The following is a 144179-nucleotide window of genomic DNA, read 5'->3' as shown; positions in this document are numbered from 1 at the left end:
GCAAAGGCATTTCATGGACTTAAATCATCAGCAATTTGATTGCATTTATGGCTGATTACATCTACAATCAACTAAGGGGAGTTCCTTCAGCAATGGGAGACATTTCATCCAATCAACTGAAGCCTTTAAAAGAAGCGATGACTTCAGCAGTCAGTAGAGAGTATTTTCATCTCTACTTCAGCCAGTCAGCTTCCCCTGGGAATTTATCGAAACCTTCATCGGAGATGACAGCTTGCTTCCTGCCCTACAGAATTAGGACTTGTGCATCCCCACAGTTGCATGAGACACTTTTATAAAATTTCATAATATTTAGATCTCTCCTGTCGGTTCTGTTTCCCTAGAGAACCCTGACTACTACACCTTATAAAGAGTAAACCAAAGTTTAGAAAGATCAAATCACTTGCTTAACAGCTAGTAAAGAAAAGATCTAATCACTGGAAATCCTCTTAGTTTTTCTCCTCTAAAATTATTATTTCATACTTTCAAATAAATAAATTTTAAAAGCCACAGTATCCCTGAAATAGCAAACCATAATAATAGTCTTCTAAAATTAGCATGTTTCTAAATCTTGTTGAAAATCCAAAAATATTGCAGCAGCCTCATAAACAATTACCATATTTTTCATAAATGTTACTGGGCTACCCAGGGATTGTCTCAATTGAGGCACTCTCTTGCCATCTGCTCCTGAGAAGCCTTACAGACTTTAGATTTGGTAAACGGCTCATTATCCCTGTAGCTGCAGGGACATCAATAAGAATTTCTGTAGATAAAAGATTATCTGTCAGAAAATTCCATGTGTTAACTATTTTTCTCTATCACATTTTCAGAACTAATTAAACATTTAGGCTAATAAGATGTTGAGTATTTTTTTGATGTGATTTGTGAACAATATATTTTAATATTGACTGAGGGATTTCACAACTTCTCATTGCTCACTGTCTAAAGATGAAGTTTGTGTTTCCAAAGGATATTATTCTTAAAAGTAACCGAAAACTACACATGGCACATCAATAATGTGAACCATTTTGCACATTTTTTTTTTCATTTTTGTAGCATCTGGAAAAATTACTGGAAGCTGCAAATGACAAATCAAGAATAAATGAAAGAATCTGGAGAACAACAATGATTTTCCTCCTTGAAGGCAATCTAGGTGTAACCCTTTAATGACTGCAAAGAAACAGAGGCCCATGCCCCTTGATAGGGAGCTGCCATATTTTGCACACCACTTTATTGAATGCTTTGGGTTAGATCCAAAAAATGTTGCAAAAAATTTGAGTAGAGAGGCTTTAAATAGCTAAAGGGGGAAATAAAAGGAAATTAACTTGCTATGTGGCCTTGAAAAAGACTGGATCCTGGGAGAGAATATAATGGAATGGGGGACATTCCAGCACCCACAAGAATGGAAGGTGCCAGGTTGGTCTGTCAAAATGTAGTAAGGATTCAGGTTACCCAGGTCCCTAAGAAAGATACATGGAGGTGGAAGACAGGGACTCAGTTCTAAAAGGAACACATAATAAGGGGCATCATGCTAAAGACACCAGTAACAAAGGAAAATGTAATGCTGATTTTGTAAGGATTGGACTGGATCTACTTAAATCTCTGCTAAATAAGGTCACAGGGAAGGAATAGCTAACTGCCACCCCCCCCTTCACACCCCCACCTGGAAGTGATCAGGGGCTTATTGGGAAGTGTTTCTTGTCCATTTCTTCCTTCCATCAAAATTGACCTGGTTCATTCCTTGTGCTCCCTAACACTCCTTGAATCTGTTTTCTGCCTTCCAAGGAGCTAACAAGCTAACCTGTAAAATGCAACTGTAGGAGCGGTATGTTTTAGTTACTCCTCCAGGAAAGTAGGTAGAAAGCCAGGAACTGCGTGGACTGGACACCACAGAACAATCGGACTTTGGGCATACTTCATACAACACTCATGAAAACGTGGAACTGCTGAGATCAGCGAAATCTGTAAGTTTTTGTGGCCAGGGGTCCCGCACCCCTCCCTGCCAGGCTCAGTCCCGTGGGAGGAGGGGCTGTCAGCTCCGGGAAGGAGAAGGGAGAACTGCAGTGGCAGCCCTTATCGGAAACTCATTCTACTGATCCAAACTCCAACCATAGATAGACTGAGACCAGACACCAGAGAATCTGAGAGCAGCCAGCCCAGCAAAGAGGAGACAGGCATAGAAAAAAAACAGCATGAAAAACTCCAAAATAAAAGCAGAGGATTTTTGGAGTTCTGGTGAACATAGAAAGGGGAAGGGCAGAGCTCAGGTCCTGAGGCTCATATGCAAATCCCGAAGAAAAGCTGATCTCTCTGCCCTGTGGACCTTTCCATAAAGGCCCTAATTGCTTTGTCTCTTAGCATTTCAATAACCCATTAGATCTCTGAGGAGGGCCCTTTTTTTTTTAATCCTTTTTTCTTTTTCTAAAACAATTACTCTAAGAAGCTCAATACAGAAAGCTTCAAAGACTTGCAATTTGGGCAGGTCAAGACAAGAGCAGAACTAAGAGAGCTCTGAGACAAAAGGCAATAATCCAGTGGCTGAGAAAATTCACTAAACACCACAACTTCCCAAGAAAAGGGGGGTGTCCGCTCACAGCCATCATCCTGGTGGACAGGAAACACTCCTGCCAGTCACCAGCCCCATAGCCCAGAGCTGCCCCTGACAACCCAGGGTGACAGAAGCGCTTCAAATAACAGGCACACACCACAAAACTGGGCGTGGACATTAGCCTTCCCTGCAACCTCAGCTGATTGTCCCAGAGTTGGGAAGGTAGAGCAGTGTGAATTAACAAAGCCCCATTCAGCCATCATTACAGCAGACTGGGAGCCTCCCTACACAGCCCAGCAGCCCAGAACTGCCCTGGGGGGACGGCACTCACCTGTGACATACCACAGTCATCCCTCAACAGAGGACCCGGGGTGCACGGCCTGGAAGAGGGGCCCACTTGCAAGTCTCAGGAGCCATACGCCAATACCAAGGAATTGTGGGTCAGTGGCAGAGACAAACTGTGGCAGGACTGAACTGAAGGATTAGACTATTGCAGCAGCTTTAAAACTCTAGGATCACCAGGGAGATTTGATTGTTAGAGCCACCCCCCCCCTCCCTGACTGCCCAGAAACATGCCTCATATACAGGGCAGGCAACAACAATTACACATGCAAGCTTGGTACACCAATTGGACCCCACAAGACTCACTCCCCCACTCACCAAAAAGGCTAAGCAGGCGAGAACTGGCTTGTGGAGAACAGGAGGCTCGTGGACGCCACCTGCTGGTTAGTTAGAGAAAGTGTACTCCATGAAGCTGTACATCTGATAAATTAGAGATAAGGACTTCAATTGGGCTACGAATCCTAAAAGAACCCTATCAAGTTCAGCAAATGCCAAGAGGCCAAAAACAACAGAAAATTATAAAGCATATGAAAAAACCAGACGATATGAATAACCCAAGCCCAAGCACCCAAATCAAAAGATCAGAAGAGACACAGCACCTAGAGCAGCTACTCAAAGAACTAAAGATGAACAATGAGACCATAGTACGGGATACAAAGGAGATCAAGAAGACCCTAGAAGAGCATAAAAAAGACATTGCAAGACTAAATAAAAAAATGGATGATCTTATGGAAATTAAAGAAACTGTTGACAAAATTAAAAAGATTCTGGACACTCATAGTACAAGACTAGAGGAAGTTGAACAACGAATCAGTGACCTGGAAGATGACAGAATGGAAAATGAAAGCATCAAAGAAAGAATGGGGAAAAAAATTGAAAAAATCGAAATGGACCTCAGGGATATGATAGATAATATGAAACGTCCAAATATAAGACTCATTGGTGTTCCAGAAGGGGAAGAAAAGGGTAAAGGTCTAGGAAGAGTATTCAAAGAAATTGTTGGGGAAAACTTCCCAAATCTTCTAAACAACATAAATACACAAATTATAAATGCTCAGCGAACTCCAAATAGAATAAATCCAAATAAACCCACTCCGAGACATATTCTGATCACACTGTCAAACACAGAAGACAAGGAGCAAGTTCTGAAAGCAGCAAGAGAAAAGCAATTCACCACATACAAAAGAAACAGCATAAGACTAAGTAGTGACCACTCAGCAACCACCATGGAGGTGAGAAGGCAGTAGCACGATATATTTAAAATTCTGAGTGAGAAAAATTTCCAGCCAAGAATACTTTATCCAGCAAAGATCTCCTTCAAATTTGAGGGAGAGCTTAAATTTTTCACAGACAAACAAATGCTGAGAGAATCTGCTAACAAGAGACCTGCCCTACTGGAGATACTAAAGGGAGCCCTACAGACAGAGAAACAAAGACAGGACAGAGAGACTTGGAGAAAGGTTCAGTACTAAAGAGATTCCGTATGGGTACAATAAAGGATAGTAATAGAGAGAGGGGAAAAATATGACAAACATAAACCAAAGGATAAGATGGCTGATTCAAGAAATGCCTTCACGGTTATAACGTTGAATGTAAATAGATTAAACTCCCCAATTAAAAGATACAGATTCGCAGAATGGATCAAAAAAAAAATGAACCATCAATATGTTGCATACAAGAGACTCATCTTACACACAGGGACACAAAGAAACTGAAAGTGAAAGGATGGAAAAAAATATTTCATGCAAGCTACAGCCAAAAGAAAGCAGGTGTAGCAATATTAATCTCAGATAAAATAGACTTTAAATGCAGGGATGTTTTGAGAGACAAATAAGGCCACTACATACTAATAAAAGGGGCAATTCAACAAGAAGAAATAACAATCGTAAATGTCTATGCACCCAATCAAGGTGCCACAAAATACATGAGAGAAACACTGGCAAAACTAAAGGAAGCAATTGATGTTTCCACAATAATTGTGGGAGACTTCAACACATCACTCTCTCCTGTAGATAGATCAACCAAACAGAAGACCAATAAGGAAACTGAAAACCTAAGCAATCTGATAAATGAATTAGATTTAACAGACATATACAGGACATTACATCCCAAATCACCAGGATACACATACTTTTCTAGTGCTCATGGAACTTTCTCCAGAATAGATCATATGCTGGGACATAAAACAAGCCTCAATAAATTTAAAAAGACTGAAATTATTCAAAGCACATTCTCTGACCACAATGGAATACAATTAGAACTCAATAACCATCAGAGACTTAGAAAATTCACAAATACCTGGAGGTTAAACAACACACTCCTAAACAACCAGTGGGTTAACGAAGAAATAGCAAGAGAAATTGCTAAATATATAGAGACGAATGAAAATGAGAACACAACATACCAAAACCTATGGGATGCAGCAAAAGCAGTGCTAAGGGGGAAATTTATAGCACTAAACGCATATATTAAAAAGGAAGAAAGAGCCAAAATCAAAGAACTAATGGATCAACTGAAGAAGCTAGAAAATGAACAGCAAACCAATCCTAAACCAAGTAGAAGAAAAGAAATAACAAGGATTAAAGCAGAAATAAATGACATAGAGAACAAAAAAAAATAGAGAGGATAAATATCACCAAAAGTTGCTTCTTTGAGAAGATCAACAAGATTGACAAGCCCCTAGATAGACTGACAAAATCAAAAAGAGAGAAGACCCATATAAACAAAATAATGAATGAAAAAGGTGACATAAATGCAGATCCTGAAGAAATTAAAAAAATTTTAAGAGGATAATATGAACAACTGTATGGCAACAAACTGGATAATATAGAAGAAATGGACAATTTCCTGGAAACATATGAACAACATAGACTGACCAGAGAAGAAACAGAAGACCTCAACCAACCCATCACAAGCAAAGAGATCCAATCAGTCATCAAAAATCTTCCCACAAATAAATGCCCAGGGCCAGATGGCTTCACAGGGGAATTCTACCAAACTTTCCAGAAAGAACTGATACCAATCTTACTCAAACTCTTTCAAAACATTGAAGAAAATGGAACACTACCTAACTCATTTTATGAAGCTAACATCAATCTAATACCAAAACCAGGCAAAGATGCTACAAAAAAGGAAAACTACCAGCCAATCTCCCTAATGAATATAGATGCAAAAATCCTCAACAAAATACTTGCAAATCGAATCCAAAGACACATTAAAAAAATCATACACCATGACCAAATGGTGTTCATTCCAGGCATGCAAGGATGGTTCAACATAAGAAAATCAATCAATGTATTACAACACATTAACAAGTCAAAAGGGAAAAATCAATTGATCATCTCAATAGATGCTGAAAAAGCATTTGACAAAATCCAACATCCGTTTTTGATAAAAACACTTCAAAAGGTAGGAATTGAAGGAAACTTCCTCAACATGATAAAGAGCATATATGAAAAACCCACAGCCAGCATAGTACTCAATGGTGAGAGACTGAAAGCCTTCCCTCTAAGATCAGGAACAAGACAAGGATGCCCACTGTCACCACTGTTATTCAACATTGTGCTGGAAGTGCTAGCCAGGGCAATCCGGCAAGACAAAGAAATAAAAGGCATCCAAAGTGGAAGAGAAGAAGTAAAACTGTCATTGTTTGCAGATGATATGATCTTATATCTAGAAAACCCTGAGAAATCGACGATACAGCTGCTAGAGCTAATAAATTTAGCAAAGTAGCGGGATACAAGATTAATGCACATAAGTCAGTAATGTTTCTATATGCTAGAAATGAACAAACTGAAGAGACACTCAAGAAAAAGATACCATTTTCAATAGCAACTAAAAAAATCAAGTACCTAGGAATAAACTTAACCAAAGATGTAAAAGACCTATACAAAGAAAACTACATAACTCTACTAAAAGAAATAGAAGGGGACCTTAAAAGATGGAAAAATATTCCATGTTCATGGATAGGAAGGCTAAATGTCATTAAGATGTCAATTCTACCCAAACTCATCTCCAGATTCAATGCAATCCCAATCAAAATTCCAACAACCTACTTTGTAGACTTGGAAAAGCTAGTTATCAAATTTATTTGGAAAGGGAAGATGCCTCGAATTGCTAAAGACACTCTAAAAAAGAAAAATGAAGTGGGAGGACTTACATTCCCTGACTTTGAAGCTTATTATAAAGCCACAGTTGCCAAAACAGCATGGTACTGGCACAAAGATAGACATATAGATCAATGGAATCGAATTGAGAATTCGGAGATAGACCCTCAGATCTATGGCCGACTGATCTTTGATAAGGCCCCCAAAGCCACTGAACTGGGTCATAATGGTCTTTTCAACAAATGGGGCTGGGAGAGTTGGATATCCATATCCAAAAGAATGAAAGAGGACCCCTACCTCACACCCTACACAAAAATTAACTCAAAATGGACCAAAGATCTCAATATAAAAGAAAGTACCATAAAACTCCTAGAAGATAATGTAGGAAAACATCTTCAAGACCTTGTATTAGGCGGCCACTTCCTAGACTTTACACCCAAAGCACAAGCAACAAAAGAATAAATAGATAAATGGGAACTCCTCAAGCGTAGAAGTTTCTGCACCTCAAAGGAATTTCTGAAAAAGGTAAAGAGGCAGCCAACTCAATGGGAAAAAATTTTTGGAAACCATGTATCTGACAAAAGACTGATATCTTGCATATATAAAGAAATCCTACAACTCAATGACAATAGTACAGACAGCCCAATTATAAAATGGGCAAAAGATATGAAAAGACAGTTCTCTGAAGAGGAAATACAAATGGCCAAGAAACACATGAAAAGATGTTCAGCTTCACTAGCTATTAGAGAGATGCAAATTAAGACCACAATGAGATACCATGTAACACCGATTAGAATGGCTGCCATTAAAAAAACAGTTAACTACAAATGCTGGAGGGGATGTGGAGAAATTGGAAGTCTTATTCATTGTTGGTGGGACTGTATAATGGTTCAGCCACTCTGGAAGTCAGTCTGGCAGTTCCTTAGAAAACTAGATATAGAGTTACCATTCGGTCCAGCGATTGCACTTCTTGGTATATACCCGGAAGTTCGGAAAGCAGTGACACGAACAGATATCTGCACGCCTATGTTCATAGCAGCATTATTCACAATTGCCAAGAGATGGAAACAACCCAAATGTCCTTCAACAGATGAGTGGATCAATAAAATGTGGTACATACACACGATGGAATACTACGTGGCAGTAAGAAGGAACGATCTCGTGAAATATATGACAACATGGATGAACCTTGAAGACATAATGCTGAGCGAAATAAGCCAGGCACAAAAAGAGAAATATTATATGCTACTACTAATGTGAACTTTGAAAAATGTAAAACAAATGGTTTATAATGTAGAATGTAGGGGAACTAGCAATAGAGAGCAATTAAGGAAGGGGGAACAATAATCCAAGGAGAACAGAGAAGCTATTTAACGTTCTGGGGATGCCCAGGAATGACTATGGTCTGTTAATTTCTGATGGATATAGTAGGAACAAGTTCACAGAAATGTTGCTATATTAGGTAACTTTCTTGGGGTAAAGTAGGAACATGTTGGAAGTTAAGTAGTTATCTTAGGTTAGTTGTCTTTTTCTTACTCCCTTGTTATGGTCTCTTTGAAATGTTCTTCTATTGTATGTTTGTTTTCTTTTTAACTATTTTTTCATACAGTTGATTTAAAAAAGAAGGGAAAGTTAAAAAAAAAAAAGAAAAACAAGGAAAAAAAGATGTAGTGCCCCCTTGAGGAGCCTGTGGAGAATGCAGGGGTATTGGGCTACCCCACCTCGATGGTTGCTAACGTGGCCACAGACATAGGGGACTGGTGGTTTGATGGGTTGAGCCCTCTACCATAGGTTTTACCCTTGGGAAGACGGTTGCTGCAAAGGAGAGGCTAGGCCTCCCTATGGTTGTGCCTAAGAGCCTCTTCCCGAATGCCTCTTTGTTGCTCAGATGTGGCCCTCTCTCTCTGGCTAAGCCAACTTGAAAGGTGAAATCACTTCCCTCCCCCCTACGTGGGATCGGACACCCAGGGGAGTGAATCTCCCTGGCAATGTGGAATATGACTCCCGGGGAGGAATGTAGACCTGGCATCGTGGGACGGAGAACATCTTCTTGACCAAAAGGGGGATGTGAAAGGAAATGAAATAAGCTTCAGTAGCAGAGAGATTCCAAAAGGAGCCGAGAGGTCACTCTGGTGGGCACTCTTACACACACTTTAGACAACCCTTTTCAGGTTCTAAAGAATTGGGGTAGCTGGTGGTGGATACCTGAAACTATCAAACTACAACCCAGAACCCATGAATCTCGAAGACAGTTGTATAAAAATGTAGCTTATGAGGGGTGACAATGGGATTGGGAAAGCCATAAGGACCACACTCCACTTTGTCTAGTTCATGGATGGATGAGTAGAAAAATAGGGGAAGGAAACAAACAGACAAAGGTACCCAGTGTTCTTTTTTACTTCAATTGCTCTTTTTCACTCTAATTATTATTCTTGTTATTTTTGTGTGTATGCTAATGAAGGTGTCACGGATTGATTTAGGTGATGAATGTACAACTATGTAATGGTACTGTGAACAATCGAATGTACGATTTGTTTTGTATGACTGCGTGGTATGTGAATATATCTCAATAAAATGAAGATAAAAAAAAATGCAACTGTATTAGCAGAGAAGAGTACCAGGAGTACTCTGTTTCTTACAAGTGAGTGACTAAGACTGGAAACATCTTTATAAAAGGAAGGATAATGTACCTACCTGCAGAATTGATCTCATGAGCAGTAAAATTAAATAATCTAGTGCAATAGCAAATTCATAGAAGATGTTTAAAACCGTTGGTTCTGTCAATAATTGGTTGTGTGGTGTAATCACGAAATCATGTCTTCCACTGTGTACGAAGTGCCTGGCCCAGCAATTTGGACAGAAGGCATGTGTCAGTCAACGTGAATGAACTTCACTGAGTCTGATCCCAACCCATGGCTATCATGGGACACATGAACTTTTCAAGGCTCCCATGTCTTCCGAGAAGGACTGAACCATTGTATGTGTTTCTCTAAAGCTCTCTGAAGGTGAACCTCACCACACAGTTTCACGTTTATTGTCATTATTCTCCTTGGTCATCAACAGAAACATTGCCTGCTATTTTCTTTTCCTCATTCTTTTGTTCCTGCTGCCTTTTTCCTAGATAAGTTTTCCATCTCCATGATTACAAGTCCACATCTCACCCAATGGACTTTCTGCTTCTTTATTGTCATCACTGCCTCCAACCTACTTATGCCATGGATCATTTTATTCCTTGTATCATGGCTATTTATGTGATCATTTTCTTTTCTTTACACGGATGCTTACTCCTACACAGTACAAACATTACATCAAATATTTTGAATACTCACTAGATATTTACTGAAGAAACATATACACTCCTTATTTTTATACTTGCATACGTATTTTAAAATAGTTTATATTACCTCATGGCAAAAATAAGCGACCATGATATAAAATTTGTGAAAAACAACAACAACAAAAAAAAACAGAGGAGTTAAAAGAAGGAAAAAACATCATCCCAAGAACGTTACCAGTTTGATGTGTTCTCTTTCAGTATTTTACACATGTTTATACAATTGTGAACACTTGGAATATAAAATTTTACTTCTTGGATTTTACTTTAAAAATTATAATAATTCCATGTGAGTTTACACAATTCATAAATATTATATTGGGTTATATTTCAGTCAGTTAATGCATCATAATTTATTTAGCCATTATTGTCTCAAATGTTTTCACCATGTTGGCTCTGTCCCTTGACCTGAGGGCATATCAGCCCTCAATTTTATGGTGCAGATTCCACTGAGGCTAACAAGTAAATATGGCTCTTATCAAAGCACCTTCAGTCACAATCATTCTGTGTGCAACTTGCAACTCATCTTCCCTCCTTTACTGTATCTTCAGCTAAATAAATGCCCTATGAAGAGATGACTAAATATTAAAGAGTAGTATTGCATATTTGTGAGCCCACCTGCTTTTTTTTTTTTGACATCACTGTCCTTTTATTCTGTAGTATGGAATTCAGTTTCCAAATAAAAGAATATTTCTTCTTCCATGGCCCAGCGACACCCCTAGATTTCATATATTTAATAAAAACATTATCAAATGGGTATTACAATATTCTAGAATTTACTTTTATTCATCCAAAGTCTCAGAATTTCTGCTCCTCAGTTGTCATAATTCACATCTACCCATCAAGCTTCAAACATTTTTGACATAAATTGTACACTTGAGGCATTTGTTAAAAAACCTTTTTGTTAAATAGATGTACCTATTTCCTTTTTCCCATATTACACGTATGTGTGTGTGTGTGTATATATACACACACACACACACACACACATTTATTAACTTATATATGTTTTAACTTGTTATACATTACATATATTTATATGTTTTAGCACCTATATAATTTTAAACTTGGGTTCAAGTGAAAAGAAAGTTTCCAGGTATTAAGAGCAGTAGGATGGGCATACAGAACTGTTTCTCTGATGCAAATATTGCTGGTAAGAACATGTTTAATTATAAATGTCTGGTTTTTAATGAATATGTATATATTATGTTGTTAACAATATCTACACAAAGATTCTCTTATATATAGAATTCACATTGCATATATTTTTCTCAATTTGTTAAGAGCCCTGTTTAATTCCTCCAATGTATTTTCGTATTTTCTATTTACTAGAGACAATTTGCAACAAACAACCACCAACCTTCTTTGGAAGAAGGTAGATATTGCATCAGCAATAAAATGGGAAACTAATATATGATTTCCACTCCAAAGTACTTCTACTTCATAACCAGAAAACAGGGTAGAATTTTAAATATCCTATAGACAACTTTATGGGGATTCTTTCCAACAAAAGAGAGAAAAACTGAAACATGATTAACACCAAATCCCTGAGAGAAGAACTCTCCCAGGAAAACATACCACCTCAGTTTTCACTTTAAAAAGGTAGCACACATTACACCTAAATGGATTTTTAAAAATCCATTCTGGGGTTTAGAGTTTGTATTACTCTGTATAATTAAAAGTTTTCCTCATGTGTAGATTTTCAATTTCATTACTTGTGGGCTTAATAGATAGGCATATTTGGAATGGAAATATATGGTTCGTAATGTTTTGGAATGATCTATTGCAGACAGTTTTATAGGAAACAGATACCTCCAGTGTAATATGCAATTCTAATTATCTTAGTACCATGTGATATACATAGCACAGCACATTTCAAATTTTAAGATATCTTTTTTTTTTTCTATTTTCATTCCATTTAGCCCACTGGCATAATCTGTTTTATGTCTGTGTTTTAATTTTGTTTATGTGCCCTCTAACAATGCACTTAATATTTCAAAGTGCTTTGCTATAAACTCTAAGAAAGGCATCCTTTCATCACTGCAAATGAATTACTTTTCGTAAGTCTCACTAAGTCCCTTTTCAGATTACAGTTGTATCACTAATACACACACACACACACACACACATACACACACACATACCCCTCTAAGAAAAAAGAGACAGATTCAGGGTAGCCTACTGGGTCTACCAGAAAAGAATAATGATAATGTATGCATGGAGCTGACTTGACTGGGGCAGACAGTTTTTTGTGCTTTAAAGAAAATCCTATGTAAGATTTCCATCCCAAATCCTAAGCAAGATTTCTACTAAAGTTGTGTTGGAATCGATACAGTAACAAACTGAAATTAGGGTGAGGACCAGTTAAAGAAGCCTCTCAAGCTGCCTTACATTGGTAGTAGGAATTTTCTTGGTTCTAAACTTTCCTCAATCAACAACCCCCAGTCCTTGATAATGGTTAGGGAACATGAGCCTTAATGAGTAATTTGTTACTAATAAAGATTATTATATTTTGACAGGGAATTAGATAATAGCATTTGTGTCAGCAAAAATGATGACCAAATTACTCCCATTTAATATTTGACACAATCATACCTAATAGTCAATGAAGACATGTAGAAGTTTAAAAACTATTTTAAAGTTTAGAAACAATGGATAAAATATTGGACTCCTTAACATTATTTTCTTCATGTGGAAGATAAAGCATTTTACAGGACAGTATACTTGAAATATCTTAAGAGCTCAGACAGATGAGTGACTTGCCCAGGATTACACAAGTAATTAAATGAATTTAGAGATTCGAAGTCAAGTCTAATTCTTAAGCCCACACTGTTTCCACTATTCCTGTTACCTCATTTGATTTTACCTTTATGAGGTTAGAGATGCAAAGGTGAATACAAAGGTGTTATTTTAACACCTTTACTAAGTTATAAATTATATACATTAAAACTATACATATTTAAAGGGCATAATTTGAAAAGCTTTGACACTCATGAAATCAACACCATAATCAAGACAATGAACATTTATACCACCTCCAGTTTCCTTATGCCAATTTGTAATCACTTTTCTATCATTTATATTGTATGCATTGTTTTTGTTTATCTTTCATTCAGCATAATTATTTTGAATTTAATCCATGTTGTTGTACATATTTATTATCCATCCTTGTTTTAAAATAATGACCATTGTAAGAATATACCATAATTGTTTATCAATTCACATATTGTTGTATATTTTGGTTGTTTCTAGTTCTGGGCTACGTTGCATATTTTGGTTGTTTCTAGTTCTAATAAGACTAATTCTAATAAAACTGCCATGAACATTCATTTGCAAGTCTTTGTATCAACATATGTTTTATTTCTTTGAGGTAAATACCTACGAATGCACTAATTGGATCATATAGTAGGAGAATGTTTAACCTTTGGGGAATGCCCAAATTTTGAGAATGCTTAAAGTTGTTGCACCATTTTACATTCCTGCTGTTTGGTGCTAGAAACTCTTCTAAGTACTTCTTTATTGGCATCTCACAGATCCATTTTGAGAAATATTCTCTGTGCATTTGTAATATGTATTCTACTGTTTTTAGGTGGAATGTTCTGTAAATATGAATTTTGTAAATTTGTTTTGATTATGTTCAAGTCTTCTATAAGGATTTCGGATTTCCTTTCTATTTTTTTTCTATTAATCAAAGAGAAGGATGTTGAAATCACAGACTTTAGATGTAGAATTGTTAATTTCTTCTTGTGGTTCTATCAGATTTTGTTTCATGTTTTTGAAGCTCTATTATTAGCTGCATAAACATTTAGGGTAGATCGTTATCTACTTTTTATTAATTTAGATTCTTATCATTATGAATTGACCTTATTTATCCTGGTAATATTTTCTGTTCTAAAATGTACTCTGTCTGATATTAATATAATCACTTGAGCTTTTTTTGATTCATATTAGAATAAAATATATTTTCATTTTTTTTTAACATATTTGTGTCTTTATGTATTTTGGGGTTTCTTTTAGGCAGCGTGGAGTTTGGTCTTGCTTTTGCTATCCAAACTGACCATCTCTTCCTTCTAATTGGGGTGTTTAGACAATTTACACTTAATGTAGCTGTTAATAAAATTATGTTTAAACCATCAATTTGCTGTTTTCTATTTGTTTAATATTTTCTCTTTTCCTCCTTTTATACTTTCACTGGATTAATTTAGAATATTGTGTAAGTCTTTTATTTCTTTTATTGTCTTATTGGCTATAACTCTTTGTTTTGTGGTTGCTTTGGTTTTATCACATATTTTAACTTATCACTACTTTCGAGTCATATTTTCTATTCCTTTTATGCTATTAGAACTTAATAATAATTTACTTCCATTACTTCTTTCCTGGACTTTGTGGCATTGTTGTTGTGTACTTTATTTCTACAGAAACATTTATTATTTTTTTTGTTATATTTATTTAAGAAATTATCTTTTAAATACTTAATAAAAAATCTTACACATTTACTAATGTCTTTTCATTTATAATGATCTTCATTCTTTGTATAGATGAATATTTCCATGTGGTATCATTGTCTTTATGCCTGGGGGATATTCTTCTAAAATTCTTGGAATGTAGATCTGTTGGTTATAAATCATTTTTGAATATCATTTTTATATGTCAAAAAATTCTTTATTTCACCTTTGTTTTTTTTTTCAATTTTTTTTTAATTGAGATTGTTCACAAACCATACAAGTATTCAAAGATCCAAAGTGTACAATCAATTGCTCATGATATCATCATGCAGTTGTGAATCCATTACAATTAATTTTTTTTCAATTTTTAGAACATTTTCATTACTCCAGAAAAGAAATAAAGACCAAAAAAAAAAAGAAAGAAAAGAAACTCAAATCCTTTCAAACCCTTAACCACTCCCCTCCATTATCGATTCATAGTTTTGTTACAGTACATTTGCTATTGTTGATGAAAGAATGTTAAAATACTACTACCTGTAGTATAAGTTTGTAATAGGTACATACATTTTTTCCTATATGCCCCTCTATTATTAACTTCTAGTTATAGTGTCATACATTTGTTCTAGTTCATTAGACAGATTTCTAATATTTGTACAGTTAATCACAGACATTGTCCACCACAAGATTCACTGTTTTATACATTCCCATCTTTTAACCTCCAACTTTCCTTCTGTTGACATACGTGACTCTGAGCTTACCCTTTCCACCACCTTCACACACCATTCAGCACTGTTAGTTATTCTCACAATGTGCTGCCATCACCTCTGTCCATTTCCAAATGTTTAAGTTCACCCTAATTGAACATTCTGCTCATAATAAGCAACCACACCCCATTCTTTAGCTTCCTTCTATATCCTGGTAATATATTTCATGTCCATTGGTTTACATATTTAATTAGTTCAAATCAGTGAGACACTGCAATATTTGTCCTTGTGTGTCTGTCTGATTTCACTCAATATAGTGCCCTCAAGGGTTCTTCATCAACACATTTTTAAGACAGTTTTGTTCACACACCATACATTCTGTCCTAAGTAAACAATTGATGGTATTCAATTGATGGTATTCAGCACCATCGCCACTATCTATACGAGGAATCTTCATTTCTACCATAAAGGAGGAGGAAGAGTCAAAGAAGGTAGAGGGACAAAAGAAAAAGAGAGACAAAATACAAAACATGACAGCTAGAAAGCAACAAAAGGAAAGACAGCATTAAACTAAAGTAGAATAAAGAGACAGACAACATCACCAATGCCAGGGGTCACATACCCTTCCCCTATGCCTCCCTCTTATCTGCATTTAGCCTTGGGATATTGCCTTTGTTATACTAAAGGAAGCATATTACACTGTTTCTGTTAACTAGCCTCCAGTTTCAATTGATTGTATTTTCCCCCCAATCCCACCCTATTTTTAACACCTTGCAATGCTGACATTCATTTGTTATACCTCATGTAAAAACATATTTGTACCTTTTATTATAATCGTTGAGCACCCTAGGTTTCACTGAGTTATACAGTCCCAGTCTTTATCTTTCCTCTTTTTTCTGGTGTCCCACATGGTCCTAACCTTCCTCTTTGAATCATGCTTACAGTCATCTTTGTTCCAAGTACTTCTATCTCACAAAATTGTTTTCCAAACCTCTCACTCCTGTCTTTTCCTTTCTGTCTGCAGTGCTTCCTTTAGTGTTTACTGTAAAGCAGGCATCTTGTTCACAAACTCTGTCATTGTCTGTTTGTCAGAGAATATTTTAAGCTCCTCCTCATGTTTGAAGGACAGTTTTGCCAGATTTAGGATTCTTGGTTGGTGGTTTTTCTCTTTCAGTATCTTAAATCTATCACCCCACTTCCTTCTTGCCTCCATGGTTTCTATTGACAAATCCAGACATAGTCTTACCAAGCTTCTTTTGTATGTGATGAGTCACTTTTCTCTTGCTGCTTTCAAGATTCTCTCTTTATCTTTGACGTTTGATAATCTGATTATTAAGTTTCTTGATGTAGGCCTATTCAGAAGTATTCTGTTTGGGGTATGCTGTGCTTCTTGGATCTGTAATTTTATGTCTTTCATAAGAGATGGGAAATTTTCATTCATTATTTCCTCTATTATTGCTTCTGCCCCTTTTCCCTTCTCTTCTACTTCTGGGATACCAATAACATGTACATTCCTGCTTTTCATTTTATCATTAAGTTCCTGGAGACATTGCTCATATTTTTCTATTCTTTTCTCTACCTGTTCTTTCGTATGTAGGCTTTCAGGTGCCTTGTTCTTCAGTTCCTGAGTGCTGTCTTCTGCCTCTTGAGATCTGCTGTTGTATGTTTCCACTGTGTCTTTCATCTCTTGTGTTGTGCCTTTCATTTCCATAGATTCTGCCAGCTGTTTTTTCAAACTTTCAATTTCTGCCTTATGTACACCCAGTGTTTTCATTATATGCCTCATCTATTTTGCCATATCTTCCCTAAACTTTTTGAATTGATTTAGTATTAGCTGTTTAAATTCCTGTATCTCAGTTGGAGTATAAGTTTGTTCCTTTGACTGGGCCATAATTTTGTTTTTCTTAGTGTAGATTGTAGTTTTCTGTTGTCTAGTTATCTGGTTTCCTTGGTTACAGCAATCAGGTTTTCCCACACCAGAACTGGCTTAGGTCTTAGAAGAAGGCAATAGCATCAGGTTTTCCTGAGGGTGTGTCTTAGAAGATTGGTGCACCCTATGAGGCCTCAAGTCACTGTGCTTTTCTGCCCAGCAGGTGGTGCCAGTAAGCCTGTAGCTCCAGACTGGTGTAAGGAGATGTGGCCCGTGGCTGTTTTCTCCCAGGCTCTGGGGTCTGGTTCTGAATGGAGGGTGTGTAGTAGAGCTGGGCCCCACCTCTTTCATCTCAGGAAAGATACCTCCCCTAGGGAGAGGTCATTAGCATTTGAATAGACTCTGTGTTATCTCCACCCTTATTTAGGTCAGAGTGCTGGGAACTGAAAATGGCTGAGGCTTTCTCCACTGAGCTGAAAAAGGGACAGAAAGCCCTCTTCAGGGCCAGTCTGCAGCCACGATCCAGCTCTCCAAGGTCAGTCATCACCAAAAGCCTCTGTCTGCTTGTTGGGGATTCATAGCTTGTACTGAGTAGTCCACACTTGTTGATTTAAACCCCTGTTGGAGCTCAGCTGAGCTACATTCACTTGCTGGGAGAGTGCTGCTCTCTAGGGGGAGGGGGCTCCCGGCTTGGATCCACAGCTTTTAGTTATAGATTTTATGCTGCGATCTCGGGCATTCCTCCCAATTCAGGTTGTTCACCTTTGTTTCTGAGATATTTCTGTAGGTATGGAATCTTAGTTTGACAAGTTGTATCTTTTAATATTTTAATGGTGTGTCTCATAATTCTTATCATGTGCATTTTTTTCCCCATAGAAAAATCTGTTGCTGTCATTATCTTTGTTTCTCCATAATATTCCTTTTTTATCTGGATGCTTTAAAATTTTTCTCATTATCGGTGATCTTGAGCAATTCTATTACATTGTGCCTTAGTGTAGTTTTCACCATGTTTTATTGTACTTGGGGTCTGTTGATATCCTTGGGTTTATAGTTTTCAACAATGTGGAAATATTTTAGGTATTAGTTATTTTCTGTAAAATTTGTATTGTGGTAACATATATATAACATTGCATTTCTCATTTTAACCACTTTCATATAAAGAGTTTCAGCCATTATTTATTTAAATATATTTTTTTCTCTCTCTCCCATCTCTCTTTTCCTTCAGGAACTTTAATTACACTTTATATTAGGCCACCTGAAATCATTCTACCTTTTTTTGGAATCCTTTTGTCTTGGCATTTCATTTTGGGTACTTTTTTCTATGTCTTAAAGTTCATTAATCTTTTCTTCTGAAATATCCAATCTGCAGTTATTCCCATTTGGTGTATTTCTTAAATTCAATTTTATTGAGATTGTTCACATACCATACAATCATCCAAAGATCCAAAGTGCACAATCAAGTGCCCATGGGACCATCATAACAGTTGTGACTCCATCACCACAATAATTTTGTTTTTCAATTTTTAGGATATTTTCATGCTCCAGAAAATAAATAAAGACAAAAAAAGAAAACACAAATCCTCCCATACCCCTAACCACACCCCCTCCATTATTGACTCATAGTATTGGTATAGTATATTTGTTCCTGCTGATGAAAGAATGTTAAAATACTAACTGTAGAACATAGTTTGCAATAGGTATATTTTTTCCTGTCTATCCCTCTATTACTAACTTCTAGTTATAGTGTCATACATTTGTTCTAGTTCATGAAAGGGATTTCTAATATTTGTACAATTAATCACAGAGATTGTCCACCACAAGATTCACTGTTTTATACATTCCCATATTTTAACCTCCAACTTTCTCTGTGGTGACATATGTGACTTGAAGCTTCCCCTTTCCACCACATTCACACACCATTCAGCACTGTTAGTTATTCTCATAATAACATGCTACTGTCACTTGTGTCCATTTCCAAACACTTCAATTCAACCTAGTTAAACATTCTGCTCATAATAAGCAACTGCTCCCCATTCTTTAGCCTCATTCTATATCCTGTTAACTTATATTTCATGTCTATGAGTTTGCATATTATAATTAGTTCATTTCAGTGAGAGTATACAATATTTGTCCTTATATGTCTGACTTATTTCACTCAATATAGTGCCCTCAAGGTTTATTCATCCACTTGTTTTTTTTTTTTAAAGACGGTTTTGTTCACCCACCATACATTCCATCCTAAGTAAACAACTGATGTTTCCCTGTATATTCATGTATTTATGCATTCACCACCATCACCACTATCTATATAAGGACATCTCCATTTCTCCCACAAAGACGGAGGAAGAGTCAAAGAAGGTAGAGAGACTAAGAAAAAGAAAAAAGAAAGGAAAAATGACAGCTAAAAGGCAACGAAAGGAAAGATAGAATTAAACTAAAGTACCATAGAAGAGTCAGACAACATCACCAATACCAAGAGTACCATATCCCTCCCTTATGTCCCCCACTTATAGGCATTTAGCTTTGGTATATTGCCTTTCTTACATTATAGGAAGCATTACACAATGTTTCTGGTAACTATAGTCTCCAGTTTGCATTGATTGCATTTTTTCCCCATAACCACCCCATTTTTAATACCTTGCAAGGTTAGCATTCATTTGTTCTCCCTCATGTAAAAACATATTTTTACATTTTATCACAATTGTTGAGCACTCTAGGTTTCACTGAGTTATACATCACAAACTCTCTCATTGTCTGTTTGTCAGAGAATATTTTGAACTCTCCCTCATATATGAAGGACAGTTTTGCTGGATATAGGATTCTTGGTTGGTGGTTTTCCTCTTCCAGTATCTTAAATATTATCACACCACTTCCTTCTTGCCTCCATGGTTTCTACTGAGAAATCCACACAAAGTCTTATCAAGCTTCCTCTGTATGTGATGGATCGCTTTTCTCTTGCTGCTTTCAGGATTCTCTCTTTGTCTTTCATGTTTGACAATCTGATTATTAAGTGTTTTGTCATAGGTCTATTCAAATCTATTTTGTTTGGGATACGCTATGGCTCTTGGATCTGTAATTTTATGTCATTCAAAAAAGATGGGAAATTTTCACTGATTATTTCCTCTATAATTGCTTCTGCCCATTTTCCCCTTCTCTTCTCCTTCTGGGATACCCATGATATGTACATTTATGCACTTCATGTTGTCATTCAGTTCCCTGAAACATTGCTCATATTTTTCCATTCTTTCCCTATCCTTTCATGTGTAGGATTTCAGGTGTCTTGTTCTCCAGTTCCTGAGTGTTTTCTTCTGCCTCTTGAAATCTGCTGTTGTATGTCTCCATTGTGTTTTTCATCTCTTATGTTGTGCCTTTCATTTCCATAGATTCTGCCAGTTGTTTTCTCAAACTTTCATTTTCTATCTTATGTTTGCCCAGTGTTTTGTTTGTATCCTTCATCCCTTTGCCATATCTTCCCTGAACTCATTGAGTTGGTTTAGCATGTTTCTTTGAAAATCTTTATTATTTCATTAAAGTGAAACAATATCTCAACTGTATCTTAATTGAGGTGTAGGTTTGTTCCTTTGAGTGGGCCATATCTTCATTTTTCCTAGTATAATTTGTAGTTTTCTGTTTTCTAGGCATCTGGTTTCCTTAGTTACTCCAATCAGATTTTCCCAGGCCAGAACGGGTTCAGGTCTCAGAATGGGGTTATATTCAGTTTCAAGTTTCCCTGAGGGTGTAACTTAGAAAACTGTCAGACTTCCCTGTGAGGTCTCTAGCAGTTGTGCTTTTCCCAACCTGCCCAGCAGGTGGTGCCTGTCAACCTGTTGCTCCCCACAGGTGTAAAGAGGTGTGGCCCCTTTAGTTCTCAGTTTAAGTTGCTTCTGTTTTGACTGTTTTCCCCAGACCCTGGGGTCTGAGTTCCAAAGGGAAGGCCAGCACTACATCTGCCCCCCCTCCTTCCTCTTAGGGAAGATACACCCCATAGGGAGTTACCTTCTGCATTTGAATAGCTCCTTTGTCTCTCTGACTCTCTCAACTCCACCCCTATCTGGGTCAGAATGCTGTGAACTGACAATGACTGAGGTCCTCTCCCCTGAGCCTCTCAGGATGAGAGGGAGAAAAAGGGAAAGAAAGCCCCTTTTCAGAGCCAGTCCATGGCCCTCCAGTTCACCCATCAGTCAGAGAGTTTACCTGGTCTTCTGGGCTCCCTTTCCCATGGCACAGTTGTTTTCTAGCTCTTTAAGTTCAGTTGTCTGTAAAAGCCTCTGTATTTTTCCTTCTTTTTTTTAATTAATTTTTTTTTTTTTCCATCAGCCCCAACTCCTTTTCACTGGGAGCAACCTTAGGGTATCTTTCTGACTGGGAGAGACCTCAGGGTACTTTTCTGCTTGTTAGGGGTTTGTCTATGTTTGTAGCTTGTATTCAGTATCCACATCTCTTAATTAAAACCCCAGTTGGAGCTGGGCTGAGCTATATTCACTCTCTCTGGGAATGCTGCTTTCTCCCCCAGCAAGGTTTTGCAGCTCAGTCTGCCATGGAGGGCAGGGGGCTTCCGGCATGTTTCCACAGTTTTTACTTAGAGATTTTATGCTGTGATCTCAGCCATTCCACCCAATCCAGGTTGGTGTATGATGTGTGGACAGTCACTGTTGTTCCCCAGCAGTTGTTCCAGATTATTTACTAGCTGTTCCTGGTTGTTTACTAGTTGTTCCAGGGGACTTACTAAATTCCACACCTCTCCATGCCACCATCTTGCCCCATCCTTGGTGTATTTTTTTGTTTTTTTTTTTTAATCTCAGACATTGTAGTTTTCATCTCTAGAAGTCAAATTTTGGCTGATTTTGTATGTCCATATTTCTGTTCACCATATTGAATATTGTCTTTAGCATTTCAACATGGAATATGGTTATAATAACTGTAGCATTGTCCTTGTTTGAGAATTCTTACATCTTTGTCAGTTCTGCATTGGTTTCAAATGACTGATTTTTCTATTCATTGTGAGTCACAATTTTTCTGTTTTTTTGTTTGCCTGACATATTTTGACTCATGCCAGATATTGTGAATTTTACCTTGTTGTTTGCTAGATATTTTTGTATTCCTATAAATATTCTTGAGCTTTGCTCTGAATTAAGCTTTATCATTTTGGGCCTTGCTTTTAAAATTAGTTAGGCAAGATCACAGTTATATTTAGTCTGGGTATAATTTTTCCTCAATAGTGAGGCAAGACTCTTCTAAGTATACGATCTATTGCCCTGAGAATTATGAGGTGTTCTAATGTGGCTGGTGAGAACAGGCATAATTAATGATTTTGTATGAGCCCCATGTAATATTCTCTGTGATCCTTTCAGGCCTTTCTTTCCCTAACCTTCAACTGATTGCTCACACTCATATGCTGAACAACAATCTCCTAAATACTCAAATGGGATCTTACAGAGATCTCTGGAGCTCTCTCTCTATGCAGCTTCTTCCTCTACAGTACTCTGTCTTGTGAACTCTAGCTGCCTTCGTCTCCCCAAATAATCAACTCCATCTCCATCACTCTAAAATTCTGCTTCATTCCTCCTTAGTTCCTTCCTACTCTGTGTCTTGGAGTCTCTCTCAAGGCAGTAGCTGTGGCAATTATAGGGCTCACCTTAATTTTGTTTGTTTTCTTGCCCATTTTTAAAACTTTTTATTATATATATATATATATATAATATATATCACAAAAATTTCCAATTGACCACTTCAAAATGTACAATTCAGTTGTATTAATTACCTTCACAGTATTGTGCTACAATCACCAATATCCATTACCCCAACTTTGTCAAACAGAAACTCTGTACCCATTAAGTAACAAGACCCTCTTCCCTTCCACACCAGCTCCTGGTAACCAATAATCTACTATATAATCTACTATATATATCTATGATAATTTGCTTCTTCTGGGTATTCCATATAAAAAATATCAATATACAAAAGTGTCTGGCTTGTTTCATTCAATGTGATTATCTTCAACGTTCATCCATATTATAGTGTGCATTTGAACTTCATTCCTTTTTACAGCTGAATACTATTTCATTGTGTGTATATACTACATTTTGTTTACCCATTCATCTGTTAATGGACACTTGGGTTGCTTTCACCTTTTGGCTATTTTGAATAAGGTTGTTATCAACATTGGTCTACAAATAACTGTTTGAATCCCTGCTTTCAAATTTTGGTTATAATAACAAAAGGACAAATAATCCAGTTAAAAAATGGGCAAAGGATGTGAATAGACATTTCTTCAAAGAAGATATATAAATGGTCAATAAGCACATGGAAAGATATTCAACACCATGGGTCATGAGGAAAATGCAATTCAAAACCACAGTGAGATGCCACTCCACACCCACTAGGATGGCTAATATTAAAAATAATAATAATAATAGGTGTTGGCAAGAATAGAAACCCTTTTACATTGCAAGTGGCATTGCAAAATGGTACAGATATGCTAGAAATTAGCTTGACAATTCCTCAGAAAGTTGAAACTAGAATTACCATTTTACTTCGTGGTTGTCATGTTTGGTTTTTAACCGCCACCACCACCATCACCACCACCACCACCACCACCACCACCACCACCACCACCTGGTCTCTCAGGATTTATTTTGTATCATTGCCCAATGCCCAGTGTTTTAAAAAAAAATTTCACAAACATTTACCAATGTTTTTTTGTTTGTGAACTTACTTCACATGGTAGATGTGGAAGCCCAGGGCCCAGGGCCTTCCCCAAGGGCCTTGAGGCCTATGCAAACAGCAGCTTGCATGACCTGGGTCTGTTAAGGTTTGACCTACTCTCCTTGTAGGATCAGGCCTCCGGTGCTAAATGTAATCTATAGCGTACCTCCTTCCTGAAACTCCAAGATACTAGTATCTACACGATAACCTATAATCCTCCCCTCTTCCCTGTTAACTAAATTGATCCTTCACTATGTCACAAGACCTCTGTTCCACGCTTATGCCCTCATACTCATTGGAATGTCTTTGCCCTAACCCTCTGGCACCCCCTGCTTTTGCAAAGTGTCTTCAGTTGAGCTCTGAACCCGCTACCATTCAGGGCAGCCCCTGAATTCAGGGCATCATGACTGACTTCCCACCCTGTCAGTAAGCCCTGAATAAAAGCTCATGTCTCAGAACCTGCCATGTACCTTCTTTAGTCCTTCAGCTGCAAAAGCCCCTTGGGCCATGACAGTATAATTGCAGCCCCGGTTATTCCTCCTTGGTCAGAAGCAGAAGCACAAATGATTCTTAACCTATTGTCTTCCTAAAAATTTTCTTAAATAATTTTTTTTGATTTTTACACTGCATGTCCTTAACTCTTTTCATTTAAAATGCATGCCCTTCACAAAATCATGGAAAGTTCATCATAAAAGTTTATATACACTCAGATGTAAGTATAGACAGAGATACAGGTATAGATTCAGATAGATAAATGGATGGATAGAGGATAGAATAACAGGAAATTGTTTATTTCTGGTTTAGATTATTTTATGGTGAGAGTGAGATTCATATTTCCCATGAGAAAAATATCTTATGGGATTTAGGAGAGTACCGATGGAATTAACATGGGGGCAATTAGTCTCAAATGCTAATTGTATCAAACCTCGAGCCAAATGCTAAGTAGGCACCCATTTGGAGAAATACATGTATGCAAACATTGGGCCTGAAAGCAGTATTTTGGAAATCCAGCAAAGAAGCAGCCAAGAAAGTTCTTTTTAGATATGGAAATAATGGGGAAAGAACCGACGGCAGGACTCACAGAGGCAGCGGCGGCGGCGGTCACCCGGCGGCCTGGCCGGGGGTGGAGGCCCGGCCCGCGCGTGGCGGCTCACGAAGAACCTCAGGCCCGCCCTTGCGCGCAGGCGCAGACTCGGCTGGGCCGTGGGCGGGCGGCGGCCCCGCGGGGGGGCGTTCTCTCGGCCCGCGACGGGCTCGCTATGTGGTTTGCAGCTCAGCGGAGCAGAGCAGAGGCCAGGCTGGGGCAGCGGGCTGGGTCGGAAACCGAAGGGCCGGGTCATCTGGGCGGGTGGATGCGGCAGCGGTAGTGAACGCCTTAGAGGAAGAGAGCATCGCGCCGCCCCACTCTTTAGCCCCTGATGCAGAATTTGATGCTGAGGTTGGATGTTAAGAGGACACTATCAAAGATGATGAGTTCTAGTCATTTCAGAGAAATTTCATGGACAAGTAGTACCAAGAGTTTGAAGACACGGAAGAGAATAAAATAATCTTCACGCCCATTTTTAATGAATATATTTTCTGGGTAGACAAGTGTGTTCAGGAACAGCTGCCAGAGAGGATTCCTAGATTTCACATGGCGGCTTTCAGAACATTACAGCACCGTAAGGATGAAGCGCCTACATGCTGCTCCCCGTTACTGATTTTCTGGCTTTTAAAGAAATGTTTCTGAACTACAGAACAGAAAACGAAGGCAGAGGACTGAACTTAAGCAGTAATTTAGTGGTGGCTTCATTGTGCAAATCATCTTCCACACTGGCTTCCCAGAAGAATCTGCGGCACCAGCTCCTACTTCCACCTCCAGGCTCTGGGCCGGGGCTGGACATCACCAGCTCGGTAGGGTGAGTGAGGCTTGGGCTAATGTCCGCAGGAGAATACATCTTGTGGCTCTTCATTAATGTTAAATATTGATGGGTCAAAAAGAAAATTCCATGACCCTCCCAGGACCTGTTTCTCCTGAGTCACCTTCTTGTATTGTGTAACCCTAGAGCCCCTCCTGGAGTTGACACCTCTTTCAGGTGCATCTGTGAGAAGCCCTTTCCCCAGCATAAACGGAATGTCAACAGTGTGGGGTAACCCACTATCACGAGCCCTCTCTGTCCCCAATACCAAAGCAGGCTTTGTTCGAATCTTCTGTGCATGATCAGCTCTTTAACTTAGTTTCAGGCTTCAGACCCAGCGGTCCAGCTGGGTGAGTTTTTTATTTGGGAGTGTTTTATCTAATTGTCACTGACCCTGTCTTGAGATTTCTGGACCTCTTACTAGTGTAACTAGTCTTGCCCATCGCAGTCAACTGAAAGAGATGCCGTTTACCTAAAAGCTGCCTGTGAAACTCAGCTTCTGTTTCCAGTCCGTTTATCATTGTCTTCTGCTGGTCTTGATATAGTGCCACTGTGTTTCTAGAAGCCTCTTTTAAGTATTATTTTTGAAAAAATACTTTTATAGATGAATACTCCAGCTAACATAGTGGATCTGATCTTGGAATTTCCATGATTACCTTCTTAAAGATCAAAGTATTATATGCTGTGTGCTTTTTAGGTGTTAGTGCTGTGAAGGCATTCCTACATTGGTGTTCCTAACTGACTGGGCACTGATGAATGTGAGCTGTGTGCTGAACATTGACTAAGAGGTATCTTTTACTTACAGAATGTTAAGTGTGTTTGTGCTGGTTTCCTTAAAATCCTTTCTGTATGAATCAATTCGTTAGGTGTTTTGTTGGGGTGGGCATGAGTTTAGTGAAAAAACATGACTCTGCAAGCTCTGCAACTCCTTCATGTCAAATCTCTCTTACAAGTTGGTGTTCACTGCTCTATCTCAGCATTACTAGCAGGTAGCAAACAGCTTTCATGGTCATCTGTCTGGCTTTAGTTTAGTAAAATGTTTGGTCTAACATTACTGACCAGAAAACATGTTTACCATGGCCCTAGAAAGAAGAAAAAGCATGGTTTAATTCCCAATGTGTACCTTTGAAAAAACTTTTAAGTAAAAGTAAAAATCTGTACTGACTTTCCAAAAAAATGGGGAAAAGGCCCACTCATGTCTCTGCAAATGAAATTCAGAACTGTCCCATGGAAGAGTATATCACATAGATCTATGGAAATGTCACTAACTCTCACTGAGTGACAAACATCTGAGCCATAAACCCTTCTTGTTACATGGAAATAGTACCTGGTGCCTCTACCTACCCAGAGAAATGCACATACAGCTTCTTTTAGCATTTAATCCCTTTGTATTTCAGATGAAACATTACTGTCAACTTCCTCAAAGAAGACCACAGCAGAAACAAATTCAGACTTATCACAAAATGAGTGAATCCAAATTGGCTTCTAGGGTCTTTTCTAATTAATGACAAAAAAAAAAAAAGTTATTAGGATTTCTGGATGTCACTCATTAGGTGATATGCCCTCTAAGGGTATATCTTTCAAGGGGGGTAGTCCAATTGAATAGAAACTATGATTTTAGGACTACAATTTTGGTAAAAGGTCACTGAGACCTTCTATTGAAATTCTTGAAAAAATGAATAAATCAGACTATAATGTTTTCATGTCAGAAATATCTTACATTCGTTACCTGGAAAATTTACAAGTGGGAAGAAGTTGTCACACAAACCCCTTGTAGGTGAATCCAGCAAATGATTTACCCATTTGTAGCTGACTCAGATTAGATAGACTGCTTTATCTGATAAATGAGACTCTGATAAAGGGGTAACCAGGAGTTTTGATGTCAGAACTTGCTCTGGCAAAGAAAATGAGAAGTTGTCAATTAAACCCATTCCATCTGTATCCGGGTGGAGTAGCCTTTAACTAGTTTTGTGGTTAAAACACTGCAACATATGAGAAATAATTAGCATTTTTCTGACTTTTTTTTCTTTCCAAATTCCTTCATATTATTAAATTTCATAAGGCTGATTCCTGTCAAATCTGTGCTAGGTATCTTCCATTTGCCTACTCCTTGCTCTGTGACTTGAATGCTGAACTTGGCGGACTCCGTCGCCCTTTAATTTTGATCAGGTTAGAGTTAGACTAATGGGAAGCATAAGTGGGAGGTTAGAGGGCAGGAGGAGAGAGAGAGATCAAAGTATTTATTTCCCTGGTTCTTTCCTGCTGGTTTAGCATCGCTTGGCTGTTCCATTTCCTTGAGGCTACAGCTTCCATCTGATATCTCTTTCCATGCAGTTAGCTCTCCAGTTTCTGCTAACCACTCCCTCCACATCCTCTTTGGTTTCCTGTAGCCTCTATTCTTAACCCAGAGGTGCTTCACTTTCCGTCACTGATTCTCCCCAAATCTACCTACCCACACTTCAGAAATAGTCTCTGTACTAAATCCCCCATGATTATACAGCTTGAGTGCATCATAATCAATTTCTTGGTTAGCCTCTAGGTGGTACAATACTTATATGCATTAAAAAGAGCAGTAAGAGACCTTAAAATTTGTTCCTTAAATCATTTTATGGATGAGGAGCCTGAGACAAAGTACATGTCATAATCTATAACGTAACAAACCAAGCTTCCCATGGCTTTCTATCTGTCTAAATTTCATTCTGCTTATAAAGAATTCCAGTAATAGAATGGGCCACACCTTAAGTGAAGTAACCTCACCACAAAGTGCTGCTTAAAATAGATTCATACTCATAGGAATGGCTTAAATTTAAGAGCATGTTTTTCTGGGGTGCACAGCTCCAAATCACCACAAGCGGTCAGTGGAGATCTAAAATTAGACCCATTCACTTGGTATGATGGTGTATTGGCTATATGTACACAATATCAGGGTAAATGGGATTAAAGACTTAATATCAGTAGGATTGACTGTTTGAAGACTGAAGTGTCCGAGACTATGGGGAATTTCGAAAATCCATAATGTCAATCATCACACTCATGGATGTGGTCAATATCTTCAAGTCTAAACTGTACAAATAAATGTGGGAAAAATGGAACCCATAATTCTGATCTTTGCACCTGTAAATTCAGTATTTTGTTTCTGAATTCATCACTTGTTCACTTAAATATGTATTGAGCAACTCTATGCCAGGATTCTGGTAAATCAAAGGCAACAGTATATGTACTTACACAGCCGTTTGGAGGTAATAGTCTCATTAGAGAAATATTCATTTAAAAGGGAAATCAAAATATAATTTTATAAATAATATTACAGAAGAATCACAAGATGCTGCAGAAGTATTGACCTGGACACTTAAGTTGATCTTGGTGAGACAAAGAAAAATCGAAGTAGGAAATGATGAATAAATTAAGAATAAAATAGGATTTGAATCAGCTGTATGGCTTCTAGAAATTGGCACTATTGTCATCTGGATCAGCTAATTCATTGTGTATGTGGAAGGTAGGGGATGGGTGGGTGCTGCCTGCATGGTGGTATATTTAGCAGTAACCCTGGCTGGCTTCTACCTGCTACATGCCAGTAGTATCTCCCTGGGTTTGACAATCAAAACTGTCTCCATATATTGCCAAATATTCTGGGGCTGGGGTGGGGGGGGGTTGCACAAAATGGCCCCCAGTTGAGAAACACTGGAGAAGGAGATAAGGTCAGAAAAGATACAGAGTGAAGTAATATGAATAATGGCCATCCAAAGATATCAGGTCCTAAGCCTTGGAAACTGTGAATGTTACCTTATGTGGTAAACTTTATGCAGTTGTGATATTAAGTTAAAATTTGAGAAAAGGAGGTTATCATGGATTATCTGAGTGGGCCCTGAATGCCAGAGCAAGTGTCTTTATAAGAGAGAGGCAGTGTAAGAGAGAGGGATATTGTATAAATACAGACCAAAAGAAGGTGATGTGAACATAGAGGCAGAGATTGGAGTGACATGGCCACAAGCAGTCATGGCAAATGTCAGCAGCACAAGATGGAAAAGGCAAGGAACAGATGCTTCCCTAAAGCCTCAGAAGGGAGCATGTCTCTACCAACACCTTGATTTTTGTCCAGTGAAACTGCTGTTGAACTTCTGAATTTCAGAACTGCCAGAGAGTAAATTCTTGTTTCAGCTACCAAATTTTTTTCATGGTTTATTATGACAGCCACATAGACTAATATATAGAGTGACACAAGCAGGAAAATGAAATGTGAAATGAGAATACACTAATAAAATAGGTTATTAAATATGAATCATAGGATGTGTATGCATATGTGTGTGCAAGGCAGGACAGGAGACAGTGTGTAAAAGAAACAGTGAAATTATGGCTATGGGAAATAAACAAGGACTAGATTTTGCTGAGGAAGTATGAACAATCTCAAGAAATTTGGACTTATATCAAGAGTAATGAAAGAAAAGGAAGTAAAATCAAGAATTTCACTCAGGGGAGAGACTGTATTGAGTAAACATTTAACAATGTTAATCCTAGATGTTATAGATAGAATAGATTGGATGGAAAAAGAATGGAGAGAAGAATATCAATTAGAAGACTGCTGAAGTAATCAAGGAAAGGAATTTTGGATGTATAAACTGATGAAATGACCATGAATTTTGAGAGAATTTGATGGATTCAAGAGATATTTAGGAGCTAGATTCCACATACCTTTGAATTTCTTAGGATATAGGATGAAGAAAAGGACAAATTAGCTACATCTATGCCTTGGATATGTATAAGGTTGTTTATTTGCTGAGATGGGTTTGAGGGGAAGCAACATATTTGGAGTAGATGATGATTGAGTTCAGTTTTGAACATAGAGTTTTCAAGAAACAAATTAAGTACTTGAATTTTGAGGGCACCCATAAGTGATAAATTTATTTGGGAATTTTCAACATATTGAAAGTAAGTGATACCTTTAGAAAGGAATAAAGAGAAGATTGCTGTGGTAGCACAGTGTCAAAACATAGTCACATTCAAATCTTCCACCTTGCAACAAAGGATAGAGACTGTCCCAGTCATGAGGTCCTGTGTGTTATCTAGTGTGTGAAGTCTCCACCAAAGGCAAAGGTTGTGGGCTGGGGGTGGCAGTGTTACAGCTGAATTGATAAGAAAAGCTGACAATCTGAAAGAAGATAGAGGTTTAAGCTTTTACTGGGATGTTGCCAAGGTAAGTTGGCCATAATGCATACTGTATTTACTGTGCCAAGAGTTCAGATTCGGGCATAACAAGGGTATCAGAAGCAAATGAGACAGCTGGATTAGGGTGGGGAAAAACATAGGTAGTTGGGGATTCCCTGAACTTTTACATAGAGCAGCAATTAGCTTTTAACAATTGCAGTAATAGAACAACTAGATTGAAAGATAAGTAGGTCAGTTTGAAGGGTCAAGAGCAGAATAGGAGGCAAGCCTGTTTTGACGTTGCTCGTTCTCAGTGCTAAGTCTCTTCGTATATGGACTGCCTTGCTTTGCTTGGAACACCTATTATTAGCCATTCAGAGGCTTTTTTATGAAAAGCCAAGTTTTTCTGAGTTAGCTCTGCAAAGACCTTGGAGTACTTATGCAAAAACAATATTGCATTTCTGCAACTCTGTCTCTCTTTCTGGCAACAAATCAATATACACTTTACCACAGCATTCATTTTCCATAGTCTCAGGTATTACATCCTTGCTGAGAAAGGAAACTTAGACCCTTTGATGGAGTTATATTACAATATATGCAGTGGAAAATTCCTTTCTTGTCACATTTGTGTGGTTGATGGCAGCATAGGGATATTTTGCCATGTCCTGTTAACCAAGAGAAAGTAAATCCATTGAAAAGGTAGAGACTTAGTTGCTACTTCAATTTTAGTTGCCTCAATGTCTACCAAGCTACTCATTTTTCAGGTCAGTGAGGGATCCCACAGGGGTTTTATAGACGTGTGAGAAGGCAAATGACCTCCCCAAAATCATGGCTGCATGGTCTTGGTAATGTGTATGGCTTTCCAAGCTTCAATTGTGCCATGTTTATTTTCCTCTTCACTTGTCCACAATTTCTCCCATTTAATTTAGATTGTTCAATTACCATTAATTCCAGGCAATCTATTGTTTAATTGGATGGATTTCAATTGCAAATTAGGACTGCTGATTTCAACCAAGAAAGCTAATTTAAACCTGACAACAGGTTTGTTTAAAAAAAAATTGGAGAAAATGGCATGAGAGAATAGAGAATAACACAGACATTTGTTTCTGTATTAAGGTGTCACTTGTTTGTTTAATTATAACAAAACCGTAGTTTTCTACTAACTAACTTTCTAAATTGCAGAAATAACTAGCACCGTGGCTCCTCATGTGGGAAATATTGTCAAAAGGTTTAACGATCCCATAGCAGTTTCTTCTTACTTATCCAAAGAATCCTGTCATTTAACAAGTGCCACGTTATAACAATTTTAAGCAAAAAATACAAAGTTAAGAAGAGGTCATATGATTAAAATATGTGACACTGTGCACAGCAAAAGAGAAAAGTGAAGAACATACATTCTCAGTGGTACTAAAGACATTTCTGTGAAATGTCAACTTAGGCAGTATCTCTCAGGAAATATAAAAGGCAACTTAAACCTTGACATGAACCTATCTTAAGATTCTGAGCATATGTCTGGTTAAGAGGCAGGTAGAATACTCTTCCATTGGAAAAATACTTCCCACAATCCATTTTTGCAGAATGGATAAATGCTATTAAAAACCAGCATATTAAACCAATTACTCTGAAAACATCCTAATAAGGAGATGACCCTAGAAAAAAATCTGAATAAAGAAATAATTTTCTTCATTAATAAAGGGCACTGACTAAAAGTTACTGAGACATTTTTAACACTTTTGCTAGGTACTCCGTCAGTGTTTAGAAAATGTGCTTTTGCAGAGTAGAATATAAGGGAAAATATCAATAAAGACTCAGAATTTTTAAAGCACCACATAGTGGTGAGTATGAAGAATATATAGAAAAATAATTTTAAGTTTTGTGCATCTTCAAAAGCAGGAGTAGGATGAGTTGTAAAGGAAGCTTTATAGATAAACTTCTGGATTCAAAGTGCGTAACTCATAGTTTGACCCAGTTCTCATGTACCTGTGGCCCATATTGGTCATGCCTTGGCTTCTGGGAGGTTTATTTCTAACACTTATAACTATGATAGAGGGTTTCCAATAAAGGGGGGTGGGATCTAAAATGGGACATCATTATATTCCAAACAATAAATGTTTTTATTGAATGCTGATAAGTGAATACAAGGGGCATTAGGTTTGTATAATTCACATTCTAAGCAGATAGGAATAGTAGATATCATAAATGCAGATCGCAGAAGGATGAATGACTTTGCAAATGGTTTTGCCCAATCTTGGTATTATAATTATGACATTATCTAGAAAGGGTAACCTACTCTGTTATTTATCAATTGATAATAATTTATAACAATTCCTAAAATTTGATTGGTTAAGATCTATAAACATTGTATTCTAAAATTAACTTAGAAAATGTGTAAAAATAATATGCATTGAGGTTGTGATAAAAATTCCCACTCCTTCACTCAAAATAATTGGTATAAATCAATTAACATATATGACTAAGTGAAAAAAAGCAGTTTTTCTTGTGTTGTGACAGTTCCTTTAATCATTCACTCTAACATTAATACTTTTGTAATACAAGACCTTCTGAAACAGGTTGCCACTTTTTTGTTTCAAAATTATTTTTATTATATGCAGGTGACATTTAGGATTGGCTTATGGTCTTGCTCAAAGCTCACTTCAAATCAACTATTGTATTAGAAATATTAGACATATTAATCCTATTCTAAAATCCTATTCTCCAGAATACTCAATCAGATACTGAATTTTCACCTGCCAGGAAAAACCTCTGTATTTTCCCACTGTTGTCTCTGTGCTTTCTAACCAGAGCCATCTCCGATCAGCTCTATCATCATTCTACCACTTTGAGAGAGGAGGAGTCCTCTGTTCCTCTCTCACTTAAGGGGTCCCCTCCTAAGGACATAGTGAAAGAGGGATCCCTCATCATGCATAAATCTGAAACCATGGGCACTTTCTGCACAACAGTGTTAAAGATATTTCTTGAGAGGATTGTTTTATCTAACTGTTTTACATGCCTTCTCATGTAGACTGTACTTACCATAACATTGAGTATCACTGAAAAGACACATAATAAAATCACAATCCTAAATTTGAGTCCATAGTGCTTAAACAGTGTGCAATTACACAGCAATCATGAATGGTGTGGATTATCCTTTCTGTGTAGTCACACAAAGGTGGCAGCATCAAGACAACTTGTTAAACATGAAAGCTGACTTTGGACTGATAACCATGTGAGAGCCCCTAAACCCTGACTTTAGTCCACTTTCTCCACAGAACATTTGTTCTGCCACTTAGCTGTGTGACCTTGGAAAATGTTTTAGCCTCTTCAAGCTTCATCTGTAAAATATGGATAAAAACATACCCTATCTTCTAGTATTCTCAATATATAGATAAAGCATTTAAATACTTAGCACAGTAACTGGCACACAGTAAACTGATGAGGAAAATTAGGTTAATGAAATTAGCTTATTGCTATAATTTTATGGAAAAGTGTCCTCTTAATGAGAGCAGTATTCTTACATTCAGTGAAACCCTGCCCTCCTTAAAAGAGTTGCTAACAACACTGCAAAATTTCACTAGCAAGGATGATCTGTGTCTATGTTCTCAAACACCTCCAACCTATTGCTTAAAAAAAAACAAAAACAAAAAAACAAAAACCAACCTACCGAACAAAAAAACCACTACACTTGTAAAGAAAAGCTTCTTACCCCTGGGAGAGTCCGTCTGCTTGAAGCAATTTTGTCCAGTGGGTTAGAACTGGGTCTGCAGGGAGCCCATGAGAAGGCAGAGCTCCCAGAGGCCAAGTTGATAATGACTTGCTGAGCCTTTGAGTGGGAGAATTGTGCGAACACACAGTGCTTCCTGGGGACCAGGTCTTGGATGCTCACTGCTCACTGAAGGCCTTGCCACTTGGGGAGGAATTAAATGGTCACATGGGGAAAAGGCAAAGCCAAACATATAACAGTTTTTGCAAAAATAATTGGGGAAGTATGAAATCTTTGTCAGGTTTCCCAGGATAGCGAGGCTGTGGGCTTGTGTTCTTGTTTTCACAGCACTGCAGAGAGGGCGCTAACCAAAAGCAGACCAAACAGAGACACAGAATCTGACTCGACTCCTACTCTCCTCACTGATTTCTGGAAAGCACTACTTGAGCAGGGCAGAGGAATTGCTGTGTGAAATGAAAACATAGCACACTAGGGTGAAAATAAGTGAATTTTTATTTGAGGAAGAGAAATATAAGAAGAAGGGAAATTAAGTGAGGTTAGAACAAGATAGGAAAAGGAGAATAACATTGCTGAGATTTGGGGTGTGACACTTTACAACATCATTTGGAGAGTAACAGACAGGTCAGAACAGCCCAAATCCTCTTTCTCGAGGCTAGTGAACAGTTTAATCCCATTGACACATTTACTAATTCTGTTACCTCAGCCATTAGCCTAACCTCTCTAAGAGGTAGGTTCATCATCTATAAATCATTATAGTAAGTGGTTTGTAGCATTGTTGTGAGGATTGCAGGAGAGAATGAATTCAAGGTACTTTGCTGAGGTCTGGAATGTAACAGTGATTACATAGGTAATGGTATTACTATTGTGTTACAGATGCTATTATTATTCAAAAGGAACAATTCAGAGAAAAAGGTTTTCCAAAGTGAGAGAATAGGATTCATTTCAGAAAGGCTGAATAATAATAATCTTACCTGTTCTACCAAAAGCTAGACACAAGAGAAACATCCCTCCTAGAGAGTTCCAAACTCTAAGAAAGGGTATGTTTTTCCCGATTCCTTAGAAGACATATTGGTGCAATGAAAGGAGCATGGACTTTGTAGTCAGAGAGGTCAGGCTTGCAGTTGTCCTTTGCATCAAGAAAAGTTACGTCCTTTCCTGATCTTGAAAATTCAGGGTCCTTGTCAGAACTCTTTAAAAGAAAATAGACAAAGTACCTCATGATACATACTAGATGTTCTTACAACTACAGACATTTTTGACTTGTACCTTCACAACCTATAAAATGGCATGTAGAAATAGGATTTGGTTTGAGTCATTGCAGGGAAGGCCCAAATGCCATGAGGATTCAACTCAGTTGTATATTCAGCTAAATAACAGTGCTTCAACTAAATATGATTAACTGTATGCCCAAAATTTGAATGTATTTACTGCCTCCTCCATAAAGTGGTCTGTCCAATTCACAAATTTACACCCAAAAGTAGAAAGATTTGCAACAGCCTGTTCTACAAGTTTAAACCCTCTGAAGAGGTATAATTCTAGATAATTTTTAAATTGGTTTAGAGAGGAGCATTTTAACCCAAGCTTGCATTATTTTATTCACATATTTCTTCAGATTCTCTCAGTATGGATAAAAGTAGTACCTTGTTTAATTTGTCTCTTTCCTAAAACTCATAAAATGCTATTGAAGATCTACTGCAAAAAGATTCCTTAAGCAAATTTGTATAAATGTGCTGTTTACTGAGAAATGTTCTCACACACATTGTTACATGCTCACAATGCCTTGATTAGGCCAGGTTTCCTAGAAGCAGAGCCCGAGATAGAGATTCATGTGCAAGTGATTTATGTAGGACATGCTCTCAGGAGAAACTCTGAATAGGTGAAGGAAGCAGGACAGAGCATGGAAAAAGCTAAGCAAAGAGGTAGGTTCAGCTGATCTATCACTGAGACAGTTCCTGTGATCCCATAGGGAGTTCTGGAGCAAGAATGTTGCCACAGGGTTGTCTTACCATGTGTATTCGACATCAGTTAATAATTGGATGCATGGAGCGCTTGAGGATGAGGCATAATTCTTGGGCCAGGAGGCTTCCATCTTTAAAGGGCAGCTTTCCTGACAAGGATACTGTCATGAGTCAGTGGCAGCTGGCACTCACAGCAATGAAGGACGGGTGTACCAGACCCTTAAAATGGATCTAGGGAGGGCTCCAACAGGGTATGAAACAGGCCCTTGTTTTCTTCAGATCCACTTACTGCCCATATTAAGTTTGTTCCATTCCATCACAGCTTCTTCAGGATTATGGATAGACACCATCCCAGAGTGAACTTGTAGTCTCTGCTGCTGCATTTGGTCATGAGGCCATCATTGATTCTCATCATCTCCCTCCTCTATTACTCCTTTTATATTTCCCTCTCTACTTTGGGTCTAGGTAACTTGCAGGGTAGGAGATACTCAGACCCTCATCTCTGTGAGTCTGAGCCTTTGTGCACAATGCCTTAATCAATCTGTGGTTGCCGTAGTTGCCTATATACAATTAAAACTGAGTGTAGACATACCAAGAAATGCCCCCATGGATCACATAAGTGACAAAAGATCTGTCCTTCCTATTATGTAGCAGTAGTTCTACCTCCTGGTGATGATCAGGACTACTTACTGCTATTAACTTGGTGACTACTTTCCTTGCATTTGTGTTTACTGGCATGAGGACCCCCAAGTGACCTAGCGGTTTTGGTGGGACTTTGTGTCTTTCTCTGGAAATCAGGATTTCTTGACCCACAGACTCTAGAGTTGTTGGAACAAGAAGCAGAAATTACCCAACTGGGTCACTGGAAGTAATAGTGAGCTAAGGGTTTACTACTTCTACTCCTTGGTACCTGGCCCCATATGTTCTTACTATTGGTCACACAGCAGCATATCACTGGCCAAAGGTTTAAGTTGTCACAGACAGCACTTCGTCCACATAGGGCGTCCTTTCCAATATCATGTCTCAGTCGTGTCATCAAGAGATCATTTTACCACTCTTTAAAGCCAGAATTTCTGAATAGTGTACATGGTAGGAAAAGAACCTAGGAGGAGTTTCTGACAAGCTTCAATATGTAAGTTCCATGGAATACCCTTAAGGTTTAGTACAAGACCATGCCATTCAAAGGCATCTGTGCACCCAGGGCTGTGCACCCAGAACTCCCCATCTTGAGCTGGGTGCTGTAAGAATTGCTAAAACATAAAGACAGATGCAGCAGAAATCCATCAAAAGATGAAAGTGGCACAACTGCAATTGGTCTCAAACAGCTCCAGGGTGTATAAATGAATTGTACAAAGAGGTGGTCTAGACCCTTACATCACCCACCACTGTTAAACTGATCTTTATCTAAGTTCATACCTGCAAAATGAGGAAGAAAAAATGTGAGCTTATTTCACAGATGGGTTGGCTGTGTATGTTGGTGTGAGCTGAAAATGGACTGATGCCGTGCCATGGCCCCACTGGTGAGAAGTGAGATGCTGAAAAACAGTGCTGACAAAAAAAAATCCCCAATGGACAGAGCTCTGGGTGGAGCTCTGGAAGTCTACTATAAGAACCATTTTCCATGTGAATTAGTTTCTCTATTTTTCTGATCAGGAAGCAGAATATCAGAGCAATTGGCCCAGAGTCATAAAACACCTACAAGATTATATATGACTCAAAATCCATATTTTTTTCCATTTGAAGATGGGTGAAAAAAAATGAAACAAAATGTTTGATTTGTTCACAGGACTCATCACAGGGCTTCCATGGATGAAAAAGAAATGAGAATTTTTGAATTAGTCATGCAGAGATTGATGTAAGGAGATGAGGACTGAAGTTCTGGTTCACTCCATGAACTAGAGGACTTATGAATTATTGACTCTATTTGGCCTACCTTTGACCATTTTTTTTTTTCCTTTTGGACTGAGCTCAGGATCTGTAAAGAATAACCCGATCAACATAAGTGATCTATTTATTATCCCACTCAACAGCTTTGCCAGATTTCAAGAGGCAATTTGGAGTAACAATAACACAGTTTTAGGTCACCTGTCAGAGCTTCAAGTTCCTCACCTTTTAAATGGGAATATTAATTCTTATTTTATGTGGTTTTCTATAAGGTTCAAGTGAAATGATATTCATAGATGGACTTAATAAATGAAGTGTTACATAAAGGGCCAGTCTGTGAATTCCGTAAAAACTGGGCTAAGTCTCTTTGCTTACAATTTTATCCCCAGTTCCTTCATGATGCCTAGCACATAAGAGGCACTCATGAAATGTCCATTGAATTCTATCAAAATTAATAAACATTAGCATTTATTTCTTCAGTGTTGAGAGCTTGATATCAGAAGTCTACAGAATAGTTATTTTACCTTAACATGGTAAACTTTGATAGTATTAACCTGCTATTTATTTTTAGATAAACAAATTTGAAAAACTTTTGAAAATATGCCATTATTTCCTTGACTCATTGGGCTTTTAATTATGGCAATAATCGCATAACCATTCCTCACTTAAGGAAACTCCAGATGTAAACCAAAGTGAATTTCTGAAACAGTATCTGAGAGTAAACAAATGAACTCTGTTTAATTTTGGTTTGTTTTGTGATAATTGTGTGAGCTAAATATTTGCATAACATAATTTCAGTTAGAACTCAAAAAGGCAGATATTGTTATCCCCATTTAAACAAAAAACAAATAAGCCAACAAACAAAACAAAGCTGTGGTAAGTTGTTTGAAAATATGGCCTCAATCAATTTCTTCCCTGTATCTACATGCTTTTGTAATATGACTTGACAGCTCATTCCATCAAAATGAAGTGTGCATGTCCCTACCCCTTAAATCTTGGGTCACCTTGTGACTTGTTCTGTCAACAGAATTCAGAGCAAGTGACTTTGTGATTGATTCAAGTCTCAGGTGGCCTGACCTGTTTCTACTCTCTTTCTTGGGACCCTTGTCTCTGCCATTTAAACAAGTCTGCATCAGCTGCTAGGTGATGGGGGTTCAGCTGCCCTGGCAGAGGTCCTAAAGATCTGAGAGAAACCAGCGAAGACAAATAGAGCCATCTATTTGACCCACAGTAACCCTGAGAGCCTTGCTGTCTCCAGAAGAACTGCCCAGCTGAGCCCAGCTTTAATTGCCAGCCAATAGACTTGTTAGATTAAATGTATTGCTCCTGTTTTAAGCCCTTCAGTTTCTGGATAACTTGCATCACAGCCAATAGCTAACTGGTACAATGCAAAGATATTAATTATCTACCAACATTAGCGAACTGATTGGTTTGAGATCAAGGATTCTGTTTCAAGTATGCCTGAGTTTCTGCTTCACTGCCTGTGATAAATTAGCATCTTAGAGCCATATCTAGAGTCAAATAAAATATGTTATAAAACTTCTCCAGATAGCTACATGGCTTCTTCCCTCACTTCCTTCAGATTTCTAATCAATTATATTCTTTACAAAGAGATTTTTGTTTTTGTACCATTCTGTTTAAGATACTGTAAAAACTATTATCTTTGTCCTGGTTCGTTTTTTTTCATAGCACTTATCATCACTTGAGCTTACATCTTTGTTTCTTTTTCCCTAAACCACTACTTAAAGTTACTCTGCCCAAGGGCAGAGATTTTGTAGCTTTTGTTCATGGTTCTATTCCTAATGCTTAATATATGCTCAAAAGCAAATTCCTTATTATTCTCCCTTATACCTATTGTTACCTCCCAGATATCCATCAGCATCTACAGAAGAGACTGAGAAGAAAGTACTCTAGTTAGTTGTCTGCTGCTCTTTGCTTTGTAGTTGCTAAATATATTACAGATTCTTTTGGAATTTATTTTTCTGAGACTGCCAATTAAAGAACCACATGCTTTAATCCTTGAATCACTAATTCTTATGGACTAATTTTGTGTTATCTATGAAAGGAAGTAGAGTTATTCCAGTTTTTCCAGAAACAATTCTTGCTAGATTAAAGCTCTATGTTCAAACCTAAATTTGCTGTTGTTTCTTTAATTGCCATGGCTCTGGTGTGGGGATTGGTTGGGTCTCAACATAGATAAAAGATAACAGATACTATGTCATCAGTTAAAGCCTCTCTTTCAAATCTGACTTGAATAAATAATGGGTAATAGTATTGATTCTCTAGATGAACATGATAGAATGTAACTAGCTTTGGTAGCTGACTTTATTGTTTTGGGGAGATAGATCTGGTTGGCTAAAAACACAAATAGATAGAAGCATAATTATCACATAAAACCTATAAAATTCAAAATGAGTTGATCTTAATATTACTGCCCCTCCATAGCTGGTAAGCAGACCCCCATTTACCGGAGGAATACAGAATAAAGCCATCTGGATTATTGTAGAAAAGAGCATTCAAGTGACTTAGATTAACCCGAGCCTTATTTTCCCAGGGAATAGCTCCAACCATCCAGCTAGAAAGGATGTCAATTTAGAACTCAGTTTGATGTGAAGGGAAAGAGAAGATTAAGATAATTAATTGGCATCTGACCATGTTTAAAGAGTGGGAAGGTTTGGGGTGGAAAACAATCTCAGTAAATTGCATTATAATTATGAGAAGAAAACAGGGTCTATCTCATTGCCTGCAGGGAGTAAGAAATAGAGTCAGTATAACTTTATTTTTTATGAGGTGCTCAGAGTCTGCAAAACATTATTGCTGTTGTCATCAGTTGAGAAAAAGTGATATATTAAAGAAGACTACAAATCTAATTCCTTATACTGAATACCTATAATAGACATAGTCATATATTTGGTTCCTTTAAAAAATAATCTCTGACAGATTGTTTGCAAAAATAGTCATAATTATTTCATTTTCTATTTCCAACTCCTTTACAAAGCGAGTTTGCAGTTTCTCCCAACAGGAATGAGAGCCAATTTTCCACCGTTTGAATCTGGACTATCTGTGTGTCTTGATTTGTTTAAAAGGAAATATCTGATGTCAGATGTGACACCATGCTGACTGACCTCCTGAAGCCTTGCATACTTCTGCTTTTTTTGCTTGGATCCCCACTGTGCCATGAGAACAAGCCCTCGATTAGCCTCTCTGGAGGATAAGAGACTATGAAACTCAGAGGCAGTCCATTTTTCCCAGCCAAGGCTTTGGGTAAGTGAGGGAGCTTACTCAATACAAGAAAAGCCACTACAGCTGATTCACAGCTGACAATTGATACATGTAGTGCAGTGAGCCCCACTGGAAGTAATTCATACAGGCTCAGGCCAAAAGAATTGCCCAATTGACCTGTTCACTATAAACTAATAGTTATTGTATTAGGCCATTATGCAGTTTGGTAGTTTTTAATACAACAATAACTAACTGATTTGACATCTAACATGACAAATCAGAATGTATGGTCCCAAATTGTAACAAGGGGAACAAAATATTTCAATTACAATAAAAACAATCTCAGACACTAGAGAATTTGTGATCTTAACAGTGCTATATATCAAGAGGATAAAAAAATACCTTAATATTTGGCCTAGATCATGGTGGTTCCAGATATTCTTACCCTGAATATCTGTCATCTATATTGAAGGAGCTTCTGTGATAAAAATCTGTAATCACCCCAGCACTGTCTATTAATATTTCACAATGCTGAAGTTAAAATATATGTAAGTCTACTTTTTTATATAGAGTGCTGCTAAATCCTATACCAAAACTGAACTGAGAACTCGAAGTGTGAAAGTAAGTCTAGTGGTTAGAGTTAGAGTAAAACATATCAGCATTTTAGCACCATTTCAAGCATATTTGTCTATTTAGGTAAAAATAGAAATTATAACTGAGCTGAAAAAAAAATAAGAGTGCAAACCTGAGAATTCTCCTTCCACTGATTCAAATCATTCATGGTTTTCTCTCTATGATTAAGCAATGAAGTCCAAACTCCTTAATGGAGAATATAAGACATACACTGCATGGCCTCTAATCTTTGCCTCTTATCTCCCACCACTCATGTCCAAGTTGTAGTAGGTTGCTAAGTTTGCCAGGCTCATCCTGTTCTGTCATACAACAATGCCTTTGAATTCGTTTCTCCATCTGTCAGGAATATACTTACCTGCCACGTCAGCCTTGAAAGCTCTTATTCATTCTCTCCATTACACCTCACCAGTAGCATAATTTGTGAAGATCTCCCTAATCCCCCAGAGAAGTGGTTTCTTCTTTTGTGCTTTCATTGTATTGTGTATTTACTTCATGGATAGCACTTGCCACACTGTATTATAATTATTATTTCACATATATGCTTCCCCATTTAAACTAAAGGTAAGCATGTGCCATACCATTTCCATATCCCAAGGATACAGCATAGGGTCATAAATATATTATGTCACTGTTTTTGGATATTGGATGAATTCTCTGAACTGTGCCCTCTTAGCTTCATGCTGACAGGTTCACTTAATATGAGAATCAAGAAGTATTAGTGTTTATACTTTTTAAAAATTGTTTATCTGAAAGAGGCATAGGAGTGGGTGAACATTTGATAATTAAAAATGAATTTGTTACTGCTACATTAATTACTGCTGTATCACATATAGAAACTATAAATCCCGTTTCACAGACTCAAGCATGAAGAAGAAGGGGAAGGAAAAGGAGAAGAAGAAGGAGGAGGAGGAGGAGGAGGAGAAATATTTTTATTTAAAGTCCTTGTTTTAATGGGAGAGAACAATTTAATTTAAGTTGTTTTAGAATGATTCCTTGAATCTTTATAAAAAGCATCAGCTGCCCCCTCCCTCCCAAATACCAGCACATTCAACACTGGAGAAGAAAAATATCAGTGAGTTAGAGAATATAGCAATAAAAACTTTCCAAAATGAAGCATAAGGAAGAAAAACAAAACAAAACAAAACAAAAGGCACAGATACAGTGATCTGTGAGGCCATATCAAGCAGTCTAATACAGGAATACTTGAAGTCTCAGAAAGAAGTGTGGGTAGAGTGGGAAAGATGAACACACAAAATATTTGAAGAAATAATGGCCAGAATTTTTCCAAATTTGATGAGATCTATAAAGTCACTGTGATAGAGAGAATAATTGCCCTTCAAAATGTTCACATCCTAATGCCCAGAAACTGTGAATATGTTACCTTACATGGCAAAGAGATTTTGCAGATGTTATTAAATTAAGGATTTTGAGGTAAGAGGATTATTTTAGGCCCAATGTAATCACAAGAGTTCTTATGAGAAGAGCAATAGAATCAAAGTAAACAAACAAAAAAAGGAGACACAATGATGGAAGCACAAGTTGGAATGATGTACGTTGAAGAGGGAGGAAGGGGCCACAAGCCAAGGAATGCAGGAGGCTTCTAGAAACTGGAAAAGGCAAGGAAATGGATTCTCAGAGCCTCTGGGAAGAATGCAGCTAGGCCAAAATCTTGATTTTAAGAAGCAAAAAAGAAACAAAGAATAGAAGGACAAGAAGAAAAAAATCATGGTAGTTGTATTAAGTCAGTATCTGAGGGTGAAGGGATTAATCTTCCCTATAGAAGAATTCCAGCCAATAATTATGGAAGGAATGAGAGAAACATAAAATCACCTTTGAAACACCTCAGTTATAGTTGCTGCAAGCAAGATCCACTGTTGGGTGCTACAATTAGTGGGAGAAACTTTAAGGAAAGCAGGGTATTGCATATCTTCAAAATATCTCCCCTAATATTTATTAATCATTGGGGTTGTTTTAACATAAATTCACAAATACTTTGATAATCCTCACTGTAGGAGGTGGAGATAAATGATCCTCCCCTTGACTATGGGCTATACTCAGTGACTAGCTTCCAATGAACAGAATATGGAAAGGTAAAAATAGTAACATCACCAAAATGAAACCTAGAAGACACCACCTTAACCAAGCTGTCAAGATTTACATCACCTGTAATAATGCATTTTGACATTGTATATCCCCTGATATGATGCAAGAAGAAAGGCATATTACCTCTGCGATAGTCTTCCTTCAAAATCATGATGTCAGTCTAATCATAATAGATCATCAGAGAAACCCAGATGGAGGGACGTTCAACAAAGTATGTCAGGGTCATAGAAGACAAGGAAAAACTGACACAAATTGGAGGTTACTAAGGAGACATGACAACTAAATGCAGTGTGGTAACCTGGATTGGATGCTGGTGGATAAACAGGTAAAATTTGAATTGATAGAGCCAATGTATGTTAGATGCCTGTGGGGTGAAAGAATCATTGAAAAGGTAGATCTAATGCAAAAGATCATATTACTAAGGGGAAATATAGGAGGATGTGGTCAGAGAGAAAGATGCTTGAAATAGAGGCATAGGTGGTCATGCAATTAAAGGTGGTCTAATATTGAGGATATGGTGATTATGGTATGGAAAGCTAAGGAAAGTTCAGGGACTTGAGAAGCTGAATGATTGCTAAGGCCAAGAGGCTGAATTGATCCTCTCTGGGGATTTTAATGCCATCAAATTTATGACAAGAAAAGTGATGATACTGTTGTTCAGATTTCCTGTGACTGAGGGGGAGTAACTGGAAGGCCATTGGCTACCAGTAGTAAAGAATATTATATAAAAATAACATGTGCCTCAGAGAAGCTGTTTTTTGTTGTTTGTTTCGTTTTGTTTGTTTGTTTGTAAGGGATGAGAGGAACAAATTCGGGGGAGTTGCCCTGAAGGACAGATGCATACAAGCCACACCTCTCAGCCCTGTGGTACATGGGCTGTGAGATGAAAAGTAACACCACTTGAGAAATTAATAGGTGAAGGAGTGTCCACAGGAGACATACAGATATCAGGTAGAGCAAGGATATAAAGGAAAGCATGATAGATAACATTGAAAATATAGGGGGATTTGTGGGTGACAGGATATGATAACAGGTGATTTTAGGTGTGGAGAAACCGGATAGACTGAAACAATGTAGAAGATGTACAGATTGTGGGAACAGGCCGGGAAGCTAGTGGTGAGTGAGGCTAGCAGGCAGGCAGAACGGCATGGGATTGATTGCAGAGACTATGTAGTGGGGATTTGGAGGAGCTGGCAATTCTGCAGCCTCTTTCTTGGTAGGACTTTTATGGAGTTAGTGGCATGGGTCTGGTGGAATGTGGGCTTCATACCAAGAGGTATGAAGGGGAGATCTAGGGTCTTTAAATTGTGTTCCTGACTATGTTCAGGTGACAGAGAAGTCTTGATAAGAACATCTGGAAATCAGGAGGCCAGTGATTTGCAATCCTACATCAAGTAATTTCTACCTGTTCCCTGGATTTATCTTCCAAGTGGGGCCAGCAGTAAGTCAGTCAGCATTTATGACACATTCATAATGTTCAAAGACACCTTGGGAATTGTAAAGATAGTGCTAATATGCTTCCTGGCAACGACTTGTTTTTAACAGACGGGGCTAATGGGACAGACTGAAAGATCAAACTTCTTTCTAATGTGTTTGGGAGGACAGAATTGCTTTGTAAAATTTGAGTTGTGTATTTGTGGTGTTATTGATGCAATTTCAGGTTATTGGAGTCAAATTGTGCCCAGGAGATTATCTCTTTTTTTTAAACCCTTCAGTTTTTTTCAGGTGATGAAAGGGAAATGACTATCCAACACAAGCTAGCTAGGCCTAAGTAAGATAAATAATATAGCTGGTCTTAACATTTCTTTCACCTTTTTCTAAGAGTGGTAAAAGAGTAAATTTTGGAAAGGGAAACAAAAACAAAAAGAGAGCTTTCTGGAATATGAATGGTCTATCAAAGATTTAGGAAACAACTGTGAGAAAGTTAAAACTAAAATATAAAAGCTCCAGATACTCAAGGTTTCCAGGTTGATATAGACCATCCCATAAGAAGAGTTAGTCTATGTAGGGTTTGGTAGAAGTGACTTATGGAAGGAATATAAAACTCAGATGAGATATATAAAGAGTGCCAACCAAGAAGACAGAGGCTTGAATTATTGATTTACAGGACACAAAATGTTACTTCTTTCCTTTCTCACACACATTTATTTTCTCCACTCTTCTCCAGATAAATCATTCCTCCACATAGATTCCACCACTTATAAGGAAAATGTCCAGAAATAATTTCCTTCTTCTCTTTGAGCCTTGGTTTTCATATCTGCCCAGTGGATTGATATTCATATGTGGTTTCTGTCTCATTACATGATTGCTTGCTCTGAAGCTCAGTGGAAAGGATGGGGCTACTGAGGTATAAGGGGAACTTTAATAAGGATGCTGGTTTTTTGATCAGATACATTCTTATTAGGTAGGCCAGTGACACTGAAGTCTATAGTTTTGCTTACTTAATAATCTTGGCTTATATAGGATTGTAATAGCAGTAAATTACACTAAACTTCATTTTACTTGAGTATATTTGCTATAATTCATTTGAATGTTGGCTGTAATAAAAGCAACATTAGCAGTAAAAACCCCTTGAGTTTACCATATTTATACCCACTATTTTATTTGATCTTCATTTGGTATTAGTAAATAATATTAATCAGTTATAAATAGATGAGAAAACAGATTTTCTTTCTTTTTAGGGCATTGCCACTTCATCATGATCACAGAATCTGAAAGATTATAATTCAGATTTTATTTCATATTTTAATTCAGATTTTCCCCTCATATCAGTCTTTTTGACAACACACATACTCTGCAAAATCAGTAAATGTTTATCAGTCACTTCTAACTGTGCATTTGATATATTTTATTCTGATCAATGCCTTTATTTTAAAATAATGTCATAATTATAAAATTTAGGAAAAATAAACATTAATATTGCTAGTGTTGATAAAGTCTTTGATCAGAAAGCATTTTGAAATATCACATGGACACAATGATTTTTCATTGTTTCCTCAGAAGCAAAGTTATTAAATTCCCTAAAGAGGTCATAATTTTCCATATTAACTCTCAAAATACTAACTTTAAGAATGAAAGGGTTATGCTAATAATGATTAAAGATGCAGTTAAAATTGGGATAAATGTTTCAAGACAATAAAACTATAAAGGGATCTAAACAGCACTGAATTGCCCAAATATCTGGGGAAATCTATGAATTAAGTATAGATCATCATCTCATAGTAACCTTTGATAGTTCTCATTAAAACTGCAGCAGTAGAATCTGTTAGAGGCCTCCAGAGAGATATTATGTGTAAATGCAGAAATTAAAAAATGAATATTGAATGATCCTATTGAGAAATTAAGACCATTCAATTGTGTTAATGGTGGTAGAGTATCAGATCTATGTTTTTCATCTGTTCCCCTAAAAAGAAAATGAAAGTCTGCAAGTAATTTACAGATTTAATGAAATACAATTCAAAAAAACTCCTATTTTGCCTAATAATTAGTTTTAGGGTTTTTAATAAAGTATTATACATATAAAATACACATAAAATCGGTATATACCCAAACATATATACATAAATATATACAAGATCATCTCTTTGGACACTAAACTAGTCAATTTACAAATAACAGATTACAATGATGATGATATCCAACTCAACATTCCTCTTTTAGGATAATCTGGATAATGTATGATTTACCTTTTCTAGCCAAAGACCTGCATAATATAAAAAGAATGCTCTATTTGAAAAAAGAAAATGCTTGTAGAATAAGGAGAAGAAAATTAATCTATTTTTGTCACAAAGATACATTTACAACTTTAAAGACAAAAATTAAAGAAACTAAATATTTTTTAATTCCATCTAATGTTCTTTATTTCTTAACTGAGAATGATGAGGAAACACAGAAAGGTATGTGTTTTGTATAAAATTACACAACTAATTAATGAGGGATCATGAACTAGAACTCAGACTAATCAAGATCACATTCCAGAATGCCACGTGACTAAATTTATTTTCATTTTGCTTTGAAGGTAGGTCAGGAATAATTTTTCATCTCAGAGAAAACACATTTGGACTTTAGGGTTGTAGCATATCATGATATTCCTTTGGCATTCTGTTTCTTTTTTCTTCAACAGACAAGTCCAGACACTGTAATGGTCACTAAGAACAGATGAAAAAAATTTTTTTCTCATTTCAGGACCAATGGTATAAACATGTAGTTGGGCCAGGTACATTTTACTGAGTAAGCACAAGAATGTGGGGCTCATTGGGACAAGAGTGGATCAGGCAATAAAGACTTTCTTAAAGAGGTGACATTTGAATTGGGTCTTGTAAGTTGAATAAGCATTATCCAAGCCACAGAGAGAAACAGGAAGTCCAGAAAGATGGGATAACAAGAACTTTTTGTAGAGATCACCCTATTTTTGGATGGTTTCTCCTTGAAAGTAAAGCTCTTATTGGGATTATGTTTCTGCTATTCAGTGTTTAAGTTACTGAATTTAATTGATGGTGCAAGTAAGTGCAGGTGAGGATTCGACCGTCTGCAGTGAATCATGACAAAACATGGCTCTGACACTAGCCATGATGATTTCTTCTGACTCAGACATCTTAGGGCAAGATTCCAGCCTTGAGGCAAACTGCTTTAGGCCTTCTATTTCTTGCCAACTTTATAAATGTGGGCAGAAAGAGGGGAAGAACAGCTGAGCACTGCCCGACAGTTATGACATGAATAAAAACAGCTCATATTTTACAGTCAAATTATTTCTATCATATCAAAATCTCTTTATGAATTCATTATACAAATTTCAGCTTCCATTGCAAGCTTTATGAAATAAGATGTTCATTTTTCTTTTTGTGTAGAGGCATTTGGGTTGTCCTGGGAAGTCTTTTCCTTTGTTGCATTTTTGATGATGTTTGGTTGGGGGAATGAAATTTTAGACCCAAAGTATGTGTGATCATATTGATGGCTAATGCTAAGACATAATAAATCAGACTTGGGGCCAAAAGGCATCTTAAGTTAACATACAACACCAAGGCTTTGTATGTTACCATTACTCTCTCCTGTTTCTTCACCTCAACACACTAATTCCTTACCTCCCTTCTTCGCACACATTTTCATCTGGGACTGTTCTACATGTGCTCTAATTTATTTAGCTGCCTGCCTGCTCGATACCGGAGCTACTGGGCAGTCAGAAGCTCACCACATCAAAAGTTCATTCCTTCAAGTATTGGTGGGACTATGAATTTGTTCTTTTACTTACGCAAACACAAATATTTACCATAGTGTCAGCTGCTGGTATAGACACAAAGCACTTTTGTGAAGGTATAGAATAGCAGCTAAAATTCAGATGCCTCCTGTTGACTCTTAGGGCCCTTTTCTTCCCACCTCTCCATATCTTTGGGGTATCCAAGGGCTTTCTGTGTCTCTGGACTATGAAATCCCCATATGGCTCTCTAGCCCACGGATCAGCCAGTTTTTTCTTTAAGAAGCCAGAGAGCAAATATTTTAGGTTTTGTGGGTCATATGATCTCTGTGTCGATACTCTGACATTTTAATCCACACAAACACATGTATGTGTGTGCGTGTGTATATATATATTTACACACACACACATAATATGTAAACAAATGGGTGTGGCTATGTTCCAATAAAACTTTATATACAAAAACAGGCAGCAGGTGGGATTTGGAAGATAGGCTATAGATAGGCTATAGTTGAACAGCTTCTGCTCTAGGCCGCATTTCAGCTTTCTAGGCTAGACTTTGGTGTTGTTTTCCCTTGTTTTGATCCAGACAGAATTATTGCAACAACTACATTTGTCTAATATCATTGCAATTCATGTTCCTTAGGAATGCTTTCCCAGCTCATCTTCCCGTGGACCTCAAACTAACCTTCATCAGTACTGAATCTGCTGTACTTCTCTTCAAACTTGTTCTCCATTTTGACTCAAGGAGGGCATCAGCTTTATCCTATTGCCCTTCACTACATAGACTTATATTAACAGTCTGCTCTTTCTTAAGGCTTAGTCAACCCACCACCAGCCCACACTTCCTCTGTAAGTATGAAAGTCACTGTTCTTGCATGAGTATACTCTGGTTTCTTGCGTGTATTAGTAATGCTTTCAACTACATGTAAAGGGAACATAATGGCTTCAGCTTTGAAGACATTTAATTATCTTACTTAAGTAGTCGAGAGGTAGGTGGTTCCAGTATTGTTATATTAGCTCATAAGAAAACCCAAGAACCCCAGGCCATTTTTATTTCCTTGCTAGCTATCTCATGTACACAAGATAGTTATTACAGCTCTGAGCATCCTCATACCACCATATAAAGTATACTTAAGGACTGTGAAATGTGATAGTTTTAGTTCAGGAAGAAAGTCCTTCAATCCATTTTTGTTTAATATACATTAGTCAGAAATAGGTTATATGTTTATAACCTAGACCAACAACTAGGGATGAGGAAATGAAATGATCAGTGGTCATTCAGATCAATTAGGAATTCTTAGTGCTAGGAAGAATCTTGCTTTCCTGAAAGCAAGAGTACTTTCCTTACTACCAGGCCCAAATCAGCACTGTGTAACCAGGTAAGGGAGAGGGTGGGGATGGCTAAGGACAGATGGTTTAGTCATACCATCCTTTGTAAGCAAACCCGAACACTGAGTCCAAAGGAAAGGATGAAAACATGTCACTCCCATTACTTTCAGAATGACCTTGGATGTACTACTTAACCTCTCGCTCTGCTTGAACTCCCTCTTGTGGAAAGTGAGCTTGATAAAGTAGCATGTTAGACCTCATGGAAGTAGGAATCATTGGAATATATCACTCAGCCCCAAGTATTCAAATTCTGCATAGACTGGGTATAGATTGCAAAAAGTTTGATTAAAGAGTTTACTCAAACAACACTTTTCTGTTGTTACTAAAAGCTGAACAGAAGATGCTGTGTCTTGTCTGCAACCTACTGATTTTTTAATTACCAATTTATAAAAGTTCTTTTTCAGGAACACTCTGTATAATGTACCTATTGTTCTACCTTTTTCTATTTTTGAAACAAATTTGCAGCAAAGAGACATATTTCATTTACTTCCAAAGGTTAGTTGTTTCAGAGATAAAAGATTGAATGACCTTTTAAGTGTTATGTGCAGAGATAATATAGTCATGACAAAACTGCCTTTGTTCAAGTAGTTCCCCATGAAAAGGCCCCAGAGGACCCTGGAAAATTCATGAGTGTGGAAGAGTGGGGAACAGGAAAAGGGGTGTTAGATTTAAAGATCAATAGATTGACAAGTCCCTGGCTCTTTTCACTGTAGTCTTTTCAAGAAGAAAAATCTATCAAGGGCAGCAGCGTGACAAGAGATGAATTCTGCTCATTCCCCTCAACTCTGTAACTCTGAATTAAATGTACCACTCTAGCAACAATATAGAGTCGATGGCACTCAAGTCTGAATGACCACTTCTATGATTAGAGTGGCTGGCTGCAAGAAAGTTCTAAATCCAAAGAGTGCATTCAAGATTTCACTGACGGAGTATAATGAAGCCACAACAACCACTTCTGATGTTTGGATGCAGGGTTGCAAATGATGAGGTGCTGTTAGGACCATCTTAGCAGGTTTTCTGAACTAGTGTGCCAACATATGCTGCAGGATTCTGCCAGGTTGTTAAATAGGCAAGGAACTTCCCCCTAATAAAACCATTTGCATTAGTTTTGCATCAAAGGAATAGGAACCAATTTTTCTCACTTCTGAAGCCATCCCTTTATCGGTGGTTGAATGACCAACTCCCTCCAGGCCCTGGGATGGGATATGGGGATGAAGATGTGTGTCTGTATTGTATTTGCCCTCAGTTAGCTTATTATCTATTGTTTTTCTTGTCTCGCTAACTAATAATTCTATCAAAGCAGGAGCTGACAGGGCTGGTTATTGGTGATGAGCAAATATCCCTTGTTGAGAGTACTGGAAAAGGCATAGAGAGCAAAAGAAACCTGGTATGACTTGCGTAGACTTAAAATTGTGATAGAGGTTTTGGGATTATGGAAACCAGTTTTCTTTGGTTTGATTCACTGGGAGAGTTGGGCAGATAGTAAGAAAGGTAGTGGAAGATTTAACTTGGATCATAACATCAAGGACATGAGATTCTGATTTTTCCTGAAGGTAGTAGAAAACCACTATTTTGTTTTCTTATTAACTTCAGTTAAATAACCCTTTAATTACCTCTTGTCATTGTCAGGGAATAATTTTCATTTATCTTCCTATCCATATCCATAGGGAGCTAGTAGCAAACTAAAATAATTAGTGAGGAAGAAAGCCCTCATTAAATGGTAATACATACCAATTACTGGACAATCTAAATAAAGTTACCATAATTTTTTTTTAAATCATTGACCTAAATAAAATATATATCAAAGTCTTAGATTTAAGTCATGTCTTCATATGGTTAATTTCAGAACGTGTAGAGAACTAAAGGGTTAGAAAGAAGCAGTATAAAATAACCATTTTTAAAATTTGGCTACTTTCTGTTCTCATTTAAATTGAATACTTTTTTATTTAATTAAATATGTAATAGGTACACCAATCATTTTTGGAAGTGAGGTATCAATAAAAAAATATTGCAAATATGCATGATAATTTTTTATATCTGAATCGCATTATACCAGTTCCACATCCATTATCTCCATAAACATAACAGCAGCCCAATGGAGTAGATAAAACAGGTATCACTGTTTTCCAATGATGAAGGCCATTTAGCTAGTTTAGAATAAATATCCAAGTTACTGGAATCATTTCCACTGAACTTTCCATGGAACAATAGCCTTAAATTCTCATATAACTCATTAGCTCTAAGAAGAAAAGGAGGAAAATTAAAAGGTATTTCATATGCCTTAGGGACCAAAACAACAATGACAAATGTTAGTTTTTAGCTGGAGTTGAGACAGTTACACAGACATCAGAAAGGAAAGGGAAGTGACTATGGGTCTTAGAAAACTCCTGATTCTGGAACAGCTAGTGCCCACCTAACTAGCTGTTTCAATTCCTTGAGTGAAAGGCTGAGGGGATGATATCATAGTCTCCCTAGTCGTGCTGGATAAAGCTGAGATTTTGGAGCAGGTGCATTCAAACGCTTTGAGTGGTATGCTATTCCATTGATGTGGACTTCTCTATATCAGGGCTTTCCTTCAGCTCTGAGAAGAAACTATGAGATGGAATGGGATGAAAGGATTATTAGGGGAAAAAAGTTTATGAAGCAATAGAGTAAAACAGGAAGCAATTAGAAGGAGGATGGCAGGGCAGGATCATGAGGATGATCCAGAGAAAGAAGAAAACATAGCCCATGACACTCCAATAGCCCCATCACAATCCAGAAAGAAAGATGGAAATAAGTAGCAGTTGATCCTCCACTCTTCTTGGTTGGCTCATGGTAGACGTTGCTAACTGATCATACCACTCTCACCTGCTAAGCCTCCAAATCTTTCTCAACTAATATTCCACTGCATTTATCATGTAGATTGAGGCTGATTTGCATATTTTATGTGGAACAGAACTTTTGCTCTACTGCAGCTCACTTAAATCCAAGGAAAATTTGAACTCAATCTGCAATATTCTCAAAATTGCTACCATAAGGCCTCATATGCTGAGGAACTACAATGCCTGCTCATTTTGGAGACAAGGGTCTTGAAGACTAGTCATTAAACCAGTGAACAATCCAAGTGTGCTTTCAAAATACTCATACGTATACCTCTAAACATACAGACATACATTGTAGTATGCAGGCATATCCTCATATAGACAAACTAATACACACATTATTTATGAAACAACCTTTCTCTATGGAATTTTTTATATAAATGTAACACCTCAATGTGGAGAGAAATGAAGGTGAAGCAAATTAATGGAGTCAGTCTTGATAGCATTTTCAGAATGGAGGTCCCAACTTTCTTTCATTCATCTCTAATACTTGGGTCCTCCTTCAAAATCCAGGGGAGAGGGATTTCTTTTTATTCCATTCAGTTTGACTAATATTTTATTGACCACCCTCTCTAAGTTAGTCATAAGTCCAGACATCTCAATGATGAGATGTCTCCACCTCATAAATCAATCATTAAAATTCTGTCTTTCCTGAAGATTCCCTTTATACTCTCCACCCTTCATATATATATATATATATATATATATCTTTAATATCCTTCTCAGGCACCTTCTGTCTATGAAGACTTCTCGGAAAGACTCCATACATGGATAATCGGGCTCTTCTCTGTGCACCCATACCATACCATTTTCTTCTCCTATGTACACTGCTGTAATGCCTTCTTTATACATCTTTCAACCTTCAAAAGACAAGTGTTTTCAGCACATACTCAAGAAACACTTGCAGAGTTACTCCTATGTGCCAGATTCTGTGCTGGGCTTAAAGTTAGGGGAAAAAAATATCAAAACATGATCAATTCTCAAGTTCAAATCACATAAATAAGGTAGAGCCCCGAGACTCTGGTATCTATCCAAATGTACTTAAATAGAATCCCTCAACTTCATCATTGCTCATGGTTCTCATAAGCATCTTGGTCACACCCTTAACCAAGGCCCTATCAGCCCCTACATGAAAGGGCTTGGATAGCAGGGAGGGAAGGTACATGAAAGATTTTGAATTTTAGCAAATTTAGAATCATTTGCATATCATTTATTTTGCCTCTCCAAGTTTCAGATGAGAAAACTGAGGATAATGCATTTAAATTATTTTCCTAATGGGAGTAATATCTGAGACATTGTAACCCAATTCATTACTATGATTGCCTTAATTCCTTATCCCATATCCCTGCCAAATCTGTGATACTGCAACCCCCCTTGCATTACTCAGCAGCAATTCAGATTTTTTAGGGCTCTCATTTACTCTTTGACCATAAGTAAAATGTAAGTACTTTTTTTCTTGTATCATGTCATATACCACCTGTACCTAGTGGAGGAGTAATGTCATTTGGCCAAAATTCAGCCAGAGTTAAAGCTTTGTTTGTGCTTCTCAATATATTACAAAGCTTGAATGGAATAAATGAGATTCTCTATAGAAGAGTTAGCTGGAAGAAATTAGTGTGTTATTAGTGTAAATCTATTTAGAAAGAAAAGCAGTGTATCAGGAGTTTGGGACAATGATTTTGACTTCTTTTTTCCTTTAAATGGTGTAATATATAATTAATGAGAGTGCTGTTTTTTCTTTGGACTAATGTTCCTCCTTTGTTATTTTTACAAAGCACTTAGCTACTATCTTTCTTATCTCAGTAGAAAATGTTTCTTGGCCTCCCGTAAACTGCTATGACTCCTAATATGCATTCTTCTTCAATCAATCCCACAGGTGCCCATTACAGAGGCAGAATAATCTATTTTGAAGGAGCATAAAGACATCTTCTTGTGCTCCAATGCGTGGAAGTGGAGAAAAATTCCACAATTACCCTGGTTAACTATATAATATGCACAACACAATATTTTTATAACATTTATTTAATATTAACCATTTATTCCTTTGCTTAAAAGTATTTATTGGACCTTGCTTTGCAACATTTTAAATGCTAATTTATTTAATATGATTACAACCTAAAGTTCATATTTTCCACAAATTATAGATGAAAAGACTAAAATCATGTGGGTTTGGATAAGAAGTCCATGGTTGCAGAGTTGAATCAGTTACTATTGCTGTGGATTAAAGCCCCAAAATATAGTGTATTAAAATAACAACCTTTCACTAAACTTAAAATTCTATGCATAAGGGATTTAGGATGGGCTCAAATAGATAGTTTTCCCCATCTTGGCTAAGTTACCTTTTATATTGATGGTCAACTCTGGGTTGGTAAAGCAACACAACTTTTGGGGTTTAGGGTGCCATAGCTCTCCTTCCTGAGGTTTCTTGTCTTCCAATAGACTTGGCCTTGTTCTTATTATGGAGGCAAGAATCCAAAATCAAATCAGCCCAGGCCCTAATGAGAGCAATCAGAAGTCAAGCAGAAGTGTGCAAAATCTCTTCAGGCTTTGACTCAAAAGTATTAATGCATACTATATTCTTTGGGCCAATGCAAGTCACAAGTCTAACCCAGAGTCAGAGGAAAAGACCAGAAACAAAAGGACATTGAAGTGGGTAGGCCATTGATTGGACCATTAATGCAATCTGTTCACTTGATCTTATCTTAGTCCCAAATTATTCGTATCTTTCCCACATGCAAAATATGTTTATCCCTGCCCAAATCCCCAAAGCCTCCTCTAAATAAAACATAAGGCTCCAAGTATAGGTTCTCGTGATATATGTCAGGTGAGATGCAGCACCATGGATGTGGCTCCTTTTTTTAAAACATGCAATTTTATTGAGATATAGTCACACACCATATAATCCATTCAAAGTATACAATCAGTGGCTCACAGTATCATCATATAGTTGTGCATTCATCACTATAATCAATTTTAGAACATTTTCATTACTCCAAAATAAAGAAAAAAATAAAAGTTAAAAAAATAAAAAAGAACACCCAAAACATCCCTTACGCCTTATCTGCCCCTATTATTTATATATTTTTGTCTTTATTTTGTTACTCATTTGCTCATACACTGGATAAAAGGAATGTTAGCCACAAGATTTTTATAATCACACTGTCACACAATATAAGCTATCTAGTTATACTATCAATATAAGAATCAAGGCTACTGGAGTACAGTTCAACAGTTTCAGGTATTTACTTCTAGCTATTCTAATACACTAGAAACTAAAAAAGGATATCTGTATAATGCATAAGAATAACCTCCAGAATGATCTCTCGACTCTTAGCCCCTGAAACTTTATCTTGTTTCATTTCTTTTCCCCCTTTTGGTCAAGAAGGCATTCTCAATCCCACAATGCCAGGGCCAGGCTCATCCCCGGGAGTCATGTCCTTCATTGCCAGGGAGTCTTATACCCCTGGGAGTCATGTCCCACATAAGGGGAAGGTTAGTGAGTTTATTTGGAGAGTTGGCTGAAAGAGAGAGGCCACATCTAAGCAACAAAAGAGGTTCTCTGGGGGTGACTCCCAGGCATAATTATAAGTAGCTTTAACTTCTCCTTTGCAGGAATAAGTTTTATAAGGGCGTACCAGTTTGGATGTATTATGTCTCCTAAAACGCCATGTTCTTTAATGCAATCTTGTGGGGGCAGACTATTAGTGCTGATTAGGTTGGAACCTATTGATTGAATGTTTCCATGGAGATGTGACTCAATCAACTGTGGGTAAGACTTTTGATTGTATAATTTCCATGGAGGTGTTACCCCACCCATTCAGTTGGGTATTAATTAAATCACTGGAGTCATATAAAAGAGCTAACAAACTGAAGGAACTCAGAGCATCTGTGAGTGACATTTTGGAGAGCAGCTTAGAGAGACATTTTGAAGACAGCCATTAAAAGCTGACACTGATATTTTGGGGAATGCCATTTTGAAACACAACCTGGGAGTAAGCAGATGCCAGCCACGTGCCTTCCCAGCTAACAGAAGTTTTCTGGACACCATTGGCCTTCCTTCAGTGAAGGTATACTTGTGTTGATGCCTTAATTTGGAAATTTGCATGGCTTAAAGACTGTAACTTTGTAACCAAATAAACTCACTTTATATAAGCCAATCCATTTCTGGTATTTTGCTTAATGGCAGCATTAGAAAACCGATTTTGCTACTGAGAGTGGGGTGCTGTTGAGTTTGCAAATACCAAACATGTTGGAATGGCTTTTTAAATGGGTAAGGGGAAGATTCTGGAAGAACTGTGAGGAGCTTTCTAGAAAATGCCTAACAGCTTTGAACAGACTGTTGGTAGAAATATGGACTCCAAAGATACTTCTGATGAAATCTTGAACAGAAATGTTGAATGTGTCATTGCAAAGTGGAAGAAAAGTGATCCTTGTTTTAAAGTAGCAGAGAATTTAGCAAAATTCTGTCCTGATGTCAGATGGAAGGCAGAATTTGAAAGTGACGAGCTAGGATACTTAACTGAGGTATTCTCCACACTACATGTGGAGGATGCAGGCTGTCTTCTACTTGCAGTTTATAGTAGAATGCAAGCAGAGAGGAATAAGCTGAGAAATGAACTCTTGGATACAAAGAAACCAGAAACTGATGATCTGGAAAACTCTGGGTTTCCAGAAAGTGAGACAGCCCCACATGAGGATTTAACAAAACATGGAACCTGACCACCATTTCAGTACAAGCCAGGATTGGAGATGGAGTTATCCGGAAAGGATTTGTGGAAAATCCTGTTGTCTGATGGTTTTGACCCTTGTAAACTGCATACCAGGCCTACAGAATTTTTGTGAAATCTATGTAAATGGAATCACTGCTGATCTGAACTGGAGGTGACAGAGAAGGAACAAATTGAAGGAAAAATGTCTTCAAGGATAGAATCATGGAAATTGAGGTCTGGAGTCAAGAAATCTCAGGCAAGAAGAGCGGAGTTGCCCATGCATGAGGAAAGGGTTAGTTTGCCCTGGAGGCAGAGGGCAGGCCTTCTGCCTCGATGCTCAGGAATAGTGCTGCCACCCCAGGCCCCAGAGAGGGTGGAGCACATTCTCTGGGGATTAGGGAGAGCCTGGCCACCAGCCCACTTTTCAGAGAGGCAGAGTCCAGTGTCACCCCGATATTTGAGGAGGGTAGGACTGAGAAAAAGTTGGTCTCCCCAATGTGTGGATATGTTGGAGCACTCACCCCATCATTTGGAGAGAGCAAAGCTGCTGTGGTACAAAGCCTTTGGAAACTGTGGGACTGCCACTCTCTCAAGCCCCAAGGATAAAATGTCATTCTAAAAATGACGCTCAGACTTTGAAATCTAATGGAGTTTTAGGAACTGTTTTGGTCCCTTAAACCCTGTTTTCCTTACTGTTTTTCCTGATGGCAATGGGAATGTTTATCCTATGACTGTCCCTTCTTTGTATATTGGCAGCAGATAATTTGTTCTGAGTTTCACAGGTCCATAGCCCGGGGGGAATTTTGCCTTAGGAAAGACCACATGTGACTGATATTGATGGTATCTTGTACTTATCTATTGTTGCTGAAATGACTTTTAAGTTTTTCTGATATAGTGATGGGATGAATATATTTTGTATATGGAAAGATCATGTCATTTTGGGGTCAGGGGGTACAATATGCTGGTTTGGATGTATTATGTCCCCCAAAATGCCATGTTCTTTAATTCAATCTTGTGGGAGCAGACATATTATTGCTGCTTAGGTTTGAACCTATTGATTATGTCCATGGAAATGTGACTCAATCAACTGTGGGCAAGACCTTTGATTGGATAATTTCCATGGAGGTGTTACCCCACCCACTGAAGGTGGGTTTTAATTAAATCACTGGAGTCATATAAAGGAGCTGACAAACAGAAGAAACTCAGAGCTGCTGTGAGTGACATTTTGGAGAGCAGCTTAGAGAGACATTTTGAAGATGGCCATTGAAAGCTGACACTGACATTTTGGAGAACTCCATTTTGAAATGCAACCTGGGAACAAACAAATGCCAGCCATGTGCCTTTCCAGCTAACAGAGGTTTTCTGGAGGCCATTAGCCTTCCTACAGTGAAGGTATACTTGTGTTGATGCCTTAATTTGGACACTTGCATGGTATGCTCGTTTGGATGTATTATGTCTCCCAAAATGCTTTTCATCTTTGATGCAGTCTTGTGTGGGCAGGAAATGTATTAGTGTTGATTGTGTTGGAGACTTTTGTTTGGATGTTTCTGTGGAGATGTGATCACTCAACTGTGGAAGAGATCTTTCATTGGATAATTTCCATGGAGGTGTGGCCCTGCCCATTCAGCATGAGCCTTGATTAGTTTATTAGAGCACTATATAAGCTCAGACAGAAGGAGCAAGCTTGCTACAGGCAAGAGGGACACTTTGAAGAACGCACAGGAGCTGAGAGAGGAGCCTCAGCTTACAGAGACATTTTGAAGATGGCCATTGGAAGCTGAAACTGACATTTTGGAGAACGCCATTAGGAAACACAACCTAGGAACAAGTGGATGCCAGCCATGAGCCTTCCAAGCTAACAGAGGTTTTCCGGATGCCAATGACCATCCTTCAGTGAAGGTACTCTACTGATGCCTTACCTTGGACACTTTACGGCCTTAAGACTGTAACTGTGTAATCACATAAACCCCCTTTATAAAAACCAATCCATTTCTGGTGTTTTGCAATCTGGCAGCATTGGCAAACCAGAACACATGGCCATAAGACTGTAACTTTGTAACCAAATAAACCCCTTCTATAAAAGCCAATCCATTTCTGGCATTTTGCATAAGGGCAGCATTAACAAACCAGAACAAAGGGCAAGCCCAAAGAGTGAGGGCTTGACTTACTAAATTGGGATCCCTAATGCTGGCGAGAATATCAGTAATTCCCCAGGTGGGGAATTTGAATATTTCCACAGTTTTCCTCAGTCACTCAAGGAGACTTTGCAAAATACTTGTTTTATTTTCTGCTCAAAATACTCTGGGATGTATTGGGGTATTAATTAACCTGTACAGAATTACAAGCTCTCATTCCCTATTCTAGCTTCCGTGTAATTAAGTTATTTAAAGAAACTGACCATACAGGCAAATTAAATAATATGATATATATATATATGTGTGTGTGTGTATATATATATATAAACATCTCTTAAAAACAGTTAAAATTCAGAAATAGATGTGATCTCTGTAAGAGCTTACAATCTAGGAAACTTTACAATGAGACTTATTGAACAGTCTGTGCTCCTGCATTGTTGATTGCCCAGTCTCTGCCCACATTCTATTTCCTGATAACCTATGCTCTGGAATTCAATTCTCAGCATTTGCTCATTATAGTTAGTTTATATTGGTGAGGTCTTTCAACTTTTGTCCTTTTGCCTCTGGCTTATTTCACTCAACATAATGTCATCAAGGTTCATTCACCTAGTTGCATGCCTCACAACTTCATTCCTTCTTGCAGCCACTCAACATTCTGTTCTATGTATACACCACAGTTTGCCCTTCCATTCACCCATCAATGTACACTTAGGCCACCTCCATCCATTGGCAATCATGAATAAAGCCACCATAAACGCCAGTGTGTAAATGTCTATTCATGTCCTGCTTTCAGTTCTTCCAAGTATATACCAGATAATGGGGTTGCGGATCATATGGCAACCCTATACTTACCCTCCTGTGGAACCACCACATTGTCCTTCAGAGGGGCTGCATCATTCTTCTTCCCTACCAAAAGTGAATAGGTACATCTCTCTCTCTACATCTTCTCCAGTACTTTTATCTTTCTGTTTATTTTTTATTCACACACCATACAATCCATCCTAAGTTAACAGTCAGTAGCTCCCAATATAATCACAGAGTTATGCATTCACCACCACAATCTGTATGAGAACATTTTCATTTCATCCATAAAGAAGAGGAAAAAATTGAAAGAATAAAGAATAAAAAAAAAAATACATAAAAGGAGAAACAACAACAACAAGAATTCCACACCACTCCTTTTTATCCCACTCTATTGACATTTAGCTTTGGTATGTTGCCTTTTTTATAGTTAATGGAAGAATACTGCAGTGTTACTGTTGACAATAGACTCTTGTTTGCATTGATTGTATCTTTTCCCATATATCATCCCATTTTCAATACTTTGCAATGTTGACATTCACTTGTTCTCCCTCATGTAAAAACTTTGTTACATTTCTACATTTAATCACCATCATTTTCCAATCTAGGTTTTGCTAAGTTTACTGTCCCAGTTTTTATCCTCTATCTTTCCTTCTGGTGTCATACTGCCCCTAGCCTTCTTCTTTCAACCATACTCACACTTAGCTTTGTTCATTACGCTTACAATATTGTGTTACCATCAGATAGTATTGTGCTATCCATTTCTGGATCTTTATAGTCAATCCTGTTGAACATTCTATAATCCTTCAACATTCTTTACTCTCTTTCTACCTCCTGATAACCTGTGTTCTTAACTTTAATCTCAGAGTTTTCTCACTATAGTTAGTTCATATTAGTGAGACCATACAATATTTGCCCTTTTGTTTCTGGCTACTTTTGCTCAATATAGTGTCCTCAAGGTCCATCCACATTTTTATATGCTTTGTGACTTTATTCTGTCTTACAGCTGCATAATTTTCCATCATATGTATATACTACAGTTTGTTTATCCACTTTTCCATTGATGGACATTTGGGCTGTTTTCATCTCTTGGCAATCGTGAATAATGCTGCTATAGGCATCAGTGTACAAATGTCCGTTTATGTTGTAGCTTTCAGTTCCTCCAAGTATATAACTAGTAATGGGATTGCTGTATCATATGACAATTCTATACTTAGCTTCCTAAGGAACCTCCACGCTGCCTTCCAGAGTGGTTGCACCATTCTACATTACCACCAACAGTGAATAAGTGTACCTCTTTCTCCACATCTTCTCCAACACTTGTGTTTTCTGTTTTTTTGTTTTGTTTTGTTTTGTTTTGTTTTGTTTGGTAATAGCCATTCTAGTAGGCATGAGATGATATCTCATTGTCATTTTGATTTGTGTTTCCCTAATAGCTACTGAAGTTGAGCATTTTTTCATATCTTTTTGAGCCATTTGTATTTCCTCTTTGGAAAAGCGTGTACCCATGTCTTTTGCCCAATTTTTAATTGGGTTGTTTGTCTTTTTCTTATTGAGTTGTAGGATCTCTTTATATATTCTGGATATTAAACCCTTATATGATATGTGGGATGTGGCTCCTTTTGATCCAGAGACCTATAAACTAAAAAGGCAAGTTATCTGTGCCATACACAACCAATGCACAACAGTAACACAGTGACAGGATAACCATAATAGATCTTCCCACTCTAAAAGTGGAAGAACGGAGACACTTAGCAGTCAATGATCCATGCCAATTCTGAAGTCTAACTGGTCAAGTATTTCCAGGCACTACTCCACCCACATACTCTCCAGAGAGTGTTTCCAGTGGTCACCCCAGCTAAAGCCAATATCGCACACTTCAGGCTATCACAGCATTACAAACCCCACCAAAACCAATGTCTTAAAACAATAGGCATGTATTATTTTTTCTGAGTCTAAAGTCAGCAGGTTGGTTCCCCTTTTATTCTTTGGTCAGCTATGAGATGGGGAGACAGCTCTGGTGATGTAACCTGCATTGTCTTCTGGAAGTAGATGCTCTGTAGGCTGATCTAAGATAGCCTCAGTTGATAAAATTGGAATCTTCTCCATGTGATCTTTTATCTACCAGAAGACTAGTCTAGAAGTATCATCACAGCAGTGGCATCATTCCAAGAGTAAAGGTAGAAGCACTCAAGGTTTCCAGCTCCCCTTTGCTTCCATTAGCAAGACAAAGTAGATGGTCAGCTCAGATTCAATGGATGGGGAAAAGACACTGTCAAGTTACATTGAAAAGGGCAAGTAAAGAAGGAGGTCATTAATAAGGATTCTTCTCAGAAGAATTTTTTTTCAAAAGTTAAATCAGGATGCTAATTTTTACCTTATAACTTTAGAACCAGTACTCTCTACACCATTGAGGGTCAGTATAATTCATTGTTTAGAAACATCAGTGCTGATACTGGATCTGGGATAGGGTCTACCCTCCAGCAAGATCACTGGGAGGTCTTGGATAAGTTAATTAATTTCTTTCTTCCTTCCATTAATTTCTATAAAATGAATTTATTTATTGCCTTTAACTCATAGTATTTGTGTTAGAATTAATTGAATTAGGTCACATAAGGTGTTTAGCACAGGAGCTAACACATGGTAAGTGTGAGCTACTATATTATATGACATTTTATTTTATATATGTTACAATTATTAGTTTTATATACTATATGCTTATACTGTCAATTCAGCAAATATTTACTAATATTTACAAGTATATAATACCTTCTAAAGCCAAGGCAAAAGAGTAAAAGGGATTTTTTGATATGGATTAAAAATGGATATATTTGTGAGTTCATACTCTTGTGAAATAATTTAAAATGTTTTCTATGTCCTTATTGCAACAGAGCTGCTGAGAATTGCAAAATGATACAAAATGTTATAGAAACCCAGAAGGTACTATGATTTTAGGAAATTGCTGAGATAAACTTTGGTTCCATGCCAACAACACTTTCCAGAGGCAGATGATATATGGACAAAATTTTACATATATATATATATATATATATATATATATATATATATATATAGGGAGAGAGAGACAGAGAGACAGAGAGACAGAGACGGAGACAGAGACAGACAGAGAGAGGTGTCACAGTCTATGAAGTCATAGGATTTTAATTGTAATATTTTCCTTCACCACTTGCTTACAGAAAATGTGAGTGATTAATCTATACAAGGCATAGTTTCTTCATATAAAATGAGAGGAGTAACACAACCTATCTCCTAAGGGAATTCTGAGCATAAATTACAATCACATACACATGCACATGCACACACAATTACACTGGTTTGTGGCCCTCAATAAATGCATGTTTCTTTGGCTGTTTTCATCTCCATTTCCATCCCAGTGCATCCTTATTCATTCAATGGAATGATAAATTTGACTTGATCTTAAAATTTTTGGAATACATAAACCAGCATTGGGCTTATGAAAGATTTGTGAACATCAAAGCATATAAGAAGAGATGGTCACTGTTATTTCTCTGAAGGGCTAATGAAGCAGCATGTAGTAGAAATGACTATACATGTCATGAGCATATAAATCATCTGGAATGGTGGGTGGATAACCGTATCTTGTGAAAATGTGCAGGCCAATAGACACACATTGCTGAAGAAGCTTGGGTCTGCTCTATCTCCTGTTTCTTTTGAGGAATCTCATCTTGGTCTCAGAGTTGAAACCGAGATAGTTTTCCTTATCTCAGGAGACCTGAATAGGTTGCTAGAAGAGAGAACATTTAAGATGCAGCATTGTTTAGTGAGTCAAAGTTTGTGAACTGGAGACAAACAGACCAGTTTGTCAATACTGGTTCTCCCACTGCCTATGTTCTTTGGCAAGTTGTTAAATCTCCCTGAACCTGAACCTTTGGAACCTTGTCAGAGAAATGAGGGTATCGATAGGATTCCTATCTCATAATATTTTTGTGTTCATGTGATATGCACATAAACATTTAACTCATTGCCTGTCATGAAGTCATAAAAATAATCATAGTTTCAGAGAGGTGGAATTTCAGCCCTTGGAGCTCTATTTCCCTATCCCTAACTCTTTAGCTCTGTCACTGGCCTCTGCAGATTCTACTCAGCCCCCTAATCCCTTGTACTGATGACCTACAATGGCACCCTTTCTAGCTTATCCTGCTATACAAATTCTCATATAGCATCTGGGCTTGATTTTCTAGGCCAACATAGCACACCTAAGAGTCTAGCTTCCACTTTGGCAAGACAGGCTCTCCAAGTCTCGTTTTTCTCATCTGTAAATTGGGGATATCCATCTCCTTAGATGAGTGTAAGAATCCAAGGAGGTAATGCCATGTACCAAACCCAGCACTGTGCCTAAAAGAATACAATCTGTGTTGTGCATATTATTTTTACAATCACAAATATTGACAATGAAACAAATGACCAAAAACCAATGTTCCACATAGGAGTTTGTAGAGAAATTGGACAAACTGTGAATAAAAAGGTGCAAAGATCCAGGAATTATATTTAAGGAGATAGTTTAAATAGAGATGAGAATTTGGGCCAATATCTGAGAATCTCATGAGTCCAGTATATTAATGTATGACAATGAAATGACTGGTCAGAGCACCTTTACGGGCTTGCAAGTATATGGTGTGTCTTTTCAATACAAGATAAATATTCTATGACCAATGCTTCTTTCTTCCTCACTCACCGAGGATGATAAATACTTTTCTTTCAGATGTTTGTGAGCCTATGAGTATTTATGAACTTGCTGGTATTCCCAAATCTGCGTACATGAAAGGTGTGCTCTCACCTTGTTGCGTCTGTGAACTCAGTCCAGTTTGATACTGATCCAACTCCAGGATCCCTAATCTAAGGGTGGTAGAAATTGAGCTAGAGTTAGAACCCAACCACAGCTGGACAGAGTCACCACAGGCAGATCCCTCATTGCTGCTGGTTGCCTCCATACATATTTAGTCAGCCAGAAGAGCAGGCTAAAAATATAATTGGAAAATGGAGCCAGCAACATTGACCTCTTTGGGAAGGGAAATGGAGCTGGCATCCCAGTATCTACAACAAAGCCAGCTTTGTACTTTGTGCCTAGGAGGTAGTACAGAAAGGTATGTATAAGCTATTTCCGATGTACTGTGCAGACGTCGCATTACCATTCCCTTCTTACCACCCCTCAACACCATCTGCCCCTCCCAAACCTTAGGAGCTCTGGAGAGAGAATGCAGGATAGTGAAAAGTGCCCGGGCTTCTAAAAGGTGTGTTCAACTCTAAACTCTTTCACCAATGAAATGCAACTTAACTGGGGTAATTTAAACTACCACATTTCAATTTCCTCATCTTCCACTTCCCCATAATTTAACTGCAAATTAACTGAAAAAAAAAACTTAGTTTTATTTTTGTAAGGTTAAATAACTTAAGAGTAAATTTTTAATAGCTAGTAATATTCAGAATGTTCTAGGTTTTATTTAACAACCTTACAAAGATTCAGATCAACAACTCAGAATCTTTGCTTTATAAGATACTATTTGGCATGCATTGATAACCACCATAGTGTGGGCACTTTCCACATCTCTCTTAGAAATGTGTCTGCATCTTTCCCTTAGCCTGCATCCCTAACCACTTTTCAGAAAGGGCCTTCCTTCTCACACCAGAATCCATCACAACATGCATTTTAATGTGGCATGATTGCACTTTGCAAAATTAATGTCTGACACCAGCAATAACTGGGGTGTCAATTCCTGTTATAATCTATGCTTTGGCAGATTTTTATCAATCCATTAATAATGTGTGTAATTGATAGCAACAGAGAGAGGCTACTGCTATTAATTCACTGCTGATTACTGATGATTATTAAGGATGATGGTAGTGGGTTTTTTCCCTCCTTGTCAATCAAACTGTAGTATTTCAAAATTGTTTGTATTAGATAAAGAAAAGAACACAATATTAAGTTCTATAAATTGATTAATATTTCAATTAAACAGACATTATTGAGTATTTGCTCCGTGCTAGGCACTAGGCTCTGTATTTTGCATGTATTATCTCTCTTAATCTTCACAATGAGAATTCAAGCCACATTCATTCTCCTGACCTCAGCAAATTGCTGTGGATCAAGGAGTAAAAATTATATATGATTCAAGAGAGAAGAAATCCTAGAGGTCTTTGGGAAATATAGAGCTATATTTTAAGTTATTATGCAGGGATATATAGATATACTAGAAACAGGATTGAGTACTACCCAGCAGTACTCAAACCACAACCTCCACAACATATGCCTTTCTGGCAGAAAAGGGTTTCCCTCTAAAATGGTAAAAATTTAAACATACTGTCTACACGTCTATGAAGTAAGGTATATTCACATTAATGTATTTAAACACTTTTAGAACTTCTGCTATGTGGAAATGTGTTAATTTGCTAGCCCAAGTTTTTCCAAACAGTAGATCAAGAAACATCCCTTTCCTGTAACATCCACAAGCATCCCATGAAAGTGAGATTCTGCACATCACTCTTTGGCAAATCAGTACCTTGGTCATGAGATGTTAAGAAAAAAAAAATCACAGGTAAGCGCAAAAATCAAATAAACAAACATCTGGTTACAAGTCAGAATAAGTAAAACATTCAAAGTTGCCACTATAATATATTTTACAAATCATGAACCTTAGATGTTTTTGTAATGATATATATAAGATTGTATATATATAAGATTGTATAAAGAATCCTCAGAATACTGGGTTGCTTTCCAAACTATATTTTCGTCAGTTGTGGGAGGTGGTAGAAAAAATGGGGAAAAAAAAAGTGTAAAAGAATGGGATTCTGCAGTCAGAGATGTTTGAATTTAATCTGTGCTAGAACACTTCCTAACTGGATGGCCTTAGAAAAGTAAACAGTCTTTTGTATCCTTGTTTTCCCCTCTTCTTTTCTGTTTTCCTTTTTAATCTAAAAATAAAGATTACAATTTATTCAATTGCTTAGAATATAAAATGGGAATAAAACAATCCTTGGTACATACTAAGCTCCTGTGCTGGTTTGGAGCTGTTATGGACCCCAGAAAAGCTGTGATCTTTTAATCCAATCTTTTGGGGTGGGACTTTATCATAGAATGTTTCCATGGAGATGTGACCCACCTAACTGTGGATGAGACCTTTTGATTAAATTATTTCCATGCAGGTGCGAACCTGCCCATTCAGGGTGGGTCCTGATTAGTTTACTGGAGTCCTTGAAGAGAGCTCACAGTGAGCAGAAGCTCAGAGAAGCTGAGAAAGACATTTGGAGAGAAGGTAATATATGTACTCTAGAGTTTGCCCCATTTGAGAGGATAAGAGCTGACACAGACCCATATGCTTGGAGATGCAGAAAGGAAGACGTTTGAAGATGCCAAGCTAAGAGATGAAGCCCAGAGTTTGCCCCAGAGAAGCTAAGTGAGAATGTGCAGACACTTAGAGAAGGCCACTGGAATCAGAAGTTGAAAGCAAGGCAACTGGGAGCAAAGGACAGGCTGATGCCAGCCACATGACTTCCCAGCTGACAGAGGTGTTTCGGACTCCATTGGCCTTTCTTCAGTGAAAGTATCCTCTTGTTGATGACTTAGGTGGATATTTTTATAGCCTTAGAACTGGAAGTTTGTAACCTAATATATCCCCTTTATAAAAGTCAATCCATTTCTGGTATTTTGCATAACGGCAGCTTTAGCAAACTGGAATGGCTCCCAACAAAGGCCAGCTCCAATCATTTGCCATCACTTTCAGTGAACCCTAATGGAACCATCAACACCATGGAGAAGGGTCTGGTCACAGTGAAATGGTGATGACACAGTTTTCTCTTGAGTACAGTAATGCCATGAAAAATAAGCCATGTTTTATAAAGATGGACCTGGGTGGTTCAGTTAGGGAAAATAAAGGAGGCATGGACATGAGTTAGGATTTGCATCCAGAAATGGAGGCAGGCCAGGTGGAAACAAGAGCATGGATTATGTTTATTATGTTTTTATTGGCCTAAAAATGGAAAGGAAAGGCTAAGATATTACAGTACTGTTTTCTTCTTTGATGAAAAATTCTTTAAGATGCCAGGATGCAAATAACCAGGGTCAAATTCATTCATTCCAATTCATTCTCCTTTATAAAAGCAATTCCACTGATTTGCTTATAAGAGCAGATATGCTTTATAGTGACTGTTGTGAAACCCTTGGGCTGTCGTGGCCTCTTGTAGTTCCATTTGCATGCTAATGAAACCAGAGGCCAGATGCCACTAATTACAACACAGTCACTCTGTCCAAATCCCCACAACCAACTGCTAGTGAATGGACCTCGTCATTCCATTATGCAAATGATACCTAGGAAGAACAGGAATAAATTCTAAATAGTGGCAACCAGGAGGTAAATTAATAAATATATTCAAGAAATGGAAATTTGAAATTATTATTCAACACTAGATTAATCATGGTTGAATAAATATGGAACAGTGAAACTTTTTTTTTCCTTCTTTGGTGTGCTATGTAATAGAATAAAACTTCCAGTAGTAACTTGCTAAGGTATAGTAAATTGTATTTCTGGAAATCATCTATCAGATTGCTGAAGAGAAGGTTAAGTAATGCACTCAACTTGTTTCTTCCTAAGGCGAAGAAGAAACAACCAAAAACCCTAAAGGTTTTTTTTCCCTCCTCCTGAGTTACCAAGTTGTTATGTTTTAAAATAACCAGTTAATAAGGAGGAAAAAAATCACCAATATATTTTTTCTTAGTGGCTTTTCACACAGAGCTTGCTTAAGGCATGGTTGTATTTTTGTTGTTTTGTTTTTTTGAACAGTCAATATCCATAAGGAGGTAGTGTGTACAGTTGAAAGAAGATGGGTTTGAAGGTCAAACATCTATGTTTAGATTACAGATCACTCACTTGTTATTTGGAAAAATCACTTCAGTTCTTCAAATTTTAATTTCTTCCTCTCTTAAACAAAAACGGCAATACCTACTCATATGCTCATTATGCTAATTAAATGGCACAGTGAGATTACAACTCCTACCCAGTTCCTGAGACAAAACATTGTTCAAGAAATGGCAGCTACCATTTTCCATTGCATATTCACAACTTTTCTAGTACAAGCTGTGAGTCACTTAATATACTTGAGCCTCTATTTCTTTATCTGTCAAATAAAAGCTTTGGACTCGATGGTGTCTAAGAGTTCCTCTTGCTCTGATTTTTAGAATTACATGGAGAAGTAAGGAAGAAGTCAGAATACTTGAAATCAAGATGATTCAAAACACAAGCTTTTTTTTGAACGGGTTTGAAAGCTGCTTGCCTGGAAGTTCACTGAACACAGCCGCCGGGTGTTGGGCTAGGAAATCGTCCTTCCTGCAGATTGCCTTAGGAGGGATGTGTGAGTGGACATCAGTTTTCCCTCAGGCAATGTCAGCATCAGGGCATTCTTTTTGCATGAAAATCACAATCCACATCTCTATTAGCAGCCTGTTCTTCTCATGGAACATTTCACAGTCTCCCAATTGATCAAACTCCTCATTTTGTGACCATTTAGTTCATATGTTTCCAGCAGTTTTTGATTGTTTGCATTCTAATCTGTAATTAAGGTAACTTGTTACATGTTTAGCCAACTGTGATGAATCTATTACACCTTGTGGCATTTATTTTTTGCATTAATTCACAAAATTAAGGTTTTATCAGACTAGGTATTGTAATTATATTTTAAGAAAACCTCCTTGGATCACCAACCTGCCTTAGAGCTAGTAGAGCCAGTAAGAATTATTACTTATGGAGGTTCCTTTAAAACAAGGGGAACTAATAACAGAAGACTTAATAGAATCTCCAGGACCCTGGCAGGATTGGTGGATGGCATTTAACTCTGGTGTTGGTTTTGAGAATTCATGAATTAAAACCCTGTCATATGCTTTATGCCAGGTGTCCCATTCAATCTTTATAAGAACCGTGGCACACAGAGGGCACTGGACAAGACAGACTGAAGAAACAACTCAGTGATGTATGTATATGATCTGCTTTCAGATATTAAAATTAGGACTCAGTGATGCTGAAAGATTCTCCAAGACCTATGCTCCCTAAATAGGAGAGTCAGGATTCAAACCTAGATTCCTTTGATTTCAACCCTTAACAACCATGCTACACCAACTCTGCCATCCCCTGCTTCTGTTCCTTACCCTTCTTCACTTAACAATGATCCTTCATATGCTGACTGCCTGTGACTAAGTTTAAGTGTCCCTTTCAAAGCCTGTTTACTCTGAGGAGAATTTACCTCAAGAATGAGCCAATCATTCAACAAAGGCAGAGTGAAAACAATAACGTTCTTGAGTAACTGGCAGTTAGCGTGGACAATAGATGGGGTTTCACAGGAAGTACGTATATGAGCCTAATGGAGGAGGCTTTTCAAATATAGACTTCCTGTGGAAGTTAGCATTTCCACCAAAGGTTGCTAAATGAAAAGGCTCCAGTTCTCTACACCTGGGCAGAGGGGTAAATAGAGGTAGAGAACAAGAGGGCAAGCTAAACATTACAGCAGGTTCAGAATGGAGGCATACAGAGAGCTGTAAGGCTGCAGAGCCAGAGGTGAGACTTTCCCTTAGTAATGTATGATTAGCAGCATTTTTCAGTGCAGAATATAAGTCAGGAATCCTTAAACAAATGATGAAAAATAGGCTCTTAAAATGAATGAAGAAAAGTGTTTAAAAGAATACAGACTTGGGAATCATGTGGACTTTGGTATGAATGCTAGCTCCGATTTTAGAGTGGTGTGTATTTAATCAAATTGTTTAATCTCTTTGAGTCCACTACTTTATATGGAAAATGGAAATAATAATATCTAACTTGAAACATTGTTGTAAAGATGAAGTTAGAGGTTCCATGTAAAACTCCTCACCAAGAGCCTGAAACTTAAATAATATGCAATAAATGTCAGCTGTTATTAGTATTGGATTAACTGCCTGAGCAAACCCTGGGAATTTTAAGCAAATAATGGCTAGGGACAAAATTCTTATTAGGCTAAGAAGATCATTAGCACAAAGAAGGAAAAGAAATTTTAAAAAGGGCCTGAACAGAGAATGTTTTGTCTGTTTGTCATCTTGAATAAGGCTTCTGTCCAACTGCTTTGTTGAACTGAGTCAGATTCTCATTAGACATAATGGCGGAGACTTTTTGATGGAAGTCGGAATCTACCAGCCATGAAGTAACTTTTGAGTATTGTCAGGGAAGGGTTCACAGAGGAACCCTAAACATGCATAAATACACATCTGAAAAGAGGTGATAACAAAGGATGTGTGTACTCTGTAAACAGAAGGAGCTGGTGTACGCCTCAGTTCCACCTGTGCAGCTAAGCAGCTGTGCAATCCACAACAAATTAGTTAACCTTTAAGACTCAATTTTATGATTTGTAAGATAAGGACAACATGAGATCTACATCATAAGATGGCTGTGAGTGTTAAAAAGGGTAAAGTTTATCAAGCCCTTAGCACAGACATTGGTACATAGCGTTGGACAAATGTTAGCTCATCTTATTATTATGATTATTAGGATGGAATTGGACCAAATTGTAGCAATCAGTGGCCCTAGTTCTTTCAGTACTAGCATTACAGATGGCCTATGGGCCCTACAGAGAATTTCCAAATACTTTTTTGCAATCTGCTCATATTTCATAGGTGCTAAAAGCCACCCTCTTTTGATACTTCTCATGGACTCTGTGCCAACTTAACAATTCTATAAATTGGAATTTGGACTTTGTGATCACGGAATAATCTTGGAAGAGAGCTGATTTCAGAGGCAAAAACAAATGCATACTTAATGAATCAGCCAGTTTTCTGTTTTGAAGACTATTCCTGAGAAGAAGGAGGATGCTTGGATTCCAGCAGCCTTACCAAGGCATCGTTGTCCATTTAATGGAAATGTAATTGCTCCTCATTCTTGTTTTCTCATTAAGTCAATCTCACAACTTGAAAGCTGCACAACAATGATCCAAAATTTATTTAAAAACAAAACAGACAAACAAACAAAAAACACTGTGTCTTGCTGTGCAGAAAGGTACCTAAAACCCAGACATGTTGCTTATTCCTGAGTGCTGTATGTAATCCTCATATTAGAAAATTGTGTGCAAAACCTCCCAGGAAGCCATCAGTTGTTGGGTAGAAAAACAAGAGAAACAAAATTTTACCCTATCCTTCCACCCTCTGCAGATGGGAGCTCATGGAACAACTCTCCAGCTAGGAATGTTAAGAATGCCCTTCTCTTCTCTTACCAGCTCTGTATTTTGTATACATTAGCTAATTTAATCCTCACTACTCACAATGCACTAATTATTATCTCCATTTTATAGATGGAGCATTGCATCTCAGAGAGGTTAATTGACATGCTTAAGGTGACACAGGTGGTAAATGACTGTCTACATACGTATATTTTAAGACTTTACGTTCTTGAATGAGATTGTCATTCAAGAAACTATATTATGGAAAAGGAGCTAGCAAACTGTTGATGTGAAGAGCTGGATAGTAAATGTTTTCAGCTTTGCTGGCCCTAAGGTCTCTGCGACAACTTCTCAACTCTGCCTTTGTAGCACAAAAGCAGCTATAGACAATATGGAAACAAATGGGGATGGTTATGGTTTGGTGACCTCTGGTATAGAACATTAAACTGATGGTCAAGAAACTGGGATTCTGATTATGGATTTTCCACTAACCTGTTAATTCAGCTTTGGGCAAGTCACTTTTCTTTGGATGTCTTGTTTCATCATAATCTATAAAATGAGTTATTTCATTTACTATTTCTCAAAATGTGGACCGTGAGCCAGTGACACCATTATGAAGGTTTCATGACAGCTAATATTTATCTGTTTTATTCACTGTTAATTCCCTAGAACTTAATAAAGTTACCTGAAGCATAATAGGTACTCAGATATTGACTGAATTAGTGATGGAATTAAATGAAATATTATGTGTCCTAGATTTCAAACACTCAGTGGTTGCCCTGCCGTGAACTGTACATTTTCTATAACTTGGCTTCTAGTATCCTTACCTGTCTACAATGACCATTCACTGTATCAGTTAATCAAGACACTGTGGGGAGTGAAAAAGGCACTGTTAATAATTACACCAGAACAATAGCCTGGTGTAATTATTGTCCCAGCTATGCTGGGCCACAAGGTCAGCTTTTGTCTATTTGATTTATCTGTCCCCCAAGTAATAGACGACATTACACCCACAGTGCTTCTAAAAAACCACTGAAGCTTGCCAGCCTTTACATATCCAGCACAACCTTGAGAAGGACCATGAGAAAGAAGAAAACTAAAAGCTTTAGCATTTACCCCTAAGAAGGAGATCATGTGAAAGACACTTTTAAATCAGAAGTAACTGGAATACTTTTAATTGGCAAATTAAAATCCCCTCCTCTTCTACACTCAACACAGCAGAGTGGAGTCTCAAAGAGCAAAATAGATTAGTTATATAAAGTAAAAAGATGCGTTTCTCTGTTCATCTAAGTATTAATGGGCAAATTTCTACCCCTCTACCATTGCTTCTGGCTCTAATATTCTATGACCTCTGTATGACAGACCCCAATGGCCAATTAATCAAAAAATAACTGATTACTAAATTCCTAGCTGGCATCAGAACAGGAACTCAGTAAGAGGCACTTATGTCCTGTGTGTTGTTAATCTATCGTCCTTAATGAATAAGTCCATGTGTGCATTTCTTTTACAAAAGTTGCAGGCTGGAGGCGGGAGGCGGGGCAAGATGGCAGACTGGTGAGCTGTAAGTTTTAGCTACTCCTCCAGGAAAGTAGGTAAAAAGCCAGGAACTGCGTGGACTGGACACCACGGAGCAATCTGTCTTTGGGCATACTTCATACAACACTCATGAAAACGTGGAACTGCTGAGATCAGCGAAATCTGTAAGTTTTTGCGGCCAGGGGACCCGCGCCCCTCCCTGCCAGGCTCAGTCCCGGGGGAGGAGGGGCTGTCAGCTCCAGGAAGGAGAAGGGAGAATTGCAGTGGCTGCTCTTATCGGAAACTCATTCTACTGATTAGAACTCCAACCATAGATAGACTGAGACCAGACACCAGAGACTCTGAGAGCAGCCAGCCCAGCAGAGAGGAGACAGGCATAGAAAAAAAATAACACGAAAAACTCCAAAATAAAAGCGGAGGATTTTTGGAGTTCTGGTGAACGCAGAGGGGGGAAGGGCGGAGCTCAGGCCTTGAGGCGCATATGCAAATCCCGAAGCAAAGCTGATCTCTCTGCCCTGTGCACCTTTCCTTAATGGCCCTGGTTGCTTTGTCTATTAGCATTTCAATAACCCATTAGATCTCTGAGGAGGGCCGTTTTTTTTTTTTTTTTTTTTTTTTTTAAATCCTTTTGGCTTTTTCTAAAACAATTACTCTAAGAAGCTCAATACAGAAAGCTTCAAAGAATTGCAATTTGGGCACGTCAAGTCAAGAGCAGAACTAAGAGAGCTCTGAGACAAAAGGCAATAATCCAGTGGCTGAGAAAATTCACTAAACAACACAACTTCCCAAGAAAAGGGGGGTGTCCGCTCACAGCCACCATCCTGGTGGACAGGAAACACTCCTGCCCATCACCAGCCCCATAGCCCAGAGCTGCCCCAGACAACCCAGTGTGACGGAAGTGCTTCAAATAACAGGCACACACCACAAAACTGGGCGTGGACATTAGCCTTCCCTGCAACTTCAGCTGAATGTCCCAGAGCTGGGAAGGTGGAGCAGTGTGAATTAACAAAGCCCCATTCAGCCATCATTTGAGCAGACTGGGAGCCTCCCTACACAGCCCAGCAGTCCAGAACTGCCCTGGGGGGACAGCACTCACCTGTGACATAGCACAGTCATCCCTCAACAGAGGACCCGGGGTGCACAGCCTGGAAGAGGGGCCCACTTGCAAGTCTCAGGAGCCATACGCCAATACCAAAGACTTGTGGGTCAGTGGCAGAGACAAACTGTGGCAGGACTGAACTGAAGGATTAGACTATTGCAGCAGCTTTAAAACTCTAGGATCATCAGGGAGATTTGATTGTTAGGGCCACCCCCCCTCCTCGACTGCCCAGAAACACGCCCCACATACAGGGCAGGCAACACCAACTACACACGCAAGCTTGGTACACCAATTGGGCCCCATAAGACTCACTCCCCCACTCACCAAAAAGGCTAAGCAGGGGAGATCTGGCTTGTGGAGAACAGGTGGCTCGTGGACGCCAGCTGCTGGTTAGTTAGAGAAAGTGTACTCCACGAAGCTGTAGATCTGATAAATTAGAGATAAGGACTTCAATAGGTCTACAAACCCTGAAAGAACCCTATCAAGTTCAGCAAATGCCACGAGGCCAAAAACAACAGAAAATTATAAAGCATATGAAAAAACCAGACGATATGGATAACCCAAGCCCAAGCACCCAAATCAAAAGACCAGAAGAGACACAGCACCTAGAGCAGCTACTCAAAGAACTAAAGATGAACAATGAGACCATAGTACGGGATATGAAGGAAATCAAGAAGACCCTAGAAGAGCATAAAGAAGACATTGCAAGACTAAATAAAAAAATGGATGATCGTATGGAAATTAAAGAAACTGTTGACCAAATTAAAAAGATTCTGGACACTCATAGTACAAGACTAGAGGAAGTTGAACAACGAATCAGTGACCTGGAAGATGACAGAATGGAAAATGAAAGCATAAAAGAAAGAATGGGGAAAAAAATTGAAAAACTCGAAATGGACCTCAGGGATATGATAGATAATATGAAACGTCCGAATATAAGACTCATTGGTGTCCCAGAAGGGGAAGAAAAGGGTAAAGGTCTAGGAAGAGTATTCAAAGAAATTGTTGGGGAAAACTTCCCAAATCTTCTAAACAACATAAATACACAAATCATAAATGCTCAGCGAACTCCAAATAGAATAAATCCAAAAAAACCCACTCCGAGACATATACTGATCACACTGTCAAACACAGAAGAGAAGGAGCAAGTTCTGAAAGCAGCAAGAGAAAAGCAATTCACCACATACAAAGGAAACAGCATAAGACTAAGTAGTGATTACTCAGCAGCCACCATGGAGGCAAGAAGGCAGTGGCACGATATATTTAAAATTCTGAGTGAGAGGAATTTCCAGCCAAGAATACTTTATCCAGCAAACCTCTCCTTCAAATTTGAGGGAGAGCTTAAATTTTTCACAGACAAAGAAATGCTGAGAGAATTTGCTAACAAGAGACCTGCCCTACTGGAGATACTAAAGGGAGCCCTACAGACAGAGAAACAAAGACAGGACAGAGAGACTTGGAGAAAGGTTCAGTACTAAAGAGATTCGGTATGGGTACAATAAACGATATTAATAGAGAGAGGGAAAAATATGGCAAACATAATCCAAAGGATAAGATGGCCGATTCAAGAAATGCCTTCACGGTTTTAACGTTGAATGTAAATGGATTAAACTCCCCAATTAAAAGATATAGATTCGCAGAATGGATCAAAAAAAATAAACCATCAATATGTTGCATACAAGAGACTCATCTTAGACACAGGGACACAAAGAAACTGAAAGTGAAAGGATGGAAAAAAATATTTCATGCAAGCTACAGCCAAAAGAAAGCAGGTGTAGCAATATTAATCTCAGATAAAATAGCCTTCAAATGCAGGGATGTTTTGAGAGACAAAGAAGGCCACTACATACTAATAAAAGGGGCAATTCAGCAAGAAGAAATAACAATCGTAAATGTCTATGCACCCAATCAAGGTGCCACAAAATACATGAAAGAAACACTGACAAAACTAAAGGAAGCAATTGATGTTTCCACAATAATTGTGGGAGACTTCAACACATCACTCTCTCCTATAGATAGATCAACCAGACAGAAGACCAATAAGGAAATTGAAAACCTAAACAATCTGATAAATGAATTAGATTTAACAGACATCTACAGGACATTAAATCCCAAATCACCAGGATACACATACTTTTCTAGTGCTCACGGAACTTTCTCCAGAATAGATCATATGCTGGGACATAAAACAAGCCTCAATAAATTTAAAAAGATTGAAATTATTCAAAGTACATTCTCTGACCACAATGGAATACAATTAGAAGTCAATAACCATCAGAGACTTAGAAAATTCACAAATACCTGGAGGTTAAACAACACACTCCTAAACAATCAGTGGGTTAAAGAAGAAATAGCAAGAGAAATTGCTAAATATATAGAGACGAATGAAAATGAGAACACAACATACCAAAACCTATGGGATGCAGCAAAAGCAGTGCTAAGGGGGAAATTTATAGCACTAAACGCATATATAAAAAAGGAAGAAAGAGCCAAAATCAAAGAACTAATGGATCAACTGAAGAAGCTAGAAAATGAACAGCAAACCAATCCTAAACCAAGTACAAGAAAAGAAATAACAAGGATTAAAGCAGAAATAAATGACATAGAGAACAAAAAAACAATAGAAAGGATAAATATCACCAAAAGTTGGTTCTTTGAGAAGATCAACAAGATTGACAAGCCCCTAGCTAGACTGACAAAATCAAAAAGAGAGAAGACCCATATAAACAAAATAATGAATGAAAAAGGTGACATAACTGCAGATCCTGAAGAAATTAAAAAAATTATAAGAGGATATTATGAACAACTGTATGGCAACAAACTGGATAATGTAGAAGAAATGGACAATTTCCTGGAAACATATGAACAACCTAGACTGACCAGAGAAGAAATAGAAGACCTCAACCAACCCATCACAAGCAAAGAGATCCAATCAGTCATCAAAAATCTTCCCACAAATAAATGCCCAGGGCCAGATGGCTTCACAGGGGAATTCTACCAAACTTTCCAGAAAGAACTGACACCAATCTTACTCAAACTCTTTCAAAACATTGAAAAAAATGGAACACTACCTAACTCATTTTATGAAGCTAACATCAATCTAATACCAAAACCAGGCAAAGATGCTACAAAAAAGGAAAACTACCGGCCAATCTCCCTAATGAATATAGATGCAAAAATCCTCAACAAAATACTTGCAAATTGAATCCAAAGACACATTAAAAAAATCATACACCATGACCAAGTGGGGTTCATTCCAGGCATGCAAGGATGGTTCAACATAAGAAAAACAATCAATGTATTACAACACATTAAAAACTCGAAAGGGAAAAATCAATTGATCATCTCAATAGATGCTGAAAAAGCATTTGACAAAATCCAACATCCCTTTTTGATAAAAACACTTCAAAAGGTAGGAATTGAAGGAAACTTCCTCAACATGATAAAGAGCATATATGAAAAACCCACAGCCAGCATAGTACTCAATGGTGAGAGACTGAGAGCCTTCCCTCTAAGATCAGGAACAAGACAAGGATGCCCGCTGTCACCACTGTTATTCAACATTGTGCTGGAAGTGCTAGCCAGGGCAATCCAGCAAGACAAAGAAATAAAAGGCATCCAAATTGGAAAAGAAGAAGTAAACCTGTCATTGTTTGCAGATGATATGATCTTATATCTAGAAAACCCTGAGAAATTGACGATACAGCTACTAGAGCTAAACAACAAATTTAGCAAAGTAGCGGGATACAAGGTTAATGCACATAAGTCAGTAATGTTTCTATATGCTAGAAATGAACAAACTGAAGAGACACTCAAGAAAAAGATACCATTTTCAATAGCAACTAAAAAAATCAAGTACCTAGGAATCAACTTAACCAAAGAGGTAAAAGACCTATACAAAGAAAACTACATAACTCTACTAAAAGAAATAGAAGGGGACCTTAAAAGATGGAAAAATATTCCATGTTCATGGATAGGAAGGCTAAATGTCATTAAGATGTCAATTCTACCCAAACTCATCTACAGATTCAATGCAATCCCAATCAAAATTCCAACAACCTACATTGCAGACTTGGAAAAGCTAGTTATCAAATTTATTTGGAAAGGGAAGATGCCTCGAATTGCTAAAGACACTCTAATAAAGAAAAACGAAGTGGGAGGACTTACACTCCCTGACTTTGAAGCTTATTATAAAGTCACAGTTGCCAAAACAGCATGGTACTGGCACAAAGATAGACATATAGATCAATGGAATCGAATTGAGAATTCAGAGATAGACCCTCAGATCTATGGCCGACTGATCTTTGATAAGGCCCCCAAAGTCACCGAACTGAGTCATAATGGTCTTTTCAACAAATGGGGCTGGGAGAGTTGGATATCCATATCCAAAAGAATGAAAGAGGACCCCTACCTCACCCCCTACACAAAAATTAACTCAAAATGGACCAAAGATCTCAATATAAAAGAAAGTATCATAAAACTCCTAGAAGATAATGTAGGAAAACATCTTCAAGACCTTGTATTAGGAGGCCACTTCCTAGACTTTACACCCAAAGCATAAGCAACAAAAGAGAAAATAGATAAATGGGAACTCCTCAAGCTTAGAAGTTTCTGCACCTCAAAGGAATTTCTCAAAAAGGTAAAGAGGCAGCCAACTCAATGGGAAAAAATTTTTGGAAACCATGTATCTGACAAAAGACTGATATCTTGCATATACAAAGAAATCCTACAACTCAATGACAATAGTACAGACAGCCCAATTATAAAATGGGCAAAAGATATGAAAAGACAGTTCTCTGAAGAGGAAATACAAATGGCCAAGAAACACATGAAAAAATGTTCAGCTTCACTAGCTATTAGAGAGATGCAAATTAAGACCACAATGAGATACCATCTAACACCGATTAGAATGGCTGCCATTAAACAAACAGGAAACTACAAATGCTGGAGGGGATGTGGAGAAATTGGAACTCTTATTCATTGTTGGTGGGACTGTATAATGGTTCAGCCACTCTGGAAGTCAGTCTGGCAGTTCCTTAGAAAACTAGATATAGAGCTACCATTCGATCCAGCGATTGCACTTCTCAGTATATACCCGGAAGATCGGAAAGCAGTGACACGAACAGATATCTGCACGCCAATGTTCATAGCAGCATTATTCACAATTGCCAAGAGATGGAAACAACCCAAATGTCCTTCAACAGATGAGTGGATAAATAAAATGTGGTATATACACACGATGGAATACTACGCGGCAGTAAGAAGGAACGATCTGGTGAAACATATGAAAACATGGATGAACCTTGAAGACATAATGCTCAGCGAAATAAGCCAGGCACAAAAAGAGAAATATATGCTACCACTAATGTGAACTTTGAAAAATGTAAAACAAATGGTTTATAATGTAGAATGTAGGGGAACTAGCAGTAGAGAGCAATTAAGGAAGGGGGAACAATAATCCAAGAAGAACAGATAAGCTATTTAACGTTCTGGGGATGCCCAGAAATGACTATGGTCTGTTAATTTCTGATGGATGTAGTAGGAACAAGTTCACTGAAATGTTGCTATATTATGTAACTTTCTTGGGGTAAAGTAGGAACATGTTGGAAGTTAAGCAGTTATCTTAGGTTAGTTGTCTTTTTCTTACTCCCTTGTTATGGTCTCTTTGAAATGTTCTTTTATTGTATGTTTGTTTTCTTTTTAACTTTTTTTTCATACAGTTGATTTAAAAAAGAAGGGAAAGTTAAAAAAAAAAAAAAAGAAAAAAGAAAAAAGACAAACAAGGAAAAAAAAAAAAAAAGATGTAGTGCCCCCTTGAGGAGCCTGTGGAGAATGCAGGGGTATTCGCCTACCCCACCTCCATGGTTGCTAACATGACCACAGACACAGGGGACTTGAGGTTTGATGGGTTGAGCCCTCTACCATAAGTTTTACCCTTGGGAAGACGGTTGCTGCAAAGGAGAGGCTAGGCCTCCCTGTATTTGTGCCTAAGAGTCTCCTCCTGAATGCCTGTTTGTTGCTCAGATGTGGCCCTGTCTCTCTGGCTAAGCCAACTTGAAAGGTGAAATCACTGCCCTCCCCCCTACGTGGGATCAGACACCCAGGGAAGTGAATCTCCCTGGCAACGTGTAATATCACTCCCAGGGAGGAATGTAGACCCGGCATCGTGGGATGGAGAACATCTTCTTGACCAAAAGGGGGATGTGAAAGGAAATGAAATAAGCTTCAGTGGCAGAGAGATTCCAAAACGAGCCGAGAGATCACTCTGGTGGGCACTCTTACGCACACTTTAGACAACCTTTTTTAGGTTCTAAAGAATTGGGGTAGCTGGTGGTGAATACCTGAAACTATTAAACTACAACCCAGAACCCATGAATCTCGTTGTATAAAAATGTAGCTTATGAGGGGTGACAGTGGGATTGGGAATGCCATAAGGACCAAACTCCACTTTGTCTAGTTTATGGATGGATGTGTAGAAAAGTAGGGGAAGCAAACAAACAGATAAAGGTACCCAGTGTTCTTTTTTACTTCAATTGCTCTTTTTCACTCTAATTATTATTCTTGTTATTTTTGTGTGTGTGCTAATGAAGGTGTCAGGGATTGATTTAGGTGATGAATGTACAACTATGTAATGGTACTGTAAACAATCGAAAGTACAATTTGTTTTCTATGACTGCGTGGTATGTAAATATATCTCAATAAAATGATGATTAAAAAAAAAAAAAAAAGTTGCAGGCTTATATTTCTTTCAATATTACAAGACCAATACCTCCAAAGATGAGCAAAGGATCTGAAAGATTCTAAAAGCCTCATGGTGAGATATTAAACACAACTTGAGAGAATTCTGTTTCAAAGGCATGATCATGTCTGAAACATTTTTCAATACCATTTCAAATGTGAAAGCAAAGAGAAACAAAACTCCTTGGAGAAGTTTTTGCTCGACACCCAAGCCACAGACCCTTAGCAAATGTTCCCACAGCAATCAGTGAGCCCCTAACAAGTGCTGCAGTGACTGGGGCAGTGGGAGGAACATGGGCCATTTGCTCTCCTTCAGAGATTTTTATGAGAGCTATTAAGTAAAGATGGGCAAGTAACTATGTTGAGCTGGACAAAGCCCCCACAGCTTTGTGATGCCAACATCTGGGCAAAATCACGAAAGACAGAGTCTCTCAAATCAAGCCAAGTGAAATGGAATATCTCCGGGGGGAGAGTCTGGCTATTTCATTGATAATATTCTTTAAAAGAGTAGCAAATGATGCAAACATCTCTGTTATTATATCTCATAGAAGTAGTCAGATTTTGAGGAATATGATTAAAGGGAGCCTGTAGACAAATTTACCTTCAAATATCTTAGGAATCTTGGACTAATGTTTGCACATTCTGAATATCTTGAGACATGTATAATGAAAAATCTAGCTGGTTTTTGTCACCAGTTGCTGGATAAGCAAGCTCTGAATCTCTGGACATTTCCTGTGATAGGAGTCTTATTATTCATGGTGGGCCCAGACCATATCTGATAGTTACAGGGTGGGTGCCAGCCACACCAGAAAGACCAACCAGGAGGTCCAGGGGTTGGAGCTTGAAGTCACATCATATCAGCCCAGCTCCTCTGTCCCTAGAAGGGGAGGAGGTTGCAGATTGAGTTCAGCCATGTGGCTATTGATTCTATCAATCCTGCCTGAATAATGAGATTCCACATAAATTCAGGATATTCAAACCACGAGGAGCTTCCAGGACTGAGAAAATCCATCTCTGGGCTGGGAGGGTGACATGTTCTGTATCCATTTGGAGAAGACAAGGAAGCTTGCATTTGAGACCTCCAAGCCTTTGCCCAATGTATCTCTTCTTTTGGCTTCTTATTTGCATACTTTTACTATAATAAAACTATATTCATAAGCATAGCGCATTCAGTGAGTTCTGTGAGTCGAATTATCGAACCCAAGAGATAATAGGAATCCCAGAATTTGGAGCCAGTTGGTCAGAAGTGTGGATGGCCTGGGCCCCCAAATTTGTGACTGGTGCCTGAAAGGGAATCTTGTAGGGGATTGACCTTTAGCTCCTGGTGGTTAGAGTCAGAATTGAATTGAATTGAATTGATGCAATCTTGGCAGTTAGGGCCAGAAGCTGTTATGAAAGTTAAAGAGGTTGTAGGAGTTTTTGTTAAATTTTCATGCAGTTTAGGATTTCACAGCCTCATTGAGCAATCCATGAATTGGGCAGCATCCCATTCAGAAAGTAGAAGGGAGTTCCATGAAGGAAGTAGAAAGGGAAGCTATGAAGGGCAAAAGCAGTGCAAGCAAGGAAATGTTCTGACTGGCTGAGATTAAGTTTCCATTTTGATTTGGTGGGGGTGGGGGGTGCTTACAAAGTGCAGAGCAGTTATACTTTGATCTATAATCTGGTAGCTATCTCCATGGACCCAAACTAGTTATATCAACAGATGTTGCTTATCTGCAACCCTGTAGTATGTGTTCTGTTTCCTTGGAAAACTCCTGCAGGTCAATTGCTGTTGTCCTCTGCAAAAACCCTTCTCGTAGAAGGGTCTTCTACCAGCAATGCCCAGTGCAGGTGGCCATTTTATTTTACTTAACATAACCCTTACTGACAAAAAGCCCATGTTAATGTTAAACTTTACCCCTCAACGATCTGTAATATACACAGGTTAAAAAGTTGTTCAGAAAAGTAAAGGGTACATTTACAATTTATATATTTAAATTGTAAGGAAATACAAGTTTTTCTAACCTAACATGTCACTCATTTTTAAAGCATACGGGTAATTTTCCCCTCACGTTATATTTAATTAACTATTTCTATTGTCTTTATTTCCTTTGGCATCATAGATGTGTTTTAAAAAGAATTTCTTCATGTAACTCTTTACCAGTTTGGGATTGTTTATTGCCACAACAGTCTTCATCCAGAAACTAACTTCTTTTTTGAAATAATTTCCCTGCTCTCTTTCTTCAACGATAATTTATCTCCCCCACCACCTGTATTAATTCTGACACTTGTTTTATGAGAACTTTTTACAAATACTGATGGATGTAAGTTGATTTTTTGGTTGTTGCTATTGTCTAGGCCTGACTGATAGAAACTTATGACTGGCTTAAACATTCAAAAATAAACTCAATGATTAAATAGCACCAGGAGATGACATTAGCTACATCTAAGGCGGAAATTTTTAATCCTGAGGAGCACACGCTCACTCTGCAATGTACAAGCAACTTCAAAGCAGCACTAAGCTGTTCACTCATTTGAGTTTATTAAGGGTTTAATAATGCTCAAGCACTGTGTCATGAGTAATAATGATGATGAACCATCACTCCCTCTTGTAGAACTTGTAGTCAAATAGGGGAGACACACATTAATGAACTTCTCTCAAGAATGTTACAAATGATAGAGTATATTTCTACTTATGATAGAGGACTTAGCGTATTTTTTCTTTAATACTTTGAATAAATATCGCTAAGAAATAAAGTGACTCCTAAAAACTCTTCTAACTAGGAATCAATGATTTGATTATGTCAATTATGTAGAAAGAGGGACGAGCTCTTGTTTTTGATGTTATTTTGTTTTTCATGAGTCTGATGGATTTTTAGAGCCATATGAATATTTATTCTCCTAGTGACCAATTGAATATGGAAGAGATTTTACCTGATATTGCATAAGAAAACAAAATTAGTTTCCCCAAAGGGTAAATGCTTATAAATTTGTTTCTTTAGGTTAGTCCTTTCACCAAATCCACTTTACAACCACAGATAATGTCATATGTAAGTGCCAAGTTTCCAAGGAGTCAGAGAATCAAAATCAATACATATTTCTAAATGACCAATCCTTTAGCCACAATTATTTTAGACTTATGGTTTTTAAACCATTTTTTTCTATGCACCATAGATTTGAGGAGTATGATGTTCTTTGCCACCTACTGACTTTGTTAATTTTTCCAAGCCTCTATTGCATCTTTTGTAAAATGGGTATAAGAGCATCTGTCTCAAAAAAGTCATTGTCAGGTGTGAATGAAATTACACATCAAGGTTCTTTGAAGCAGAAAAACAGACACATAAAAATACTGGTAATCTGGAATTTGTATTATTCTTTTAATTTTTTTCTTGATGAACAAAGTTTTTAACATGCTGAATCTGGTCAGAATAGTAGTATATTTATTTCTTTTCAATAATGAACCACTCAGAATTTAAGTATCTAGTAAAATGACTCTGGTTTGGTGATTTAGACTTTTCCAGTTATCCAGCTCAAACTTGGCCAAGTTAAAGGAATCTTGTATGATTATCCATTTCAAATTATGCATAAGTAAAATATTATTTAGACTAAAAAACTTTAAATGAACTTAACATGAGTTCTAGAAATTGGCCTTATTTTCTATCAATTATTTTAAACAATGTATAACTTAAAAATGTGTTGAAACTAGGCATGTACATTTCTATTTAAATTACTTATATAATTATAATTTGTTTTAATTACAATTTGGCCCATTAGGAAAATTAAAAGTAGAGGGCCTAGTGTGACTTTCTTCAAAGAAAGTTTAGAAAGCAAATCCTTTTGTAGGAAAAAGTAGGACATAGGATTATTTCTTTGTTTCATTCTTTGTTACCCAAGAGAAAGCTGGTTCACAAAGATCCATGGGCATTTCAGAATGGTTCCCTGCACCCCTCTACCTCTACCCATTCTCCATGCTGTACTCACAGATTATCTTCTATGTATTATAGTTTGAGATGGGAAAATGAATTTCCAAGAACAAATTTCAATTAAAGTTGGTGGTCAGTAACTGTGCTATGAGTGTCAATCAGAAATATAGGTCAAAAACACCACCTTCTGTCTTATTAAAGCTGACTTAGCAGAAAGAGATGAAATTTAGGGCAAGTCAGAATTCTTGTTTCATTGTCCTATTTTCAGATAGAGATGGAATTTAGGACATGTCAGAATTCTCTCCTGTGCCCTATTTTTATTGTATCTATGTTTATTAATATTCAGCAAAAGGAATCCCAATTTTAGCCTTTGGTTTCTTCATTGCAGAAGACTAGTTTCCAAAATTTATTTTATTTTTTTCATTTTAAAACCAATATCTGGTTAGAGAAATAGGAGACATGTACAATTAAAAGAAAATTTAAAAATGGGTCAGAGTTCTACCAGTAGGGAGGAAAAAAGTCTGCTTTTGATATATTCCTGAAGTGTTCCTTTGCAATATGCTTAGTTTTTATGTTCATTTGATTAGTTTTGATCATAATACATGCATAAGTTTGCTTTTTTCTAATTTGTTTTTATATCACAAACATTTTCCTCATCATTGTAAACTTCATGGTAGTATTGTTCAATAACTTCTAATCTATTGTAAGGATGTCCCATATATACTCAAATTTTCTCCTATGTGTTAAGCATTTATTTTATTTTAATGTTTTATATAATACAATGATACATTTCTTTTTATTTTCAACTTCTCCATGTTTTTATTAATTTGGAATCAACTTCCAGAAATAAAGCCCATATTTCTAGCCTGTTAACATATAACTCATAGGATGCATATATTGATTAGGAATTGAAAAAGCACTAAAAATAGAATAAAAATTATTTTATCCATTTACATTCTTACCCTATCTCTGACTAATTTCACTGTTATACTGTATCTATCTAGACAATGTCTTCTCAAAATGTAAGGCATATACAAATTTCCTGATTTTGTGAAAATACAGATTCTGATTCATTAGATCCAGGATAAGGCCTGAGAATCTGCATATATATATCGAGCTCTTAGAGAATGACTAAAATAAAACACTGATCCCCATAGATCCTCCTGGAACTATGGTGAAAATGGTTCTGCTGCAGGATGTAAATATGGGAAATAATATTCTCCTTTTAGTAGTCCTTCCACTCTGCCAATACTCTTAAATCTATCATTCTTTTTTTGTTCTATTATTAGAGCAGTTGTAGGCTTTCAGAATATTAATGCAGAAAGTACGAAGTTCCCATATAATGCCCACCTTCCCCGCCCCCCCCCCAGTTTCCCTTGTTATTAACATTTTGCATTAATGTGGTACCTTTGTTACAATTGTTTAAACAATATAATTACATGATTAACTATAGTCCATAGCTTACATTGGTGTTCATGTATTGTGTTGCACAGTTCTATGGTGTTTTTTGCTTGTTTTTATCCTGGTAGCATATGTACAACCTAAAATTTCCCATTTTAACCACTTTCAAATATATGATTCGAGGTGATAATTACATTCATGGTGCTGTGCTACCATTACCACCATCCATTAGTGAAACTTTTCCATCAAACCAAAGAGAAACTCTGTATCATTCATTTTTTTTTTTGTATCATCACTTTGGATTATATTCTCTGAAATTAACAGGCATTGCATTTATATATAAACTCCTTTGACTGAATGTATTGTGTGCAGATGCCTATAATTTTAATAGTGTTTCAATTCAGATAAGCAACAAGATTTTTTAAAATTCTGCATAGTTTTACATACATTTAAAACTGGATGGAATCCATGTATAATCATTTTTACATTAAATAAAGATTTTTAAGCTTAAAAATTACTCCTATACACTGTAAAGTTGTAAATTGACTCTCAAACCATGAATCTTACACATTGATTCATTTGTTTATTTAATTTTCATTTGAATATCTTCCATGTGCTAGATATTTTGTTAGGTGTTGGGAATGCAGCAGTGGTGAGAAACAAACTATGGTCCCTGTTGGCATAAATCATCCAGTGATAGAAGGGAATATTAATAAAATAACACTAAAAATATAAAACTGCAATTTTGACAGTGATACAAAGGAGCGACACATGGTGCTATGAGAGTCAAACTAAATGTGTTTAATCTATTTAGGGAGGTGAGAAAAGGCTTCCCTGAAGGAATGACACTTTATCTGAAAGTTCAAATTAACTAGGTGACCAGAGGGACATATTTTTGATGGCATAACATAAAGGTATTAAATTCACAGAGCCTTGTTGTCATGTTTTTCAGAGAAAATATTAACTGTACCTTTAACTCTATGCAAAAAATCCAGGTTTCAAACTGCTTATGCCGTTTACACTTCTGCAACAATGTAGGAGAGTTCCAGTTGGTCCATATCTTCAAAATATTTGGACTTGGAAGACATTTGCAATTATTTGAATAGATTCTAATCTAATAAATTATCCAAATGATTATGAGATGTTACATAATTATGGTTTTAGTTTGGTTACAGGGGATTACAAATGATACTGAGCACATTTTCACTATTTCATTGGTCACACAATCTTTTTTTGCCTTTCTGTCCATTGAAATCTTTTGCCTGCTTTATTAGGGTTTATTGTCTTTTGCTAGTGAGTGATTTTTTTTAAGAGCTGTTTTTCCTTATTTAAAGACAACAGTGATATATATATTTATAAAAATAACAGTTGGTTTGAGATAGAACGCACATACCATGCAATTCAACAAATTAAAGTTTATAACTCAGTGCTTTTTAGTATATTCACAGAGGTGTTGAAAACCATTAACACAATCTATTTTAGAACATTTTCATTGCCTCCAGAATAAACCTTGTACCTATTAGTAGTTACTCCCTGTATTAGTTTCCCGGCTGATAAAACAAATACCATACAATGGGTTGGATTAACAACAGGAGTTTCAGAGGCTAGAAGGCTTGCTGTGTCCCAGGTGGGTAGCTTCTCCCTGGCCGGATCCTTGGTCCTTTTTCTTTTCCATCATATGGCAATATGGCGTGTCTTCTTTCTCTTCTCGGTTCCATTCACTTCCACCTTCTGGCTGCTCTCTGTGACATCTCCTTCACTATCCAACTTCCTTTGCTTATAAGTACTTAGCCATTTTGGATAACACCCACCCTCATTCAATTTGGTCACATCTTAATGAAATTGCTTCATACCCACAGGACCAAGGGTTGAGACCTGAATGTGTTTTTAGTGGGGCACATGATTCAATCCCCAACACTCCCTATTCGTTCTAACCATGCCCCCTGTCTGAGCCAAAGGAAATCATTAATCTATATTCTGTGTCTGTAGATTTTTTTTATTATGGATGTTACTGGAATCATACAATATATGGTCTTTTATGACTAGCTACTTTTACATAGCTTAATGTTTTGATGATTCACCCATGTTTCAGCAAGTATCAGTTATTCCTTCCTTCCTTCTTTTTTTTTTTTTTGCCAAATAATATTGTAAACGGTAACCATAAGAAACCTGAAGTGGTATACTATAATGTCAGATGAAATATTTATCTTGTACTCAGTTTAATAATACTTTGTCCACTAATAAGTACACCAAGACATTCTCTTATATTATTTTCCAGAAGTTTTTCAGTTTTAGCTATTATGTTTATGTCCACAGTCTATATTGAGTTAATTTTCAATTATGGTATCAGGTAGAGATTGAAATTCATTTTTTTCACAGTTGCTATCTTGTTGTTCCAGAAGAATTTATGAAGAAGACAGTCGTTTTCCCATTGATTTGCCTTGATGCCTTTATCTTAAATCCAGTAACTATGTATCTAAATATAGATATAGATATGTCTATTTCTGTACTCCCTATTCTATTCCATTGATTTAGTTGATTATCCATGCACCAAAATATCCTGACCTTGCACCAATATGCACATTGCCTCATGCAGGTTTATAGGAAGCCTTGAAATAAGGTAAATTATGTTCTCCAACTTTGGGTTTCCATGTAATGATTGTTTTGGCTACCATTGTTCCTGTGAATTGCCATATAAAGTTTCATATCACTTGTCAATTCCTAAAAAATTATAAAACTCAGAACGGAAATGCTTTGATAAATTTTGGCAATTCTTTCTATTGCATCACTTTTTTCTAAATTTTGCTTTTTAAAGAATTTGTTCATTTCATCCAAGTTGTTTAATTATTGTAAAAATATTTTTAGTATTCTCTTATTATATTTATACTCTGAGGAATTTGTAGTGATACCACCTCTTTAAAACCTGATATCAATAAATTGAGTGCTATCTCTCTCTCTCTCTCCCTTTGTCTCTGTTTTTTATTAGTCTTGATAGGAGTTTATCAGTTTTATTAATCTTTATTAAAAAGCAACAGATTAAAATGGAATGAGGAGGCGGGGCAAGATGGCGGACTGGTGAGCTGTATGTTTTAGTTACTCCTCCAGGAAAGTAGGTAGAAAGCCAGGAACTGTGTGGACACCACAGAGCAATCTGACTTTGGGCATACTTCATACAACACTCATGAAAATGTCGAACTGCTGAGATCAGCAAAATCTGTAAGATTTGCGGCCAGGGGACCCGCGCCCCTCCCTGACAGGCTCAGTCCCATGGGAGGAGGGGCTCTCAGCTCCGGGAAGGAGAATGGAGAACTGCAGTGGCAGCCCTTATCAGAAACTCATTCCACTGATCCAAACTCCAACCATAGATAGACTGAGACCAGACACCAGAGAATCTGAGAGCAGCCAGCCCAGCAGAGAGGAGACAGGCATAGAAAAAAAACAACACGAAAAACACCAAAATAAAAGCGGAGGATTTTTGGAGTTCTGGTGAACATAGAAAGGGGAAGGGCAGAGCTCAGGCCCTGAGGCGCATATGCAAATCCCGAAGAAAAGCTGATCTCTCTGCCCTGTGGACTTTCCTTAATGACCCTGGTTGCTTTGTCTCTTAGCATTTCAATAACCCATTAGATCTCTGAGGAGGGCCCTTTTTTTTTTTTTTTTTTAATCCTTTTTTCTTTTTCTAAAACAATTACTCTAAGAAGCCCAATACAGAAAGCTTCAAAGACTTGCAATTTGGGCAGGTCAAGTCAAGAGCAGAACTAAGAGAGCTCTGAGACAAAAGGCAATAATCCAGTGGCTGAGAAAATTCACTAAACACCACAACTTCCCAAGAAAAGGGGGGTGTCCGCTCACAGCCATCATCCTGGTGGACAGGAAACACTCCTGCCCATCGCCAGCCCCATAGCCCAGAGCTGCCCCAGACAACCCAGTGTGACGGAAGTGTTTCAAATAACAGGCACACACCACAAAACTGGGCGTGGACATTAGCCTTCCCTGCAACCTCAGCTGATTGTCCCAGAGTTGGGAAGGTGGAGCAGTGTGAATTAACAAAGCCCCATTCAGCCATCATTTCAGCACACTGGGAGCCTCCCTACACAGCCCAGCAGCCCAGAACAGTCCTGGGGGGACAGCACTCACCTGTGACATAGCACAGTCATCCCTCAACAGAGGACCCGGGGTGCACAGTCTGGAAGAGGGGCCCACTTGCAAGTCTCAGGAGCCATACGCCAAAACCAAGGACTTGTGGGTCAGTGGCAGAGACAAACTGTGGCAGGACTAAACTGAAGGATTAGACTATTGCAGCAGCTTTAAAACTATAGAATCACCAGGGAGATTTGATTGTTAGGGCCACCCCCCTCCCTGACTGCCCAGAAAGACGCCCCATATACAGGACAGGCAACACCAACTACACACGCAAGCTTGGCACACCAATTGGACCCCACAAGACTCACTCCCCCACTCACCAAAAAGGCTAAGCAGGCGAGAACTGGCTTGTGGAGAACAGGTGGCTCGTGGATGCCACCTGCTGGTTAGTTAGAGAAAGTGTACTCCACGAAGCTGTAGATCTGATAAATTAGAGATAAGGACTTGAATTGGTCTACAAATCCTAAAAGAACCCTATCAAGTTCAGCAAATGCCATGAGGCCAAAAACAACAGAAAATTATAAAGCATATGAAAAAACCAGATGATATGGATAACCCAAGCCCAAGCACCCAAATCAAAAGACCAGAAGAGACACAGCACCTAGAGCAGCTACTCAAAGAACTAAAGATAAACAATGAGACCATAGTACGGGATACAAAGGAAATCAAGAAGACCCTAGAAGAGCATAAAGAAGACATTGCAAGACTAAATAAAAAAATGGATGATCTTATGGAAATTAAAGAAACTGTTGACCAAATTAAAAAGATTCTGGACACTCATAGTACAAGACTAGAGGAAGTTGAACAATGAATCAGTGACCTGGAAGATGACAGAATGGAAAATGGAAGCATAAAAGAAAGAATGGGGAAAAAAATTGAAAAAATCGAAACGGACCTCAGGGATATGATAGATAATATGAAACGTCCGAATATAAGACTCATTGGTGTCCCAGAAGGGGAAGAAAAGGCTAAAGGTCTAGGAAGAGTATTCAAAGAAATTGTTGGGGAAAACTTCCCAAATCTTCTAAACAACATAAATACACAAATCATAAATGCTCAGCGAACTCCAAATAGAATAAATCCAAAAAAACCCACTCCGAGACATATACTGATCACACTGTCAAACACAGAAGAGAAGGAGCAAGTTCTGAAAGCAGCAAGAGAAAAGCAATTCACCACATACAAAGGAACAGCATAAGACTAAGTAGTGACTACTCAGCAGCCACCATGGAGGCGAGAAGGCAGTGGCACGATATATTTAAAATTCTGAGTGAGAAAAATTTCCAGCCAAGAATACTTTATCCAGCAAAGCTCTCCTTCAAATTTGAGGGAGAGCTTAAATTTTTCACAGACAAAGAAATGCTGAGAGAATTTGCTAACAAGAGACCTGCCCTACTGGAGATACTAAAGGAGCCCTACAGACAGAGAAACAAAGAAAGGACAGAGAGACTTGGAGAAAGGTTCAGTACTAAAGAGATTTGGTATGGGTACAATAAAGGATATTAATAGACAGAGGGGAAAAATATGACAAACATAAACCAAAGGATAAGATGGCTGATTCAAGAAATGCCTTCACAGTTATAATGTTGAATGTAAATGGCTTAAACTCCCCAATTAAAAGATACAGATTCGCAGAATGGATCAAAAAAAAATGAACCATCAATATGTCGCATACAAGAGACTCATCTTAGACACAGGGACACAAAGAAACTGAAAGTGAAAGGATGGAAAAAAATATTTCATGCAATCTACAGCCAAAAGAAAGCAGGTGTAGCAATATTAATATCAGATAAAATAGCCTTCAAATGCAGGGATGTTTTGAGAGACAAAGAAGGCCACTACATACTAATAAAAGGGGCAATTCAGCAAGAAGAAATAACAATCGTAAATGTCTATGCACCCAATCAAGGTGCCACAAAATACATGAGAGAAACACTGGCAAAACTAAAGGAAGCAATTGATGTTTCCACGATAAATGTGGGAGACTTCAACACATCACTCTCTCCTATAGATAGATCAACCAGACAGAAGACCAATAAGGAAATTGAAAACCTAAACAATCTGATAAATGAATTAGATTTAACAGACATATACAGGACATTACATCCCAAATCACCAGGATACACATACTTTTCTAGTGCTCATGGAACTTTCTCCAGAATAGATCATATGCTGGGACATAAAACAAGCCTCAATAAATTTAAAAAGACTGAAATTATTCAAAGCACATTCTCTGACCACAATGGAATACAATTAGAAGTCAATAACCATCAGAGACTTAGAAAATTCACAAATACCTGGAGGTTAAACAACACACTCTTAAACAATCAGTGGGTTAAAGAAGAAATAGCAAGAGAAATTGATAAATATATAGAGACGAATGAAAATGAGAACACAACATACCAAAACCTATGGGATGCAGCAAAAGCAGTGCTAATGGGGAAATTTATAGCACTAAACGCATATATTAAAAAGGAATAAAGAGCCAAAATCAAAGAACTAATGGATCAACTGAAGAAGCTAGAAAATGAACAGCAAACCAATCCTAAACCAAGCAGAAGAAAAGAAATAACAAGGATTAAAGCAGAAATAAATGACATAGAGAAAAAAAAAAACAATAGAGAGGATAAATATCACCAAAAGTTGGTTCTTTGAGAAGATCAACAAGATTGACAAGCCCCTAGCTAGACTGACAAAATCAAAAAGAGAGAAGACCCATATAAACAAAATAATGAATGAAAAAGGTGACATAACTGCAGATCCTGAAGAAATTAAAAAAACTATAAGAGGATATTATGAACAACTGTATGGCAACAAACTGGATAATGTAGAAGAAATGGACAATTTCCTGGAAACATATGAACAACGTAGACTGACCAGAGAAGAAATAGAAGACCTCAACCAACCCATCACAAGCAAAGAGATCCAATCAGTCATCAAAAATCTTCCCATAAATAAATGCCCAGGGCCAGATGGCTTCACAGGGGAATTCTACCAAACTTTCCAGAAAGAACTGACACCAATCTTACTCAAACTCTTTCAAAACATTGAAGAAAATGGAACACTACCTAACTCCTTTTATGAAACTAACATCAATCTAATACCAAAACCAGGCAAAGATGCTACAAAAAAGGAAAACTACCGGCCAATCTCCCTAATGAATATAGATGCAAAAATCCTCAACAGAATACTTGCAAATCAAATCCAAAGACACATTAAAAAAATCGTACACCATGACCAAGTGGGGTTCATTCCAGGCATGCAAGGATGGTTCAACATAAGAAAAACAATCAATGTATTACAACACATTAACAAGTCAAAAGGGAAAAATCAATTGATCATCTCAATAGATGCTGAAAAAGCATTTGACAAAATCCAACATCTGTTTTTGATAAAAACACTTCAAAAGGTAGGAATTGAAGGAAACTTCCTCAACATGATAAAGAGCATATATGAAAAACCCACAGTCAGCATAGTACTCAATGGTGAGAGACTGAAAGCCTTCTCTCTAAAATCAGGAACAAGACAAGGATGCCCGCTGTCACCACTGTTATTCAACATTGTGCTGGAAGTGCTAGCCAGGGCAATCCAGCAAGACAAAGAAATAAAAGGCATCCAAATTGGTAAAGAAGAAGTAAAACTGTCATTGTTTGCAGATGATATGATCTTATATCTAGAAAACCCTGAGAAATCGACAATACAGCTCCTAGAGCTAATAAACAAATTTAGCAAAGTAGCGGGATATAAGATTAATGCACATACGTCAGTAATGTTTCTATATGCTAGAAATGAACAAACTGAAGAGACACTCAAGAAAAAGATACCATTTTCAATAGCAACTAAAAAAATCAAGTACCTACGAATAAACTTGACTAAAGATGTAAAAGACCTATACAAAGAAAACTACATAACTCTACTAAAAGAAATAGAAGGGGAACTTAAAAGATGGAAAAATATTCCATGTTCATGGATAGGAAGGCTAAATGTCATTAAGATGTCAATTCTACCCAAACTCATCTACAGATTCAATGCAATCCCAATCAAAATTCCAACAACCTACTTTGCAGATTTGGAAAAGCTAGTTATCAAATTTATTTGGAAAGGGAAAATGCCTCGAATTGCTAAAGACACTCTAAAAAAGAAAAACGAAGTGGGAGGACTTACACTCCCTGACTTTGAAGCTTATTATAAAGCCACAGTTGCCAAAACAGCATGGTACTGGCACAAAGATAGACATATAGATCAATGGAATCGAATTGAGAATTCAGAGATAGACCCTCAGATCTATGGCCGACTGATCTTTGATAAGGCCCCCAAAGTCACTGAACTGAGTCACAATGGTCTTTTCAACAAATGGGGCTGGGAGAGTTGGATATCCATATCCAAAAGAATGAAAGAGGACCCCTACCTCACACCCTACACAACAATTAACTCAAAATGGACCAAAGATCTCAATATAAAAGAAAGTACCATAAAACTCCTAGAAGATAATGTAGGAAAACATCTTCAAGACCTTGTATTAGGCGGCCACTTCCTAGACTTTACACCCAAAGCACAAGCAACAAAAGAGAAAATAGATAAATGGGAACTCCTCAAGCTTAGAAGTTTCTGCACCTCAAAGGAATTTCTCAAAAAGGTAAAGAGGCAGCCAACTCAATGGGAAAAAATTTTTGGAAACCATGTATCTGACAAAAGACTGATATCTTGCATATATAAAGAAATCCTATAACTCAATGACAATAGTACAGACAGCCCAATTATAAAATGGGCAAAAGGTATGTAAAGACAGTTCTCTGAAGAGGTAATACAAATGGCTAAGAAACACATGAAAAAATGTTCAGCTTCACTAGCTATTAGAGAGATGCAAAGTAAGACCACAATGAGATACCATCTAACACCGGTTAGAATGGCTGCCATTAAACAAACAGGAAACTACAAATGCTGGAGGGGATGTGGAGAAATTGGAACTCTTATTCATTGTTGGTGGGACTGTATAATGGTTCAGCCACTCTGGAAGTCAGTCTGGCAGTTCCTTAGAAAACTAGATATAGAGTTACCATTCGACCCAGCGATTGCGCTTCTCGGTATATACCCGGAAGATCGGAAAGCAGTGACACGAACAGATATCTGCACGCCAATGTTCATAGCAGCATTATTCACAATTGCCAAGAGATGGAAACAACCCAAATATCCTTCAACAGATGAGTGGATAAATAAAAGGTGGTATATACACACGATGGAATACTACGCAGCAGTAAGAAGGAACGATCTCGTGAAACATATGACAACATGGATGAACCTTGAAGACATAATGCTGAGCGAAATAAGCCAGGCACAAAAAGAGAAATATTATATGCTACCACTAATGTGAACTTTGAAAAATGTAAAACAAATGGTTTATAATGTAGAATGTAGGGGAACTGGCAATAGAGAGCAATTAAGGAAGGGGGAACAATAATCCAAGAAGAACAGATAAGCTATTTAACGTTCTGGGGATGCCCATGAATGACTATGGTCTGTTAATTTCTGATGGATATAGTAGAAAAAAGTTCACAGAAATGTTGCTATATTATGTAACTTTCTTGGGGTAAAGTAGGAACATGTTGGAATTTAAGCAGTTATCTTAGGTTAGTTGTCTTTTTCTTACTCCCTTGTTATGGTCTCTTTGAAATGTTCTTTTATTGTATGTTTTCTTTTTAACTTTTTTTTCATACAGTTGATTTAAAGAAGAAGGGAAAGTTAAAAAAAAAAAAAAAAAAAGGAAAACAAGGAAAAAAAGATGTAGTGCCCCCTTGAGGAGCCTGTGGAGAATGCAGGGGTATTCGCCTACCCCACCTCCATGGTTGCTAACATGACCACAGACATAGGGGACTGGTGGTTGGATGGGTTGAGCCCTCTACCATAAGTTTTACCCTTGGGAAGACGGTTGCTGCAAAGGAGAGGCTAGGCCTCCCTATGGTTGTACCTAAGAGCCTCCTCCCGAATGCCTCTTTGTTGCTCAGATGTGGCCCTCTCTCTCTACCTAAGCCAACTTGAAAGGTGAAATCACTGCCCTCCCGCCGACGTGGGATCAGACACCCAGGGGACTGAATCTCCCTGGCAACGTGGAATATGACTCCCGGGGAGGAATGTAGACCCGGCATCGTGGGACAGAGAACATCTTCTTGACCAAAAGGGGGATGTGAAAGGAAAGGAAATAAGCTTCAGTGGCAGAGAGATTCCAAAAGGAGCCAAGAGGTCACTCTGTTGGGCACTCTTACGCACACTTTAGACAACCGTTTTTAGGTTCTAAAGAATTGGGGTAGCTGGTGGTGGATACCTGAAACTATCAAACTACAACCCAGAACCCATGAATCTCGAAGACAGTTGTATAAAAATGTAGCTTATGAGGGGTGACAATGGGATTGGGAAAGCCATAAGGACCACACTCCACTTTGTCTAGTTTATGGATGGATGAGTAGAAAAATAGGGGAAGGAAACAAACAGACAAAGGTACCCAGTGTTCTTTTTTACTTCAATTGCTCTTTTTCACTCTAATTATTATTCTTGTTATTTTTGTGTGTGTGCTAATGAAGGTGTCAGGGATTGATTTAGGTGATGAATGTACAACTATGTAATGGTACTGTAAACAATCGAAAGTACTATTTGTTTTGTATGACTGCGTGGTATGTGAATATATCTCAATAAAATGAAGATAAAAAAAAAAAAATGGAATGATGTTCTGATTCATGCCACAACATGGATGAACCTTGAAGACATCATGTTGAGTGAAATAAGCCAATACAAAAGGACAAATATTGTTCGATCTCACTGACATGAAGTAATTAGAATAAGCAAGCTCATAGAGTCAGAATATTTAATATATGTTATCAGGGGCTAGGCTGGGGGTAGGAATTGGGAAGTTAATGCTTAAATTGTACAGAATTTCTATTGGGGTTGATTGTAAAGTTTTTGTAATGGATGATGGTGATGGTAGCACAAACATTGTGAATGTAATTAACAACACTGAATTAATTATATATGTGAATGTGGTTAAAAGGGAAACTTTAGGTCATATATGTTACTAGAATAAAAATTTAAAGAAAATACATAGGACTGTACAATACAATGAGCCCTAATATAAATGATGGACTATGGTTAATAGTACAATTATAAAAATGTTCTTTCATGAATTATAACAAATGTACCACATTAATACAAGGTGCTAATAATATGGTGGTATATGGGAACTCTGTGTTTTATATATTTTATGTGTGATATTTCTGGAAACCTACAACTTTCCTAACAAAAAAAATTAATTAAAAAAAAAAAACTATAAAATATAAAAAAATAAAAAAAAAGCAACAGGTGAGTTTCTGCTTTTCTCTATTGTCAGTTCTCTATTTCATTGATTTCTGCTCTTTCATTATTTTTTATAATGTAAATATGAAAAGCTATAAATATCCCTCTGAGCCCTGCTTTATCTGCATCCCACAAATTTTGATATGCCATGTTTCGCTGTCATTCTTTTGAAACATTCTCTGTTTGGGGGTTTCTTTTTTGAATTTTGGAATATTTGCAAGTGTGTTGCTTAATTTTGAAATGTCTGTGAGCTTTTATAGAGATGGTATTATTATTTATTTCTAATACAATTATATATTTTGTCACAAAAACAGCAGCTTTTTAGAAAATATTGAGAATTTATGGTTCAACTTATGTTGGTGAACAGATTATGTCATACTTGTAAAGAACGTGTGTTTTACAGTTACGGAATGTAATTTTTCATACAGAACAATTACTTAGAGGAAGAACAGATAAATTTTTTAACCCAGTATTTCCCAAATTTAATTAGTATAAAATCATTATTTCTCTCCATAGAGCTCCAATGAATTTTCCACAAAATGACTATTTTCCAGGACACACTTTGAGAAGCACCGTCCTAGTCAGACGAATTATCCTCTTATCTCAAACTCTCATCCCAGTCATCTGATTGTTCCTCCTTGGAGTAGGGTCCTCAAGCTCCTTCCTTTTTTACATTCCTGGACATACAGAGATTACAAATAACATAAATGACTAAGACAGCAAAGAAACACAATACAATCAAAACATATTTTAAGATGAAATGAATATGAAAGGGTATGCATTTTTAAATTTAAGGCAGTTATTGGCACATGAACTTTGGCCTCTGAGAACTTGTCATTAACCTGCTCCCTCCATGTTCAGATTCAAGTGGCATAACAATAACAATAAAAATATGAAGGCAACTGGGAATTCAGGTTAAGTTAATAAAAAGCTGCTTTAACACTAGATAATATTTGGAGAATTTTTAAAAAGTAGAATAAATTAATTTGATCCAGATACATTTATCACCTCCCTTCTCTGTTTTTTAGCATTACAGACAAAAAGTTATTTATACTAAATTTCTCTTTTTTCAATGACACAGGTTACCTGGTAGCACAAAAAGTCTAATATGTTCTATGAGAATAAAGTATTTTCATTCTTCAAATGAATATCATTTTCATCTGTTAGGAAATGATGTTTATGCCAAGTATTACATCTTTCCTTAAGAACTCAGAAACATAAGATTTGCAAAAAGAATTTGCGTTAATCTTTTCCTAGTATCTGCTTTTTTTCATATTATGAAAATGGGGAGTTATATGCCTATTACCAATCTCATTTTCTTTAGTATTTCTTATGTTAATAAAATTTTATTGAATTGTAGCCTACATTCAGAAAAACCAACACATCATAAGTGAAGAGCCAGATGAACATCTACTTCACAATGACACTGTACTAACTTTTCCAAACCATGTGGCCATGTGATTAAACTTTTTCAGTTAATGTTCTCACTTTGAACAGAGCTTGAAAAAGTTTTATACATATATGATACCTCTATTCATTAGCAATCATTTACTGAATACCTATTGCATAAGTCCTCTGCCAATCTATTAGGCACTCAAAACGTATACAATTTTAACACAAAAGAAAACACCTTATACCTAATATATCACATTAAAGACCTTAAAGTAAACAAGTAGAGATGTAACACTGAAGGCAGAGGTTATGTTAATAATGAAATTCTCTCCCATGCTCCCTCTCTCTTCCTTCCTCCTTTTCTTCTTCTCATCCTCCCTCCCTCCCTCACTCCTTTTTATTCTGCTAGTGAAAAATTTAGGCAATATTTGTTTTTGCATAAAGTGTTGTGATGGGTATTCATTTCATTGTAAGAAGCAGTCCTCGATGCTTGGGAAAAAATGAAAAATTGATTCAGAGACAAAACCTAAATATATTTGGTTCTAATACATAAGATTTTTCATGACAGGTGCCGTTGTTGGAAATGGGTTTTGCTGGGACTCGATTAATACTGTAGCTATAGATTCAACCTCCTTCTTATGTACTGAAGTAAGGTAGGTAATTGGAAAGAGACATATCAGCAGAGGTAACCAAGGTGTCCATTGTGTCTTTGTACAAAGGAAAAGGGATGTAAATGATAGAAAGACTGGGGTAGATTAACATCTTGGTTTAGCTAAGCCACTTACTGAATAAGTTTTATATCTTTAGATGTTATTTTTATTATTGCTGTTATCATAATGATCATCATTTTACCTCCTTTGCTTCCACATATATATATTAATAAAATGATAGACCTTGTTTACATAACTCAACATTTTTTTGTCTGTCAAAAAAACATGGCATATGGGCTTTATATTTAATGTATTCCACTGTGGTTTGCATAGTGTCATAAATAGTCTGCTGATTAATTTCATGAAGGAAACCAATTCTGCTCTCATCCAGAAAATGCAAATAAAGTCCAAAGTAAGCATCCTGAGGAAAAAAATATTTGGGTCACCAGGATTTCCCTCTTGTTCTCTAGATCTAGAGAGAGTAAAAATGAATGTAAATTGGGGGTGGGGGAGGGAGAGAAGACTACCAACATAATAAAGGGAAACAAACTCTCTATGGGAATGTGCTAGAAATAACTTTCTTCTCTATAAGTTAACTTAAAGGTGTTTTATGTAATGTAAATAAATTAATGGCAGATAAAATGCTATTTGTACTCCAATGATTGCCATAAGCTTGGACTCTGTATTAGAGCAGAATTAGATTCACACTCTACCACTTAATATCTTGTGATTTCGGGGAAAATGATTAACTTTTCTGAGATCTCTGAGATTGACTTTATTAATTTAAAGTAGAATTCTAATAGATAATAATACAATCTGCCCCATATGGTTACTTTGAAGATTCAAAGAGAAAGTATGTGTGATACTTTTCCACAGTGTATAGAATATAGCAAGTGCTTAAAATATGGCAACCATTAGCAATAGAAATGATGCTATATATTAGGAGTTAGTGACATTCATGCTCAGTAAACTAGTTGTTTCAGTGAGGCCATTCTCTTTTGTTTAAAGGAGATTTCAGATAGAAGGAGGAAATAACTAAACAAGGCAGAACTTTTTTTTTTAATGGACATTATATCTTGGGTTGGAAAATAAGAACAAGCTTTATTCCCTCTCTTTCAAAGCTCTCAATTATCATTTCCAAAGTCCTAGCTCCAAGATATGAAAGGCAGCAGTAGTAACAGGAAGAAGGTGGGTTAACAATCATTATGACTTTGTTCCCAATTGTGACTCAGTTTCTAAGAAAGACAGATGCTGTGTGAAATAACACATTTCTGAGCATCTCTGAACCCTGAGTTCCTTAAAAACAATATGGAAATAGTGATTTATGGCCCAATATTTTCCTGATTGCATGTAGCAGAAAACCTAAATCAAACTGTTCAATTAAACATAAATAAATAAATAACTGAACCACTTGGCAAAGTTGACACCAGCAGCTCTCTTTTGACATCATCAAGTCCAATGAAAAAGAGATTTTCTTTCTCTGCAATTTCAAGCAGATTCCTAGAATTTTATCTCATTAGCCATCTTAAACATGTGCCACCTGTGGACCAAGTATCCTGATTGGAAAGACCCGAGTTATGTACCTCACCTCATCCATAGGTGTGCCTGATAGCAGGGAATCAGTGATGCATTTACTAGAATAAAGGGAAATGCATAAAGAGTGGACAAAACAAAAGGAGTCCATTGAGGGAATGAATATCTACTTCACTGCGGTTATTGACAATAGAATGAGGCAATATAAGCAAAGGTTTTAGCTCAAAGACTAACATACAAGACATCGAAAAATGTATAGCAGTCAATATTTTAAGTACATGATCTATTAACTTATTTGCAACCACATGTGAAATTTGGGAAAGCAGCCGTATTTGTCTCCTGTAATTAATGAGTAGAAATAAGCTGAATCAAGCATCTGTCCTTCCAGCTCTTCACAGCTCAAAATGAAACCTCAGCAGTTCCTCTTCCATGAGTCATAGCCTATAAGTCTCTAGTTCTGATGCTTAATGCTCTGTCACCTGTAATGCCCACGTATGATCATTTTCATTTTCACTTTTCCTCCTGATGTAGAGACATGGGGTACAAGAGAAAGTGAGGCCAGTCCTAATGAAACGTAGTTTTACACTGGGATGGAGGAAGCTGTTAAAGGCCAACAAACCTAGAATTCAAGCAGTCTCAGGCCTCACAGCCAGATTGCTGTTCACACCTAGCACAAGGAGAAGAATTACACTTGCTAAAGCATCAGATTTGCTCCAGACCATCCCCTGCCTATCCCTGGAGTTAAATCAGACAAGCACTGAACTGTACTGATTGTGTTTAGCTTATGAGAAATGACACGCTCACAGCTTGAGATGGCAGCAGGCAGATAAATCTACCAACCCCCACCCCCTGCCCCCACACACAGATGCACACACATGCACATGTGCAGTATTGGATGTATTTATCAGTGCCACATATTTTGCTATATAAAAAATTGGCAGGATTTGCCAGAGATGAAATGCTCCCAAGCCAGATTTCATAGGAAGAAGGAGTGTACAAAATCTCACACAGAGTGATTTCTTATGTATCAATAATAATTGAAACCAATGCTATTTTGCAGCATCATGCTTCTTTTCCTTAAAAAAAAAAATGAAAAATTGGTGGAAAGAGAAGTTGAACGTTCAAGAGAGTCATAATTGCCTGAGATTGAATCTTGGCTCTAACATCTACCGCATATACATACTAAAGAAATGCATTTAACTTTATTATGCTTCCTTTACTTACTGGTAAGAAACATACATAGTAATGTTAACTTGGGTTTTGTGAGGCTTAAGTGAGAAGATTTGTCTCAATTGCTTACATGGTTTCCTCGATACATATTATCTGTTTTGATAATGATGATGATGACGACAAAGATGATGATACTGGTGTTACAAGCCGTGCGCAATTTAGATTATTGTGATAGAGCCCTGAAATCCAATGACTTTCACAGATAAAGGGGAATCTAGGATTCTTGACAGGAATATATCAAAATATTTTTAAATATCAAATGTCTTCAGGGATAGTTTTGGGAGGAAATCCTAGACAATAGGATCTTAGTTGTATCATATGCAAAGGGACACCAGATGTTGAGGACCTTTACTGTCTAGCACCATGGTGACCTTAGAGGAAACATGTGCAGGGGTGAAATCCACACTGGATTGAGATTGGGGACATGCGTATATAGGGAAGATGGAGGTGAGGCTTCAGGGAAAATACAGCTCATCTCTGAAACTGAATATCTCATTTTGATAAATGGACAGTTTCATTCCTAACTCTGACCTTCAATTCTCCTCTAACACCTTAGACAGTTCCTTGACTCCATTTCATCTAATGATCTTCTCCCTACTGTATCTACCCATTCCATTATCATACATGATTATACCCGTAACTGTACAACCTTCCCATTATTAATTTTAAGTTTCCCATGCATGGCCCTCATCATGTCTTGCAAACCATTAATCTTACTCTCTTTTTTTGTCCCCTACTTTCTTCATATTCTCATTTTGCTCTTAACCCAGCTTAACTTCTGTGATCCCATTCTCATAATTACTCCTTTGCATGCATAATCCTAAATTTCTTTGTCTAAGCTCTCATCATCACTTGGCAAAATACCAAACCCAACTGATCTCAACTCTCTTTTCTTCATACCTACACCTATACAGCAAAAATTAGCTAGGTAACATGATACCTATTCTCTCTTTACATTTAACACTATGAATTCTCATTCTAAATTTAACCTCAAGTAGTCTTAGTGTCATAGGCAATCCTATCATTTTCCCTTACTCCATTCACCTCTACAGATCATTTCTACCTTCTCACTATTCAAACTTCCAAAATTTACTCTTGCATTCTCACATTCAGCTGATGATTTTGAAAACAAAGAAGCATTTAGAAAATTGTCCACATGCTCTCACCACCACATCTACCAAATTACTTCTAACTGCACACATGTGTATACCCTCCTATTACCTTGGAGACACTGTTCCTGACCCTCAGTAAGGAAAAACCCTCCGTTTTTAAAATAGATCCCATCCTCTCTCACATCCACAATTCCTGAAGGATGACATTAAAGACATTTCCTTTTTTTTTTTTTTTTTTTATTTTCTCATTTTCTATATCTGGGATGAGCCAAAAGCAGACCTTATATCAAATATCTGGGGGCAAATGGGATAATTTGGAGGTGACTCCAGTAAGCACAATGAAGAAATCAGGAAATGAGACAGGGCCTTTGTGATATAGCTCCTAACCCATTGTGGCAAGACAAACACTTAACTCTCAACTCCCTCAAACACACACCTCACACACATTTGTGGTACCTGGTACTCACTAAACCTCTTGCATGGCTTTGCTCTTTCTCCATTTCATGAGTCATAATTTGATATATTGTATATTGATGTATTATGTATTAAATGTTTATTTTGTTTGTTTTTGATATCCTCATGAAAATATAAGCTCCATGATGGCAGGAATTTTGTTTATTTTCATTCATTGTCATGCCGTGAATATGCCTGGCACATATATCAGGCCCCCCAAAATGTGTTGAATGATGTTAATTGATCACTAGTTCCTAATTCCCAAACAACAAATATAGTAATAGTTCCCTTTCAAAGGCAGGAAAGAGAAGAAAGAAATGGAAGAGAAAGGATAGCAGAGGAGTAAGGAAAAACTAGCTTATAAGGATGGAAAGGAACAGGGAGGCAGCAAACTGTATGGAGCAGAATGCACTTTTCTTCTTCTCTTACCCTTTTCTTTCTTGTCCTTCATTCTGTGCTGGAATGAGAGAGTGAGTCTTTTGGGAAACAGAGCAAGTACAGAAAGATTTGCCTTTCATAACACACAAGAAATCATCCCATTAGGATTGGTTGATATTTGCAAAGCAAGGTTGGCTGGTCTTGTACATAGCTCACCGTGAAGAATTTGAAGGTCTTAAAGACCCCTCTAGTGATGCACATAAACTGAAGAATCTGGGGCTGCCTACCTGGGATGGAGCCTGGGACTTACAACAGGGAGTAGGAGTGGGGTAAAAAGCAATGCAAACCAAACAAATAATCCAAAAAGTGAAAATAAAAAAATAAAACTAGTGCCCAGAAACTAGTCTGAAATAAACTTTGTATGAACCAATAGGCAGAGTAACAGGGAAAGGAAATATATGTGCTATACCTTCCCATATCAGATCTAATTCTGCCTTTGCCACTACCCTAATGGTTTTCCAGTTGACTAAATCACCTCTGCCAGAGTGAGCTTTCAGATGACCAGTTCTGTCTTGCTCATTTTTATAAGCCAACACCTGTTGTAACAACTAGCACTTAATGATTAGGTACAGAGAATGTTTATGGTTCTCAAAGATGATAGAATCATGGTTCTCTTCCTATGCAGTAGCAGAAGGGTTAAGTGTTGATATTTTAAGTATTAGTCGAATTGAAAGATACAGGTCAGAGATAAACTCTGTTTATATGTTTATAGCCCTATTTCTGTTCTCTAGAAGTCTGAAAAATGTTAACCATAGGAAAACCTCTTTGGTCCTCAGGCACCTGATTGCAGATTAAGCTATAAGATCCCTGGCATTCCTTTCAAATGCTAAGGATGAAATACTGAATGATAGAGAAGGAACTCCCCCCAAAAGATCTCTGCTACAGGATGCTTGGTTTTTAAACATATTTATTATTCAACTTGGGTGGATAAAAAGACCAAAAAAAAAAAAAGCCAATATGATATGAAATGAATCCATACATCACCACTTAACTACTAGAGCTTTGAAAAGACTCAGGATCCATGGTAAAAAAAATAAATTTTAGTTAAATGTTTCTGAAGATCTGCCTCCAGTCTCCTTCTCACACTGATACTGTCAGTGACATGAATGTGTCCCCTCCCCTTATTATTCCAGTCACTCCTTCCTAGCCACCAAAGCAATAAATAGATCAGGGAGCCAGAAGGATAGTGTCTCTTCCTTTCAACTCCTGCTAATTTCCCTCTGATAACTGACTTCTGAAGGAAGCATCAGAAACGGATATATATATTTTTAAATCAGTTGACTTTCTAATGATTTCACATAGCAGAGGGTCCCATTTGGTTTAGTAAACACTTGACATCCCCATCAAATGATCTGATCTGAGACTTGTACTAAAATTTTTTTGAAACATGCTCAGGTGCACCTGTTTTGGTTTTTTTTTTTTTTTTTTTTTGCTCTTTTTTTTTTTTTCCCTGGGAGGAGAATTTACCACAGAGCCAGTGCAATATATGGAAGGGCTGGTGTGGGGGGATGGAGGGCCTGCACATGTTCAAATACTCCCTCTCGTCCCACAGAAACAGTTCTTTCTCCTGAAATTATCTGATGAAGGAAAAAACGGTGACATTTAATGTTCATAAATAATGTAATCATCCTGTTTTGGGTTGGCAGCATTGTCCCAGGCTGTCAGAATCATTTCAGTATCACCAGTCTAATCTCAGGACTTTGTTTCCTTTGTTTCTTTTTAAAAAGGGAATGGTGAAATGAAAGAGAAACCAACCAGATAGGCTTTTGGCTTTTGTTGAGAAAATCCAGTGGGAGATATAAAAGATGGGGTTTGAAAAGGCTAGACTCTCTGGAGACCTCTGCTTATTAATGGAATGGTAATGAGTCCACTGAGCCAAGCCTGAGCTATTGGATCTAAGAAAAGGGGTATTTGTCACTCTTGTAAAGAATGAAAGGGGACAGAAATACGTAATAATGTTATCACTTGTTTGTAGACAATGAATGATTATATCTCAAACAGAATACAGGTGGCAGAGATTGTTGAAAAAAAAAAACCTTCTTGGTATTAAAATAACAAAGAGATATCTCCAATACCTTTCTATATTACCACCAGATAGAATAAGCATAGCATTATCTTCATTTTTCTTATTCATTAGTGTTTTAAAATTGGAAACCTACTGTCCCTGTTTAAACAGAAGCTTATTCAGATTGAATGTAAATTGAGATCAACTTTTGAAAGTCCAAATTCTGCCCTGTTTCTCCTAGAATATTCATAAATACTAAGGAGAGCAAAAAGTACAATAATGAAATGAAAGAATTTTACAAAGCTACAGACCTGAATATATTGAGTTTTTTTTATTATTATTATTATTTAAAATTTGCTGAAAGGGGACAAAAAATTGGCAGTGTAAGATGCTCCCAGGTACTGGTCCCCCACAGAATCTTTGAACACCTAAGAAAAACAGGCAAAGCCATCTTCCTGAAAACTCCAGAAAACTGTTAAAAGGTTGCAGTAACTGCATGAGTGTTGAATCAAGAAAATGCAGCTTTAAAAATGGTAGGAGAAGCGCATGACATCCTGGCTGGCCCCTCATCCACCCTTCACCACAATGGTATGGTTTGAAACCAGCCTCCTCTCCCATTTTGGGTCCCTGGTACTGTTCCAAAGGGAGCCGAGTAACCCCTATGCACTTACTATATGTCAGTCTATGGGATAGCCACTTACAGGAATGAAACGGGAGACTTATCTCTGGCTTATCCTCCCAGCATTTGCCCTGCAGGCAGAAGCAGCTTGATGATAGCTAAAGTACTGTAAGAAACAATTAAGTCAAGGCTGACTGGGGCAAAGGATTACTGGCTTTAAGGAATAAAACAGAGCACCTGGGAGTAGGGATGTGGGGTGGGGGAGGGGTGAATCTGTTTGATAGTAGCGGGGACATTGGAATTCTTGTAAAATGGTGAGTTACTAAGACCACCAGTGAGCACAAAAGCAGGATAAAACATGGGCTCAAAAAAGACAGAGAACACCTTAAAGTTTTTGCCTTGGGCTGATTTGCATGATAGAAGGGCTAAACTCTGAAGGAGAACACTAGCCAAAGCAGAGCCAATTTGCAAAGACTGCAAAAGATATTTTCTGTGTTGATTTGGTATTTTTTTTTTGTTAGTTCCTAATGCTAAAGGAAATATCTGTCATATAACTAGCTGTATACAAACTTAAGGAACAGACAGCCCTGGGACTACACCACACAGTTAGCATTTTGAAATATTAAAATCTACAGTATATGACAAAAGATTACAAGACAAAATAAAGAAAAAGGAAATGATGGCCCACCCAAAGGAACAAGATGAAAATCCGGAAACTATCTATAAAGAAAATCAGACTTTGGACCTACTGGACAAAATCCTTTAAATAAAGATCTTTAAAATGCTCAAGGACATAGAGGAATGCACAGCGAAAAGAATTAAATGATATCAGAAAAATGATGAATGAACATATAAGAATCTCAAAAAAAAGGTATAAATCTTAAAAAGGAACCAAACATATATACTGGAGTTGAAGAACACAAAAACTGAAAAGACAAATTTGGTAGGAGGTTTTAACAGCAGATTGTAGCTGGCAGAAGACAGAATTAGTGAACTCAAAGACAAGACAATTGAGGTAATTCAGGCTGAAGATCAGAAAGAAAAAGAATGAAAAAAGGTGAACACAGTCTAAAAGACTTGTAGATACTATCAAGCATGCCAGTATATGCATTATGGGAGTCCCAGAAGGAGAAGAAAGAGAAAAAGAGGAAGAGGGAATATTCAAAGAAATAATTGTAAAAAATTTCCCAAATATAATGAAAGACATGAATATATACATTCAAGAATACTAACAAACCCAAAAGAGGATAAACTTAAGGAGAACCATGCCAAGATACTAGTAGTCTAATTGTCAAATGCAAAGGACAAAGAAAGAGTTCTTACAGCTCCAAGAAAAAAGCAATGTGTTAGGTACAAGGGGGCCTAAATAAGATTAAATGTTAATTGTTCATCAGAAACCATGGGAGCAAGAAGGCAGTGGGACAAAATATTTAAACTACTGAGAGAAAACTATTCCCCACCAAGAATTTTGTGTCTAGCAAGATTCTCTATGAAATATGAGGTAGAGAGTAAGACATTCCAAGATAAACATATCTGAGGGCAGTCACCACCACTAGATCTGCCTTACAAACAATGCTACAGGGAATTCTTCAGACTGAATGGAAATACTTAAGACAGTAGATTGAAGCAGCAAAAAGAAATAAAGATCTCCAGTACATTTTCTGAAATATAAATGCATTAAAAGTAATGATAAATCTATGGTTTTGGACATAAAATGTATAAACATATAATTTGTAATGAGTAAAACAAAAATGTGGAGGGACATAGGGTATAGGAACAGTGTTTATCTATGCTTCAGTGATGTTGGTATCAGATCAAACATGATTGTCATAGATTTAGGATGTTAAGTGTAATGCCCATTATAACCACAAAGATAGTGTATGAAAAATATATACAGAAGGAAAGAAGAAAGCACTCAAAATGGCAAATTACAAAAAAATCAAATAAATATGAAAATAGGCATTAAAAGAAGAATTGAGGCACAAAAATAAGACTAGCAAGGAACAAATAGGAAAATGGCAGAAAAAAAGTTCTGCATTATCAATAGTTACATTAAATGTAAATGGATTAAAATCTCCAGTCAAAATCAGATATTGCAAATGGATAAAAAAAAAGCATGACCCAACTATATACAGTTTACAAGAGATTCAAACACAAATTGGTCAAAAGCAAAAGGATGGAAAATATATACCGTGGGAAGAGAGACCATAAGAGTGCTGGGGAACCTGTGCTAACATCAGATAAAATAGACTTTAAGTAAAAAACTGTTATGAGGGACAAAGAAGGTCACTATATATGGACAAAGGGGTCAATGCAACAAGAAGATATAATTATAAATACATATGTAATTGTGCTTACCAGCGAAGTCCCAAAATATGTGAAGCAAATATTGACAGATTTGAAGGGACAGATAGATCATTTTATATTCATAGTAGGAGACTTCACTACACCACTTTTAATAATGAGTCAAACATCTAGACAAGATCATTAACAAAACAGAAGACTTGAAAAATACTATAATCCAAATACACTTAACAGACATATAAAGAACACTTCACCCAACATCAGCAAAATACACATTCTTCTGTAGTGCACATAAGTCATTCTCCAGGATATTCCACATATTAAGTCACAAAACAAGTCTCAAAATTTTCAAAATATTGAAATGATATAATGTACCTTCTCCAACCATAATGGAATGAAGCTAGAAATCAATATCAGAGGGAGAACTGGGAAAAAAAAAATCACAAATACGTAGAAATGAAACAGCACACTATTAAACAACCAATTAGTGAAAGAAGAAAAACAAGGGACATTAGAAAATATCTTTAGGCAAATGAAAATGCAAATATAACATCCTCATACTTACGGGATGCAGCAAAAGCAGGACAGAGACAGAAATTTTTTAACTCTAAAGACTTATATACAAAAGAAGAAAAGGCCAGAAATACTTTAGGTCCATATCTGAGACTCTAAAAGTTTCACCCACTAAGTTTACTTCTCAGAAGCTTTGAACGTTATCACTTTTCTGTATATATGTTATAACTCACAATAAAAATATGCAAAAAAAAAGTGTGATAAATCTACCTAAAGAAATTTAAGATCTTAAGTACCACTTTATAAAAAGTTTTGGATTTAAGCTAGGCCTTCAAAAATGAATAGGATTTTAGGAAAGAAAACAACCATAATCAAAGACATGGAAGAAACAAAACAAAAACAACAAAAGGCACTGAAAAATATTTTTTAAAAAACTGCCTGGAAGATGGTTAGAAAGAAAGAAATCAAAGGAAGGAAGGGAGGAGAATGGAGTGAAATATATGATAAAATGTTAAATGTTGGTGGCTCTGGGTATCTGGGTAGGGTATAGGTTGGAGTTCTCAGAATGGGTTTTGAAATAATTTTGCAAGTGTCCTGTAAGTTTGATTTTATTTTTTTAAGTTTATATGTAAAAAAAGAAAGAAAAGAAAGAAAGAGAGAGAGAGAGAGAGAGAGAGAGAGAGAGAGAGAGAGAGAGAGGAGGAGAGGAGGAAGGAAGGAGAAAAAAGGAAAGAGAAAGAAAGAGAAGAAAGAAGAAACGAAAGAAAAAGAAGAAAGAAAAAATAAAGAAAGAAAGAAGAAAGGAAGGGAGGGAGGGAGGAAGGAAGGGAAGGAAGGAAGGAAGGAAAGAAAGAAAGAAAGAAGAAAGAAAGAAAGAAAGAGAAAGGAAGGAAGGAAGGAAGGAAGGAAGGAAGGAAGGAAGGAAGAAAAGAAGAAAAGTAAAACTGACTTGTGACTCCAGGGAGCACTGAGACGAACACAACTTGCTTCTTTGGTACTCCTTTCAAAAGTGCAGCACTTAAATCTAATAATAAGGAAATAACAGACATGCCCAAAACTCATGCCAAAATATTCTACAAAATATCTAGCCTGCACTCTTCAAAAATAGCAGGGTTGAGAAAGACAAAGGCAGACAGAATAAAGGAGAATAAAGAGTCCTGACAACTAAATGCAATATGTAACCATGGATTGGATCCTGGACGCCACCACTTTGCACTCAAATTGCTATAATAGACATTGCTGGGACAATTGGAAAAACCTTAAAATTATATAATAATATTGAATCAATATTAATTTCCTGTTTTGGATAAATATACTGTGGTTATATATGGAATCTAGTCTCAAATGATTTAGAAAAAAAATATATATATAAAAGAGACAGAAGGATAAAGCAAATGTGGTAAATTGTTAGACAATCTGGGTGAAGAGTAAGGAATTCTTTGTACTATTCTTTCACTTTTTTTTAAGTCTGAAATTATTTCAAAATAAAAAAAAGAAGACATATCTAACATATGAGATCTAACATCACAACTGAAGGATAAAAAAAGAAGAGTAAATGATACCCAAAGCAAGCAAAAACAAATAACAAAGATTAGAGCAGAAATAAATGTAATAGAGTATAAAAACACAATAGAATGATTAGAAAGTTGTTTCTTTAAAAAGATCAATAAAATTGACAAATATTTAGCTAGACTGGTAACGAAAAAAAACAGGACACAAATACATTCAGAAATGAAAGGGAGGGGGGTTCCTACTGACCTTGCAGAAATAAAAAGGATTGTAATAGTATGCTATAAACAATTGTATGTCAACAAACAAGATTACCTTGGTTAAATGGATACATTACCTGAAACACACAAACTAACTACAATGACTTGAAAAAAAAATAGAAGATGAAGTAGAAGATATCAAAAGACTGGCAATAAATAAAGAGATTGAATCAGTCATCAAAAACTTCCCAGAAAATAAAAGCCCAGGACCAGATAGCTTCACTAGTGAATTTTACCAAACATTCCAAGAAGACTTAATAACAATTCTGCACAAACTATTCTAAAAATTTGACAAGAAAGAAGACTTCCTACCTCATTTTATGAGGACAACATTACCCTAATACCAAATCCAGATAAAGATACAAAAATTAAGTAAAATTACAGACCAATATCCCTTATGAATGCAGAAGCAAAAATCCCCAACAAAATACTAGCAAATTGAATACTACAGCATGTTAAAAGAATTATATACTGTAATCAAGTGGGATTTATCCCAGATCCCAGGTATTCAAGGGTGAATATAAAATCCACAGATAACGTCATACTCAGTGGTGAAAGACTGAAATCTTTCCCTCTGAGATCATGAATGAGACAAGGATGCCTGCTATCACCATGTTCTTCAACATTGTACTGGAAGTTCTAGCCAGACCAATTAAGCAAGAAAAAGTAATAAAAGACATCCAAATTGGAAAGGAAGAAGTAAAACTTTCCCTATTTTCAGGTAACATGAACCCATATATAAAAAAATACTGGAAAATCCACCACAAATCTACTAGAACTAATAAACATGTTCAGCAAAGAGGCAGGGTACAAGATCAACATGCAAAAATCATGAGTTTTTCTATACATAATAATGAACAATCTGAAGAGGAAATCAAGAAAAAATTCCATTTATAATTACAACTAAAAGAATCGAATATCTGGGAATAAATTTAAACAAGGATGTAAAAGACTTACATCCACCTTGCTAAAAGAAATCAAAGAAGACCTAAATAAATGGAAGGACATTCCTAGTTCATGGATTACAAGATTGAATATGTTTACGATGTCAATTCTACCCAAAGCTATCTGCAGATTCAATCCAATCCCAATCTAAATTCCAACAGGCTTCTCTTTGGAAATGGGAAAACCTATCATGAATTTAATATGGAAGGGTAAACGCCTCCTAAACACCAAAATCATCTTGAAAAAGATGAACAAAGTCAGAGTACTCACACTTTCTGATTTTTAAACTCATTAGAGAGTTACGATAATTAAAACAGCATGATATAGGCCAAGATAAGCCATATAGACCAATGTAATCAACTGAGTGTTCAGAAATAAACCCTCATCTTTGGCAACTGATTTTTGATAAGGGTGCCAAGTCCACTCAATGGAGAATGAATACTGTTTTCAAAAAATGGTACTGAGAAAGCTGGATGTCCATCCATATGCAAAGGAATGAAGGTGGACCCCTACCTAACACCATATACAAAAAAAAATTGCTCAAAATGGATCAAAGTCCTAAATATAAGAGCCAAAACCATAAAACTCATAAAAGGAAACAGAAGGAAGCATTTTCAGGACATTGTGTTAGGCAATGGTGTCTTAGGCCTTACAACAAAATCATAAGCAGTGAAGGAAAAGTAGATAAATGGGACTTCATCAATATTAAAAACTTTTGTGTATCAGAGGACTTTATTGTAAAGTAAAAAGACAATCTACAGAGAGAGAAAACATGGCAGCATAGAGAGAAGTGGAAAACTGTTAGTACCCCCAGGAACAATTCATAAATGACCAAAAAACTAGTAAATAACCAGGAATAACTGCGGGAAGACAAACATGACTGCCTACTCATCATCTACCAACCTGAATTGGGAGGAATGCCCGAGATCACAGCATAAAATCTGTAAGTAAAACTGCGGACCCACACCGAGAGCCAAGAGCTGAGAGTCCCTCCCTCACAGAAGCCGCGCGGTGCTAGAGAACAGCACTCTCCGAACAAGCTAGCTTACTGCAGCCCAGCTCCATCTGGGATTTTAATGTTAGCTGCTAAATACAGACAGTGAATCCTCAACGAGCAGACAGAGGCTTTTGGGGACAACTGACCTTGGGAGAGTCGGGGGACATATGTGTCTCAGGACAAGAAGCCCAGAGGCTGACGGGTGAACCTGGGAGCTTTTCTGTCCCTTTTGCTTTCTGTGGAGAAAACTGCAGCCGCTTTCAGCCCCCAGCACTTTGCAGTAAAGACAGACTCAGCTATTTTAAAATCAAAATACTTTGATCAGCAGATCAAAGAAACAAAGAACTTCCTGATAAGCAGTGACCTCTTTGGAGGGGGCATAGCTTCCCAAAGGAAAGGGAGGGGCCCAGCTTTACCACCCACCTTTCCAGAACCAGACCCCAAAGCCTGGGGGAGGAGAGCCACAGGCCACACCCCCTTACACAGGCGGTGACAGACTGCACCTGCCAAACAGAAAAGCACAGGTGTATTAATCCTCTAAGAAAAACCATCAGGGAAACCAGATACTGAATATTTCCTCCTTCTGTGACCTGAACCTGTTCTCATCTGGGAAAACCTGATTGGGGTGGCCTAGGAGGTCAGATGCCTAGACAACAGAAAACTACAACCTACACTAACAAAAATGAAGCTATGACCCAGTCAAAGGAACAAACATACACTTCAACTGAGATACAGGAATTTAAACAACTAATGCTAAATCAATTCAAAAACTTTAGAGAATATTTCACAAAAGAGATAATAAGGCTGTAAAGAAAACACTGGGCATATATACGGCAGAAATTGAAAGTTCAAAAAAACAACTAGTAGAATCTAAGGAAATGAAAGGCACAACACAAGAGGTGAAAGACACAATGGAAACATACAACAGCAGACATCAAGAGGCAGAAGAAAACACTCAAGAACTGGAGAACAAAACACCTGAAAGCCTACATGCAAAGGAGCAGATGGAGAAAAGAATGAGAAAATATGAGCAACATCTCTGAGAACTTAAAGATGAAACAAAGTACAAGAATCTACGTATCATTGGTATCCCAGAAGGAGGAGAGAAGGGAAAAGGGGTAGAGGCAATAATAGAGGAACTAATCAATGAAAATTTCCCATCTCTTATGAAAGACATAAAATTACAGATCCAAGAAGTTCAGCGTACTCCAAACAGAATAGAGCCGAATAGGTCTACACCAAGACACTTAATAATCAGATTATCAAATGTCAAAGACAAAAAGAGAATCCTGACAGCAGCAAGAGAAAAGCAATCCATCACATATAAAGGAAGCTTAATAAAACTATGTGCAGATCTCTCAGCAGAAACCATGGAGGCAAGAAGGAAGTGGTGTGATACATTTAAGACACTGAAAGAGAAAAACCTCCAACCAAGAATCCTATATCCAGCAAAGCTGTCTTTCAAATATGAGGGAGAGCTCAAAATATTTTCTGACAAACAGGCAATGAGAGACTTTGTGAACAAGACACATGCCCTACAGGAATTACTAAAGGGAGCAATGCAGAGTGATAGGAGAAGACGGGAGTGTGTGGTTCAGAATACAATTTTGGGAGATGGTAGCACAGCAACGTAAGTACACTGAACAAAGATAGCTATGTATACGGTTGAGAGAGGAAGGTTGGGAGCATGTGAGACACCAGAAGAAAGGAGGAAAGATAAAGAATGGGACTGTGTAACTTGGTGAAATCTACTGCTCAACAATTGTGATAAAATGTACAAATATGTTCTTTTATGAGGGTAACAAGAAAATGTCAACCTTGCAAGGTGTTAAAAATGGGGAGGCATTGGGGGAGGGATACAATCAGCATAAACTAGAGACTGTAACTAACAGAATCATTGTATTATGTTTCCTTTAATGTAACAAAGGTGATATACCAAGGTAAATGCAGATAAGAAGGGGGGCTAGGGGAGGCATGATAGACACTTGACATTGGTGGTGTTGTCTGACTCTTTACCCTACTTTGATTTAAGATTACTTTTCCTTTTGCTACTTCCTGGCTGTCATTTTTTTCCTCTTTCTTTTCCCTCTCTACCTTCTTTGATGCTCCCTCCTGCCTTGTGGAAGAAATGTAGATGTCCTTATATAGATAGTGGTGAAGGTGGTAAACACATAAATATGTGACCATACAGAGAACCATCAATTGTTTACTTAGGATGGAATGTATGGGGTGTGAACAAAACCATCTTAAAAAAATGTGTTGATGTCAAACCTCAAGGGCAATATACTGAATGAAATAAGCCAGACACATATGGACAAATATTGCAGGGTCTCACTGATAAGAACTAATTATAATATGTAAACTCATAGACATGAAATATAAGGTACCAAGATATAGGATGAGGCTTAAGAATGGGGAGTGGTTGCTTAGTATGAGCAGAATGTTCAACTAGGATGAACTTAAATGTTTGGAAATAAACAGAGGTGTAGGTAGCAAGATGTGAGAATACATAACAGTGCTGAATGGCATGTGAATGAGATGGAAACGGGAAGCTCAGAGTCATATATGTCACCAGAAGGAAAGCTGGAGGTCAAAAGATGGGAATGTATAAAACTAAATCCTATGGTGGGCAATATCCATGATTAACTGTACAAATATTAGAAAACTCTTCCATGAACCAGAACAAATGTATGACAATACAACCAGAAGTTAACAATAGAGGGACATATAGGGAAGAAATATATACCTATTGCAAACTATATACTACAGTTAGTAGTATTTCAACATTCTTTCATAAACAGTAACAAATGTACTATACCAACACTACGAGTCAGTAATTGAGGGGGGTTGGTTAGGGATATGGGAGGATTCGAGTTTCCTTTTCTTTCCCTTTTTTTTTTTTTTTTTTTTCCCCATCTTTCACTTTATTTCTGGCCTGGAGTAATGAAAAGTTTCTAAAAATTGAACAAAAATTAAGTGTGGTGATGGATGCACAGCTGTAAGAGGGTACCAGGGGCAAGTGATTGTACACTTTGGATCTTTGGATAATTGTATGGTATCTGAACAATGCCAATAAAAATTAAAAAAAAATAAAACAAAAAAAAACAGAAAACAAACAAAACAACAATAACAACAAAAAAAAGGCAATCTACAGAATGTAGAAAATATTTGGAAACACATTTCTGATAAGGGTTAAATATGCAGAATATATAATGAAATCCTACAACTCAACAACCAAAGGACAAAATACCCAATTTTAAAAAATGGCTGAATAGGCATTTCTCCAAAGAAAATAAATAGCCCCTCCCCCCAAAAAAAGTGCATTATCAATATATTGGCCATTAGGTAAATGCTAATCAAAAGCACAATAAAATATCATTTCACAACCACTGAAAAAAAAGAAAAAAACAAAATAACAAGTGTTGGCGAGGATGTGGGAGAAACAGGAACACTCTTTCATTGTTGACGGGAATGTAAAACGGTTGCCAGTCCCTCAGAAAGTTAAGTATTGGATCACTGCATGACCCAGCAATCCCATTCCTTGGTATTTACCCAAAAGAATGGAAAGCAGGGACTCAAACAGATATTTGCACACAGCAGCATTATTTGCTGTGCCAAAAGACAGCAACAACCCAAATGTCCATGAGCAGATAAATAGGTAAATAAAATATAGTATATGCATACAATGGAATATTATTCAGCCACAAAAAGGAATGAAGTTCTTATGTACGAAAACATGGATGAACTTTGAAGACATCACATTGAGTGCAACAAGACAGACCCCAAAAGACATATATTTTAGGATCTCACGGATATGCAATAATTAGAATAGCAAATTCACAGAATCAGAAACTAGAATAAAGTTTACCAGCATTGAGTTGGGGTTAGGGAATGGGGAGTTAATGCTTAATTGGTACTGTTTGCAGTGATGGAAAAATTTTGGTAATTTTGGTGGTGATGGTAGCACAACATGGTGAATGTGCTTGATACCACTGATTTGAATGTGATTGAAAGGGGAAATTTTAGGTTGTATATATGTTACAAGAATATAAGTTCAAAAGCAGCAACAGCATAGAACTGGACAACACAGTGAACCTTGATGTAAATTATGGACTATACTTAACAGTATAATTATAATAATATAAAAGAATTTTTCAAGAAATTCCTCTTGTAATTTTGCATATGAAAATAATGAGAAATGTGCACAAACATTTACAAACAAGAATATTCATTGTAGCATTATTTATAATGGTTAAAAATTGGAAATTTAAAAATAATTTAAAAATAAATATCTGCAAATAAATTAAAAAAGAATTGCTAAAATGAATTTACTCACCTGATGAGTTAATATACTAGTTCTAAAAGCATTTTGAAACTGATATTCAAGTCCTAGGGGCTGTAATAATATATATTTATTCTAAAGTACTTGGTTCTTCAGATAATCCTGTTCATTTTCCTTATGAATTCTGAAATATAGAATTTCTACTACCACTTTTCTTGTGAAGCTTTGGAAATTTGGACCTTCCCAAGCTAATAGAAGCTGATAGAAACAATTCCCTTTTAAAAGGACCATTTTATCCTCAAGGAAAAGGTATTCATAATAAATTCACCCTTCTCATGTTGCCAATTCAGGTTGGCAAATGGGATCTGGAAACTAAGCTTTCCGGTTGTGTCTGAAAAAAAAGAGTAATGCTCCCATATGGACACTCCTGTTACCAATCAGGATTCTGGATTAATTCTCAGTCACTCTTAGCCTTTAGCCTTGGAGCAAGTCTTCTATACCATTGGTGCCATTGTTGAATGATTGATAGAATGGATGGAAAGAGAAAAAGATGTCCTCACAGGGAGGTAAGTAAAAGGCACAAACATTTGTTGGGAAAAAGGAATATTCTGCTCTCTAAAACTTTAAGTAGTCCAACTGTTAATCCAAGGCTCGGATGAGGAGCACAGGTTTTGCTCAGACTCCAAGGATCTTCATAATGCTCTCTTCCAAAAAAAGCATGCCATTGTTCAGTGTTTATGGAAGAAGTAAGCTACGTTTCCATTTCTCATGCGGGAAGGGGTTCCTAGTGCTGGTGGGATTAAGACAGGAGTGTTTTAGCAAGAACCCAGGCTGGGGAGAGAACCTGTGGCACCACATGATCTTGGAGATTCCAGTCATCTTGGATAGTGTCAAATAACTAGTCCCTGTGTCATATTTTGTCAAGTGGAAAATAAAGCTAATAATCAAAATGTCAAAATCTGCATTTTTCCAAAAAGGTCAGGACATCCTGGAGTGTACAAACAAATTTCCTCTTGGTTTAGAGAAAGAGTGTAGAGTCCAGCACTGAGGCAAATCAGTCACTTCACATTGTTCTCTGGAGCCCCTCTGGGGGCAGAGGCGACTGGGAAGGACTCTGTGCCTGCTATATCCTCAGCTGCTTTATCCTGCACAGTTTAGCTTTTGTTTTGTTTTAGTCACTGGGCTTGCATATAAGTTGCCAATTAGAGAAAGATTCTATGGTTAGAAACAAAATAATATTTCAGATTTACATAACTAAATGGTGCCATTGAATCATATGATCTCCTAATTCTGGTTGCAATGGTTGTGATGTCCCAAACATGAAAATCATGTAAACAAAACCCCTAGGGAAAAAAAGGAAGAAGATAAAGAAACAAAGGGAATCTCTCTCTCTCTCTCTCTTTCTCTCTCTCTCGCACACACACACACACACACACATACACCCCACATATACACAAACACACACTGAATCCTATATACAGGGATGAAAAATGTACTAAACCCCTCAGGACTAACTGGTTTATCACTATTCCTGACTTCATTCTAAAATGAATCTGTTCTCCTGCTTTGTGCTTTCCTTTTTTATTTTTTCTTTCTGTTTCTTTTCTCCTCCTTGTTTTACTTCCCATCATGTTTTGTCTCTAGTGTCTCTTTACTTCTTCCTTCCAAACACATAACATTGAATTGAATCTGATATACAATTCTCTATAAGCTTTTGGATATTTTTGTTCATGCATTTACTTTTATTAATTTATTTCTTTTAAGAAAGTACTAGAAAGAAGATGTGGAGCCATTAAATCTGGTTACAACTTCTGGTCTTACAATTGAAGTGCTCTGGTATTTGGGCCAAATTTCTTTTTCTTTCTGAGTCTTGGTTTTCTCATAAACAGAAGAGTTTGCACTGGTTTCTCTGCCTGGAAACCTCTTCTTTTAGATATTTACATGATTTTCTTCTTGGTATACAAGGCTCAATTCAAATGTCACCTTCCTCATCACTCAATTTAAAGTAGTCCCTCCTCATCACACGTGCCCTAAGTTTTCTTCTTGGCACTCACCGTTGCTTGAAACTATCGTTTTTGTCGTTGTTGTTCATATAGTCATCGTGTGCCTTCTTCCATTAATATAGCAGCTACATAATTATAGGAACCCTGTATAACTGGTTTACTACTTACATTAGTTACTTATTTCTACCTAATGAATTACCTCAAAATTTATGGCTTAAAACATCTTCATTATCTCACCGTTTCTGCGGGTCCGGACTCTACACGGTGTAGCAGGATTCTCTGCTTCAGGGTCTCTCGTGATGATGCAGCCAAGGTGTCTCACCTGAAGGCTCAACTGGGGAAAGAGTTTCTTCCAGGCTCACCCAGGGGGCTGCTGGAAAGATTCACCTCCTTGTGGGTTGTTGTTGGACTTAAGGTCCCAGTTCTGAGGCTGCCTTCAGTTCCTTGCCACATGGGCCTCTCCACAGAGCAGCTCTTTAGGGGGCATCTGGTTTCATCAGAGCAGGCAAGCAGAAAGCACTGAGGGAGCATTTTAGCAAACCAGTAGTTACAATCTTTTGAAGCCTAATCATAGAAGCAACATCTCATCATTTTTGTCATATTCTATTTGGATTTGCTATATAGCCAACCTTTGGGATAGGGGGTTAGGGCTGGAGATTGCACAAAATGACTACTAGGAAGGAGGGATCATTGGGAGGCATTATACCCACAATGCATAAAAAAGAGACTGAAATAGAATCGGTATTCACAAAATACTAACCGAAAGAGAAGGGCAACCATTCTTATAAAGGAATATTTTATGCTTGTGAAGCCTGGGCTCAGTATTCCCAGGGAGCTGGTTTGAAGTCCAGATATCTTTCAAAAAGTCCTGTGAATTTTCATGTTGACTTTCAGCAGGTTCTCTCTACCTTCCTGGGAGTCAGAAATGTTTGTCATTTGCACATGTACTATTGAGGCATCATGAGGGCATCTTTGCTCTGATCGTTTCACCCCAAGAACAGTCATTTCTTTAAAGCATACCACTTAGTTAGCAATTGTTTGTAAGCAGGAAATGTATTAGATTCGATTTCCAAAGAATATATAATATAAGTCCCATAATAGCTATCCAAAGCATTTATTGTTCCCAAATTATAAAGTTCCTAATATTCAAAATGTTAGTTGAGTCACAGAGCTAAAATGTGCATAAGCCTAGACTCTCAAAAAGGATGCTCAATCAATATTAATTTTTTGGGTGTGTTATTTGGACAATGGTCATGCAAATTGTTAACATTTGGGGGAGCTGTATGAAGGGAATAGGAAAATATTTGTGCTATTTTTGCAAATTTTTTAGAAAAAAAATTATTTACATAAGAAATGTAAAAATAAAAAATAAGATAAAATACACATACATACACAAAATGATGGATCTCTGTGTTCTTGCTACAGAACAAATTTTAAGGACTCTGGCTTGGCACAGAAGACCCATTATGGAAGGCTCTGCAGAGCTATCTGGCCCATTGTCATGCACTCCACTCTACCTCCCCCCAGGTACTTGCAGATGCCAGAATATGTCATACTTTTTGGATGCTGTGCTTTTCTTTCTGGCCAGAATTTCCTTCTCCCTCATCATAATGGAGAAAGCTCCTACCGATCTATCAGGCCACAAATCACCTTCCTCTTGCCCCAGAAAGTCCTTCCTAAATACTTAAGGCAGAATTAATTATTTGCCTGTTGGATAACACTTATTCTTTGCCCTTCCTTCCATTTAGAACAAATATCTCTGATATAAGTCTTTGTAATCATGCCTGACCCACCATTGCATGATTCCAGACAAGACAAATATAATACTATAATCCTGCTCCCTCCCCCCACCTCGCAGGCACACAATTCCTGGAGCATACAGGATATTTCATATATGTCCTAATGCAGTAAAATGAAGTTTGAGCTTAGTAAGAACATTTTCTGTGCTAGGCTTTGTATACACTATTAACTCTCCAGATGACTCAATGAGCTAGACACCATTTTTTTCTCCCTTTTCGAGATGAAATTACACAATTAAGGAGTGGAGTAGGGATTGAACTTAGATTGATAAGAGCCCAGTATCTTAATCATATTTGCATCTATGAATTCTCCTCTAATGCAGCTTTTGATTATCCAGGTCCTACCAATTGTAAGATCCACACCAATCTAAACTATCTTATAGTAACCTGGTTATTTTTTTCTTTTAAAAGAAGATAAACAATTCTGTGACTTCCATTGTTCTTAGGCTGACCACAAAATTGCTAAAAGGATAAACCTGTGTAAATTCCTCTAAAAAGAAAACATCTTAGGCATAAGGTATGCATTCCTATTTTTTATATTATGAAAAATAGTTGTTTGGTTGTTCTTTTCCTTTACCAGATCTGCTTATTAATTTTTTTCTAGCTCTTAGCATCAGAAGGTAACCTTAAATGAGTGACATTTCAAGTGCTTTATATTCTAGGCCTTAGGATCAGATGTTGCCATTTTCAGAGACAGCTGTAGCTCCACTCACAAAAGGCCAAATATCTTATAAAAGAAAGAATCATTGTAAGGTAATCTGTTCAAAGCCATATGCCTGATTCTTCTCAGGTGTGATAGAAACATGTCCCTAGGTTGGGAGCTGCTTACTTGATGGTCCTACGCTAGAGAACATTTCATCTCAGTTCATTTATTGAGTATTTCCTGTGTGCCAGACACTGTGCTGAGAATTGGATTTCCAAAGATTAATGCGAAATTCTGTCTGCTGTATCTCCAGACACTTGTGGGAGAGCTCAAGTACTATCCATTTTTTAATCTCAGAATTTTATCTTTGTGCTCTAATTGCACAAAAGTTCTTATCATGTTTTTGTTAATTTTTTCTTCTCTCTCTTCCATTAGTTCTGCCTTAATGAGAGCACCTGTTATAGTTGTTTAGCTTGATCTTCACATCTCTTCTAAAGTGCAGGGTTCTGCACCATTTGTTGGTACTGTTTTGTGCCCCACCGTGGTATGTTGGAGCAGGCTATGAGGTTTATTTCAAGTACTCAGTGTGCACACACATGCACACACAGTCAGTCTAGCTTTGTACATCTAGGAGAGTGCATTGTACTATGCTTTGTCCTTGAAAGACGGTCTTTGTAATTGGGGTGTAATGTTGGTTGCCAGCCTACAGATGTGTTGGAGAGCTATTTAGCAGCACAGAAAAAAACATAAACAAAAACAAATATGCCTTTTACTCTTTAACCCTATGTTCGTTGACAATCTTAACTCAAAATTTTATGTCCTATGTACTTGAACATCAAGACAATGTTGCAGCTGGCTATCAGCCAATCACAACTTTTATTATTACTTTTTGTACTAGCAGAAGGACTATGAATAAAATAAGAGAGTGGGTAGGGGCCACTGAGTGGCAGCTTCCTGGTCTGGAATAATCATATTATCAGCCCACAGGCAAGGCTTGAGTCCTGATGAACTTGTCACCTGAGATTCGTTGCCTGAGACCCCTTTTCTTGTGTTCATTAAATGCTTTTATGTATACATTGGCAATTATGCAGCGATGTGAACGGAAGGGAAGCGAGGAGTATTTTCTAAGGCTGACATTGCCTCAAGACAGTCAATGCATATAAATGCCCAATTTAACAAGTAGACTTTTAGTTAAATATAGTGTTTATCAAGGTGCATGAATGCCCCACTTGTTAATGTATATGAATGTCTACTTTTAACAAGCAAACTTTTGTTATGTTTAGTATACAACTTATTTTATTCCTATTCTTTATTTTTCTTAATGATGGACATTTGGAAATGCTGCTTTTAATTTCAGCTAGCCTATTGAAGGAATGTGTCCACTCATATGGTGTATGAGAAGGGATTAGGTTAAAACCCAATATGGGCCACACTCATGGCTGTTGTATAGGAATTAGTCAATGTGTGCCACGTTATTGAAAAGAAGCCCTCTGGGAGAAGGGATGGGTATAACTACCTCTTAAACTGATCCTATCCATCCATTTCCAAACAACGTATTCCAAATGGCCTATGTGCTGAAGTACAGAGGTGAACGTGACAAATTTGATTTGTGCCATCATGGAGTGTACAGTAGAGCTTACAATACAGTAGAATAAAAAGTATACAAAAAAGTAACAGTTACAGACTGTGAAACTTGCTACAGAGGAAAAAAAAATAGAATTGCCAGGAGAATAGGGTGATCTGTGATGGTTTTACTAAGGAAATAATATTTAAACTATCATCTGATGGTGAGCTCGAGTTAGACAAGCCAAGAAGAGATATCTTATCACTTCAGGCAGAGAAGACAGTCTGTGCAAAGATCCTAAGTGGAAAAACAACAAGAACAACAAACAAAACAAAACAAACAAGCAAAGAAACAAAAAAACAGAATGTGGCCTCTCCTTAGAACTGGAAGGAGGCCAGTGTGTATGTGATTAGTGACCAGGACAATGGATGAGGATGATATGCAGTCACAGAGCCTGAAAAGAGTGAGCTTTGTAAACAGTTTGGATTGATTTCAAATAGATTTTAAACTTTTGTATTATCCTTAAGTATTGAGGAGTATGATATAATATAATATAATATAATATAATATAATATAATATAACAAATAATACAGAAATAATATAAACTTACTCTTGCTACAATATGTACCATGGATTCAGGGCAGGGAGGGGGCAAGGTAGAAAAAATAATTAGAGACTTTCACAGGTTGGATTCTCCAGAAAGCAGACCCTAAGGCAGAGTCTATGGTGCAGAAAGTTTATGAGGCCTTGCTCTTAGGGTGAACACTTATGGAAAGGAAGGAAAAGATACAAGATGGGGCTATGGTGCAAAATCAGTGGAAGCCTCACACAACTGTGTGGAGCACCGAAGTTAAGATGATCATTCAGTGCCATCCCAAGCTGGGACAAGACTCTTGGGACAGATATTTCTATCTCTAATCTACCAGTCACTGCAAATGGACTTCCCCAGAAAAGTCATGTGAGCTTAGGGGAGGTGGCTTTCTGCACTGGAAGTAATTCACAAAGGGGGCTAAATTGAAGGCTGTCAACAGCACTCTCAGAAACTAAGATAAGGCCTTCCATTCTAAAGGGGGATCAAGAGGAGTCACCATGCTATTCTCACAATCCACTCTTGTGCCACTTGGATCTACTTCCTATATATAAATTCTGGGAGGAACTCATCCAGGATCCAATAGACCTCTCTTCTGGGGTGAAATTTAAAAGACAAGAGTTAGTAGGTCAACATCTCCCTGCTATAGCGTGTCTCAGGGCCATAACTGATGTTTGTCACCTTCCTCTTTTATCCATTTTACATGTTTTTTGTTCCTCTCACCCTCAGTTAGAACCTCTGTTGGTCCTTATGACTCACATAGTGTTGTGACCAAGTCCCATATTCTTGAGGGGTCTCAGCACCTAGTCACACGTCCTTCTTAGACTGGAATCATTGTACTTGTCTATTTACTATCTTAATTGTTCAAAGCAGAACTAAGAGACACCCAAGTGGGCCACCTGTGTGCCAAACAAGGAAATCTAAACCTTCTGAGACCTACTGTGGGGAGGAGAGACACACATCAACTTACTGAGATAATTGATTTAAAGTGTACTCTGAATCCTGGAAATTCCCAGAAAAGGCATCACCACTGATCTAGCCCTTTAACTGAGCCTTCCATAGACCATTCCATCACTCTATCAAGTTAGCAAATTCAGCCCATGTGATATGAGAAATGATCAATTGATCCCACATTCATATGCCCCCTCTTATACCTTCTTTACTATAAAGTGGATTCTTTGGTCTGACACAATGATATATGGGAGTCTGAGTCAGTGGATCAGATTCTCTGTAAAGCCATTGGTTGGTGATATTGGGGGAGGCCTTTTAAACAGGAAAAGCAAACCTATTCTTAATTTTGTATCAAATGAATGGTAGAAGGGGTCTGACAGAGTCAACTTATTGTGAAGTGGCTTATTGGTCTCTTCTAGGAATGGTGTAGTATCAGGGATTCAGAATTGGTCTCTATTGTTGGGAGATTGGACATTTGAAAGGAGCAATAGTTAAATTGGACTTGCTAAATGGAACCCAATGATATTAAAGTCATGTGTTACTTCCAAGCCAGCCACCATGCCTGCTTTATGCTTGTGTTCATTGCACTGGCATTGGGGAGCTGGAGTGGTGGTGGGGTTATCATAGTAGGGTGACTAATGGATCCTAAAGATATCAGGTCCTAATCTCTGGAACCTGTGAATGGATAAAGGGTCTTTCCAGGGGTGACTGAGTTAAAGATTGAGATTGGAGTGATATGGGCACAAGCCAAGTAATGCTGGCAGTTAAAAGAAGCTGGAAGAGGTAAGGAACAAACTGCTTCCAGACTATCCAGATGGAATGTGTGGCCCTGCTGACACCCTGATTTTGGCCCAGTGATACTGATTTCAGACATCTGGCCTCTGGAATTGTGAGAGAATAAATTTCTGTTGTTTTAAGTCATCAGTTTGTGGTAATATGTTTCAGAAGTCACAGGAAACTAATGCAGATTATGGAGGACAGATACAGCAGAGACTGGCTGTTGTCCACTGGCTGAATCATTTTTTCTATAAGTCTGTTGAATGTCTCTTCTGTAGTGGATGCTCTGTGCTGGGTGATAGCACATAATACAATGGTTTCATAATTTATGCCTTCCTCTACCTTAGACCTCCTCTTTCCTTCTTGACCAGTTTTTCTCCTTCCAGGCCTCTTACTAGTCTGCCAAACCATTCAACACTGTCCATGAGTCTATGAATTATAATCTCAGACCACATCCCATTTCACACAATATGAATGACCAGGTACCTCACACAAAGCCCAAAGCCCAGAACATTGGGAGTATTTTCCCTCACCACTCTCTTTCTAGGATTCCATACATTTTTTGCCTTGCACCCACATACTGAGTTGCCTTCCATTAGGTGGTCATAATGTATTTCTCATGGCCATAAGAACTGAGGGAACTATTGCAACAGGGGAGGATGACACAAGGTTCTGGGCTGTTTCTACATCTCACTTCTATCCTCTGGTCCTGCTTGCACTTGATGACTTGCTACTGGACCAGCCAGACTGTATGACTTAGTAAGGGCTGATAGTACCCAGCACATGATGGGCACTTCTAGTTTTTTGGTAACTTGATTGTCCTACAGTCAGATGCTCTATCTCTACCAGAACCCAGTACCACTCCAGGAGCTGATTTTCAAAAGATGATTCTCAAACTCCTCATACATTGCATCAGCTAGTACACTCACTCTCTCTCCAGAAGTTTAACATCTCAGCTCACTTCTGGTAAATGTTTCAATAAATGTGTTGCTTTCTTGTACCAGAAGCTTTTGGTGCTCAACCTGTCATCAGAGATTGGGTCCTCATTGTCATCCAGGTTATTCCTATTCCAAATTCCATTCCAATTCGAACTTTCTTGTACCACACCTGGCATCAAATATTCAGGTGATATTTGCCATAGTGCAGACTCTGAGACAGGAACCACCATGCAGAAAGTATATTAGGGGATACTTTTAGGATAGATTATCTGTGCAAGGAAAGGGAAAGAAGCAGGGTTGTGCAGATGAGAAGTCAAACTCTGATGTAGTCTCAGCAGACCCAACAGGAGTATTGAAGATGGGATGACACTTCAGAGCTATCCTGAGTTGGGAAGATGGCTGCCCTTATACTTCCACCCTAATCAGTTGCTGGATGTGGAATGCCCTGGGAAGGTGGCATGACCGTAGGTGAAGTGGCTCCTTTCAGCTGAGAGAGGGGCTGAGAGCCGAGGGTGGTCTGCCAGCCGCCCTTGCAGAAGGAGCAATGTGAAGCCCTTTCATTCCTGAAGGGAGATCTGGGTGGTGCATCACTGCATCTACTGCAGAGACCAGCTTATCCCAGTGAGAGAGGATGGTGACTTGAACTAAGACAGTGACAGTGGGAATAGAAATATGTGCACATTGGATAAATTCCAGCGGTAAGACCCACAGATCTTGCTGATAGACTGGATAAGATGGAGAAGGAAATGGAGTGTGATTCCTAAATTTCTCATGTGAATAATAGGATTCATGTTGGAGCAATTTATAGAGATGGTAAACACTGTAGGAGGAAGACAAAGCAAAATAAAACAAAATAAAATTCGTCTGCCAGCACAGGCCACTTCCTTTCAAATAACAATAATAAAGTAATTACAAAAATGTTTGTGCTGACTATAATTACCTATATTAAATGTCTCCATTAAAGGCAGTTCCTCATTCTGCTTCTTTTCCTATTTCTTAGTGCATCAGGTCTGTGCATGGAGATGCTGATATTTTTAAAAGTCTCTGGGACAAGCTCACAGAAATGTTGCTATATTAGGTAACTTTCTTGGGGTAAAGTAGGAACATGCTGGAAGTAAAGCAGTTATCTTAGGTTAGTTGTCTTTTTCTTACTCCCTTGTTATGGTCTCTTTGAAATGTTCTTTTATTGTATGTTTTTTTTTTTAATTTTTTTTTCATACAGTTGATTTAAAAAAAAAAAAAGTTAAAAAAAAAAAAAAACAAGGAAAAAAATATGTAGAGCCCCCTTGAGGGGCCTGTGGAGAATGCAGGGGTATTCGCCTACCCCACCTCCATGGTTGCTAACATGACCACGGACATAGGGGACTGGTGGTTTGATGGGTTGAGCCCTCTACCATGGGATTTACCCTTGGGAAGACTGTTGCTGCAAAAGAGAGGCTAGGCCTCCCTATAATTGTGCCTAAGAGCCTCCTCCCGAATGCCTCTTTGTTGCTCAGATGTGGCCCTCTCTCTCTAGCTAAGCCAACTGGAAAGGTGAAATCACTGCCCTCCCCACTACGTGGGATCAGACACCCAGGGGAGTGAATTTCCCTGGCAACGTGGAATATGACTCCCGGGGAGGAATGTAGACCTGGCATTGTGGGACGGAGAACATCTTCTTGACCAAAAGGGGGATGTGAAAGGAAATGAAATAAGCTTCAGTGGCAGAAAGATTCCAAAAGGAGCTGAGAGGTCACTCTGGTGGGCACTCTTACGCACAATTTAGACAATCTTTTTAGGTTCTAAAGAATTGGGGTAGCTGGTGGTAGATACCTGAAACTATCAAACTACAACCCAGAACCCATGAATCTCGAAGACAATTGTATAAAAATGTAGCTTATGAGGGATGACAGTGGGATTGGGAAAGCCATAAGGACCACACTCCACTTTGTCTAGTTTAGGGATGGATGAGTAGAAAAATAGGGGAAGGAAACAAACAAACAAACAGACAAAGGTACCCAGTGTTCTTTTTTACTTCAATTGCTCTTTTGCACTTTAATTATTATCCTTGTTATTTTTGTGCGTGTGATAATGAAGGTGTCAGGGATTGATTTAGGTGATGAGTGTACAACTATGTAATGGTACTGTGAACAATCGAATGTACGATTTGTTTTATATGACTGCGTGGTATGTGAATATATCTCAATAAATGAAGATTAAAATAAATAAATAAATAAATAAAAGTCTCTGGAGAACATTACTGTGATGCTGACTCTCCCAAAGTGGTTTTCTTCTAGGTGTGGAGGTGATGGTGAAAAAGGTTATATGAATTTGCTCCAACTATTTTAGTCCCAGTAAGAACCTCCCCTTTTTACTCAAAAAAGATTACCCAAATTTAATTCTTGCTAGTTAGTTTTTCAGATGCATCTCCAGAATATGTGTATATGTGCATGCACACATGCACACACAATTACCACCCGTACTTCCTTGCCCACTGTAGCTAGGGAAATTCTGTTTAACTATTTTATACCTAGTAGAAAGGTGACCACTATACAGTTTCAGAACTGGCATTGAAATGTGCATCTATATGATTGTATAGAGTTATGGATAGCTGGAAATTGGGAGCTATATGGAAATTGCATCTAATAGATAGATAGATAGATAGATAGATAGATAGATAGATAGATAATTTTGTAATGCTAAGTAAGAGGGGAAATGGCAAATCAAATTGGGAGACGGTTTGGAGCCTTATAGAGAAGACTGGACTTTATCCTCTGGCTCACAGCAGCCGTTGAAAGGTTTTAGGCAGGGAGGCAGTGAATCTGATTCATACTTTAAAATAAGGTGGGGTGGGGTAGAGTAAGAAATATTATACATAAGAGATGAGAAGGCTTCAGGGCACTGCTCTCACTCTGGGAATTATTCTTCATTGATAAGTGAGATATAGCTTATAAAAAGTGTCCAAAACTCTGAAAAGTTTTTAGCCATGTTTGGACTCCATTATGAAACATAGATAACTGGAGGCCGGCTGGCTGCTGGTGGCTGGATGGAGGACAGTAGTGGCAGTGCTTCATTTAATGAGGATTTAGTGATCACTACAGGGTAGGTGTGGACAAAGCACATCTGCAAAGCTAATTACACACTCAGAGAACTTCAGGGGGATGCTTTAGCTTCACTCATCACCACTTCAAAGTTGCTGTCTGCTAAATGTTTAAGCTCATGAAAATTGAGCAGGCCAATCTAGGAAATAACTGCAAATTAATAAATAAATCCTGATATTATGTAGATTGATATGCTTATTTCAGATACTTGAGAAAATGCAAGCATTTGGGGGTGGGGGATAATTTTTAAAGAACTGTTTCAGATGCTTGATTTAACGATCTATTTTTTGAACTTAAAAGAAGAACACGTTCAGACGCCCATTTCCCTTTCAAGAGAAGGATTAAATAATCTTAAAGTAGTTTGATGTGCAGTTTATGTTTGCATTTTTTATCTAATCAGCCAAACAAATATAATTAATTCAGACAGTTGTCTCTATGGTTTTGGTGCCTGGTAGGAGCTGTATCATTACAAATGCAAATATGTTCCCAAAATAATGAGAATGTCATTATCACCCCTTATTCATTTACGTGACCACAGAGAAAATCGAAATACCATTTATTATGGAAGTGACTTTTGTAAACTGTGCAGAGAACATGAACTACTTTGTCTGAGTAGGACTAAGTCTAGCTGTGGCTTTATCTATTGTCAGTATATTGTTAGTGGGGCATGCAGGGTGGGGGTGTAGTGTGATGAAATGAGCACTGGACCAGATGTTTTCCCTGAACTGCTGATGTTGTTCTATTTCTGCTTCTGAGTCCTGTAGGCAGGTTCCTTAACGTCTCTGAGGCTCAGTTCCTTAGCAGTTAAGTGGACACTAATTAATTCTGCCCTGCCCATCTCAGAGGGATGCTGTAAGGATCAACAGAAACGTGTTAAACAATACTTATGTGTAAAGTATGGTTGCAAATAATCACATGCAAGAGTGTGCATATGTGTATGTGTGTGTGTGTTTCATTTGTGATTTCTCACCACCGTTGTTCTTCTCTCAATACTCACAAGCTGAATTTCTGTTCTTCTCAATGCAGAGGTTAGAATTGCCTTTTTACATCTCTTTATGTAGCATCCAGTTATGTTTCTAAGCTATTCCCAATTTGCCTCTTTAGGATCCTCTTCTGGGTGCCTTTTTATTCCATGTATTTGGATTTGGATTGATTCTCAGGAACATCCCCTTTGCTTACAGGCTCAATCAACCCTTCCCTGATGCTAAAAGAACTCGCCTATGACTCTCAACCACAACAAATCACCTTTCTTCTTCCATTCAGGGTCAAATGGTAATCAATACCAATCATCATCACTTTCCCAATTCTAGTCACTCAACAAGCTGGAATCTGTCCTCACCATGTCACTGAAATTGTTGCATCTCTTAATAGTCAGAAGCCTACGGTTTGCCCTCATCGTAATTGATCTTTCTGCAACAGTTAATACTGCTTACTGGCTCCTACCTCTAGAAAACTACAGATAGTAAATGGTTGTAATAAATACTGGTGTAAATGTTACTTGTTTTAAATACATTTTCCTTATATTTCAATTGAAACACATTAGAACCTGTAGAACAACTCTTTTAATGTGCATATTATAAACAGAAAGTCCTGAAATATATTTTTCATGTATGAAATGGAATATTGAGGGATAGACTTATATAATTCATGACTGTAAAATAAACTATGATTTAATAATAAGAATCATGAAAAAGTACTGAGAGATTGTGTAATGCAGCTTTATTATATTATACTTTAGAATCAGAGAGACTTCTATTTGAGTCCCCATTTTTCTACTCACTAGCTCCAAAACTTTGAACAAGCTACATAACCCTTTTAGGTTTCAGTTTTTCTTTCGGAAATAATAATAATTATTTATTATCCTGTGTTATTAATGTGAAAATTAAATCTGATAATACTTACATAGTCTTTGTCACAATTTGCCTGAATATTAATAGTAATAAAAATGCTAGTAATAACTAAATTATAATTTAAAACAATAATAAAGTAGCAAACATTAAAGCCAAGCAGTCTCTCATAAGTAAAGAATAATGTAGGCTATATCAAAGGATCAGAATGGACACTACTCCCTTAGGCAAACTTCTAAATATTTCGCTAATTATTTGAAGAAATGTGGAGTATTGAGATTTTTTAGACAATGAAAAAGAACCTTTATATAGAAATATGCATAGTAACATTATGGTATGCTCATTACCACAAGTAGGTTCAGTCTTTCTTTAAAAACCACTTTTTTATATACTTTCAGAGGTATTCCAGGTATTACATAAAGTCACCTGAACCTGGTGGGCAGTGTCTGACAACAAAGTCAAGGTTGGATAACCCTAGACGAGATTAAAAACAAAAACAAACAGGGATTCGGAACTCACTGACAAACATTTCATCACATGGTCAAATTTTATGTTCCGATGTAGCTTATTTCTGTCTGGTTCTGCTATAGGTAACACACCTCAAGAGGAAAGTTTCTCCGGATGGCCCTATCAGCAGAGGTTTGAATGGGAGCACACAAGAAGAAGGAAGACCAGTTAGGAAACTACTTTAGAAGATCCTGGAACAGGAAAGAAATCCATGACACCAATAGTAGCCATGACAATGGAAAGTTGAGTTGATGCTTGAAGAAGTATAGAGGTAAACTTGAAATAATTTGTTCACTTATGTTTTTTCCCCCTGGGGCTGGAACGAGATGAAGATTTGGGTTTGGGTGATGAGGTGAATGGTGATTCCATTCAATACAGGGAACATAGAAGGAGGCATGAATTTTGGGAAAAGACTATAAGTAAACCTTGACCAAATTATTTTAAGTTTCATATGATTTCTCCCAGTTGAACTCCAGGTAGTCATTGCTTTCATGGAACTAAATGGGACTAGAGCTCAGAAAAGAAGTCTGAAGTAGAAAAAACTGAATTTGTGGATTATTAAGTCTATGTAAAACCGACTTCATATTCACAGCCCTATCCTGTAAATTCATGCTTTCCTTCAGGGTTTTGTCATAATTTGCCAAAAAACAAACAACAACAACAACAACAACAACAAAACCCCACATCTTTTTCTAATACAAATGACCAATTCTCAATCTATCCATTAGATTAGACCTTAGACCTAAAGCGTCATGAAATAAGGAGCAGGACTTCTTAAAAAACATTTTCATCCAAATATCCCTAACAGCAGAGAAGAGTGAATGCATGTCTTTGAGGAATCTGAGAGAGTAAACTAAAATCACTAACAGCACGTAGAAAATTTATATTATGTTTTTTTGTCTTAAAATTATGTAAACCATGCATTATTCATCAAAACTTATAAAAACAATTTAAATTCATCACTTAGAATTAATACCAAGAACTTATTTTCAAGTAAAGTTGACACATCAGAAGTAGATACTATCTATCTATCTATCTTTCTATATATATATATATATATATATATATACACTTTTTTTTTTTTTTTTAATTCAGACTCACCTGGGTTAATCCATGGAGTAATACTAGTTTGTAGAATGGGCTAGAGATTTCCTGATTTATGTGATTTTATTTTACGACATATGGGCATTTTGAAAAACAAAAAGTAGAATACAAGTATCACATACTCTTGCCCATTCATATTCTGATGAAGTGACTAGTTATCTGCATATACCTTTCTAGCCCCTGTCTGCCAAATTTCAATAAAAGCATTCTTCCAGTTTGGCATTCTAAATTTTGGATTTTTTTTTCACCTAACACTGTGTAATAAGCTTCTTTCCACTTTTTGTCAAACTGTCTCATTGATTTGTGATTATATACTTTTTCAGCAATTTTCCTTTATTTTGGACATTTAATTTGTCTTTGTTGAAAACTATGAGCAAAATGGGGATCTAGATTTAATCATGGAGTTACTGAACTAAATGTAACTGAGGCATTTATGGGTCTGATATGATTAAAACACACTGAGCTCTATACAATAGAGTCCTAAATAGGGTTTTCTGAATCATGTTGGTAAAACAAAAGTATAGTACACAGGAGAATTTTGGGTATATTCATGAAAATGAAGGATACGAAAGATTTGGTTTGTGTTAACCAGGCGGCAGCCAGGCTGATTATGTGGGTGGGCTAGAGTAGTGATTTTGAGGCATGTCATAAAAACAATATTCTGACAAAATTAACTGCTATTTGTGAGAGCCACTCACATGCACTTTGCAATGGCTTAATTAGCATGTGCCTTTTATTATACATGGAAAATGATATATATTAACCAAACAACTAAATCTGGGAAGTGCCTTTCTATCAGTTAGGTATATATTTTATTGAGTCATATTATGTTAGAACTCAGGAAATTATAGAAGGAATTAAAAAAAAAAAAGCAAGCTAGAATGTACTGAGCGTCGACTCTATGCCAGTGAGTCTTATATACATGAACTCATTATGGAGAAAATTATCATCATCATTTTGCAATTAGGACAATGATGTCTCACCCAAGGTCACACAGTGCGTATTAGGAGAATGAGAATTGGAAAACAGGTCCAAGAACAAAGCACATGTCTTGCCAAATGCATGCATAAACACCAGAATCTTTATGAAATCAAATTAAAAGAACACTCTACTTATATGAATATTTGAGATATTTTTACTGAAGCTTTTAAAGTTTGCTGGAATATGTGAAGGGCTAATTAGTGCAGAGTGAAAGTGCATCAGGTTAAGAAAGTAAGCTTGATCCCATTACCATGTCAAGTGGGTTAAACGTGAAGTGCTCTCCTGAGAGGCAAGCTCACTGTCTCATTAGTACTTTGGTGTATGCATGCGTTTACCTGTGGAGAGCCTAGAGGCAGATCTGGAAGAGGTGGTGCATAATTTGACTTTATATTACCGAAATCACTGTTTCTGGGATGCCCTTCCTGATGTGCTTTTTTCCCTGTCTGCTCCTGTATTTTGTATTTTTTCACCTGAACAAACTGAGCCTACTTTGATATTTTGTTCAAACAATGGCATGTGAAGTGCAGTGTTTTTGGTTCTTTTAAAGAACATAATCTTTTCAAGAAATGCATAAATATTCACCAGGCAAGATGACAAACTAGCATGGATTACTGCCTCCCCTTCCTCACTTCTTAAGACAACAAAACTCTAAATGCTCTTCTAAAGCAAAACATTGATAGTTCTACAAATTTATGCAAAGTTTAAGAAAAAAATGAAGATACAGACAGTGGTTGAAACAACACTCTTGCAACATAACAATGCTGGAAAGTTTTCTAGAGGTAACAGTTCTTGGTGATAAGGGAAAGCAAATGTGAAGTGGCTGATCTCCTTAGGGCTGAGCCCCTACATTAAACACAAAAGAAGGGACAAGTACACATTGCAACGAGGTAGGGTCTAACTCCAAGGAAGCATAAGCTCACGGGGGAAGAGAAAGGGGTGAAAAAAGGGCACAAACAATATAAAGCATTACTTAATTTATGTTGCAATGAATACATCCAATTTTTATGTATCCAATTTTAGAAATCAATGAAAGGGCATAAAAGAAGAACTAAAGATATATAGAGAGAAATACCATGTTCATGAATGGTTCACCTTACTATAAGGCTTTAATTCACTCAAAGTAAACTATAAATTTAATGCAGTTCCAATAAAAAGTTCTAGCACAAATTTTGTGAGGATTTGGACACTGATTCTAAATTTTATATGGAAGAAAATACATTCACAAATAGGTAAGACAAATTTAAATAAAGCAGAGTATTTTGGAGGGACTGACACTGCTGGATATTCTCCATTTATCCCTCCAGGTTGATTGTCCTCTTTTATTCATATTTTCTGTTTTTCCGGCCTTAGGATGCTAAACTCTAGAGACCACATCAACTAAATCTCCACACTGACTGGCTTTAGGAGCTTTGTCATTGGACAGCATGGCAGGCACTCCCTCCATGCAGTTCTTCTACCTAAGGTCAAAGTTCCTACATTTGCAGCTCTTTCTAACAGATAGCACTGAGTAAAACTATGCTAAACAGATACATATTATTTTACAAATGCCTGTATAATAGTTTTCATCTCATCTTGTGATTTACTGTCTTCTCTGCTACAATGTTCTCCTTGAGGATACTTTTATCTTTTATGTATTAATGTCCCGGAACACATTAATCAATTAGTAACTTTTTAAGCTTGCAATAGCATGAGCTGTTTACCCAACTGTAACACAAAGTTTATATCCAGAGTCATCATTTCCCCACAGTAAAGGTTTATAGGTCTAACTCTAAATGAAGTTTATTATTTAAACATGAAGGCTGCAGTTGGGAAGAAAAGCTGTTTTACTCATGCAATAATCAAACAATGAAATGTAAGAAAATTATATTTCAAAAATAAATGAAAACATTGCTATCTATAGTTATTGTTTAACAGAGACCAATCCAATCTCAAGGCAATTTTTGAAACCTCAAAGAAAATAATGTGATTGCCTAGAAAGCAATCAGCCATTTTAATACTTTGATATTTAGTAAAGATAGCTTTAGCTCTGCTAACACAATTTGATAACCAATATTATATATTAGATAAGTAAAAAAAAAAAAAACACTTTGAACAATGTGCTAGGAATTAATTTGAATATAGAACATTTTACACCCCCACACAAAAATAAATGTACTGCCAAAGAAAATTTTTATGTGCTTTCTTTTCCTTTGATCTCCTTAATTAGATACACAGGCAATATAAAATACAAATACGGAAACTAAAATAATTATTTTGCAAGGTTTCTCAAGTCTGTTGTAGGGACAGATAAAATAAAATATGAAAAATTAAACATTTGAAATATTTGAAGACTGCTTAAATAATATTTCATCTATAAAATCTGAAATATAAAAATTCAAAACACCAAAATATATTTTGCCTTAATAAGAGATAAGATATAAAACAGTAAAATGCCATGGCCACAAATGGAATAATATCAAGTATTTTTATTTTTGGTGTGTTCCTTATAAAAATAAGTTGTTTACTTTTCCAAGCAGAGTTCATTTGCCTATTAAACTTCTTGGGAAATTTTCTTAATATTAGAATCACCGATGGAAAGAATTGCAGATGGTGGAAGCTGACAAAAAAATCATTTAATTTGGAGCCATATGGAGACTATAATAGAAATACAGAAACCAAATACCATCTAATTTCATATTTCTATGAAATTTCATAATAAAATAACACAATCTCTACTTGAGGAAAGATCCAATTTATAGAGGATTAAATATTATCATATTTGATACTTGAACTTTGATATAATTCCACGTACAGCCTATTAAGTGTAAATGTATGTCTGAATTAAGATAAAGCCAAAGTAATATGAGAGTGCCAGAGTGGTTTTAAATAGTGCAATATGGATAGAAATGGCAAAGTACTGGATGTTGTTTATGATACATTTGAAAAGGGATGGAAACCAATTACCAGGAGGAAAAAAAAATATATAAACTAGTTTCTGGTTGTTACCAACTTTTTATCTGCCCTTTTCCTGAACTACTGTGAGTTACCATAGGTAGCACCGAGCATTTAACAACTGGCCCCTACCCCTACCTTTTCCCTGTCATCCATAAAAATATTCTACTTGACCTTCACTGACTGTGATTATTTTATCCTACACTCTATTTCCAACATTATCCTTCCTACACTCCAAGAATCTTTTTTAAAATGGCATGTTTTCCTGTACTCACCTGCATTTTTTTGCCAAATCATTATTTTTGACAGCATGATTTCCTCCATACTTGAAATGCTCTGGGTTTAGACATGGACATGATATCATATTCCTTATTGAAAAGGGAATCTCACCCTCTTTTTACCTCACTTAAACCATGACACTTCTGGTTGGATAGATAGGTCCCATAACACTATAAATAAGTAGTGTGTTTGCATTAACAGACACGCATGCATAATTCATATACATATATATTATATATACATATATACACACACATACTGTAACAGCTATTACTAGGATTCCTTTTTTGTGTAGGTATAAAAGGAATATTATCTGATAAATCATTTGGGAAGTGAATGTCAGCCCTGAGATATAGAGCTGCAGTAACGAAGGTCAGCCAAAATGAGAACTAAATCATTGTGCATTAAAAATGAATAAGATATCATATGAGGGGATGGAAAAGACAAGAGGTTAAGATGGGAGAGGAGGCAGAAGAGAAGGTTGAGCAATAGAGCAAGAGCTAGAGTCCAAGTTGCAGAATCAGCCAAGTAATTTTTGGAGTGGGAATATCTCACATCAGTTTCTAAATTGTTTATCTATATATCCCCAAACCTTTAGCAAGGTCTTCGACAAAGCCTTTAAAAATAGGCTGAGTTCCAAAGTTACGCCATTTGGACTATAGTAAGGGAAGTATGAGTGGGATAATGAGAAACTTACTAAAATGAATTAATCCAGAGGAAGTGACAACTCCAAGTCACAAATGGTCATGGGTAATGTATAAGAATCTTGACTTGAAGAGGCTATTGCACTTCTGAGTTTGTAGGGAGGGAATTCCAGAAATATCATCCAGGCTTTGAAGGCAGACATATGCTCACTAATATTAAGATTATGTATTATATTCATCATTTAAGAGACAGTGGTCAGTGGCTTAATGTTATGATGTATGGGAAAATTATAGGTCTCATTTCTAACTCAGCCACTTAGTAACTTAAATCATATCTTTGCTCAGTGCCAAGTCTCATACCAGACACATGGGGAGCAATTAATAAATAAAAAGTACTGATAATTAACAAAGATACTAAATGCTCCATTATTCCATTCCTTTTATCATGGACGGTTGAGACAGTTGAATTCTTTTTAAAGCCATAGCTTGAATATTCTTAATGTATCATGCCAAAGGAATAGTCAATATCTGAAATGCACATCACCCACCACCATCACAGTAATTTTAACTTGTTTGGTGTTATCATAAAAACTTAAAAGTTAACAACAACACTTTGGAGATATTACATTGAAATAGTTTTATGTTACAAAACTTACACATACACGGAGAATGAAACCGATAAAGCTGATGCTGAGTGAGGTGGGTGGTATTTTGAAAAATGAAAAAATATTGTTGGTGAGAGGCACTTATTTATCTCATTTGTGTTCCAAATGGGATCCAAAAGATAATGTCAGAGATGTAAGTTATTTGTGAGTGACTTTGTATGTGTATCTGTGAGTGTATGCGTGTGTATGCGTCTATTTGCATGCCATTCCACTTGAATCTTCTTTGTTGTTTATTCTAGGATTTTGTTATTTTCTCTACAATTGCATCATGTTTAATTCATATTTACTGAAATAGTGCCTTATGTAAATATGTACCATATGCCCTTCTTACCCAGCATTCTGTAAGGTGGTTTCCTAACTTGGTTTTCACTCTGTAGTCACCAAAATTAGAAATCAATAATCAAGTAGTCTCCATCCACCTAGACATCTACCAGTGTATGTCTCCTCAGTGTAGCAAGGAAGAGACATGTTCAGATTACATTTAATGCTGGGAGTAAACTGTAATGGAATGCAGAAAATGTGAAGATGTGTGTGCTGTCATTTTCTCAATCATCTATTCTCAGAACATACCAAGGCTATGTGAGCTCCAACCCTCACAGACAGACCATTCAATAGCTCAGCACTGTTACCAAAATTAGACTTGGGTGACCCATATTGTCTGAGTGCACTTGGTGCACATTTTTCCAAGAGAGAGAATTTGACTTGGTTGATTTGTAACCATCAAATATGGAGAAGACTATGGTTCATTTCAAACCAAGATACCTCATGGGTATTTGGCAACCCTCTGTCTTCCCTGATGCACTCTGTAATGGCTAGTAGAGAAGGTATGATTGTAAATGTATGGACATGTCAACAATCAGCATTTTTTTTCCCAAAAGGACACTTCAGAGTCAGTTTCTTTAGAAATAAATTGTTTTCAGGGTAAGCACTAGAATTTAATGGATTCCTCTCCAGGACAAAGTTCATTATGTGTGATCAATTTCTTAACTTAAACATTATGAAAACAATGTATAAATGACTGCATCCACACTATGGTGTGAGGTACATTTATATATGCAGTTAATCTAAGCAAAATTATATACAATAAGAATATTTTCTGCTTCACCAAGTAGCTGTTTTAGTACTTTATATGATACAGTTCAAACTGTCTCCATTCTGTTCTGGTCTGAATTCCTTTTTTCTTGACTGATCAATGAACTCTAAAATTCAAATGCATAAAAAGTAATGATAAATCTATGGTTTTGTACATACAATGATTAAAGATACAATTTGGAACAGGTACTTCAAAAAAGGTGGGGGGACAGAGGGATATAAGAATGGTTTTTGTTATATTAATGAATTTAAGTTTTTATCAAAACAAATGTGATTGGTTAGACTTACGATGTTAAATTTAAACATAAAAGTAACCACAAGGAAAATATCTGAAAAATGTATACAAAGGGAAAAGAGAAAGTACTCAAAATGGTGCATAATAATCAAATAAATATGAAAAGTAAGCATTAACAAAAGAATCGAGAATCAATGAAAAAAGTGCAACTTAAAGACCCATTAGCAAATGCCAGAAGAAAGTCTGCATTATTGGTAGTTACTTAAATGTAAATGGATTAAACTCTCCAGTTAAAGATAGAGATTAACTAAATGGATTAAAAAGCATGACTCAGCGATATGCTGTCTGCAAGAAACTCACCTTAAATTCAAAGACACAAGTAGGTTGAAAGTGAAAGGATGGCAAAAATATACCATACAAATGTTAACCAAAAGAGAGCTACTGTAACTATACTAATGTCAGATAAAAAAGATTTTAAGTAAAAAATGTTATGAGGGACAAAGAAGATCATTATATACTGATAAAGGGGTCAATTAAACAAGAAGACATAACAATTATAAATATATATGCACTTAATGGCAGAACCCCAAAATATCTTAAACAAATATTGACAGATTGGAAGGAAGAAATAGATAGTTACAACAATAGTAGGAGACTTCAATACATCATTTTCCATAATGGATAGAACATCTAGGCAGAAGATCAATAAGGAAATGAAGACTTGAATGATACTATAAACCAAATACAACTAACAGACATATAGAAAACAATTTAGCCAATAGCAGCAGAATACACATTGTTCTTTGGTGCACATGGATCATTCTCCACAGTAGATCATATGTTAAGTCACAAAGTAAGTCTCAGTAAATTTCAGAATGTTGAAATTATGCAATGTATCTACTCTGACAACACTGGAAAGAAGCTGGAAATCAATAACAGAGAACAGGAATATTCACAAATATATGGAAATGAAATAACACATTATTTAACAAACAGTGGGTCAAAGAAGATATCACAAGGGCAACAGGAAATACCTTGAGGCACTGGAAACAAAAACGTAACATACCAAAATTTATGGGATGCACCAAAGGCAGTGCTGAGAGGAAAATTTATAGCTCTAAAGGTTTATGTTAAAAAAGAAGAAATATCTCAAATCAGACACCTAACCTTACAACTGGAGGATCCAGAAATACAGAAGAGCAAGTTAAACCCAAAGCAAGTGGAAGCAAGGAAATAATG

General features: G+C 37.2%; 1 pseudogene; it reads left to right on the top strand.

Annotated features, from left to right (window-relative positions):
- The first annotated feature begins 25021 nt into the window (after window positions 1-25021).
- Window positions 25022-135194, top strand: LOC119518393 (annotated as a pseudogene).
- The last annotated feature ends 8985 nt before the right edge of the window (window positions 135195-144179 follow it).

This window comes from Choloepus didactylus, chromosome 22, assembly GCF_015220235.1.
Source record: "Choloepus didactylus isolate mChoDid1 chromosome 22, mChoDid1.pri, whole genome shotgun sequence".
NCBI classification, from domain to species: Eukaryota; Metazoa; Chordata; class Mammalia; order Pilosa; family Megalonychidae; genus Choloepus; species Choloepus didactylus.
Note: the sequence above shows the minus strand (reverse complement) of the source record. Positions and strands in the feature narration are given on the sequence as shown.